The following is a 141228-nucleotide window of genomic DNA, read 5'->3' as shown; positions in this document are numbered from 1 at the left end:
TATTCCATTGTGTATATATACCACAGTTTCTTTATCCATTCTTCTACTGAAGGGCATCTAGGTTGGTTCCACAGTTTAGCTATTGTGAATTGTGCTGCAATAAACATTGATGTGGCTGCGTCACTGTACAATGCTGTTTTTAAGTCCTTTGGGTATAAACCAAGAAGTAGAACAGCTGGGTCACAAATGGTGATTCCATTCCCAGTTTTCCAAGGAATCTCCATACTGTTTTCCAGATTAGTTGCAACAATTTTCAGTTCCACCAGCAATGTATGAGTGTACCTTTTCCCCACATTCTTGCCAGCACTTATTGTTTGTGTTTTTTTAAAAGAGAGAGTGAGAGAGGAGAGAGAGAGAGAGAGAGAGAGAGAGAGAGAGAGAGAGAGAGAGAGAGAGAGAGAGAGAGAATTTTTAATATTTATTTTTTAGTTCTCGGCGGACACAACATCTTTGTTGGTATGTGGTGCTGAGGATCGAACCCAGGCCGCACGCATGCCAGGCAAGCGCGCTACCGCTTGAGCCACATCCCCAGCCCCTGTTTGTGTTCTTAATAGCTGCCATTCTGACTAGAGTGAGATGAAATCTTAGAGTAGTCTTGATTTGCATTTCTCTAATTGCTAGAGATGTTCATCATTCTTTTTTCATATATTTGTTGATCAATCATATATCATCTTCTGAGAAGTGTCTATTCAGATGTAACATTAGGTCATTTATTTGTTGACTTTTTCTTTTTTTAAGGAATGAACTCTATGCAATGAACTTTCCTCTTAGTACTGCATTCATGGGGTCCCAGAGATTTTTGATATGTTGTATCAGTGTTCTCATTTACCTCTACAATTTTTTAATCTCCCTTTAATGTCTTCTGTAATTCATTGTTCATTCAATAGCATATTATTTAGTCTCTAGGTGTTGGAGTAATTTCTATTTTTTATTTTATCATTGATTTCTAATTTCATTCCATTATGATCTGATAGAATTCAGGGTAGTATCTCTACTTTTTTTACATTTGCTAAGAGTTGTTTTGTGGCATACTATATGGTCTATTTTAGAGAAATATCCATATGCTGCTGAGAAGAAAGTGTATTCGCTTGTTGAAGGATGAAATATTCTATATATGTCTGTTAAGACTAAGTTATTGATTGTATTATTGAGTTCTATAGTTTCTTTTTTTCACTTTTGTTTGGAAGATCTAGCCAGTCGTGAAAGGAGTGTGTTGAAATCACCCAGAATTATTGTGTTATGATCTATTTGAGTCTTGAACTTGAGAAGAGTTTGTTTGATGAACGTAGATGCAGTTCAGCTTTGCGAGCTACCCACCGGCCATGTAGCTGAAAGCACTGTGTCGAGTTAGTGACTCTGGGGGAGAGGGAAGAGTTGGGAACTATAGGTACCTTGATATTGCTTCTAGGCCCCAGCCAGCATCCCAGGATTGGAATTGCCCCAACTAAAGATGGCAACAAAGGTGTCCCAAGATGGAGGTGGCTGCTTTCAGAAATGGGATGTCGGGTCAGGGTTTGACCAGGTGGTGGTGTTGGGTGGTGTGTTCAGAGATGCAGCTCTGTAGCATGCGGTGTTGTGGCCACGGCTGTCTCCAGACCCTGTCCTGTGTCCCCATGTGCAGCTACCATGTGTAGGAGACTATGGCAGTGGTTGCACTGTCCCAAGATAGAAGCGACTGGGGGAGCACCACATTGGTAGATGGGGGTCCACACAGGAGTGGCATCCAGAGGTCTTGCATATGGGCAGTGGCTGGGTGTCCTGTGTGGGAGCAGCAGCTGGGATTCCTGTGCAGGTGGTGGCCTGGGGTTCGGCACAGGTTCTGATGCTGATGGTCCTGCTTGGGCACCTGGAGGTCCTGCGTGGGCGAGTGGCTGGGAGTTCTGTGCTGACGCTGAGGTCTTGATACCTGCCCAGGCACAGCACCCAGGATTCCTGCATGGCAGCCACTGTCAGGGGTCCTCTAATAACTTGCAGAGAAACAGTATTCCCACTATTTGAATCCCATGTCACAGAGTGACACAGAATGCAGCCTTCCTCTAGCCTGCCATCTTGGATCCCCCCATCCCCATTCCTTTTTATTTTCTTATTTTGAGACAGGGTCTTGCAAAGTTGCTTAGGGCCTTGCTAAATTGCTGAGGCTGGTTTTGAACTTGCAATCCTCCTGCCTCAACCTCCTGAGCTGCTGGAATTAGAGGTGTGCGCCACCACACCCAGCTTCATGTGCACTTTTTGACTAAACTTTTTTTTTTTGAGAATTTCAACATTTATTTTTTAGTTTTCGTTGGACTCAACATCCTTGTTCATATGTGGTGCTGAGGATCGAACCCTGGGCCGCACGCATGCCAGACGAGCGCCCTACCGCTTGAGCCACATCCCCAGCCCTTGACTAAACTTTTTACTTTAGATAATTATAAATTCACATGCAGTTTGAAAAATAATACAGAGAGATTACATGTACTCTTTATCCAGTTTCCCCTAATAGTAACTTCTTGGAAAACTGTGGTGCAGTATGCAACCATAATTGATAAACTGATAGGAAAGATACAAGATACAGAACAAGGATCCCTATCTTGCCCCTTTATGGCCACCCCATTACCTTCCTAACCTTATCCCTTGGCAACAGCAAATCTATTCTCCATTTTCATAATATTATCCCATACATTGAATCATACAATACATAACTGTTGGGGATTGGCTTTTTTAACCTTGTCTAATTCTCTGGAGCTTCATTCAGGCTGTTGCATGTATCAGTAGTCTATTCCTTTTTAGTCCTGAGTAGAATTCCATAGTATGGATGTGACATAGTCTGTTTAACCATTCACCCATTGTGCTAATCAGCTTTTCACCACTGTTACCAAAATACCTGACACAGACAACTTAGAGGAGGAAAGATTTATATGGGCTCACAATTTCAGAGGTTTCAGAAAATGGTTAGCTGGTTCCATTGCTTTGGGTCTAAGGGAGTCAGAATATCATGGTGGAAGGGCATGGCAGAGGAATGCTGCCATGCTGCTTAGCTGCTCAGCTCATAGAACTTGGGAAGGGGAGGGACAAGATATGGCCCCAAGTTTATGCCCCCAGTAATCTACTTCCTTCAACCATGCCCCACCTACCTACAGTTTCCACCAACTCCCATATATTCAAATTATTAATCCACCAAATGGATTAACCCACTGAAGAGTTTAGAGCTCTTTGATCTAATCATTTCCTGAAAGCCGCACCTCTGATCATTGCTGCATTGGGGACCAAACCTTCAATATATGAGACTTTGGGGAACATTACAGTTCCAAATCAAAACACCTGTTAATGAACATGTGTTTCCAGTTTGGGGCTATTAAGAATAAAACTGCTAGGAACATTCATTGACACATTTTTGTGTGAATTTCCCTGGGACTAATGCTCAATAATGCAGTTGGCAAACCATGTGGTAGTTACATATCTAGTTTTCTAAATAAATAAATAAATAAATAAAAATAAACAACATCAACAAAAAAAAAAATAAACCCTGCAGGACTGTTTTCCAGAGCAGCTGTGCCATTTTACATTCCTACCAGTGATGTATGAATGATCCAGTTTCTCCATATCTTCACCAGAATTTGATGTTATCACTATTTTATTTCATTACTTCTGATAGGTTTGTGGTGATGTTTCATTGTGGTTTTAATTTTCATTTCCTTAATGACTAAGATGTTTAACATCTTTTCATGTGTTTATTTGCCATTCTTATGCTCTCTGCTGAAGTGCCCAGTCAAATCATTTTGGATCTTCTGTCAGTTTTCAGTTTTAGCTGATTTCATTTGATATTGGTTCAGCCTGGGAAGTGGGGGTGGAGTAGCACCCCATTATTGCCAGCTGGTGGTAGAAGTACAGATCCCCACTCAGACTCCATTGACAACCATGTAGGGAGCCTTCTTGTTACTGTTGGGGGTTGGGAGTTTCAGAACTAGGCCTCCATTGATGCCTCCTGGCTAGGAAGGGTAGGATCTACATGGCCTCAATGACATCACAGGGTAGTGGGTGGAGGTCTTGATACAGCTGCATAATAGTGAAAGTTTTGACTCTCTACTAGAACTTCTGACACTACCCCAACAAGAAAGAGAGGGGCCACATTTTACTGACTAATGGAGGTGGAAATCTGGGCTGCCAATGTGGTGCCCATAATTACTGTTGGAGAGAGGGTACCTCATTATCAGTCTGTGGAGATGAAAGTTTCAGCTCTCTCCTGTGCCTTGTCAGACACCTACCTTGGTAGGGACTATCCTCATGGGTTTGGAGTGCCTGGTTGCATCCTGGCAAGTGTTGAAGCCTCTGCTTTCCATTCAGGTTTTGCTGGTAGAGAGGAACCATCATTTATCCTGTGGTATTTATAAAGCTAATGGAGTGATCAACATCTAAAATTTTCTTTCTTCCTAGGCTGCCCCTTTCCTGATTCTTTGCCTAGAGAGAGAAGGCTTTTTGGTCTGCATCCATTGCCATTTCCATGCTGTCAGCTGCTTCAGCTCCAAATCTGGGATGTAAGAAGCAAAAAAAAAAAAAAAAAAAAACAGGGAAATTACCATCATATCTTATTCCTGAGTTCTGAAATCCCCAGCTTCTTCCTTTTAATTTTTTTTCTTTTGGTATCAGGGATTGAACCAGGGATGTTTAACCACTGTTATGGTGTCCCCCACATGAGACAATGCAAAAAGGTTTGGAGGAGAAATGATTGGGTCACTAAAGCCTTAACCTATTCAGTGAATTAATCCTTGAAGGGATTAACTGAATGGTAACTGAAGTGGTAGGGTGTGGCTGGAGGAGGTGGGAATTGGGGACATAGCTTTGGGGTATATATTTGAATCAGGAAAGTGGAGTCTCTCTGCTTTTTGATAAGCATGATGTGAGCTGCTTCCCTCTGCCACACTATTCTGCGGTGATGTCCTGTCTCACCTCAAGCCCCAAGGAATGGAGCCTGCTATATATGGATTGAGACCTCTGAAACTGTGAGCCCCCGAATATACCTTTCCTCCTCTACAATTATTCTGCTCAGATCTTTCAGTCACAGCCAAAAAAAAAAAAAAAAGAAAAAGAAAAAGAAAAAAAAGCTGACTAAAACAGAAATTGGTACCAAGAAGTGGGGTCATTGCTGTGACTAACCTGACCATATGGTTCAGAACATTTTGGAGCATTTTGGAATTGGTGGGAGGAATTAAGAGGCTTAGTAGTGCATGCTGGAAATGCTTTATGTTGTTGTAAGAGGAACTTAATGACTGATTGTGGTGGGGCTCAGAAGAGCAGAATGCCAATAGGACTCTGGACAGTGAAGACAGGACTCAAGAGGGTTTAGAGGAAAAGGAGGACTCTATTAGTAATTGGACTAGAGGTCATTCATGTTATGTTCTTGCTGAGAAGTTGTCTGCATTTTGCTGGTGTCCTGAGACTTTCTGTGAGGCTGATTTTAAAAGTGATGGATTTATTAACCTGGTAGAAGAAATGTCTAGGCAGCATAGCATTCAGGTGGTGGCATGGATATTGCTGGCAGCTTTTAGCCAATTTTTTTCTGATAATGAGAGCAGAAAGCAGAGCAGAAAGATTTTAAAAACTTGGACTTAAAATTTGCAAGTAAAACTGGGGCTAAGGAAATTGCAGTTGTTAGACATTACCACCACTAAAGAAATGCTAAAGATTTTGCCCAGAGACCCTAAGAAAGATGGCTTGAGGGCATCTCAGGAGCTATGCAAGTCTTTTGGAGAGAAACTCATGGCCCCAGATGCTAGAGGAGGAGCTATAGGACTTGTTTGCCCAGCTAGATTTTGGTCTTCCTTTGGTCCTATCCCTTATTTCTATGCCCCTAATTTTATGAATGGAAATGTTTACTGCGTACCATTACATATTGAATACTTGTAAATTGCTTTTAATTTTACAGAAGCTCATAGTTCGAGATTGCCTTGATTCTCAGAGAAGTCTTTGGACTTGAACTTTGAGCAATCTCGGAACTATTGAGACTATGCGGACTTTTGAAAATGGACTAAATGTATTTTGCACTGTCAGATGAGTGAGAGATTTGCAGGGACCAAGGATGGAATATTATAGTTTAGGTGTGTTGTCCCCAAAAGTTCACACGTGAGACAATGCAAGAAGATTTGGAGGAGAAATAATTGCATTATAGCCTTAACGCAGTCAGCAAATTAATCCCCAATGGATTGACCAAATGGTGACTGGAGGCAGGTGGGGTATGGCTGGAGGAAGTGGTTCATTGGGGGTGTGGCTATGGAGTATATATTTTGTATCTGGAGAGGGGAGTCTCTTTCTCACTGCTATTTGATCTTCATATGAGCTGCTTCTCTCCACTACACTCTTCCACCACAATGTCCTGCCTCACCTGCAGCCCTGAGGAATGGAGCCTATTGTCTATGGATTGAGACCTCTGAAATTTGAGCCCCCAAATAAATTTTTCTCTATAATTGTTCTGGTTGGGTATTTCAGTCACAGCAGTGGAAAAAACTAACTAAAACAACCACTGAGTCAAAACCCCAGCCATTTTTTATTTTATTTTGTTTTATATTTTGGGGGGGAGGGTACCAGGAAGTGAACTCAGGGGACACATCCCCAGTCCTATTTTGTATTTTATTTAGAGACAGAGTCTTACTGAATTGCTTAGCACTTTGCTTTTGCTGAGGCTGGTTTTGAACTCTCGATCCTCCTGCCTCAACCCCACTGGGATTACAGGTGTGAGCCACTGCGCCCGTCCCTATTTTTTAATTAATTAATTATTTTTTACATAAATGGAGCACAACTTTTCAATTGGCTGGTTGTATATGATTAGAATCACACCATTTGTGCAATCTTACCCATACATAGGGTAATGATGTCTGTCTCATTCCACCATCTCCCCCACAACACCCTTCCCTCCCCTCCCTTCCCTAATCCAAAGTTCTTCCATTCTTCCCTTGCCCCCATTATGGATCAGCATCCACTTATCAGAGAAAATATTCAGCCTTTGGTTTGGCTTACTTTGCTTAGCATGATATTCTCCAATGTCATCCATTTACCTGCAAATGCTATATATAATTTCATTCTTCTTTAAAACTGAGTAGTATTTCATTGTGTATATACACCACAGTTTCTTTATCCATTCATCTACTGAAGGGCATCTAGGTTGGCTGCACAGTCTGGCTATTTCGAATTGAGCCGCTCTAAACATTGAAGTGGCTGTGTCCTTATAGTATGCTGTTTTTAAGTCATTTGGGTATAAACCAAGGAGTGGAATAACTTGATAAAATGATGGCTCCATTCTCAGTTTTCCAAGGAATCCCCATACTGCTTTCCAGAGTGGTTGCACCATTTTGCAATCCCACCAGGAACTGGCCCTTTTTATTTTTTTTTTATTTTGAGACAGGGTCTTGTGAAATTGCTCAGGATTCCTTTCTTCCTTTGTAGATGAGGAAAGGATTATTTTGGGTTGACAGTTTCAGAGGTTCAGTCCATGGTTAGCTGACTCCATTGCTCTGGCAGAAGGATATGGTGAAAGAAAGCTGGTCAGCTCATGGAAGCCAGGAAGGAGGGGATATAGGAGGGAGAGAGGGAGGGGAGAGGAGAGAGAGAGAGAGAGAGAGAGAGAGAGAGAGAGAGGGGAAAGTGAGCCCTAGCTGCCTCTTTCCACCTTTGAGCTTTCTTATGGTTATTTTATGGATAATGTCCAAAGTTTTTAAGTGTATATAAGTACAGAATTACGTCTACTCCATCTTACCAAAACTCTTGTTGCCCTAACAAAATTATAAAGTACACAATTGTATAAATTTATATCTCAATGAGTTTTCCACACATTTGACATATCTACCATCCATATCAAAACCCAAACATTGCTGGGCATGGTGGCATACACCTGTAATCCCAGCATCTTGGGGGCTGAGAGAGGAGGATCACAAGTTCAAGGCCAGCCACAGCAACTTAGTGAGACTCTGTCTCAAAATAATAAAAATAAAAATAAAAAGGACTGGGGGTGTAGTTAAGTGGTAAAGCATCCCTGGGTTAGTTTCCCAGTACCCCAAAAAACAAAACAAACAAACAAAAAACCCAAAACATTGATAGCAATGGAAAGTCCTTTCTTGCCTCCTGTCAGCCACTGTGCCCCTCACAAAGAATAACCACTGCACCTGGTGGGCTTACCAGAAAATACCAACAGCTTCAAGAGCCACTCTGACCAGCTCAAAGTTCTCTCCAGACTGAGTGTGGGCAAGTGAATTCTTACATACATTCCTCCATCTGACTCCTTCACCTTGGCCCCTGAGATTTGAAAGTTCTTCACAGACCCCAGTTCAAATTCCTTATTTCCCAAAAGTTCAGGGTAGTGGTTCAGAGCCTGAGCTGTGGCATCAGCATCAAACCTAAATTCAAATTCCAGCTATTCAACTTCTTGGCTGTGTGATCTACAAAATAGTAACAGCAGTAATGACTTTGTGGTGGTGGTATTGTGAAGATTAAGTGAAACAACTTACATGAAGTACTTGGAACATTGCTAGTCACTTCTGTGTCAACTCTCAGTCAATATAGATTTATTATCAGGGCTGTTGTGACTATTAAATGATATAACTATATAGAGTGCCTGATGGCAGTAATAATAACTGTAAGTTTCCTTCCTTTCTGGAACAACACAGAATCAGTATCAATTGTAACTTTGTTTCCTTCAGTGGGGAGAGTAGCTGTACCTATGGTGTTAGTCTGTGTCCTTTTCAGTGCCTCCCAGGAGTCTGTAGTATGCCATCTGCTGCTGCTTTCCTCCCTGCCCCTACTCAAGACTCTCAGTGATTTCGTAGATGGAGCAGAAACCAATGCTAATTAGAAAGCCAGCCACTTTCCATAAATTGGGGTCTGTTTGGTCCATGGGCCGGAACACTATTCTACTTTCCTTATTGGTTTGGTTGAGTAAAGGCCATGGAAGCTTCCAGACTAACATAAATCTATGTCCTAGCTTGGCCTGTGTGAATTTTTCCCTCTCTTTGTCAGATATTACTGACTGTCATGCCCAGGCTTGCCTCAATGAGGCCCCAAGTGGCTCCCAGTACCTCAACTGGGGGAATATGGGAAGAGCTTATCACTAAAATGTCCAAAATGAGATAACTTTCCTTTTCGAACTATGTTGCTACATATCTATGTGAGGAGAGAAGGAAAGAATATCTTGAAACTAAACAGGGCTATGGCATTACAGATCCCCATAATATGAGGATCAGGTACTGTAATAATTGAAAGTAATTTATAATCGCCTGATCACCTTGTTCTACTGCAGAGAAATTTGGAATTGCCCTTCTCTCTGCAGACAGCAGAGGGCCTCATTAGCACAAATTCAATGTCACTGGCAAATACTTGGGAAGGGAAGTTAGCCAAGATTCTAGAGACATAGTAAAACTCTGATTACCAGAAATGGGAAAGAAAGTTGGCGGATCATCTTAATTCTATTAAAAAATTGATTTTTTTGAGATAATAAGGATTTAACAGAACCTTCTTATTGTTGCACTCTTTAAGGTTGAAAATTCCTCTAAAATTCCCATTAGTCATTATTGCCTCAGCTGGTAATAGGGATCCTGGGCCAGATTTAGAAAATAAAAATATGGGATGTCAGATAACAACCATAGACATCATATATTTTTCAAAAAACTTAGTAAGACTTTTTAGGATGGAGGGGGAAATGGGCCAACTAGGAACTTCAGAACCTGAGAAACAACATGGTATTGGATTCCCCAGGTTTCTTTTTGCCTCATATATTCTGGGCCTGGGTGCTAGAGAATCTGCCAACCCAAAAATGTCAATAGGCAGAGATTTTTTTTTAAGCTCTAGAAAAATCCAAACTCTCTCTAGGCAAAGGACCAGGAAAGAGGCAACCTAGCAAGACATAAAACTTTTAGACAATACTGCTCTAGTACAGCCAAACATCACAAAGAAAACTGGCTCCACCCCATCCACATCAGCAGGGATGGAGTGGGAAAGCTAGATTTCCTCTCCAGCCAGGCTGTAAGGAGGTGTCCCCATACGACCCCCACTAGTTTTCAGAAAAGGCCTAGTAGAAACCTGAGATTTTCATTGCCACCAGGCAGTAATGAAGCCATGCAACATTTGGGGCATAGTTATGCTAATTATTTTTTTCTGAGATTAATATTTAACTTGGCATCATTGTTTTTATTGGGCTACCTTAATTTTGAGTGAATCTTGATTTTCTGACTGAAGCCTGGCAAACCATCCGGGTTTGCATGCTGAAAACCTGTGGTCAAGCCCAGGCAAGGAGAAGGAAGAATATTCTAGAGGCTAAGTTAAATAAATAGTTCATGGGGAGGTTCCCTTTTTCTTAAATTCCTTATAGCTGCTTATTTTCCTCCCAGTTGCTCATTTCTCCCAAAAGTCAATCATAGAATAAAACAAAACAGTGTCTTCTCTAAGGAAAAGGAGTTGATTGTTTATAAGGTAGATTTCTCTTGCAGGATTGTTGTGTGGATTAAGTCAGATAATATGAACAAAAGCCCCTTAGCATCCAGGAGTTGCTTAATAAATGTTACTTTTCTTCTTTTCTTAAACATCAAGGATAAATTTTGGATATACCCAGCCTGGCTGTGGCTTGGAGGTCAAACCCCACTGATCCTCTGAAACTCTAATGCCATTATTATTTCTGTAACCAATGCTCTTATTTTAAGAAATAAGCCATGGTTAACAAACATCCATGCAGAATAAAAATGGTATATGATGAAAGGAAGTCTCTCTGTCTGCTCTCCCAGGCCACACTCCTCCACTTCCTCTCCCTAGGGGCAACCACTATTACCAATTTATTCTTCCAGAGAGGTTCTATGCATATGCATGCCTATATATAATCTTCTTTTTCCCACCCATGTGAACATACTAGACACAGTATTCTGCACCTTCACACGCTATTTTTAGCTTCTAATTGCTTGGCTGTGGTGGGATACAGGCAGTTGATCCTGAGGGTCCTTATGAAAAACAGCCCTTTGAAACTTGTTGCTACCGCTATTGTAAGGATGTTGTCAAGGATGTTGTTCATTGTATCCCACAGCATCCTCTCCGAGGACCCTGAGAGGAATTCCTGTCTGATCTTAGTACTGAAAACAGTTGCCCTTCTGAGCAATTAGTTTGTTTTTATCTCTTGGACATTGTAAAAGGTTTCCCCTTTCCTGTTGGCTGCTAGAAAGCTTAGAGACAACTTTTGGGCCCACCCTTTGTGGCAGCTGAGGTTTTTATGGTATGCATTGGTAGCCTTATGATTGGCTGAACTTTGCACCCACCTCTTTTGTTTTTCTATCTTTAATTTATGCCATTTTGACAGAGTTTGCATGCCCCCATAAAGTACCTGAAATCCTTTCGGACAGAGAGAAGGTAAAGTTGGAATAATGAAATAACCACCTGACTCTGTTCAACCACTCTCTCCAGTCTCCACCTAACCCTCTTTAACCCCATCATATCCTTCCAGAAATTTTCCCATTTTCTCCTCTCAAGCTTGGTAATACTCCCCCCCCCATTTTAACTAAGCACCCCCTCAGCTCTTGGGCCTTGAGGGTGCCTCTCTTGCTTTTCATTGTCCCCTATCTTGTCCTTACCTCCATATTCATTGTGTGTAGTCTTCACATGTTTGCTTTGATTATTCTAAGACTGAAGAAACAGATGCTTAGAGCAGGATGTAGTGAAGTATGCCTGTAATCCCAGGAGTTTGGGAGGCTGAGGCAGAAGGATCATAAGTTCAAAGCCAGCCTCAGCAAGTTAGGGAGGCCCTACGCAACTTAGTGAGACCCTGTCTCTAAATAAAAAATAAAAAGGACTAAGGATGTGGCTCAGTGGTTAAGTGCCCCTGGGTTCAACCCCCAGTACCAAAAACAAAACAAAACAGATGCTTGGATATATATTAGGACCATTTCCCATCTACCCAAGGTTTTAGTTCTCAGCTGGGCTACAATGGATAAAGTGAGCAGTGTTTGCTGTAAGAACAGAGCCATCAGGCTAGGTACCACGGCCCACGCCTTTAATCCCAGTGTCTTTGGAGCCTGAGGTAGGAGGATCACAAGTTCAAGGCCAGCCTCAGCACCTTAGCAAGACCCTGTTTCAAAATTAAAAAAATAAAAAGGGCTGAGGATGTGGCTCAGTGGTAGAGAACCCCTGAGTTTAATTCCCCCAGTACCACAAGAAAAGAAATGTTGGGGAGTATATAACCATTAAAAGTCAAAGCTGGTGAGCTGGGGCTGGGGCTCAATGGTAGAGCACTTGCCTAGCATGTGTGAGGCCCTGGGTTTGATCCTCAGCACCACATATAAGTAAAGGTATTGTGTGCAACTACAACTAAAAATTAAAAAAAAAAAACATTTTAAAAAGAGTCAAAGCTGGAGGGCCCTTTAGGAATCATCTAACTTTCTATCCTTATGGAAAATGGAGGGGAAGGAGGGAGGAAGGGAAAAGCAGGCAGGCTGGCAAGTGAGCAAACCAGATGACTGGTCTGACATCTCCTAGCCCCTCAGTAGCAGGTTTGGGAATAAACAGAACTCAGGTCTCCTAGTTTTCTGTAGGGTCTTTATGCTCTTTTCCAAAGGCTACTGTGTCTTCCTGGTCCTTCTGATTCTAAGCCCTCACCTGGGAAGCAAGGATGGCTGCCCTGGGATGCAGTTATTTTCAAAGAATCACTTCTCCTCTATGGAGTATGTCATTGTCTCACCAATGTCCTCTGAAGCTTTGCCGGACTTAGTCCAAAGAGGTAGCTTGACTTTCCAATGGCTTGTTTTGTTTAGGACTGCTGAAGCTGGCCTCAAACTTTTGACCCTCCTGGCTCAGTTTCCACAGCTGCTGGATTACTCGCATGTGCAACTGCCCCTGGGTGCTTTCTACTACTACTTTTACAGTTTCTGTGCATTGTGCCTGTGCCCTCTCCAAGGAAGAGGGCGTTTCCCAGAATCCTCAGTCAGTCTAGGACTCTAAGTAGTTTAGCTGGTTCTGCTACTGCTGGAGGGTGTACTGATGTTCTCACCACTGTTGCTTTTACTCCTTAGCCATAAAAGGGAGCTTCCTGAAATTACAATTCATCCAAACTGGCAAAGATGCTCCATATCAAGTTCAATTTTAACATTGTAAGAAGTCCAAGGGAAACCCATCAGGAAATTGCGATAAGCCCACTGCTTAGCTGGTTGTATTTTCCTTCCGAGGCATCTGCAACACCCTCCCTTTCCCACTCCTATGGGGGTATGACAGTTAGATGGAATGACTTGTAATGAATGACTTTTCACTACTGTCCCTATAACAGCAATCAGCCTGCTGGAACAAAAATTGCTTGGAAATGAATAGTGGCCTTTTTCCATGGAATGACTGATTTTGTTTTCAAACATATATCTAAACTTTCAGGAAGTCTTCAAACATAAAGAAAAGCACAGAAGCAAAAAAAAGTGGATTTCAATAGTTCAGATATATTGGGTGCAGTAATGTGTGAGTCCTGTCAGAAGCACTTTAGACAGATTAACTTATTCTTCACAATGACCCAGTGAGGTTGGTACCATCATAACTCAGATAGCTACTGTCTGTATTTAACAGCTGTTCACATTTTCTATCTTTACCTTAGATCATTTCTTTAAAAAAGAAAGAAAACACTGCAGAAACAATTAATGTTCTCCCTGTTCCATTTCCCTCCTTCCTTCCCTGGCAACTGTTGACAACTATTATCCTGAAGTTGGCAGTTAGCAAGGGTTCTTCTTATTTAAGTTCTTGGGTCTTTACCACTGAGTGTATGTTCATGAATATTATATACTCTTGAATTTTGGAGGTTTATAAAATTTTACACAAATGGTATCATAATATACATTTTCTTTAAAAAAGGGAGGGGTTAATTTTTGTCAATATTATACTGGACAGCTTCATTCACAGAGTTTTCAGATTACAAAATGTCAACAGGCAGGCTCCATCTAGACTCACTTTCAAATTCCAAATTCCCTTGCAGCCTTGGATCTCAGGAAGTCTTCTCGCTAGTCTTTTATGGGCAAATTTTATCCTTTGGAACAGAACCAATCTAACCATCTCCTTTCAGGTCATCAACCAGAAATTTCCTCAACTTTTGAATCACTACCCCACCACCACCACCACCAAATTATTGATATTTTTTAAAAGATGGACACAATATCTTTATTTATTTTTATGTGGTGCTGAGGATCGAACCCAGTGCCTCACATGTGTGAGGCAAGCACTCTACTGCTGAGCCACAACCCCAGCCCCCAAATTATTGGTATCTTTATTCAGTGCCTCCACTGTCTTCTTTCAACTCATCAATTCCTGGGCTTCAATGACTTATTGACTCTCATGAGTCAATAAGTCATTGAAGCCCAGGAATTGATGAGTTTATATATATATATATATATATATATATATATATATATATATATATATATATCCCAGATTTTTCTCTTGAGCTCCAGGTCTGCATATCTATCTACCTCAATGGACACCATCTGGGTGTCTCAGAAACCTCAGTTTCCACCTGCCTCAAACTCAACGTGCTTCCACCCTTCTGTGTAAAACAAGACATAACTTTTGTTTTCACATGTGGGAGCCAATCTCTGATGCAGGAAAAGCTTAAGATAGATCTTTCTGTCTTCAAACATTTACTAGCTCCAATATAATGCATATGACAGAGTAGGCCCATTTGAAAACAAATGCAGCAGAAAGAAACCACACAATCAAAACAACTCTTGGGCTGGGGATGTGGCTCAAGCAGTAGCGCGCTCGCCTGGCATGCATGCAGCCCGGGTTCGATCCTCAGCACCACATACAAACAAAGATGTTGTGTCCGCTGAAAACTAAAAAAAATAAATATTAAAAATTCTCTCTCTCTCTCTCTCTCTCTCTCTCTCTCTCTCTCTCTCTCTCTCCCCCCTCTCTCTTAAAAAAAATAACTCTTAAACGAGTTGTCTATACACATGGTTTCCATGTCTCATTTCCTATTCACTCTTTTATTTAAATCCACTTATTTTCCAGCCCATTCAATCGAGCTTCCATCCCCAACACTTCACCAAAACTGTTCTTGTCAAAGTTCCTCCAATTTACCAACCCCAATGGTTAATTGTCCTTAATTACTGGGCTTCTCAACACCATTTGTCCTGCTGATCTCTCACTCCTTGAGATTCTTTCCTCATTTTATTTCAGGGACTCCTCTTCACTTCCCTAGTTTTTCTATTCAGTCTTGTTTGTTGGACCTTCTAATCATTGGGGGAAACTTTGTTTTGTTCACAATGCTAGGTATAGAACGCAAGGCCTTGCACATGCTAGGCAAATGATCTACTAGTGAGCTTAACCCCAGGTCCTACTTCTAATCTTTCTTTTCTCCAAACGTTGGAGTGCCCCAGGGCTACTCCTTAGCCACCCTCCTCTCCTCGCCCTGTACTCAATTCTTTAGGATCTCAGTCAGTCTCATCCTTGGGAATCCCAAGTCAAAAATGTCACTCCTCACCTCCTCTCTCAACTCCAAACTCCTATAACCAAAGGTTTACATGGCATTTCCACTTGGACATCTCCCCAAATGTGGCCAAAACTGAACTCAAGTTTTTGTCCAAATCAGGAAATAATACTCAACAAATGTCTCTAAGCAGAAATCTAGAGGTCATCCTAGACATTGATTTCCCTACCTTGTACCACAATCCATCCCCAAGTCCTGTCAATTCTGCTTCCTAAACACAGCCCTATTCCTATCAGTTCTCACCAGTGCTACAGCTTTCCCCATCCCCAGTCTGTCTCCATAGTCTTGGACTGTTTTGTGTCTTTGTTTGGTACCAGAGATTGAACCCAAAGGTCCTTAACCACTGCACCATATCCCCAGCCCTATTTTGTATTTTATTTAGAGACAGGGTCTCACTGAGTTACTTAGCACCTTGCCATTCCTGAGGCTGGCTTTGAACTCATGATCCTCCTGTCTCCGCCTCCTGAGCAGCTGGGATTGCAGGTGTGCACCATCATACCCTTCTCCTTCCTGGACTCTTAATTGGATTCTCTGCCTCCATTCTTGCCCTCCTATAATCCATTCTCTATATAGTGATCATGTATGTAAATACATCAACTCCCCTATTCCAACCCCTTTAATATACATCCATTGTCCACACAATAGTTTTCAAACTTGTGTATGGGTAGCATTTTTTTTTAACAGTACGAATTTTTTCAAAAGTTAAAAATACTCTTTAAACAACAACAACAACAAAATTGGATACAGATAAAAGTGGTGCTGTGTCTAGTTGGAGAGGTGTATGAATCCTAAAGTCCCATCCACTCAATGTCCCTCTTGTTCCTTCCTGCACTTACCACCAGCAGCTACTCAGGTAGCTCCACAAGGCAGCTCTGTGGAACTTTAGTGCTCTTGGAAACCCACTTGGAAAATCTGCAAGATAAATTCCAAATTATTACAAAACACAGAAAACAATAATAACAACAAAAAGCCATTTCCACATGCTCTGCGCCTTGCTCCTTGGCCAGCTCACATCTCACCACTCATGCCTTACTTCTTATGCTTCAGATATGGCCAATCACTGGCCTCTCCCTCAGCACCCCCAGTAGTTTCAGCCATCAGTGTGCAAATTTCCTGTTCCTAGGGGGATACTCTGTCCTCCCTGCCAGGCCTTAGTCCCACAAACTGCTCTTCCAAGTGCAAACACAAAAGTCAGCACCGCCTCCTCTATGAGGGTGTGTGTGTGTATGTGTGTGTGTGTGTGTATTGTGGAGTAAGGAATTCCTCACACTCTCAGAGCATTCATAACATTGTGCTATCTTGAACTGGGTGCCTTGAGGGCAGCCATCTTACTTTGCTTATCTCTGTATGCCACAGTGCCTGGTTTGTAATAGGTGCCCAATCAATTTTGGAGAATAGCCCAGTAGACTGAAGTGATGGTCTTGACCCTATTAATAGGCCTTATTAATATGGCACTTTAACCAACAGGACAAACTAGATATGCCTATCTTTACTGATAAGCATAAAACACACTGAGTGTGGTTACTCCTTTCCCCTCCTGGAAGATATAAACAATGTATCCCCTCAGTGACAAGTTCCTGAGGGGAAAAAGGTTTCTCAAAGCCAGCTGCCAGTGGCAGCTTTTCTGAGCCATATTTGGCCAGACTTGGAGCCCAACAGCACAGCCAGGTTTTTGAGTGTACAATGGCTACAATGTGCTGGGCTGCAGGAGGGCAGACAACAAGCTCTATATTCTCTATATTGTTTACAATGACTTAACAAACGCATTTCACTCAAGTGGAGGGCCACTGGCCTGAGAAGACCATCAACACAGGGAAGGAGGGGTCAGTGGAGGGGGAAGTCCATCAATTGAACACCAATCCTCCCTGGATAACTACTGAGGCAGCTCCCACTATGACTCTCGTGGTTTTTGTCAAAGATGAGTGAGGGGAAGAATTCACTTACAAATAACAGCTTCTATTTCTTTTTTGTTTTTTTCCTCTTACACAGTACTGGGAATTGAACCTAGGGCCTGATGCATGCTCGACACACACTTTACTAATGAACTACCGTCCCAGCCCTTTTTCCTTTTCTTTTGAGACAGGATTTCACTAATTTGCCCAGGCTGACCTCGAACTCTCTGGAGTAGCTGATAGATAGATGTACATCACCACATCCTGCTCTCTCCAATTTCTTTAGGGTTTACTCTACACTAGGCATTGTATTGATGGCTTTATGTATATCATTTAATTCCTCTTAACCACTTAAAATAGATATCATCATCATCATCATCATCATCATCATCATCATCATCATCATCATCTCCATTTTACAAATGGAGAAACTAAGGATGATGAAGTCAAGTAGTTTGCCCAGGGTCACACAAGGAGCAAGCCAGGATTCAAATCCTGGGAGTTTGGCTCCAGAGCCCATGTTTTCAGCCACTGCACCACATGGTTTCCCACTTGTACAAAAGCCATTGCATTTGTGCTTCTGGACCTTGGAGAGTTGACAGAGGACAACCAGGGACTGATATGGTCTTCAAGGGGAAGAATGTGACCATCAGTTCATGGAGCTGAACATGGGTATGGATACAGAAGCCAAGAGAGGCTCACCAGTCAGTAAACATTTAGAGATCATTGGCAATGGGTAGAGTGGAATGGGGTGAAGTGAGGTGCTGAGGTGCTTTATCCAGAGGTGCTGCCATGTATGTGGAGACAAAGCAGAAGCAGCAGAAAGCTGTGAAGGCAGGTTTCTTCTGTGGAAGGCCAGGTCACTAGGCTGCTTCAGAGAATGGACCAATAGCTCCAATATCTACCCCAAGGTATGTATCCAAAAGAATTGAAAATAAGCACTCAGACATATACTTGTATATCATTGTTCAGCAACATTCTTTATAATAACCCAAATGTCCATCAACAGATGAAAGACTAAATAAAATGTGTTGTATCAACATAATGAAATGTTACTCAGCCTTATAAAGAAAAAAGGTATGTGGCATTACTACTGTAATCCCAGATACTTTGGAGGCTGAGGAAGGAGGATTGCAAGTTCAAGGCCAACCTGGGCAATGGAGCAAGGCTCTATAGAAAAAAAATAATTTAATTAAAAATAAAATGGCTGGGGGTGTAGCTCAGTGCAGTGGTTCGATCACATCATGAGGTTTAATCACAGTACTGCAAAAACAAAAAAGCAGACAAGAAAAAGAAATGGCATCCTGACACATGCTACAACATGGACAAACATTGAAGACTATGCTAAGTGAAAGAAGCCAGACATGAAGGACAAATATTGTATTATCTCACTTATATATGATATGTACAATAGTTCAATTAATAGAAACAGAAACAGGGAAAATAAGGAGCTGTTATTTAGTAGGCGCAGTGTTTTAGTTTTACAAGAGGAAAAGAATTCTGGTGATAGATGGTTGCAATGTTTGCCCAATGATGTGCATGTACCACTATCCCTCAGAATCTATTTGAGATTGGTTCCAGAACCCCCAGCATCCACAGATGTTCAAGTGTCTTATGTAAAATGGCATAGTAAACCAGGCATGGTGGCATATACCTGTAATCCCAGAAGCTTGAAAGGCTGACGCCGGTGGATCACAAGTTCAAAGCCAGCCTCAGCAACTTAGTAAGGCCCTATGCAACTCAGCAAGACCCTGTCTTGAAACAAAAATATAAAAAGGGCTGGGTATATGGCTCACTGGTTAAGCACCCCCTGAGTTCAATTCCTGGTACCAAAAAAACAAACAAATAAAATGGCATAGTATTTGTATATAAGGTACACATTGTCTTCCCAGACACTTTAAATCATGTCTAGATTACTTGTAATACCCAATACAATGTAAATGCTTTGTAAATATGGATTATACTGTATTGTTTAGGGAATAATACAAGAAAAATGTCTGTATGTGTCAGTGAACATGCAATTATTTTCCAATATTGATTTAATCCACAAATGCAGACAGCCAACCATGAATGCCATTGAATTATAAAATTATAATCATTAAAATAGTAAAAAAAACCCACAACAAACAAAATAGCTCGAGCAGCAGCCTGATCCACTGTTCTTGCAGCCCACAGGGAATGGTGGTGGGTTTTGAGGTCCACAGACCCAACCTTAGATAGCAGAAATTGGTCACTTGGGCAGGAGTGGCAATGAGTGTGAGTTGCCTGAAGAGGGTGCAAGAGAGCTCTGGGACAGTGAGGTGCCTCCTCCCCCCTCCTTCCCTGCCTACCCGCCTGTGGACATGCGCAAGCCCACATCCTTTCCCAACTTCAAGCAGACATTGACCGCCAGCCTGGCAGAAGCAGTTGGGTGTGGTCTGACTCTCAGGGAGTCCTGGGGAATCCCTGTCACTGAGCAAAGATTACTTCTACCTCTCCTAAGCTTCTCTAGGGAGCACATCCTCCTCTCTGAGGCCCAGTCTGTTTGCCAGTGAAGACTCATCCTGGGGGAAAAGCAGGCAGTTCAGTGCAGTGGAAAGACCATGGACTCAGTGCAGCAGCTGACTTGGATTCAAATCCTAATTCTGCCACTTGGTAGTCTATGATCTTGGGCATAGTATTTAACCTCTCTGTGCCTCAGTTTCCTTGTCTGTAAAGTGAGGTTAATAACAGTACAGGGGCCTATATAAAAATTGAGAGGATTAAATGAGATATGTGAAGTATTTATCCCAGGGCCTGCATGTTGTGAATACGAAATGAATATCACCCAGAATTACCTTACAAAGTGGCTTTGAGGACTGAAGTTTAAAAGCACCCAGTATCATATGGGTCTTTAATCAACGGTAGCTAATAATAATGATGCAGGGCTGGGGATGTGGCTCAAGCGATAGCGCGCTCGCCTGGCATGCGTGCGGCCCGGGTTCGATCCTCAGCACCACATACCAACAAAGATGTTGTGTCCGCCGAAAACTGAAAAATAAATATTAAAAAAAAATTCTCTCTCTCTTTAAAAAAAAATGATGCAAATAACAATCAAGTCACAGAGTGGCCCAGGAGTAATAGCCAGAGGAATGTGGAGACCCTGAGTGAGTGCGGGCAGATAAGTGAAAGCCATGTTTGGGGGTCTCTAGGAAATACATCTTGCTATTCTGAGTAGACCATTGCTCTGTGGCTTAGGCACCTGGAAGGCATGGGAAGGCAGGGAAAGAACCAGCAGTGGAAAGCCTCTGACACTGTTCCACATGTGGGACACCTTCAAAAGGGGGAGGGGAGGCTCCGCCTTGTAGACTGGGGGGTGCTGACCAGCTGTACAGTAACAGGTTCTGTTTCAATTCCTCCCCCTTGGTGTCTAAGCTTGTTTTTGTGGCTGGAGAGGAAAGGCATGGGCGGGGCTCTGCTGCACAGCACCAGGAACCACAAACCCGCCTGGAGCAAGCGAGCGAACAAGCTAGGGTACACAATGTACCCAGACTGCAAACCACACCCTTGTGGCTTGGGGAGGCCCCTGGGGCAGGCTGAGGAACTGTCGCACCACATTGTTTGAGAGCCCAGTGCTTAGCAACCCGCCTGGGATTCCGCAGGGCAGCTCATTGGCTCAAACAATGAGATGTCCCAAGGGGCCAGGACTGCGTTAAATGGTTAAATGACTGTGTGTGTGTGATATAGATAGATATAGATATAGATAATAGATATAGATAATAGATATAGATATAGATATAGATGGAGATATATATACTGGGAATGGAACCCAGGAGCACTCTACCACTAAGCTCCATCCCTTAGCCCTTGTTTATTTTGAGATAGCATCTCACAAAGTTGCCCAGTCTGGCCTCAAACTTGTAGTCCTTCTGCTTCAGCCTCCTGAGTTGCTTAAATAGGATGTCGTGGCAAAGGATCTTCCAAGACCAAAGATCTCTCTCACTGGTAAAGAAGTCCATGGGCCTTGACACCTTCTTGGGATCACATTAGCTCTGGAGCTGGCCCTAGGAGAGTTTACGACCTAAGGCCACCAGGAGGGGACATTCCCCAGGCATAGCCAGATATACTTCTTTAGGGGAACAAATTCTGCCTCCCTCCACCTGTTTCCATCATCTCCCAGAAGGCCTAACTAGGATTTCCAGAGCAGTGAAGGGAGCATACCAAATGGGACCTTTGTGGAGGATGGAAATGAGTTTCCCAAAATTTGAAGTGACTTGCAAACAAGGGAAGGTTGGGAAGGGGCCAAACCCACAGGAGATACAAGAGGGAATTCTAGATGAGCAGGTCAGAGGAAGAAGGTTCTTTGAAACCAGGATGAACTCAGTGGGGACAAGTGCAAGAGGTTTGTTAGTGACAAAACCTAACAACATAATTTGGCTCAGCACAAATAACAAGAAAAACACCAAGTAAAGGAGGGAGTTGACCACAACTGAATATGAATCAGCCTCAAAATAGAGCACAGCTCATTTATGTGGACCACATTTTCCAAACCATAGATCAGGACACATATTGGACAAGGATGAGTGTACTTATGGGGAAACAAGCCTAAGTGTTTCAAATTGAGACTCCACAGCAAACATAGATTCTAGGCTCTCCAAGACCACACTCTGAAAGTCTAGTCCTCACCAGACAGCTATGGCCAGAAACTGGGGAAAACAAAGAAGGTTTAGAATAGAAAGCAAGAGGCTGGGTACGGTGGCCCATGCCTGTAATCCCAACGACTCAGGAGATTGAAGCAGGAGGATCACAGGTTCAAAGTCAGCTTCAGCAATTTAGCATAGGCCCTAAGCAACTTAATGAGACCCTGTCTCAAAATAAAAACTAAAAGGGCTGGGGGTGTGGCTCAGAGTAAAGCATTCCTGTGTTCAATCCCCAATACCAAAAGAAAGAAAGAGAGAGAGAAAGATAAAATATGGAGCCTCTGGGCAAAGATTAGTAAAGGCAGTGTGGTAAGGTGAAAGGAGCTCAGGATTTGTCACTTAATGACTGTGCAACATCAGGAAAGTTACTCAACCTCTCTAAGTTTCAGTTTACTTGTCTTTAAAACTGGGGTGATAATATCTGCCATAAAGGCTATAGTGAAGATTTAAAAAACAAAGCACCAAGTACATAGTAGGTCCTCAATAAATGCACGGCTGCCTTTTTGGAGAAGGGAAGAATAAGATACAAGAAGGAGGCTACTAAGCAGTTATTTCCCCACATTTTAGGAAATTGAAATAAGGAAAGAGTATGGCTAGAGTAGGGAAGGATTTTGATGGGCATGGGTGAGAACCTGGTAAACATCAGAAGTTGCAAACTGGCAGTTAACAGGCAAAATCCAGCCCCAGGCAGGTTTTATTTGGCTCAAACAGAGTCTCTCAAAAATTTGAATTAGTTGCCAAGCTTTTGAAAAGTGCAAGATTTCACATAAAATCCAGATTTTTGGCTTTTGAAACAAAAGCCCAACATCTAGCAAGTCAGGACCCTCATGTCCACAGGACAATGATTGTGGGAGGGGACTGAGGTAGTCTTTCATGTTGGTGTTGCTAAAACATAGTGTGTAAATGCTCATATCCAGAACAGGCAAATCAATAGTGACAGAAAGTACAACAGTGGTTGCCCATGGTTGAGGGGAGGAGGGAAATAAGGATAGACTACTAAAGGGATTGGGGTTCCTTTATGGAGTGATGAAAATGGAAACAGATACGAGTGTTGGTTACACAAATTGTGAATGTTAAAATCTGCTGGATTGTGTATTTTAAAGGGTGAATTTTATGCTGTGAATTGTCTTAATAAAGTTGTTATTTAAGAAATGCAGGTACTGAGTCAGTAGGTTGGAGCTTGAGATCTGTATGTTGTTTGTTTGTTTCAGTTTTTGAGGTTTTGGGGATTGAATCCAGGGGTTGGTGCATGTGAGATACTGCATTTCTGACATGCTTCCAGGTATAATCCTGGATGCTGGTCGCCTGGTCCAGGAACCTGCTCTGTGCACGCTCTTAAAAGTCTGATTTTCAAACTCTGTGCACAGTGGAACCACCAGGGGAGTTTCAAAAACTACTTATGCTTAGGTCCCACCCCTAGATAGTCCTTTTTCTTTTGTGGGACTGGGGATCCTGATCATTGGTGCAAGGCGAGGCCTGGGAATCAGGATTGGAGAAGCTCCCTGGAACGGGATGATTCTAATTTGCAGCCAAATTTGGGAACCACCGACTTTCTGCGTGACCACTTTCTCCTTTCCCAGTAACTGCTTGGGCGGCCCCCGAGGCATTTGACCCTAGCGCTGCTCCCTGTCCCTCAGCTTGGTTTCCGAAGCCCTGCCTGCCTCTCCACCGCACCGTGCCTACTGCCACATCCCACTCTAGTTCTGGTATTCCGGGGCCAAACACTTCCTCCCCTACTTCTCCGACGTTAGTGAAGCTTGTTTTGTTTTCTTGGCGCAGCTCTGTGTGAGGCTGTGTGTCAGACGCTTTCGGAAAAATCTAAAGAACTCCCTGCCTCCCTGGTGCCTCTAGTCCCCAAGGCAGTCACCCGGAACTTGCCGCCAGGAGCCCCGCCCGCCCGCGTGTGGCAGCAGCAATGGAGGCCCACATGCCTCCGCTTCCCCAGCCGGCGACCGCGTGGGGAGACATGTGCTGCCAGTCACCGGGGAGGGGGAGCCAGAGGCGAGCGTTGCTGAAGCTCAAGAGCTCAGAAGCCGCCTAGCGAGCAACAGCAGGGGCGAGGAGCTCCGAGGGAGGAGGAGGCGGGGCGGGGCGGGGGAGGAGATTTTGCACCGAGGCCGCCTGGGTAATTTATTATTGCGTGAGAGAGTCTTAAGAGCAGCAGCCCTGATCGTGATCCAGACATGGGCAAGTAATTCCAGGGGAAAAGAGGTTATAACCACAAAAAGACAGAACATTTCGTTCTGAGTGAGAGAGAAACAGCTGGGCAAGGCCAGTGGAAAGGCCCCCCAGCCAGCCCTGCTTTGAAAGGACTGATACCATTTCCCAGATGTTTTAAGCATAACATCTCTTCCCCCCCTCCATTTACTACCTGTCCCCCCCCACACACACACACAAAGTAGGTTGAATTTAGCTATTTGTGCCCTCTTTTTCTCAAGAGCTTGCTTGTCTCTTTTCCTAGAGATTGGACAGGAGCTAATGAGATTCTACCTAGAAGGTGCAGTAAAAGTTGGGCAGTGAAGCTAGCATTAAATCAAGGGCTTGATTGCTGAGGCCATCCTAATTGATTTAGCACTAGGGACAGTTTCACACTTGCTCTCTGAGGTGCTGGGACAAGTGCTAGCAGAGCCCTTGGAGATCTGTGTAAAGTTTGAAGATTAAACAAATGTCTCTATCCCAGGACCCCTTCACTTTTCAAGCCTAGCTTTGTCTCTTGGATTTGGGGTGCATAGGGTGAATTGGGGCACATGGGTGCCTGCAACAGAGCAATGGAGTGTGGCATTGCAGGGCTGCATAGAGGGGAGCCAGAGGGAGGGCTATGTGGGAAGTGATCTTTTGAGTTTCTTGAGCTGCTTCTTCCTTCCACCCAAAGGCCAGTGAGCCTCCTTTGGAGGGGGCTTTGGCCCTGGGGCAGCCCAGATTTGGACAGGATTGGGGTTGGAAACTCTCAAAGAATTCAGGCCTTATGCAACTGTCCCCCCACAAGGGACTGGGGTCGTAGCTCAGTGGTAGAGTGCTTGCTTAGCATGTGTGATGCACTGGGTTCAATTCTCAGCATCACATAAAAATAAATAAAATAAAGGTCCATTGACAAATAAAAAAGTTTTAAAAAATGCTGAAAACAAAGATACTTAGCATCTTCGCTACCCTGCCCAGCCCAGCCACAACCAGCTTGTTCTGTGCCCCTTCCCTTTTCCCTTTGCGTCTGCTCCTTCTCCAACAATGATACCAGAGAGAAAAGATAAAAGGTGCCAGTATGGAGGCAAATGACTATGAGTTAGGATGAGAGGTCCCAGGAGAATAATCATCTCTGGAGCAAGAACTGAGAGCTTCAGAGAAGGACCCTTGTTGAGAGTTCTATGGCCAGACAATGGTGGTCTAAAGGGGTGGTCCTGGACTGTGTGACCTTGGGTAAAAGAATCTGATGAAGGATAACCAAAGGGGAATAATTATAATAGCTAACATGTATTAAATGCTTACTAAGTGCCAGATGCAAAGCCAAATACTTTACATGATCTCATTTAATCCTAAATACCCTTATTATCACCAATTTACACTTTGGTAATGGAAATTCAGGCTCAGGGAGGCTGAGTAACTTGTCCAAGTCTACAGTTAGTACAGGGAGAGCGACTATGATTCAGATCTATTTGAGTTCAGAGCCTCTGTCCTTAACCACTATACTAGGCAGCCTTCCCACTGACAGCATAAGGTGCTGGCAACTCTGAGAGGGACCACTGAGTTCCACAGATCCTAGCGAAAGATAGCAAGGATCTTAGGAAAATTCTTGCTTCCCCTCCTGCAGCCTGTGGGGAAGAGCCCTTTCTTGCTGTCAGCCTCCTGTCCCTGCCCAAACCATGTGCAGATCCATGTGTAGCCCTGAAGATCTTGGGATAGGGGAGGGACTCACGGTTAGCTTGGAAACCCGCTCTAGGGCAGAGCAAATCAATACCCAGAAGCAGGCTCTGCCTTCTTGGCTTTTGTATCCCCAAGGAGCATGAGGCTTGGGCTAGGAGAGTGTTCTAGATACTCCTAGCCAGCAGTGCTGAGATGGGGGGTTGCTTTCACTAGCTGTGCTGAAAGTCACCCCAGAAAAGGCCAGCACAGTTTTGACATCTGTTGTTTTCCCCTGTGTGAAGCTTTGTGTTTGAGTTTGCACAGGAGGCCTTTTGGAGTGTTCTTTGGGATTGTCTAGTCTCTGCCCTGGCCCTTCTGGCCAGGGACGGTGAATCATCCAATCCAGAATGCTTGCATCTGCTTTGGAGAACACTGTGTGCTCTGGATGGGTGCCGGAGCCCGGAGCCCGAGGGAAAAGGGAAGCGTACAGGACTAACTGGCCAGGAGAAAGTCTGGGAGGGTTTTGGCTATGGCAGCTGCTAGGTGTTTCTCCCTAATCCTCACCTTCTTCCCTAGGGCAGCAAGAGTTTGTGGGGAAAATCCCAGGATGCTGGCCCCATCCTCCTTGGAGGTGCTCCCCTGACAGGCAACCCCCATGCCTTTCTCCTCCAGCATAAGCTTGTCATTGAGGCGGCCCCATCTGATTTGAGCTGCATTGCTCCTACATCCCATCTTCCTCTCTATGCCCCTACCTCTGCCATGACTCGAGCCCTGATCCTCTGGCCCTGGACCTCATCCCCAGCCTCCAGAGTTGTTCTCTCAGTTGCCCATTTTCCTCACCACTACCTGAGCCATCTCTCTGAAAGGCTTATCAGATCCATCAGTACCCCCAGCTAAAAGCTGTCAGTAGCTCTTCTTTACCACCAAGACAAAGGTAAACATCATGGCATGAAATTCAAGACATTTAGTTTGGCCCAACCTTTTTCTCCACCAGGGTAGGGATGCCAGATAAAATGCAGAAATGCCTAGTTACATTTGGATTTCAGAAACATGACAATTTTTTGTTTGTTTCAGTGTGTGTCTTACATTGTGTCCTGTGGTGTTTGTTGATAAATCTAGAAGTTCTACTCCAGCTTCATATCCATTTCTACATACAGAGCTTTAGTTCAGGCCTTTCTCACTGTCTTGGATGAAGTCACTAGCTTCCAAACTGATTTCTTGGCCCCCAGGTTCTGTGTCTTCCAAACCATCCTTCCCTCCGCCCCAAGATGTTGCTCAGGCCACTCGTCTGCTATACATTTCCCACTTCTGTCCACATCCTTCCTGACCTTGCCCATCTTCCAGTTCCTCCTGCATGAGGCTTACTCTAAGCATCCCAACACCAGTCACTTGACTCTTTTCCTAGATTCTTGACACACCCAATGTTGCATCTAACATTTGATTATGTAATGTTTTACACTGCAGCCTGTTCATTTGTGGAGTTTGTCTTCTCAATTCGATCCAAGCTCCGAAAGGGCATGTGCTATACCTTGTCCATTTTATTCTTTCCCTCCTCCCACCACTGCATAAGGGGACCTGAGTGGATATAGTTTAGGTTGGCTAATGAGTGATTTTGTTTTCTCCCTGAGACTGTGAGCTTCTCTAGGAAAATTTCTAGATTGAGTCTTATACAATTCTCTTGGGCTAAATAACTACAGGGTCAGGGTCTGTTGTAGATGGCAGGTTACAGAGAAGAAAAAGTGTAGAATTGGTGCCCTCCAGGAACTCCCATCTAGGAAACCAATGCATATGGATACTTGCAATGCAAGGTGAGGTGTGTCATGAATAGTACATATACAAGGTGAAAAATACTTGCACTGATAGAAGTGGTAAACAGAATTTGGGGAAAAGGGATGTTGAAGATGTGGCAGAGGCAATGCCTGTCTAAGGAGAGGGGAAGGACATTCTGAGCCAAGGAACTGCAGGACACAAAGGCATGGAGGCAAGAAAGAATGTTTTAGAAGTTCCAAAGCAGAGTCAAGTGTGAAGGACCTTAAACACTAAGGTGAGATGTTTGGATGGTGAATAATAGGAACTGTTCAAGAGTTTTAACTGAGCAGACTTTGCATTAAGAGAGGCAAAGACCACACAAGACCACATCTTGTATGACTCCATTTATATGAGATGTTCAGAAAAAGAAGCTCCATGGAAACAGAAAGCTTTGTGGATGCCCGAGACTATAGGTGGGAATGGGGAGTGATTTCTAGTGGAATTTTGTTTTTGGTACCAGGAATTTAACTCAGGGGCACTTGACCACTGACCACATCTCCAGCCCTATTTTGTCTTTTCTTTAGAGACAGGGTCTCACTGAGTTGCTTAGTGCCACGCTTTTGCTGAGGCTGGCTTTGAACTTGTGATCCTCCTGCCTCAACCTTCTGAGCTGCTGGAATTACAAGCCTGTGCTACCGCGCCTGGCTCTAGAGGTCTTTTAAGAGTGATGAAAATTTTTTTTTGCTGTGCTGGGGGTGTCAAACTCAAGGCCTGTTATATGGTAAACAAGTGCTCTACTGCTGAGCTCTACCCCAAGCCAGAAAATGTTATTAAATTGAATTGCAGTGATGGTTACACAACTGTCAATATGCTAAATCACTGAATTGTATAGTTAAAATTAGGGAATTCTATGTAAACTATACCTCAATAAAGCTCTTTAAAAATAAAAGATTGGTCAGGGATGGTGGTGTACACCTGTAATCCCAGGGGTTTGGGAGGCTGAGACAAAAGGATCACCCATTCAAAGTCAGCCTCAGCAATTTAGGCTGTAAGCAACTTAGCAAGAACCTGTATCAAAATAAAATATGAAAATGGCTGTGAATGTGGCTTAGTGGTTAAGCACCCCAGGGTTCAGTCCCTGGTACAAAAAAATAAATAAATAAGATATCATCAAATCAGTCTGGCTACAGTTTCAGAAATGGATTAGAGTAAGGCTAGCCTGGATGTGAAGAGAGCAGTAAAGAAACTTCTGAAATGGTCCAGGCAAGAGTTGGTGAGTCCTGACACTAAGGCAATAACAGGGTGGATGAAGTGGAGGGTAGGAGTCAAAAGATATTTAGAAGGTTGAATCAATGAAAGCATATTAAACAGATTTCTGTTGGGGAGAGTGATTAAGAGAGATGGAACAGTCTAGGATGAATCTCTGGTTTCTGATTTTGACCAGTGGGCAGCTGGTGGTATCTCCTGGCCCTCAGCACCAATTTGTAGAAAGAATACATGACTGAATGAAAGAATGGAATGTTCTCACTTCCTGCTCTAATGCTCCCTCTCACCCATAGGCTAGGCCTGTGGACCCCAGTGTACTTGTTTCCAGCACTGCCTGTTCAGAGTTGTGGAGAAGCCTGGGGATTCTGCTGTTCCTGGCATCCAAGAGATATCCCTGACCTGAGAGGAGTACACTTTGAAATGGGTGGCCACCAAAGTCCTGAGGATTCTTGTCATGGGTTCAGCATTGCTTTATTCCACCATTAACTTCCACCCTTACCTGGACTCTGCTGTTCGCCACAAACCTGCCCCCTACCATCAATCCATGATGCAGCTAAAGTTCTCACTTGCATCAGCCACCTGTCAAACCATGGAATCTGTGTTCTTTTGAGTTTTCTCTTTGGACTACTTGCCTCAAAATCATGTGGAGGGGAGATTTATTAAACACAGAATTGACCAGGCCCCACACCTGACCCACTAAATCAGAATCCCCAGGGCTGGGCAGGAGGAAGTTGTGGATTCTGCATGTTTCAGAGGTTCCTTGGGTGGTGCCAATACCCAATCATTCAAGAGCTTCTCTGGTGGAGGGTGTTAACGTACATTAGTGTGCTTGAGGTTCTGTCACCTCAGCACTCAGGCCCTGGTGGCCACTCAGTGGACAGAGAGTCTGTCCTGAGATGTTCCTCCAAAGAGGGCATCCTTCCCTCATGTTCATCTTTTCATCAGGAAACGCATCCATGCTCCATCACTAATCTGATTACCCTCTTGTAACAATCTTTGGCCACTCCTCCTTCTCCTTTAAATTTCCACAGGACAATCAGTACTCAGTTGCTCTTTCCTCTGTTCTCCCAGGCACTTATCACAGTTTGGCTCATATGGGAATTGGTTGTTTACATGTGAATTCTTGAAGTGCCCTGACCAAGTCTGGGAAGACCAATGCCTTTAGACTAACAGCATTTTGGACAGGGCCAGGCATACAGATATATGCCCAATAGATATTTGAGGAACTGAACCACTCATGAGGAGCATAAGGCCTGAATAACATAAACTAGTCTTTTGTATTTGGCCTTAGGAGAGTGACTGCATTCTCAATGTCTTCTAAGGACAGATTTGCCCTTTCAGCTTGTCTGACAGTGGCATCAACTGGTTAACATTATTGCTTTATAGCCCTAGAGAGGTGGGAACACAGAGACTTGCCACAGTCATAATAGAGAATGTAGATCTGGCACTGTGGGCTGCCTGAGCTGCCAGGATGCATCATTCATCCATTTAACCATTTTTTTTTTACTGAGCTCCTCCTATGTGCTAGGTACCAGAGATAAACAGATAAACAAGACCAATAAAGTTCCTGCCCTCACAGAGCTTACAGTTTAGCAAGGGGAGATGGATGTTAAGTAATTGTATAAAACATTGCAGTTGTAAAATGTGCCGTGAAGGAAAAGAAGAACATCTAGTGAAAGTGGAAGGGAGTGGGGCTATTCAAGGAGGGTTTACCTGGAGAAGTGACCTTGAAGTGAGACTGGAAACATGAACAGGAGTTAAATAGGTTGAAGGAGACAACTACATAAGGACTCAAGGTGAGCATGTGGAATGTTCAAGAAAGCTGATGTGGCTGGAACAGAGAAAAGGAGGGAGTAAGAGGAAGGAGATGAGACTAGGCAGCCAGCTAGGGGCCAGATCCCATAGTGCCTTGTGGATCATCATAAGGAGATTTCATTTTTTCTAAGAATGGAATGGGACAATTTTAAGCTGGGGTGGGTACTGCAATCTAATCTGAGTTTTTTTAGGGGGGGAGTCCTATCATTTTTTAATTTTTTCTTTTTAGATATACATGACAGTGGAGTGTATTTTGTATGTATACATGTTATACATGGAGTATAACTTCTCATTCTTGCGGTTATACATGATGTGGAGTTACACTGGTTGTGTATTCATATATGAATATAGGAAAGTTATATTTGATTCATACTACTGTCTTGAATTTCAAAGACAGTCCCTTGGCTGCTGTGTTAGTAATGGATTGAAGGGGGACAAGAGTGGAATAAGAGAGATAAATTGGGAAGTTATGATGGTAACTTGGCCTAAGGTGGTGGCTATGGAGACCTCAATGAGAGTTCAGCCCACACTTTTTACAGATGAAGAAACTGAGGCACAGAGATGGGGAGTAACTTGTTGAAGATCACCCTGCTTCCCTAGTCCTATTCTCCCATTAAGTGGGAAGTTAATCAAGGTCCAAGCAAGGATTGGATTCTGAAAGATAAATTCCTTGGCATACTACAGCAAATTTGGAGTTTGGGAAGCTGATGCTCAGAGTAGGGAAGGAAAAGAGGCCATGTTAGTATCTGTTATTTAAATGGCTCTGTGCTCCCACTGTATGGGGGTGCAGTGAAGGCAGCATCAGCCCTCAGTTACACATCCCAACCCTGTTTAGTCTGGCCGTTGCTCAGACAGGAGCTAAGTAGTTACAGGGCGGGCCAGTTCCTTCCTGCCTGCATAGTATAGCAAAGTGCTGAGCTGGGCAGAACTCCCAGTGCTCCCTGGGTCCCAGAGCAAGCAAACAGAAACCTCATGAAGGGCCACGTGAGGTCAGGTGGGCGGGCCAGCGATGCCTGAGCTTGAATAGGATTGGCTGCTCTTTGACACACCACACCCATGGATGGCCAATCACAAGAGCTACAGCATCCTTGTTTCTTCCTTCTCCTCCTCCTGCCCCCCTTCACTTGTCCTTGCAAAAGCCACAGAACTTCCCGCCACATAGTTATCTGGGCGGAGAAGTTCCTTCCCTCCTGTAGCCACACCCGGTCCAAAAGATTTTGCGGAGACCGGCCGGAGGATGAAGGTTCAGTCTCCCTAAAGCTTGGGAGAAGCAATTGTTTTCTGGGGAGGACTAGGTTGAAGACCAGTTAGGGAAAAATGACAACAAATAGATTTTCTATTTTAATACTGTTTTTTTTTAATAGTTGATGAACGACACGATACCTTTATTTTATTCATTTGTTTATTTATTTTTACATGGTGCTGAGGATCGAACCCAGTGCCTCACATGTGCTAGGCTTTGCCACTGAGCCACAACCCAAGCCTCACTAAATGAGTTTTCAATCAACGTTTTGCTGAAATCGTCTGGGGTATAGATAATCATGGAAACAATCCTAGACAGGAAAATTCCTCATCTCATAAGCCCTCACCTTCAAGTTGGCATAGCTGCCAGCCAAATACTGTGCCAGCCAAACAGGCATTTGTCATCTCCACAGCCTGGACTTTAGCTGGTCAGGCACTCTGTTCACTGCCTACTCATTGCTTTGGACAGAGAAAAGCCATGGAGATTGAAAAGGGACAGGAAACCTTTTGTAATCCTGATTATTTTGTTAATGAATTATATACCCTCTCTCCCCATTTTTACCATCTGGAAAATGAGAGAGTCAGAGTAAATGTTCTCTAAGACCTCTTCTAGTTGTGACACGCTAAGAGTCTAACAGCTCCTTAGCACCAGATGCCAGGATATGCATTTTGTGTTTTTGTCTCATTTAACTCCCACCACACTTCCTGTGAAGTTGATATTATGCACCCCTCACAACACACTTTAACGACGAGGAAAACAAGTTTCAGAGAGGTTAAGTGATTTACCAAAGAACACAGAGTGGGGCACAGCCAAGGTCTGGACTTGGTTCTGCCTGACCCAGAGCCCACACCCTATGTTCATAATTGCTTTCTTACACAGCAAGTTGTACAGGCTGTATTGTTCCAAGATTGTTCCTGAAGCTCAGACAAACTAGGACTGCCTATCAGAGAAAATTACCCCTCCTCCCCACTTTACATTTTGAGTGCCAGCCTCACATGTTGGTGGAAGCAGGTAGACACTTTGATTATCTGTGAACTGAATGGTCAAGAGGAGCTCTCTTTTAAGGATCTCCTGGAAATTATCTACTTTCATGCAGTGGGTGGGGAGTCCTGGGCATCCAGGGAGAAGCAGAAGGGCACTGGCACTGGGAAAACTGGCAGGAGCACAGCCTCCTGATGTGTCCCTTAGGTTCTTGGATGTCTGACCAATCATGAATGGGTTCTTAGTTCTGAACTCTAATGATATTAATGAGGGCAGGGCCCGCCGAGTAAACATTTAATAGACGAGTATAAAAAATTTCACAGACTCTGTCTGCAGAAGTTCTTTTGAAGGTCTGTGCAAAGCCGCAAGGGCTGCTTGGAATTCTTTGTCCAAGGAAATTATTAACCTTCCTCATTTCTGGAGAACGATGCAATCTGTTTATTAAATGCCTAAATTAAAGGGAGAGGATACAGTGCAGTTGGGGGTTTTCCACCATAATTCATCTGAAGCTCTTGGTCAGGGAAATTTGAGCCTGGGGCCGACTTGGCTTCCTGACCACTTCCTGCTCCCAGGCTTCCTCCAGCCCTGTGCCTCTAATAAGTCCAGGTTGTCTAGAGTTCAACTCTAGTTAACTCTTTGAAGTCTGGGTGGATAAATCACAGTTAAAGTCTACGAACCACTTAATGTACATCAAAGATTGGCCAGCAAAGCAATTGTTCCAGCATGGATACTTCCATTGTAAGGATCAAATGAGATAATATATGTGTGTGAAAGTACTGTGTGATCCTTGAAGCGCAGTAAATTAAATCTATTATTATTTTTCTCAATAGGTTAGCTTATTTATTTACAAGATGGATGCCAGTTCTTATTAGAGGCCTTCAAATGAACCAAATTGGTACTTATTGAGCCTGGAAAAGTATTAAACTTTCCTTGTACTTCTTCCTCTGTCCTTCAAGCTAATTGATAGTGGTTTAAGTACCTTCCGATTGGCCTGTAGCCTTGGGCACTCCAAGCCAGTGGAATTTGCTTATTGTTTCTCCTCCACAAAGAATGTGAAAGACAGAAGATGCAGGTGCATTTCTAGAAATGTACAGCTTTTTTCCCACTGCTCTCTGAAGGATGTGGGTGCTCAAGAGGCAGGGTTGTGTGCTGAGTGTCTGCGGGGCTTTCTTGTGCACCAGTATGAATCAGTCAGAAAAGGGCAGCTAGGAAATGGAGCTAGTTAATGTTCTGACAAAACCAGCTTCCAAAATGTCTGAGGTGACTTTCATATGAAAAAAAAAACTAATATAATTCTTTGGAGGGGAATTTGACAATATCTCCCAAAAAGTATCAATGTAATTATTTGACTCACCAATCTCATTTCAAGGAATTGACTTCCAACCATATGGAAATGCATAGGCACAAGGTTATTCATTACAGTTTTGTTTATGATTGTAAAATAGTAGAAACTATCTAAATGTCTATACATAAGAGAGTGACTGAATAGATTACAGAATAGCCATAGGGAGAGTATTATGTTGCTATGAAAAAAAGAGTGATAGGGAGTGATTTGTAGAATATATTGTTAATTAAAAAATGAAAAAAGAAAGAAAGAAGGGGAAGTTAAAAGTATAGATGCATCTGCTCATTTGTATAGAAAGAAACAGAAGAATAAACTAGGAATGAATAGAATTGGTTAACGACAAGAAGGGGGTGAAAATAGCACTGTAATAGGTGCTTATGAGCCATTTCTTGGTGACGAATTCCAGGACGCCATGAATGGAGTGGTTGATTCAGCCTAGGACTACTGGGAAAGGTTTCTATTGCTGTCTTGAAAGATGAGTATGTGGTCACTAGGTTGGCTGACCGGAATGGGAGATTATTTCAGGCAGAGGGAACAGTTACCAGCAAAAGTCCAGTAGAGCGAACAGTATGCTCTGTAAGGTGATAGGAGTATTGAGTGGGAGAGGTCTATTGTGACAGAAGTCTGGAGAGGGCAGGCAGGAACCAGAATGTGGACTTTCTTTTATGCAATGGTATGGAGCCTTAATTTTAATCTGAATGAGATGAGAAGCCATGGGAAGATTTTGAGCAGAGGAGTGATACAGGCCAATTCATGCTGCGGCAATCCCTGTGGCTCTAGGGAGGAATGTGGACTGAAGGTGGTGAGAACACGGAGGCCCCTTAGGAAGCTATTGCAAGCACTCTGGTACAAGCAGATGGTAGTGTGGACTATGAAGATAAGAGGAGGTGTTCTGATTAATTGTATATTTCAAAATAGCTAGTAGAGAGGATTTTGAAAACCTTCAATGCAAAAAAATGATAAATGTGTGAGATAACGGATATGCCAGTTACCATGATCTGATCATTATACATTTTATACATGTATTGAAATGCTATACTGTACCCCATAAATATGTATGATTCCATGTGTTAATTAATTTTTTTAATTTAAAACTTGTTTTTCAGTAAAAATACTTTTAAAAAGTGATTTCTTGCCCAGTGGTGTACACCTGTAATCCCAGTAGTTTGGGAGGCTGATGCAGGAGAATTGCAAGTTCAAGGTCAGTCTCAGCAATTTAGAGAGGGCCTAAACAACACAGTGATACTCTGCCTCAAAATAAAATATAAAAAAGGGCTGGGGATGTGGCTCAGTGGTTAAGTGCCACTGATTCAACCCCCAGTACCAATAAATAAATAAATAAATGTGGCCTCTTGCAATCCTCCTGCCTCAGCCTCTTGAGTTGCTGGGATTACAGGCAAGAGCCCTGTTCCATGAAATCATTTTCAATGGGAAGGAAGCAGTGAATATTGAATCATTGAGAATCTGGGCTCTTTACTAACTTGGATAGTGCTGGATGTCATCCTGTCTTTGTTCAAACATGTTGAGAGCCAAAGCAGAGTAGGGATGGCGCCTGGCATTTTTGCCAGAAGGAGTGGTTGAGAGCCATTAAGATGATGATAATTAAGTTAGGCTGTGTATAATTGCTGTGACTGGATGATGCTGGTTTGAAACAGGCTGTATATTCAGTTGTATATAGACCCCTGCTGTCTGGCAATAGGGAGGCTCCTGCTGCCTTGGGAGCCTGCTTTTGAGTTCTCCCAGAGTTCCCGTTGGGTTCTAGCTGAGCCCCGTTGAGGGCTGGGAGAGTTCCCAGGGAGTGCCGGTGGAATTCGGGCAATAAAGGAGTTCCTGTTTGAACCTACAAGTGCCTTGTGGCGGCTAGGTTATTTTGTGCCCAGCCAGACTGTGGCACAAACAGAACCCTGGGCCTGGATCCTAGGTATCTGGAAAGGACAGAGCTGACACAGAATGGGAATTCTGGCTCTGCTCTGTGAAGTGTAAACAGTGCCTGTATCAAATGTGCTCACAATTCAAACACATTTTAATGTATGCATGGAGCCTATGGTGTTAATCAAAGTACAAAGTCTCCTTTAAAAAAAATTATGGGCCTTTACAAGGCATAAATAGGACCTAATGAATGGGTTCCCTGATTGTTCTATCCTGCTTTGGACTTTGACCAGGATCAAGAAGGCTGAAAACCAGGAGAAAGGCCTTAGGCTACTTCCCTGGTTCTTACCTTTGAGGCCACCTCTAGCCCTAAAGATTCAGCAGAACTTAAGGCAGCAGGGAGACTTGGATGTAGTAACAGTGGGATCTTTTGGGGGTTTTACAGGGAGGAAGGGGTTATTCAGGATTGAACTCAACCACTCAGCCACATCCTCAGCCCTATTTTGTATTTTATTTAGAGACAGGGTCTCATTGAGTCGCTTATCACCTCACCATTGCTGAGGCTGGCTTTGAAGTTATGATCCTCCTGCCTCAGCCTCCCAAGCTGCTAGTATTACAGGTGTGTGCCACCACACTCAGCAACAGTGGGATGTTTTATGAAGCAGAAAGTCCCACTTATTTCAGAATATTCTCAGGAAGATGGGTTTTCGGCTAAAATGTTCTGTACCTTTGTGGACAACAGAACCTGTATGTTCCTTCAGAAGACCTCATACAAAACACTAACTGAAAAATAATGGGCTGCCAGGTGCAGTGGTGCATGCCTGTAATCCCAACAGTTTGGAAGGCTGAGGCAGGAGGATAGAGAGTTCAATTCCAGCCTCAGCAACTTAGCCAGGGTGTAAGCAACTCAGCGAGACCCTGTCTCTAGATAAAAAAATAAAAAGGGCTGAGGATGTGGCTCAGTGGTAAAGCACCCATGGGTATAATCCCTGGTACTAAAACAAATAAACAAACAACAAACAATAGGCTGACCCTTGATACTTGGCAGCATGAGTGATAGTGGACAGAGAGGCAAGATCCCTGATTGTAACCCAGGCTCTGCTAGGAGCTTGCTGTGTGACTTTATGCAAGTATCTTCTACTTGCTGGGCCTTGACTGCTCCATCTGCCAAGTAAGTGGAGTGGACAGATGATCTCTCAGGGACCTGAGACCCCAAATTTCTACATTTAAAAAAAAAGAATGAACGTGTTTTTTTGTTTGTTTGTTTGTTTGTACCAGGGTTGAACTCAGGGGCATTCGACCACTGAGCCACATCCCCAGCCCTATTTCATATTTTATTTAGAGACAGGGTCCCACTGAGTTGCTTAGCACCTCACTGTTGTTGAGGCTAGCTTTGAACTCTTGATTCTCCTGCCTCAGCCTCCCAAGCCACTGGGATTACAGGCCTGAGCCACCATGCCCAGCTGAATAAACTATTTTTAGAGCAATATGAGGTTCATAGCAAAGTTGGCCAGAAAGTACAGAATGTGCTCAGGTACTCATGTCCCCACACATACACAGACTCCCTCCCTGATGGTCTATAACCACTACTAGAGTACAACAATGATCATTATAACCCAAAGTCCATAAATTACCTTAGGGTTCACTCTTGTTTTGTACACTCTATATTTTTCTAGCATTGGGAGTTGAACTCAGGGGAGTTCTATGACTAAACTACATCCTTAGCCCTTTATATTTTGAGACAGCATCTTGCTAAGTTGCTGAGGCTGGCCTCAAACTTGCAATCCTCTTGCTTCAGCCTCCCGAATCACTAGGATTATAAGTGAGTGCTACAGCACCTGACTCTAAATTTTCATGCATGATAATTGCATGTCTTTACTATTACAGTATTATACAAAAGAGTGTCACTACCCTAAAAATCCCCTGTGCTCCACCTATTCCTCTGGTCCTCCTTAACTCTTGGAAGCCCTGGCCTTTTTTCTGTCTCTACAATTTTGCTTTTTACAGAATGTCATATACTTAAATCATAGTCTATAGCCTTTTCAGTTTGGCTTCCTTCACTTAGTAATATACATTTAAAGTTCCTCTATTTCTTTTCATGATTGGATATCTAATTTCTTTTTAGCATTGAAAAAGTGTTTTACTCTCTGGATGTACCACAGTTTATTTATGCATTCATCTGTTTAAGGGAATCTTGGTTGTTCTCAGGTTTGGGCAATTATGAGTCAAGCTCTGTGTGCAAGTTTTTGTGCAGACATGTTTTCAAGTTATTTCGGTAAAAACCAAGGGGTCCTATTGCTGGCTCATGTGATATGAGAACGTTTAATTTTATAAGAAACAGCTCAACTGTCTTCCAAAATGGACTGTACCATTTTGCATTCCCAACAACAAAGAATAAAAGTTTGTATTGTTCCACATCTTCAGCAGCTTTTCATTTTGCCAATGTTTTCGATTTTGGACATTTTAATACATGTCTCATTGTTTGATTTGCAATTCCCTATAGACACATGATGCTGACCATCTTTTCACATGCTTATTTTTCATCTGTATCTATTTTTGGTGAGACTTCTATTCAGGTCTTGTGCCCATTTTTTAGTCAGGTTGTATATTTTCTTATTGTTCTTTTTAAAGAGTTCTTGGCATATTTTGGTTAGCGTTATCAGATGTGTGTGTTTTGTAAACATTTTCATTATCTCTTCATGGTGTCTTTTGTAGAGGTGTTTAGTTGTTTTTAGTTGCAGATGAACACAATACCTTTAATTAATTAATCTATTTAATATTTTTTTAGTTGTAGTTGGACACAATACCTTTATTTTATATATATATGTGGTTCTGAGGCTCGAACCTAGTGCCTCACGTGTGGAAGGCAAACACTCCACCACTGAGTTACAACCCTAGTCCAAGGTGTTTAATTTTAATGAAATCTAGTATATCAATTATTTCTCTCATGGATCATGCATTTAGTGTTGGATCTGAAAAGTCGTCACTATATCCAAGGCCATCCAGGGTTTTTTCTATGTCATACGGGGTTTTGTAGTTTGTGTTTTACATTTAGATTTATGATTCATTTGAATTAATTTTTTGTGAAGGGTGTAAGGTTTGTGTCTAGATTTCATTTTAAAAAAAATTGGACCTTTATCTTATTTATTTATTTTTATGTGGTGCTGAGTATTGAACCCAGTGCCTCACACATGCTAGGCAAGCGCTATACCATTAAGCCACACCCCAGCCCTCTAGATTGTATTTCTGTGTATGTGTGAAAGTTTCCATAATAAAAGCTCTCTTGAATAGTTTGAATTCATTAGTTGAATGAATAATTCTTCTCTTCTATGTTCTCTTAGCAAATTGCGTCTTCCAAGGAACTGGTCCATTTCATCTAGGTTATCAAATTTGTGGGCATAGAGATGTCTACTATATTTCTTTATTATCCTTTTAATATCCATAGGATCTCTAGCAATATCCCTTATTTCACTTAAGATATGAGTTGTTTGTGTCTTCTGCATTTTTTCTTAGTCTAACAAGAGCTTTATTGATTTTACTGATATTTTTCCCAAAGAACCAGCTTTTAGTTTTCTTGATTTTCTGTTTTCAATTTCATTGATTTATGCTCTAACTTTTCTTTGTTATTTTTATGCTTACTTTGGATATAAATTGCTCCCTACCTGTTCCCTAAAAAGGGAGCTTAGATGATTGATTTTTAGAAGTTTCTTCTTTTATAATACATGCACTCAATACTATAAACTTCCCTGTATGCACTGCTTTTGTTGTATTCCCCAAATTTTGCTAAGTTGTATTTTCATTTTTATTTAGTTTGAAATGTTTTGAGTGTTTTCAAGATTTTTTTTTGACTTGTGCATTGTCTAATATCCAAGTATTTGGGGCTTTCCCCACTATCTTTATGTTACTTATTTCTTTTTTTTTTAAATTTGTTCTTTTTAGATGTACATGACAGCAGAGTATATTTTAACATATAGTACTTCTGTTGTTAATTTCTTGCTTAATTCTCTTATGATCTGGGAGCAGACATTGTATTATTTCTAGTCTTTTAAATTTTATGGTGTGTTTTATGGCCCAGAGTGTGATCTGTCTTCATGAATGTTCCACATGAGCTTGAGAAGAATGTGCATTTTGCTGCCATTGAATGAAATAGTCTATAGATGTCAGTTGTATATCCAGTTATTGATGGTGCTATTGTGTTCAACTATATTCTGATTTTCTGCCTGATGAATCTTTTTGTTTTTGATATGGTGGTGTTGAAGTCTCCAAATATAATAGTGAATTCATCTATTTCTATTTGCAGTTGTATCACACTTTGCATCATGGATTTGAACTCTTTTGTTAGACATGTCAACATTGAAGTTCACAATGATTTCTTGGAGAATCGACCCCTTTATCATTAAGTAATGCCTCTCTTTATTTCTGATAACTTTCCTTGCTCTAATTTCTGCTCTGTTTGAAATTAATATAACTACTTCCACTTTCTCTTGATTAATGTTAACATGGTATATCTTTTTTCCATGCTTTTACTTTAAACCTATATGTATTTATTTGTGTGTGTGTGTGGTGGGGGTACTGGGGATTGAACCCGTTGGCACTTTACCACTAAGCTACATCCTCAGTCCTCCTCCTTCTTCTTCTTCTTTTTTGAGACAGACAACCCAGTTGCCCAGGCTGGGCTTGAACTTGCAATCCTCTCTCCTCAATAGAAAATTGAAGAATTTCTACTCAGGAAGAGTAGCCAGGATTATAGGCTTGAGTCACCATATATGTCTATATTTCAGGTGGGTTTCTTGTACACAATCTATTGTTGGGTTTTGATTTTTGATCTACTCTGACAATCTTTGTCTTATTCCATTTTTTGGGGGGGTGGGCGGGTAGCAGGGGCACTTGACCACTGAGCCACATCTCCAGCTCTATTTTATATTCTATTCAGAGAAAGGGTCTCACTGAGTTGCTTAGCACCCCACCTTTGCTGAGGCTGGCTTTGATCTCATGATCCTGCTCTCTCAGCCTCCCAAGCAACTGGGATGACAGGCATGCCATGTCTGGGATGACAGACACACCTGGCCATTGTTACTATTATTTTGAATACATTTCTATCTGTTAGGTCAATCAAGAATAAGAAAAATATAATTCTCATATTACTTTGACTTATTCATTCCCCAATGCATTTCCTTTATGCTGATCTGAATTTCTGATCTTCATCATTTTCCTTCTCTCAGAAGAACTTTTTTAAAATCATTTTTTATTTGTTCTAATTAGTTATACATGACAGTAGAATCCACTTTGACACATCATATATAAGTGGAGTCTAATTTCTCATTCTTCTGGTTGTACATGATATAGAATCCCACTGGAGGTGTAGTCATATATGTACATAGGGTAACAATGTCTGATTCATTCTAATATCTTTCCTAGCCCCCTACCCCTTTCCCTCCCTTCACTCCCCTACACCTAAACTAAAGTAACTTTATTCTTCAGTTAGCATCTGCATATCAGAGAAAACATTTGGCCTTTGGTTCTTTGGGATTGGCTTATTTCACTTTGCATGATATTCTCCAGCTCCATGTATTTACCAGCAAATACTATAATTTCATTCTTCTTTAAGGCTGAGTAAAATTCCATTGTGTATATGTACCACATTTTCCTTATCCATTCATCTATTGAAGGACACCTAATTTGGTTCCATAGTTTAGCTATTGTGAATTGAGCTGCTATAAACATTGATGTGGCTGCATCACTGTAATATTATAATTTTGTGTATAAACCGAGGAATGGGATAACTGGGTCAAATAGTAGTTCCATTCCAAGTTTTTTGAGGAACCTCCATACCACTTTGAAGAATGGTTGCACCAATTTGCATTTCTACCAGCAATGTATGAGTGTACCATTTCCCCACATCCTCCCCAACATTTATTGTTGTTTGTATTCTGAAGAACATTTAACATTTCTCTCAAGGTAGTTCTACTGGCAACAAATTTCCTCAATTTTTATTTGAGGAAGTCTTTTTTCCTCATTACCTCTGAAGAATTATTTTGCAGGCAATAGAATTTTAGTTATTTTTTCTCTCTCTCAAAACTTTACATATTTCACAGCACTCTCTTCTTGTTTAGTTTCTGAGGAAAAGTCAGATGTAATTCTTATCTTTTATCCTCTATAGGTAAATTATTTTTTTCTTCTCACTTCTTTAAGATTTTTTCTTTTTAAAAAAAATATTTTTAGTGTTGGACCTTTATTTTATTCATTTATTTATATATGGTGCTGAGAATTCAACCCAGTGACTCACGCATGTGAGGCAAGCACTCACTGAGCCACAACCCCAGCCCCGATTTTTTCTTTATCTTTGATTTTTTTTTCTGAAGTTTGAATATAATATTCCAAGGTGTATATTTTTAGGGGTATTTATTCTGCTTGGTGTTCTCTGAGCTTCCCGGATCTGTGATTTGGTGTCTGGTATTAGTTTGGGAAAATTCTCAGTCATTATTGCTTCCTATTTCTTTGGCCCCTTTCTCTCTTCTAGTAAACCCATTATATATATTTATACTTTTGTAGTTTTTCACTGTGTGTGTGTGTGTGTGTGTGTGTGTGTGTGTGTGTGTGTGTTTTGTTCTGGCAATTGAACCCAGGGGTGCTGAACTACTGAGTCCTCTTTGTTTTTTTTTTCTTTTGAGACAGAGGCTCACTCAATTGCCTAGGCTGGCCTCAAACTTAAGATCCTTCTACCTCAACCTTCCAAATAGCTGGGGTTACAAGTATGCACCACTGTGCCTGTGTTTTTGCAAAAACACTGTGCAAGTGTTTTTGATCTCTAGCACTCATGTTTTATTCTTTCTTAGAATTTCCATTTCCTTGATCACGTTATGTATCCATTCTTGCATGTTGTCTTCTTTATCCATTAAAACCTTTAGCATATTCATCATAGCTTTATAAAAATTCTGGTCTGATTATCTTACATGCTGCCACATGTGATTCTGGTTCTGATGCTTACTCAGTCTCCTCAAACTGTACCTTTTCCTTTAAATAGGCCTTGTAAGTTAAGTGGAAACATGTATGTGATATACTGAATAAAAGAAATTGATGTAAATAGACCTTTAATGATGTAGTGGTAAGATGTGAGGAGGGGAGACTTTGTTATTTTTTTGTTTTTGCAGTACTAGGGATTGAACCCCTAGGTGGGGCAGGGCAGGGGGCAGGGCTCCACTACCAGCCCCCTACCTCACCCCCTACTTTTTTATTTTTTTCAGACAGGATCTCTTATATTGCTGAGGCTGACCTTGAATTTGCGATCCTTCAGCCTCAGCCACTGGAGTTGCTGAGAGTGCAGGCATGTGTCACCATACCCAGGTTCTATGATCTTATGCTTAGGTCTCTCTTTTGGTGACCTTGTGCCTCTGCACTTTGATTTTCACGGGACTTTTTATTCCCTGTGCCCCTGAGGCAGGACAGAATAGCCACAGTAGGCTGGAGTTGTGTGTTTTCTTCCCCCCTGGGTGGAAGGCTAGAGAGAATTGAGTTGAACATGTCCTTGTCCCAGGATGATGAGGCAGGTTAAGCTTTAGTTTAATTTAATATAATTGTTTTTCCTGAGTCCTTTTAAAGAACAGAATGCTCTGGTATATTTCAAAATATATTCCCCCTCCTCCTGCTAGAAGCAGAAGTGAGTTTTTCTGATATTAGCAGTGAGGATCTGGTTGAGCTCCTGGAGGTAAAACTCACAAAAGTGCTTCCCCCACCCTTCACCCCCACCCCCCACCAGGTGGCTCCTGGAGTTTTTAACTCCCCAGCTTGTTTACACTGAGCCTGCGGCAATTTGTCAATTACAGTTCAGGTTTTTCTACTCTGGCCCTGGTGCCTGCAGCAGGTTTTGCTCTGCAAAGTTGTGAATCTCTACATCTGCCTTTCTCTCCAATTTTGGGGATAGCAGTTTGCCCTATGACCTAATTTCTCTTACAGATCTAAGAAGTGTTGTTGATTTTTCGATTCTTTCAGCTCTTTACTTGTTGGTAGGACAGTGTGCTGAACCAGAAATCAGAAGTCTCAATGTTTTTGTGTGTGTGTGTTTATTCACACTCTGTCTCCTGGACTATACTATGAGTTCTGCAAGAACACAAACCTTGTCTGTCTTATTTATTTTACATGCTCAATGCCTAGTGTTATTCCTGGCACATGGTAGGGCACTGAATATATTCAATGAGAAATGGAGACACTGCCAGTCAGAAGAGCTGCATATGTGACCTTGGGCATGTCCTCTCTCCCAGCCTCAGTTTCTTCTCTATCAGATTTTATTTGTTTCTCTGTTGTCTGTGTGTCTCCCTCCACTGGAAGGTAAATTCCATGAAATTAGGAACCTCATCTTTCAGCCTGGTACCAAAGAGTTTCTCCATAAATATTTATTGCCTGAACTAATGAATAACAAAATGATTGAATCTACAGGAGGAGGGGATTGACCTTGGTCATTTGATGGCAGATATTGCTAGTAACTTTCCTTTGCCCATACCATAATGGAATGCCTGTCTGGGCTAATTTTAGGCATTCCTGCTTCTTCCTTTTCCCCTTCCCTTCTTTTCTTTCACTTTTCCATTCCCTTTCCCTTTCCCTTTCCTTTCCTTTCCTTCTGCTGGAGAATGACCCCAGTACCTCACCCATGCTAGGCAAGCACTCTACCACTGAGCCACAGCCCTAGCTCTTAAGTACTTTTTTTCTTCTAAAAATACAGTTGTGATTATATCTGATTTAATATCATTTCATAATTCCCTGAATTCTAACACCCTTCTAGAAGAGGAAACCAAATAAATCCCTTGGGCTAAAATGATCAGGAGTATATGGAAAAACAACTTAACAAACCTTACCAAACTTTGGAAGTCAGCAGCTTTCCTTTGTGTTACCAAGGAGAAAAGGGGTTGTGCTCCAATATGTGTCGGACAACAATTGGAAGCTTGATGTTCAGCCCTTCAAAACCACATAGACTTATGTAATGTGACCCAGTTCTTTGGTTTTGCAAAGAAGGGGGTGTGTGACTGGGAGAAGAGAATGCAGTTATTTACCAGTTTCTTCCTAAGGGCAAAAAACAGAATGTTCAGCATTCATGGGAGGGGCAGGCATCGTGTTCTGCCTGAGTATTTAATTCTTGCTTACTGGATGGGCAGGGTCAGGTGACAAACTTCCATAGCTCTGCTTGGCACCAGAATGGACCCTGCCCAGAGGCAGGAAAACTGTTTTCTTTAAGTCCTAGTTCCCTCAGCCCTTTGTAACAATGCCCTGGTGTCCCATTTCCCAGACTCCATGGGAGAGATGGAAGATAATCAAGCTGTAGGGCCTTCAAAAGAAACTAGAAGTAGAAGAGTTCTATTTGGTGCGCCCAAGATCAAAGTTCTAAAGAGGCCCCCCCCCTTTGCAGTACTGGAGATTGAATCCATGGATTCTCTACTGCTCTACCACTGAGCAGTTCTTTTTTCTTCAGATGCAGGATCTCATTAAATTTCTGCGGCCAGTTTTGAATTTATGATCCTCTTGCCTCAGCCTCCTGAATTACTGGGATTATACGCATGTGCCACTGTGCCCATTGCTGTGTGTGTGTGTGTGTGTGTGTGTGTGTGTGTGTGTGTGTGTTTAAAGTTGAACCCAAGGGCAATTAACCACTGAGCCACATCCCCAGCCCTTTTTATTTTAAATTTAGAGACAGGGTATCACTAGGTTACTTACAGCCTCACTAAATTGCTGATGTTGCCTTTGAACCTGTGCTCTTCCTGCCTCAGCCTCTTGAGCCACTGGGATTACAGGTGTGCACCACTATGCCCAGCCCTGTGGCTTTTTCCAAAGGCAAAAGAATGTGTTGAGCCTCTACAGGGCAGAAGCTGTTGAAACCATGTTGATGCCTTTGGAGGAGGAAGTAGAAGGGAATTGCAGGGAGCTATCTGACTTGGTGAGAGTTGTCTGTCATTCTCTGATATGCTGGATTAGGGACTGCTATTCAGCAAGGTTGGAGTCTGTTGGAATGGCTCCTGTACTTCTAGGTTTGAGGAACTTGGTGATATTGGGTAATTTTTTTTTTAAAGAGAGAGTGAGAGAGAGAGAGAGAGAGAGAGAGAGAGAGAGAGAGAGAGAGAGAGAGAGAGAGAGAGAGAGAGAATTTTTAATATTTATATTTTTTAGTTCTCAGTGGACACAACATCTTTGTTGGTATGTGGTGCTGAGGATGGAACCCGGGTTGCACACATGCCAGGCGAGCGCGCTACGGCTTGAGCCACATCCCCAGCCCCGATATTGGGTAATTTTTACTCACTAAACATCCATGAGCTCTGCAAAAAGCTACATCTTAATTGAAAATAATCCCCTGAATTTAACATCTTCCCAACACAACCTGCCTGTCCTGAGCATGAGGTTACAGAGTGGAAGTAAGTGTGGCTGCTGGGTAGAGATTGGACTCCATGACTCTTTTTTTTTTTTTTTTTTAAAGAAAGGCTTTTTTAAAAAAAATATTTTGGGGGGGCGGGGATTGTGGCTCAGTGGTAGAGTGCTCACCTAGCATGGGCAGGACCCAGGTTTGATCCTCAGCACCACATAAAAATAAAGGCATTGTGTTGTGTCCATCTACACCTAAAAAATAAATTTAAAAAAATATTTTTTTTCTAGTTGTCGATGGACCTTTATTTTATTTATATGTGGTGCTGAGGATCGAACCCAGTGCTTCACACATGCTAGGCAAGTGCTTTACCACTGAGCTCCAACCTCAGCCCTGGGCTCTATGACTCTTCAGGCCCTCTTTAAGCTCCAAGATCTGAAGATTATGTACTTGTGCTCCATTTACATCCACAAAAAAATGAAGAGAATCTTTTCTTGAACTTTGACTTTGAATATCTGGCCCCAGATCTTGACCTGGGGCCTATTTTAGGGAGTGGTATCCCTTTCGCTTCAAGAAAAATATTTAAGAGAATAGTCTGGGATCCAAGCTTTCGGAATTTATCTGGTGAGAGGTCTCTTGGTTTATTTCCTGAGGGCCTCTTGCCTGGGTCATTCTGGGAAAACCTTCATACCCAGGACTCTGTCCTGCTTGCTCTGTTCCCAGGATATATAGCCTCAACTGCCAGCCAGCTCTAGTCCACGGGGGTAGACACATCCCCTTATATGGAAATCAGTGGTCTTGGACCTTTTTATGAAACTTATTTTTATTTTTTGGTGTTGCTGGGGATTGAACTGAGAGCCTTGTATATGCAATGCATGCACTCTATACCAACTGAGCTATATCCCCAGTCCTATAAAACTCTTTTTTTGTGTGCTTTTTTTCCCCCTATTTCTTCTTTCCTGTCCTTATCTCTCAAAATTTCTAAATACCTGGGCAGGGGTTATGGCTCAGTGGTAGAGCACTTGCCTAGCATGTGTGAGGCCCTGGGTTCAATCCCCAGCACCACAAAAAAATAAATAAAATAAAAGTATTTTGTCCATCTACAACTAAAAAAAAATGTCTAAATGCCCAAAAAAGAAACTACTGGTTGCTTACTCCGATGTCTACTCTTTTCTTCCTGATTAATAGAACCTGTGTTTGCTTGGAAGTGCAATATACTCACTAAAGAAAACATTTCTTTTAATTAGGAGTGGACAAATTAAGTTCCATCCAATGAGATGTTAAGTAGAAGCATTGTGTAGTACTTCTGGGAGGTTTCTCAAAAGGAAGGAGCCATTTTCCTTCTCCTTCCTCCTTTCTGCCACCTAGAATGTAGATACAAAGGCTGGAGCTTGAGCAGTCATCTTGGACAGTGAGGCAATATGCTAAATATGGGGGATAGCAACTTGGAAGTAGTTGGAGTCTCTGGTGAAATTCCATAACAAGCCTGCACTGCTTGCCTTCAGATTTCTCTTATGAGAGATAAATACACTATTCTTTCCCCTGGTACAAAGGATTGAATCCAGGTTGTTTTACCATTGGGCTACATCCCCAACCCTTTTTATTTTTAATTTAAATTCCTGAGCCTGGCCTGGAATGTGCAGTCCTCCTACCTCAGCCACCTGAGTTACTGGGATTACAGGTATGTGCCAAAATACCTGGCTACACTATGGGTTTTTTTTTTTTTGTACTGAAAATTTAACCTAGGGGTACTTTACCACTGAGTCACATCCCCATCCCTTTTTATGTTTTATTTTGAGACAGGGTGTCACTAGATTTCTTAGGGCCTTGCTAAATCGCTGAGGCTGGCCTCAAACCTGCCATCCTCCTGTCTCTGACCCTCAAGCCTCTGGGATTTTAGGTGTGTACCACTGCACCTGGTTACACTATGTCTTTAAAGCAAGTGTTATTTTTTCTGTTATAGACAGAGCTAATCCTAGGTAGTATTATACCTCCTCTCTAAAATGAGTCTGTGCCTTGATAAACAGCTCCAGATAATGGGCTGGAGTTTTATGGGTTAAAGTGTGGCTATGGGGAAAAGAAAACATTTAGAAGGTCTTAAGGGTACCAGTAGGAACTTTCCCTAGGCAAGAGTCACAGGAATAGCAGCAGGCTGCAGGTATATTTTCCCTTCACAGTAAGCCCTACGAGGACCCTGAATGCTGTCTCTCAGGTTTACTCCAATATCCAGTGCTAGCCTGGTGCCTGACACACAGAAAAGGTCAATTAAAAGTCACTGACAGAACAAACAGTTTATTGCATTTATAATTGACGTGATCAACAGGTCAGTTTACTTGTGCGATTTGGAAGATTTTGAAAAAGTTCCCTCCTCACTCTGTCCTCATCCAAAAATTTCTTCCCAACCCACCATCACCTGCAACAGTATCTGAAAATTCCAGAAATTTCTTTGTTGTTCAGCATGATCCAGTAATGTGTTTAGTTCTGAGGATATCACAGTACACGAAACAGGTATGGGTCCTGACCTCAGAGCTTCCAGAGTGGCAAGGCAGAAATGAACAACAACAAAAATGAATGAATCCTTGCAATATGGAGGGAAGTGCAAAAAGAGAAATGATAACAGGGAACATTTCTTTAGACAGAGTGCTGGGCAAAGATCTCTAAGAGGAAGGAAGAGCCAAGGGATAGTAACAAACCACAGAGCAGACAGCAAGAGTGAGGGTGCTGCTGGAAGCCACATGCACAATGGCATTATATGGGGTATTTTATTTTATTTTACTTTATTTTATTTTTTTTACTTTATAAACTTTTTTATTGTTATACATTACTGTAGAATTCATTTTGACATAATTATAAAAGCATGGAATATATATTATTCTAATTCAGTCCCTCCTCTCCCCCCATTGCCTATTTCCTTACCTCTAGTCTACTGAGCTTTCTGACATTTACTCATAGTTATTTTTTTAGTGAGTGTCTGTGAATGTGCACGATGATGGGATCCATGGTGGTGTATTCATACGTGTACATAGGCAATTTATGTCAGATTCATTCCACTGTCTTTCCTTATCCCACACCTCCTTCCTTCCCTTCATTCCCCTTTGTCTATTCCACAAAACTTTTATTCTTTTTTTTGTCCCCCACAATATTCAAATTTGACTTTTGGAGACTGGCCTATTTCACTTAGTAGAATAGTCTGCAGCTCCATCCATTTTCCAGCAAATGTTATAAAGTCATTGTTCTTTATGGATGAATAATACATACTCTATTGTGTGTGTGTGTGTGTGTGTGTGTGTGTGTGTGTGTGTATCCATTTATCTGTTGAAGGGCACCTTGATTGGCTCCGTAGCCTAGCTCTTGTGAATTGTGCTGCTATTAACATTGATGTGGCTGTGTCACTGTAGTAGGGTGATTTAAAAGTCTTTAGATATATACCTACTAGTAGGATAGCTGGATCTTCCAGTGGTTCAATTCCTTGGTTTTTTTGTTTGTTTGTTTGTTTGTTTTTTGTTTTTTTTTATGTATTTTTTATTGGTTGTTCAAAACATTACAAAGCTCATGATATATCATCTTTCATACATTTGACTCAATTGGGTTATGAACTCCCACTTTTACTCCAAATACAAATTGCAGAATCACATCGGTTACACACTCACATTTTTACATAATGGCATATTAGTGACTGTTGTATTCTGCTACCTTTCCTATCCCCTACTATCCCCCCTCCCCTCCCCTCCCATCTTCCCTCTCTACCTCATCTGCTGTTGTTCAATTCTCTCCCTTGTTCCCCCCCCCTTTCCCCTCACATCCTCTTCTATGTAATTTTGTGTAACATTGAGTGTCTCCTACCATTTCCATATGCTTTCCCTTCTCTCTCCCTTTCTCTCCCCCCACTCGTCTTTGTTTAATGTTAATCTTTTCCTCATGCTCTTCCTCCCTGTTCTGTTCTTAGTTGCTCTTTTTATATCAAAGAAGACATTTGACATTTGTTTTTTAAGGATTGGCTAGCTTCACTTAGCATAATCTGCTCTAATGCCATACATTTCCCTGAAAATTCTATGATTTTGTCATTTTTTATTGCTGCGTAGTCCATTGTGTATAGATGCCACATTTATTTTTTATCATTTTATTTTATTTTATTTTATTTTATATACTGGGGATTGAACCCAGGAGTGCTTGACTACTGAGCCACATCCCAAGCCCTTTTTATATTTTATTTTGAGACAGGGTCTTGCTGAGTTGCTTAGGGCCTCGCTGAGATACTGAGGCCATCTTTCAAATCATGATCCTCCCGCATTGGCCTCCTAAGCCAGGCTCTGTGGAGTATTTGAGGAATGAAAGAAGCTCAGCAGGGGAAGGAGTTTGAACTTTGTTCTAAGTACAATGATAAGCCATTGATAAGCTCAAAGCAAGGGAATGCTATGATCTGATTTTGCAATAAGAAGGTCACTCTGGGGCTAGGGCTGGGGCTCAGTGGCAGAGCACTTGCTTAGCACATGTGAGGCACTGGGTTTGATCCTTAACACCACATAGAAAAATAAGCAAATAAAATAAAGGCATGCTGTCCATGTACAACTACAAAAAAAAATTTAAAAAAAAAGGTCACTCTGACTGCTGTCGAGAATTGGTCAGAATCCCCTGTGTAAGGAGATTGTCCAATGTGTGAGGCTTTTGTTTTCCCATGAGAAAGGAAGGTGAGTTAGACCAGCTGGTGGCAATGGGGCTGTACAGAGGTGCTTGTTGGAACTTGAGTGAATGACATTGGATGGTGGATTGGGTGTGGGAGCTGTGGGTAGTGGTGGGGAATCAAAGCTTCTGGTTTGAGCAGCTATATGGATCCCATTGTGAGAGGCAGGAGTCAAGACTTTGATCTTGCTGGGCACCATAGTGCACACCTATAATCCCAGTGGCTTGGGAGGCTGAGACAGGAGGATCAGGAGTTCAAAGCCAGCCTCAGCAATTTAGTGAGACACTTAGCAACTCAAAGAGACCCTATCTCTAAATAAAATATTAAAAAGTACTGGGGATATGGCTCAGTGGTTAAGCATCCCTGGTTTCAATCCCCAGTACCCCCCCCCAAAAAAAAAGCCAAAAAACTTTGATTTTGGTCACATAGGTATTAATATACTTGTGAAATATACAAAGGAAGCCTGGAGCCCACGGTAATGGGAGCTGGTAATAGCACTGAAGTTAGAGTCACTGACATAGTGACATTACTTAAGACTTTGGGAATAGATGGAACCAAGCAGGGAGGAAGGGCAGAGAAGGCAAAACTGAGCCAGAGGTACTGCAAATAGAAGAGGAGAAGCCTGCGAAAGTAACTGAGAAGGGGCTGTAGGATTATCTGTGTACTGCACATCATGCCCAATAGAGTGTTATGGAGTTTGAGGAGGCTGATAAATAGCACCTCTTTTCTTCTGTCTGAAATGAGAATCAGTCAAGAGAGACACACATGAGTCATGCAGGAGATAAAAATGTCACCTTTATTAATCATAAAGCTATTTGGGAGAAGAGGAATTGAATTGCAGCCAAACAGCCTTGCTGATATGCAACCCCTAGTCAGCCACCCTGTCCCTGCCACAAGTGGACAAACACAAGTGGTCTCCAAGGGGCAGAGCCTGTGCTACTCCAGTTACTGCTGGGATGGAAGAGCAGGCCAGAGCTGGTGTACTCTGCAGGCTGAGAGAACACAGAAGGGGTGAGGCTGTGTACCCTGTTCCACCTTTCCAACTCTGCATCTCGCCTCATCTGTTACCTCCTTGGACATACATGATACGAGCCCCAGGAGCACAGAGGCCACAATTGACCTAAGCACTGGTGCATCCCTCGTGTCTTTCACACTGCCCAACATGCAGTAGATGCCACTGTTTGTTCAATGAATAAATGAATCTAGATGTCAAGATTGGAATAATTGTTGCACATGGTGGTGCACGCCTGTAATTCCGAAGGCTGAGGCAGGAAGATCACAAGTTCAAAGCCAGCCTCAACAACTTAGTGAGGCCCTAAGCAACTCAGTAAGACTCTGTATCAAAAATAAAACACCAGAAGGGCTGGGGATGTGGCTCAGTGGTCAAGCACCCCTGGGTTCAATCCCTGGTGCTGAAAAAAATAATTGGAATAATCCTCACAGATCACCCAGGAATCACTTATACCCAGGTCCCAACACCAGACCAGTTTTGGGAACATGTCTGGGGATGGGACATCCAGATTTCTTTAAACTCCCCTCAGGTGACTTTCATGTGCAGTTAAAGCTAAGAACTATGGCTCTGCCCTGGGTGCTATAATTCCAGATACTCAGGAAGCTGAGGCAGAAGGATTGTAAATTAAAGACTAGCCTGAGAAACTTAGTGAGACCCTGCCTCAAAACAGAAAATGAAAAAGAGGTGTAGCTCAGTGGAAGAGAGCTTGTCTATCATGTGCAAGGCCCTAGGTTCAATTTCCAGCAAACAAGTAACAAAAACTATTGCTCTTTTTCAACTGCTCTTGCCCAACCCCTCATTTTACAAATGGGAACACTGAGGCCTAGGGCCTGCTCATCTGTAGAGCATCATCACCACAGGGGATTCATCCTGTCCCTGCTAACTGACTGAGTGATTGGAACAGCTGTTTCTCCCTCTGGCCATCAGTGACGTCATCTGGAAATTGAGGAGGCTGGGACAGATGATCTCTAGAGCCCTGTCCAGCCTTTAAGGGTACTCTGTGTTCTGATCCCAGGTGTGACTTAACTCACTTGTGCCTAAAGATGGCTCCATACATGATCAGATTAACTTTATATTTGTAAACAACTGGGTCCTGGATTGCAATGAGCAGCAAGGTAGGCATGTTTGAGAGAAATCAGGACCTATAGATCCAGTCTTTGGTGGTGAATTCATCCCATTTTCTCTTAGGTAGAGGCAGCAAGTTACTCAGTGGAACAGCAGGAAAATAGTGGGGGAACCCAACTAAGGAGGCTCCAATGGGCTGGGGCCACCCTTTTTGCTCCTACTCTTCCTCTTCTAGTTCTCTCCTGCCTGGCCCCTCCACCTCATCTCTTTTTTTGTTCCTTTGCTCTCCTCTCCATGTAACTGTACCAATCACAGGTCTTTCTTTCTTTCTGTACAGAGACTGGCCCACGGCCTTGGACATGCTAAGCAAGTGTTCTGCCACTAAGCAATCATAAAACATTCAATTACAAGCCTGTTCCCTCTGCCTATGCAAGAGATTCTCCCTCCCATTCTAATTTGGTGACCCAGAGCTTGAAAGTGTGTTGTCACAATATAGTCAACTGAAAGTAGCTCATGAAATGAAGAAGGCTGAAAAATAAGGATGTACAGATGATTCCTTCCTCTACAAAATGACATGGAGTGTGTTACACACTGAACCATGTATTGGCTTATTAATCAAAGTCTCTGTACATTGATTAATTACAAAGTCGCTGGCCTCAAATTTGTAATCCTCCTGTCTCAGCCTCCATAGTTACTGGGATTACAGCAACTGGAATTAGGAGTCAAACCCAGGACCTCATGCATGCTAGCCAAGCAGTCTATCACTGAGCTCCATCCCCAGCCCATGTATTAGTTCTTAAGAGCATCAATTTCCTGCTCTTAACCGTGCAACTTGAAAATATCTAGATAGAAGAACAAATAGAATTTGAGGGCCAGATGGGAAACTGAGGCCTAGACCAATGAGGTGAAGTGAACAAGCTCAGAGGGATCCTTAGCACAGGCTTAGAAACAATCCTGTGGAACCACTTCGTTTGGCAACTTGGAAAATTGATATCTAGACGTGACATGACTTGCCTAAGGTTATAGAATTTACTAGTCAAAAGACTAGGACTACAATCCAGGACCTTTCCCCTCAAGTACTGGGGATTGAATCCAGAGGTGTTCTACCACTGAGCTACATCTCAAGCCCTTTTTTAAAATTTTGAGTTACGGCCTTGCTAAGTTCTGAGGCTGGTCTCCAACTTGGGATCCTCTTGCTTCCATCTCCACAGCTGCTGGGTTACAGGTGTATGCCATTTCACCCTGCTAAAACTCTAATTTTTTTTAAGTAGAATTGTAAAAACCCTGTAGTTTCACAAGATGATTTGACAACTTTGAATAATCACCAGTCCTTTTTAAAATATATGCTGAGTTCACTTTTTTAATTTTTTAGGGATCCAACCCAGGCACTTTACCACTGAACTAAGTCTCCAGTCCTTTTTATTTTATTTTTAAAAAGTTGAGATAGGATCTTACCAAGTGACTAAAGTTCTCACTAAATTGCTAAGGCTGGCCTCAATCTTGCAATCCTCCTGTCTCAGACTCCAGAGTCGCTGGGATTACAGGCATGTGCTCTTGACTACCTCTTTTTAGAATACCCAGCTGTCTCAGCCTTGTGCCAAAGTGACATTTAGAGACTAGTTTAATTTTATAAAATGGTAGGGATTATGGTAAGGACTCTGACGAGGAAGCGTGGAAAACAATACACCAAAAGATTAAAAACAGAGAGGAGATCAACAAACCTCAGTGTTCTGTTAGAGCTTTCCCTAGCTCTTTCCTCACAGCTTTTCTTGGTTCCTGGCCTTGTGCTCACCCTGCTCTAGAGCTACTTCTCTGGAGCATATCTCCTTGTGCATCACTTTGGTTCTCATGACATGAAGGCACACATACATCTCACGCTCTAACCCTTGACTTCACCTTTCTTTTTCTACAGCTGGTATATTTCTATATGTAAATATGTTTAGCTCAGCCAGATATCAAAATTGGAATTCATCTCCCTTATGAAAAATCACATCCTTTTTCTAAATCCCTGTTTCTTTTAGTGCTACCATGGCCTCCCAATCCTCCAGATTCAAAATCTTCCCTCCCTGTTTCCCTCTTTCCCTCCCTTTTTTTTTTTTTTTGTACTAGGGATTAAACCCAGGGGCACTTAACCACTGAGCCACATTCCTAGCTCTTTTCATTTTTATTTTTCAAAACAGGATCTCACTAAATTGCTTAGGGACTCGATAAGTAGCTGAGGCTGGCCTCTAACTTGTGATCCTCCTGCTTCTGTCTCTCTAGTCACTGGAATCTCATAGTGCACCACCATGGTTGGCTAGATTTAAAACTTTCATAGCACTAGAGGCTGGTAGAGGGAGAGAAGAGTTAGTGTTTTATGAGAACTTCAGATTGGGATGATGACAAAGTTCTGGAGATAGGTGGATAAACAGTAGGAATATATTTAACGCCACTGGACTGGAATATCCCTAATGCCTCAATTTCTGATTCCATGAAAAATTTTGAGTCTACAGGATTGGGAGACCATGGAAGCACTGATAGAAACAGGGATTTAGGAAAAAGCTGTCATTTTTTCAGAAGGGAGATGAATTCTTTGAAACTGCTAAATTCACCAGGCATTGTGGCGCATACCTATAATCCCAGTGACTTGGGAGACTGACACAAGAGGACATCAAGTTTGAGGCCAGCCTCAGCAACTTAAGCAAGACCCTGAGCAAAATGAAAAAAAAAAATGAAAAGGACTGGCAATATGGCTTAGTGGTAAAATACCCTGGGTTCAATCCCCAATACCAAAAACAAATTAATAAATAAGTAAATAAGGCAAATTTCATATATATATAAAACACAAACTTTCATGACATCCTTGACTTGTGGCTATTTTGCTCTCTCCTCCTCCTGACTCACTTTGCCATCAGGTCATGCTGATTTTTTACTTCGTGGAGAGTCCTCCAGCTTTCCCAAGTTACACATCACCAGGGATATATTAGAGTTATGGATTCCTGAGCCCTACCCACCTCTGTAGTATGGGGTTAGGAGCTGGCATCTACACTTTAAACTTCCCATCAACCCTATGCGGGTGGATTGCAGACCACACTTGGAGAAATACCACTGTTCACTGTCTTTGGGCCTTGTTCTTTCCTTTCCATGACCCTTTATTCCTGCCCCGGCTGGCCCTCATCACCTCACACCTGGATTACAGCAGCAGCTGGCTGCCTGCTAGCTTTTCTCTGTTCTAGCCTCTTCAGCTGCCAGGACCCATCTTCTACAAATATCTTTCACATCACATCACTTCCTTGCTCAGAAGCCTACCATGGCTCCCTGAGACCTATTAGATGCTATCTCAAGTCATTTGGCTGGGAGCCATTCAAAGTCAACTTCCTAACCTCCCCTTTCCAAATCTGTGTTCACCCCTACTTCTCCCAGACACATTGATCTTTTTTTGTTGTTGTTGTTATGCTAGTCCCTCTACTTGTCTGGAATGGTCTCCTTTCTTGCCCACCACCACTGGAACACTTCTGGTTACATAGGAGGAATTAAGGCAATGTTTCAGATTCTTTATCCTGTGTCTCCATGCATCCATCTCATCTTCCCCCACCTCCCACATAGAGGCTGTGCCATTCACTAGCTGTATGACTTTGGGCAAGCTACTTAACCTCTCTGTGCCATAAATGCTTTCATTTTCTCATTTTCATTTTCTGAAAAATGAGGATTTTAATAGAATATTTCTCATATGTTTGTGGAGAGGAGTTAAAGAGTCAAGAGATGTAAAAAGCTTAGAATTATGTCTGGCATCAATTAAGTGCCTTGTAAGCGATAGCTAGCATTATTGGAAACAATTTTTTGTGGTACTGGGGATGGAACCCAGGGCCTCATATATGTTAGGCAAGTGCTCCACTACTGAGTGATAGCCCTAGCCCAGATAGTTATCATAATTAATTATTATGATCATTGCTCCTTCCAGCCAGCTCCTCTCTGGAAACCATTCTGCTTGGAATAGCTAACTGATGGGGTTCTCTGTTAATCCTTTCCTGATCTAGTGGAGGTATTTAAGTATTGTTTGTATTCCAACAACCTTCTCTGTATGAGAAAACCTGAGGACCTGAGCTGTCTACAAAGCTCTAATTAGTTCATTAACTTCTAACCAACTAGGAGGAGAAATGAGATTTAAAAGCAATATTTTCCAGACTAAGTAGGATGATGTTAAGATAACTTCCAAGGGCTGGGGATGTGGCTCAAGCGGTAGCGCGCTCGCCTGGCATGCGTGCGGCCCGGGTTCGATCCTCAGCACCACATACCAACAAAGATGTTGTGTCCGCCGAGAACTAGAAAATAAATAAATAAATATTAAAAGATTCTCTCTCTCTCTCTCTCTCTCCCTCCTCTCTCACTCTTTCTTTAAAAAAAAAAAAAAAGATAACTTCCAAATACCAGAGGGTCATGCATTTTCCTTCCTATAGTCTTTCCAGAGGTCCTTCTCCTTTCACTCCTGGCCCCAATGGCCCTGTCTCCTCATCTGCTCTCTCCATGACTTCTCTCTCAGGAGCATCTTCCCCTGTGGTTTCTCCAGCCTAAAAGTCCTTTTTTTTAAAAAAAAATATTTTTTAGTTTTAGATGAACACGTAACTTTATTTAGTTTATTTTTATGTGGTGCTGAGCATGGGACCCAGTGCCTCACACATGCTAGGCAAGTGCCCTGCCACTGAGCCCTGGTCCTTTTTTTTTTTTTTACATAAGTATTCTATCCCCGGATTTCTGTTCTAGCTTTGTCTTTAAAAAAAAAAAAAAACTATTAAAATTGTATGTATTTATTTAAAACATCATGTAATTTAAAACATCATGTATACAACATGATGTTTTGAAATTGTGTGTACACACACATATAGCTAATGAACATATGCATTACTGTTTTAGTTTTCAAACCCATGTCTATATTTTTGTGACAAATGCAATCAATTCTTTTAAAAGTCCGACTGAATTCAGCACTTTTTGTCACGATGTTCTCTCTCTCTCTCTCAAAAAACACTAAAAGTTCTACTATCATGGAGTTGGGGGAAGTCTGAGGATATTTTTGACATTCAAAAGAGGAACCATTGCCCCATGGGATCTGTGGGAACGATGGGATCTGGCTCTCAGTTTTCTTGTCTGTCAAATGGAGGTAAATCATAACTGCCTCATTCGAAGGGCAGGAAACAGAATGTTCCACATTGTGGGTGGGCTGCAAAGAGGTGCTCTTTCCATCCTTGTCGCTATGCTTGGAGGGGCTGCCTTTGAGATCCTATGAGGCAGTAGATTAGAGGGCACAAGGTGAGATGGTATGCCCAATGAGGGGATGATTACTGCTACAGGTCTCATTGTTCTTTTTCTTGTTCTGCGTCCAGCAGAACCAGCTGAGCCCAGAACCCCAAAGGCCACAAAAGTCCAAGAACAATATGTTTTTTTGGCCTTTCTCCATGCCTAGTCATTTTGTGTGGAAAAACAACAAGGACTTGCTTCTATATGTGAACAACAAACATCTGAAGTTCCTCTTATCTAGTCATGTAACCGCTGTGGCCTCAGAAGTCACAGTGTTTGTCTCTGTTTGGTCGGGGTTGCCTAGGAAACAAAATTGTTCTCTCTTTACCACTATGTGACTATGGGACATGTTTTTTTCCCCTTTCTTGTACAGAAAGGACTTGATGTCCAGAGAGGTTTGGAGTATTGCTGAGTTATTTTCTGGGTTTCCTTTTTTCATCTGTTCATTGTTGTTCAGCTGGAAACCAGGTGTAAACAGTGCACAGATCCCTGATCTTAGTTGGGGTGGGGGTGGGTACTGGGAGAACCTGGGCAGGTTGGGCGTGGCTGCCTGGGGGATTCCAGTGCACTAGGCCAAAGTTGGTGAACTTTCAGTAGCTGTGCAATCTTCATGTCGTGATCAAATTTGCAGGTGTAGATGACGAACTTGGCATCATGAGTAGCAGCATTGGAAATGGGTAGGGAAACTGGGATTTGATAGGCCAGCAACCAAGGGTTTGCAAAATTCTAAAGAAGGGTCTTGGTGATTGGAAAAGAAAAGGCCATGTGGATGAACCTGACAGGAAAAAACAAACAAACAAAAAACGTATGATTTTGATTACATTTAGGCAATGACTGGTGAAAGGGAAGGGGCCAAGAAATCTTGGTTACCTTGAGGTTTATGCTTGAGGAAAATCAAGGAGTGCTGATCAGTCACAAGTGGCCAAGGGTTAGGTAGCAGGCTCATGCTACAGGAAGCTCAGATTGAAGGGAGTCACTAATAGGGGTGATGGTCTCCCCTGGGAACACAGTGGACTTACAAAGCTCAGGGACCAGGGTGGGTCCATTTTGGGGCATGATAGAGGAAACACTAAATGCTCATCCATAGCCAGTCATAGAAACAGCAAGAAATGGTAGAGAAGTAGGGCCAGGAAATGGTAGTGGGTGATCATGAACCCCAAAAAGAGGTGAAAGAGGGAAGCTGGGGTCAGAAGCTACTCTTCCAACACTGCCTGTGCATTTGGTGAATGAACTTTCACAGTGGAGAATCAGGGATTGAAGGCTTCTTTCTTTGGGCAGGGTGGGAGGAGCAGGGAACAGCGATGTGGCTTTGTCACCTCCAAATTCCCTGTCTTTTTCTAAGACCCTCTAGCCAAGACCAAATGTCATGTGTGGATTGATATTAAGGAAAATGCACTGTGGTATGGTGATTTTAGAAGAAAATCCAGTCATTATTTATTTGGTTCCTCTCTCCTTGCTCTTTCACACATATATCCTGCTCTTTTCTTTGGGTCCTTCTTGGGGGATATCCTTCCTCCCAAATCACCCACTGAAGCTGAGTTTGGGCATCAGTAGACACCTGAACACTCACTCTGAAGCTCTAATATGAAAGCTAGACCAGGACAGAGGGACAGCTGGGAGTTTGAGATAAATTTGCATAGCAGCTGTGTTAGTTAACTTTGGGCAAGTCACTTCAACTCACCAAGTCTTAGCTTGCTTACCAACAGTGAGAACATGTCCTTTATATGGAGGCTAGGTGGATGACACATGACCATGAACGTAGCACAGGCCTGGCCCTTAGGGGTGCTCAAGAAATATTTGCTTGATCAGAAAAACAGCCTCCCCCACCCCCACTGGATGAGGGCCTCCATTGCCTCGTCTCTTTATACTCAGACACAAAGTTTATTTTTAGAAAAAAAAGAGCAAAGTTTATTGAAACTTCAAGCTACATTTGAAAAATCAAAATCCAAATCCTGGAGACATACATCAGGATAAGGTGTCAGAAAGTGGAAAGTTCACTGTCACAGAACCCCCTTGGAAACAAATTTCCTGGGCACATCCCTCAGGCCCCAATGGGATCAAAGTCATTCCCTCATCCACCCCTCATCCACATCAGGATGCCATCTATCTGTTCAATTGAAAGTGTTCCACCAAAATAAAAAAAAAAGTTCTCAAATGACAATGTGAAGTCCAAGCTGATCTTCTCTCAACCCCATTCTATGTAGTCAGCACCAGTGAATGGTGGGTTTGGCATTCGAAAAAGGATTTCACATGTCTTCAGTGGAGAGTTGGGGAAAGAAAGGGTACAGCAGCAAGGCATCTGTGGCCGCATTCTGAGGGCTGGCCCTCCTCTCCCTGCCTTTACTCTTGAGTTTTACTTAATCTAAAGGACAAACTGGATCGACGTGGTAAATGAGCACAGTCAAAGAATTAGCTTTAAGAGATAAGGGACCAGTCAATACTCCCAAAGCTGGTCAGGCCCTTCAACATGTAGGTGTATGTATATATGGATACATCGCTACACTAAGATATAGATCTAGCCCTATAGGTATATATACGCATTTATGGCTATATAGAAAAACTATGCCAATACTAACCAAACAGAACTTTGTAAGCGCTCATCCCAAAGCTGTAATCCCACACAGGGCTGTGCACAAAGCCATGCATTAGACCATATTAACCGACAGAAGGCTGACTTGGCTCAATCTCTCCCATCTGTGCCCCCTGCCTTGGCGAGGCAGGGGAGAAGGGAGAGGTTGCCTCTGCTTAAAACACAAGTGGCTTCTTCATAGAACAGTCATCAGGTGAAGCTGTTGAAGATGTCCATGGAAATGAAAAACAGACCCCTTTATACATTCTGGAGCAAACTGGCATCACATGTCAAACTACCTTTCTCCTTTTGCCAGTTGCAGCTAAGTTGCCCAGGCCCTGGGAGCCCCCAGGGCGCAGTGGCATTAGAGGCTCACTGGCTTGGGGTTTTGAAGCCCCATGCAACTCAGCCTCCAGAGACCTGCTCTTTGTCAGGGGTCTGTCACTGGAGTGGACCCAGGTGGCCATGTCCTTGGGACATCTCTTGGCACCAGCTATGCTAGGTGTAAAGTTCTCCACGTGAGATGATGCTTGGGGAGCCAAAAACAAACCGGAAAGAACTAGGTAGAACAGGTTTCGTGGCTCTGCCCACCCTAAGGACAGAGCCACTTACACCGCAGAACCACCGGGGGCTTCAGGTGCTTGTGGGGATTGGGCAGCTGGCTCTTCAGGACTCAGCCGAGACTGGAACTTCTCCAGCTGTTCGGGGCTCGCCAGGGTCTTCAGGAGGGTGTTCTCACGCTCCAGCTGGGAGTTCTTCTCCACCAGCTCTCGGATCTGCTCCTTCAGTATCTCTACCTCCTCTCTCACAGCATACATCAGGTGATTCTTCACCAGATCCTGCCAAGGAGGAACCCACACAAAGAGATTCTTAAGCTATTGAGGCCCCTCTGCAGCACCTTCACCCTGCCATGGGGCTGCCTGCCTGCCCTAGCTTTCATGTTACTGCCTTGAAGCCTTCCCTCAGCATGCTGCTCCTGAAGCCCAATTCCTCCTAGCTCTTCTCTGAAGCACTTAAAACCTTCACACAGGAGTACTGTAGAATTTGGGCCTTGCCAGAGTTGGGAGCCAGGTTTTGAACAAGAAAGGTCCACTTTCCTGCAAGTTCCTAAAGATTTTCAAGTCTGGCTGTTGTAGGAACTTTTGGAGTGAGAATTCTACTGGTTGCTGGTTTGCCCAGCTGCTGGTCTAAATCAGGGGTCCATGGGGACCTGCAGCACACCCCATCTTGTTGGTCTCCTTTACAAATCTTCACCAAAGAAATAAAAATGGCTATTTGGGAGTCTCTTCCCCTTCACAGGACCCAGCACACTAGAGTCGCAGCTGGCCTGCAGCCTGGTTGGACAGGCATTTGCTGGTGGGGGGTGTAGAGATTGCTCCATCCTCTCTGAATTTGATGACTGATTACACTAGGGGTGGGGAAGTGTGCCGTTTAGGCTTCAGAGCACAATTAAAGGGCTTCTAATTGTGAGAAGCCCCGAGCCCCTATAGCCATTTTGCTTGCTCAGTGAAGTTTGACCTCTACCTGGTAGGCAGAGGGAGATGATGTGGGGTGCTTGGCTTTCTATTTCCTCCCAACTTCTGACCCCAGCCCAGTCTCTGCAGAGGCACTGCAGTGCAATTGCATCCAATGAGCTCTGGCCCATGCCAACTGCAGGATACAAATACAAGAGTCTCAGCTCCCTGCCCTGCAGCAGCCCAAGAGGGAGCCAGAGGCTGCAGCAAAGCCCTGGGATGGGGGGGGGAGGGTAGACTGCTGTCACTCTAACCAGACTTTACCAAATGTCTCCAGGGAGGACAGGAATCTGGCTTTGGCTTTCTCAGGCCTTTGGCTAACAGCTTTTGTGCCCACCCCCTCAGTTCTGCCCAGAGTTACATAAGCAGCAAAGTCTGGGGATGGGAATGACGCAGTGATGCCACTCACCATTGCCTGCTCAATCTTGTTGTCTATGGCCACCACGCTGGCTCCGGAGGCACTGTCAAGACAAAAGCAAAGCGACCCGTTACTCTCTCGGTTCCACTCTGAGTACCTGGCAGTTGTGACCAAAGTCTTCCATCTGCCCTGGGTCTTCCTCTCCCCTGCCTCCTTGGCCTGGAGTTCCAGGCAGTTTGGCAGCGGGTCCTTCTCTGGCCCCTGCAGGAAGCTGCACCTCCCCACCCAGGCTAGCTCAGCGCTGCCGCCCTGAGCAGCCCGGGTCCTGGGGCGCATGGGCCAGCGTGGCCCAGGGATACACAAACAATGAGGGCGCCAGGTCTAGGAAGGCTTCCGCCGCAGGCCCAAAAGGTCCCAGGCAAACCTACCAGGCTGAGAACCCAGCTAAGAATTTCTTCTCTGCTCAGAAGCTTCCGTCCTTCTCCCCGGTGGTGCACCCCTGCCCGCTGGGGATCCCTCTGCCTCTGGTTGCCTCTGCGGCTGCAGCAGCTGGTTCTCAGGGCGCAGCAGCCGCAGGGACGCTCAGACGGCGGATCCCAGCGCGGTGGTGACCCCCCTTCCTGCGTCCCCTACCCCCGCCCCTTCCCAGGATGCTGCACCACAGGGAACTGGGGCCGGCAGCGCAGGGCTCGCTCAGAGATCCAGCTCCCAGCCCAGCCCCCGCCAGCGCCAGGCTGGAGCTGGGGCCAGTCGTTACCTGTTATCCAGCTTAACGGAAACCACATCCCCTCCAAGCAGGGAAGAGAAGAAGGAGATGGAGAAATTGTGCAGCTGATAGACCGCCACCTCCATGGGGGTCTGATACATTTCGGTGTTCATGGCTCGGATTGCCGGGGAGCTCGGGCAGTGCTTCGGGCCTGCCTGGGCGGGCTGGGCAGCCGCTGGCTGCTGGCAAGCTGTACCGGGCTGGGCTCCGCGCTGGAGTCTGGCCCTGGAGCTAGGAGGGGGGTGAAGGCAGCGGAGCGGACCCAAAGCCAGACAGGCGCTCCAGCTGGAGTTGAAGGGAAGTGCCTCGAGGGGTGTCACCTAGTGTGTCACAAACTCCACTGCCTCCAGTCCAACCCAGACTCAGAGATATTTCGGCTCCTGCTTCTTTATATAGGAGGAGCTGGCTGCGTCACATGGCGTCAGGGGCCATGCAAATGAGTCCTGTACCGGGCTTTGTGGCCCAGTAAAACCACATCCCCTTCCTGAACCTTAGACTGGGACTGTAAACAGTTCAGCACTTTCTTGTGCCAACTGGCATCTCCAAAGAGGACTCTGGAGATTGGTAAAAACCAAACTGGAGCTGTTTTGCAAAGAAATGAGAAACAACAGCCTAACAGGAGGCAGAAAGCACTCAGTAGAGGGCGGTGCTGCTTTTAAAAGCACTTCTCCAAGGTGTCAGCCAGAGTACCCTGAAGGTTTTGCAATGCTCTCATTGTCACACTCCACGCATGCCCACCCTCACCATCAGAAGCCTTACTTTCTCCTTCTGACTGCTCTTTCAGTCTCCCCCCAGCACATATGCCGTGTCACCTGCACACTCACTCTTACTAATGCAGCTGTCCCCTGACTTGGCTACCAGCCTGCTCCAAACTCCAAAACCCATCCGTCCATTTCTTCCTTAGAATTTACAGGTGTGGGAGTATCTACCTGTGTACTGACAGGTTCACAGATTGGTGACATGCAAGGAATGCGCACAGAGGTCTGCATTAATCTGTTTATGCATGTGTATGGAGGAGAGGGTGTACAAGAGTGGATGAATATGTATGGGGAGGCAGCTAGGTTGGCAATAGAGGAGGTGGAGAAGAGATAGGGTATGAGAGTGGGCACAGGAATGACCACAGATACTACCCCTTTTCTCTTTGGTCTCCCCACCTTACTCTGTAAATAAAATACGTTCAACATAACCCGGGATCTCATGTCCCTATTTTTAAAAAGTAAATCTCACCATTATGTTTATCTACAAGGCACTAATTTTAAAAATTAAGTAAAGGGAACAGGGTGAGTGCATAAGGAAGGGAACAGAGGGAGGGTATAAGGGAGGGAAAAGGGAAGTACTAGGGACTGAATTGGAGCAAATTATATTCCATGCTTGTATAATTATGTCAAAATGAATCCTAATGTTATGTATAACTAAAAGGAAACAATTTTTTGTTACTTTCTTCCACCATATATCAGAAGGAACCTCAATATTATGTATAACTATAATGCACAATAAAAACATAAGAAAATTTGTTACTTTCCTATGAAGAGCAAAGGATAAGAAAACTACTATATAAATCACCCAGGAAAACACCTGCCATGTGATGGTCCAGCCATGCATATAGCAGTAGAAGGTATTTCATGGAAAGAGGACTCTGGGCCACAAGGAAAATGATATGATTGTTGCCTAATAAGAGTTATATATGTTTCCATCAAAACATATTTTCATTCTTTTCAGCTTCAAACTTAAAAAAAAAAAAAAAAAGGCATGGGAGACTTGAGGTGTTTCTAGCTCCTTTCGCTCCTACCTAAGTGAGGCCACCTGGTGGACAGAAGCAGAATTACATCTACAAGGGCAACCTAGGCAGGAAAAGGGATAGGTGATGCAACAGCACATGTTATTTATATAAACAGGGGACCACAAGGAGAACACTGGGTTCCACCAAATATACAATAGTTTGGATAAAGTTAAGGCCAGTACCCATAAATCAGTGTTCCACAGGCTGTGGTCCAAAGAAGTATCCTAATGCAATCACGCTACTGGAAAAGTACTGGGCCCTCTTATCAGCAAAGAAGGTAATTATTATTTGCTTCAGGATATTTCTCTTAACCAGGTACCTGGCACCAACACCCTAGCCAAAGCTCCAGCCAAACCCAGTCTGAAGGCCTTGATTGCATCTAGGTTTCCAGTACAGTTATGCCACCAAATAGCCAACATCTTTGGCTATGGCATGGGGCTCCACTGGTGGATTTCAGTGGTGGTAACATGTATACAATGCCCATTATTATTTTCAAAGGGCTAGCCAATAAAACTATCCAAGCAAACCCACTCCCTTATCCCACTTCTTCCTACTTTAGGTGGGAGATGATCCTCATCAAAGTATATTGTTAACTTTATGACACAGGCTGGTGTTTGCACTAAGCTGTGTGCAGTAGACTGAACAAAGGGACTATATTTATAGGTCATCAGAAAAGTTATCTGAGAAAAAAATACTTGAATCAATAGCTTAATTGATATTGGAATTCCCTGACATATTAATCTGCTCTTTGTGCCACCCAGAGCTTTCTTGGTCCAGGAAGAGTCTGGGTTGATCTTTCATTGCCTTGTTAATTTTTCCTAAACTATTGTTACCCATCCCAAGATTCCAAGGGAGGATGAGGTAAAAAGGGGAGAGAAATAAGCTGGATTGGCCAGGATTGGGAGGACACTGCCGGGAAAACAGGTACAGGGCAGAAGTAAAACAGCTCTTTGGATGGGTGAGTCCCTTAGGTGAAAACAGAGGCAGGGAAATCCAGGTAATTTGAAGAGGGATGGGAAAAAGGGTTAAGATTACTATCAGAGCTGTGATTGAATTGTTCACTCATTATACTTCAATTAAAAAACAAGCTGAAGCTGGGCTTGATGGTACATGCCTGTAATCCCAGCAGCTTCAGAGGCTGAGGCAGGAGGATCTCGAGTTCAAAACCAGCCTCAGCAGCGTAGTGAGGCACTCAACTGAGCAAGATCCTGTCGCTAAATAAAATATTAAAAAGAGGCTACGGATGTGTCCCAGTGGCTAAGTACCTCTGGATTCAATCCCTGGTACCAAAAAAAAACAGAAAAAGCTGAAGCTGGGTGAAGTGGTGCAGGCCTGCAATCCCAGGGACTTGGGGAGGCTGAGGTAGGAGGATTGTAAGTTTGGGGCCAGCCTCAGCAACTTACTGAGATCCTAAGAAACTTAGCAAGACCTTGTCTCAAAATTAAAAAAAATGACTGGGGGTATAGCTTAGTAGTAAAGTACCCTTTGATTCAATCCCCAATACCAAATAAATAAGAAAAAGAAAAAAACAAAAGCTTAATTTGAGACACACTGACCATAATTGCTACAATTAATGGAGCATCAGTTGTAGGCAGACACTGTGCTGGCTGTGCCATCATTTCACTTATGAAGAAACAGGGTCTGAGAGGCTACCTTGCCCAAGGTGGCAGAGCTAATAAATTGCAGACAGGTGTAGTGGTACATGCCTGTAATCTCAGTGACTCAGGAAGCTGAGACAGAAGGATCACAAGTTTGAGAATAGCCTGGGAAGCTTACCAAGACCCTATCTGAAAAAAAAATTTAAAAAGCTGGGATATAGCTCTCTGGTAGAGTATCTCTAGGTTCAATCCCCAGTATCTATTTCTCTCTGTCTCTCACTGTCTCTGTCTCTCTGTCTCTCACTATCTGTCTCTGTCTGTCTGTCTCTCTCTGTCTCTCTCTCACACACACACACACACACACACACACACACACACACACCCCTAATAAATTGCAGATGTGGGACTTCAGTTCAAGTCTTCCCGATCATAGTACACTGTTGTTCATAGTACACCCACTTGTGTAGTATTTTAAACCCACTTGTGTAGTATTTTAAACATGGAACCATGCTAAGCATCAAGAATTTCCCATACGGAACATCTTAAGTCAAAACATAAATTATCAGCACAGTGGAGCGGGGAATTGAATGAGGGGAGACTTGAATGAATGAGTAGAGGCAGTTGGGGGATGGGTTGAGGTGTCAAAGAGTGGCATGGAGGAAGAAAGGGTGAGAGGCAGGGGAAGTGTCCCTATGATGCTGGCTGCACTAGTATTTGAGAGGTCAGAGGTTGACTTTGAATTCTGTAAGCACAGATAGTTTTCTGACCAGTTGGGGACTGAAGAATATCTAAACTGTCCCAATGGGCTTTAGAAAAGGCACAAGTTCACTCACATTCATTCAAAAGGCAGTCAAATAGTCCTCAAAGAAAGCTATCTCTCTAGGAAATATTCACCCAAATTCCAGAATGGATATATAGTCTTGGGGAATACCCAGTATTCCAAATAAGGTGTGCAGTCTTGGAATAACAACCACAGTGCAGTCAAACCTCAAGTTCCTTGGGCCCTACTCACTGGAACCCTTAACTAATTCGTTCCTGCCTTTTTTAATTTTCTTTTTCTTTCTTTTCTTTTCTTTTCTTTTTTTTTTTTTTGTAGCAGGGATTGAACCCAGGAGCATTTTACACTGAGCCACATCCCCAACCATTTTGATTTTTGATTTCCAGACAGAGTCTCACTAAGTTGCTTAGGGCTTCTCTAAGTCGCTGAGGCTGGCTTTGAACTTGCAATTTTCCTGCCTCAAACTCCAAATCTTCTGGGATTACAGGCATGTGTTACTGCTCCCAGATCCCACCCTCTCTTCTTGCTATGCTCAGCTTTTGGGAGAAGATCAACAAGAAAATAAGTTCATATCTAGGATTTAGTTAAAAAAACCAAACTTCAAAAAGATGCCTGGTCCCAGTCTAATTAGGGCCAATCTCTAATCCACATATCTACCTTTAATTCTGTTATGTGAGAAATGATCACCCTGAGGCCTTATGATCCTCTATTACTAAAATGACTAGATCCCAGAATCCAATAGAAGATGACAATGGACTTAGATGTCTCTGTACAAAGATTTTCTAACAACAAGGACAAGGGAGATAGAGATAGTTAGTAGGGGTAGGAGGAAGAAGAGGAACCCAAAGTTTTTTTTTTTTTAACCCTTGGCACATCAGAAAATTCCTCTACCCTTGGCTGTGGTGCACACCTGTAATCCTAGTGGCTGGGGAGGCTGAGGCGGGAGGATCATGGGTTCAAACCTAGCCTCAGCAAAGGCGAGGCACTAAGCAACTCAGTGAGACCCTGACTCTAATGAAATACAAAAATAGGACTGGGGATGTGGCTCAATGGTTGAGCATCCCCGAGTTCAATCCCCAGTACCAAAAAAAAAAAAAAAATCCCTCTACCCAGAAGGATGATTCGAAGTTCAAAGCCAGCCTCAGTAGCTTAGTGAGGCCCTAAGCAACTTTTCGAGACCGTGTTTCAAAATAAAAATAAAATAAAAAAGGGCTGGGGATGTGGCTCAGTGGTTAAGTGCCCTTCAGTTCAATATCTGGAACTAAAAAAAAAAGAAAGAAAGAAAGAAAATTCCTCTGCCCAGAACAGCTGCACTAAACCTTAGAGAGTATAGAAGTTTGTGCTATACATGATATCCATTATCCAATCTAATATTTCTGAGTAATGTGCTGATCCTTGAAACTTTAAGTGTCCCTGTGTCCTATGAAGGTGGGCCACATACAGGAAGCAGTGGCCTAGCTTCAATAGCCCTGCAACAGCCAGGCATGGTGGTGCATGCCTGTAATCCCAACAGCTCTGGCGGCTGAGGCAGGAGGATTGCAAGTTCAAAGCCAGCCTCAGCAATTTAGTGAAGCTCTAAGCAACTCGGCGAGACCCTGTTTCTAAATAAAATATAAAATAGGGCTGGAGAGGTGGCTCAGTAGTCAAGTGCCCCTGAATTCAATCCCTGGTACCCTCCTGAAAAAAAGGCTTGGGATATGGCTCAGTGGTTAAATACCCCTGGGTTTAATCACTGGTACACTCCCCCCCCGCAAAAAAAAAATCCAAAAATAAACAAAAAATAGCTCTGCAACAGTAACATTCATAAATATTTTCAAACTCTCCTTCTTACATCCCAGAATTTACAACACAGGCTAGATCCAGAGTCAGTGCAGCAAAAAGCGCCTAACTGATGATCGAGGCCCTTCACTGTCTCTCAGTTCTAGCTTTAATGCCATGGGACTTTGTGACAAAACAGACATTGCTGACTCTCTCTCAGGGGCAACCTTCTAGCGGAGGAGAACATAATGAGGATGGAGCCAACTCCCCCCATTTCAGGAGATTCTAGAAGCCAACTTATTCTCTTTGAGCTGGAAGAAGAGCCTAAGCATCCCCGCTGGTCTCTTCTACTTCAAAAGCCACCCTCTTCAGGACAAGATCCCTTCTAACTCCAGGTTCCCACGAGACAGGGAAAGGGTGATTGGGCAAAGTCTGAGCAGCAGAAGCCTCAGGAAGACTCTCAACATGCTGACAAGGGGTGACGAGCAGGCTCAGGGAGGGTGCGGTTGGATGGGGGAGGCAGTGAGGAGGAACATCTCACTTCCCCTTTTGTCACATTTGAAGCATTGTGTACCACATAGCCAAAAGTAAATTATTTATAGGCAAGTCTTCCTTATTTTCTAGAGGGAATGTTCCACCCAAGGATTCAGCAACATTCCCAGCAAAACACAAGGTCCTATGAAGGGAGAAGTGGAAAAAGACACCATGCAAGAGGTGTGGGACAAGCCACAAAGCAAACACTGGGTTAGGAGCTGGAAAAGGAAATACAAAAAGGATATTGAGCCCTAGAGCGCACAGTGCTGATGAGACAGGTTGAAAAACACCCCCCACACATCTTGCGGCCCCCTTCCAACTGAGGCTCTGCCTAGTTCTCATTACTTACTTGTCCCTTTTTCTGAAGAGGCTTGGGGAATAAGGAGGCTGAAATGCCATGGTTTAATTTTTCCTTCCTTCTCTCTTATCTTCTCTCTTCCCCTCTGGTTCTACTCCAATGTGGGAGACTACAGACAGGAAGGCCACTGCCACTTACATAGTTATTTTGTCTTCATGGAAAATCCCCAAAGTCCAGAAGGAGGGAAGCAAGAAGGAAAGACGATGACAGAGAAAGTGCCTTGTTCTCTGTGGATCATGTGAAGTGCCCTGCATGGACACGGCTGGGAGTCCCGACTTTGTAGGGGGCAAGAAAATGGGGAGGAGGGTATAGAAAGTGATGGGGGATGGGAGGGAGCCCAAGGAGAATCCTCATAGAGAGATGGATACTCTCTTGGAGAAGCAGCTCTAGCAAATGATTTTGGGCACACCCTGGTACTAGATGATGGCAAGAGTAATGAATTGTGCCTTTCAGCTTCCTCCTGGACAGGGTCCCATGTGAGCTTCACAAACAATCTCTGAGTGACACTAGGATGGCAGGCAGCAGAGCCATACCCTGTTTTAGCAAGGGATTCTATCCCACCCGCCTGTATTCAGAGAAGCCCAAAACTACTCTTCAAATCATCTTTATCACCCCAACTTTGATGACTTACCATGGTGGGGGGCTGTCCAGGTATCTCATCTGGACTAGAAGTATTAGTGATTTATCCAGGAATTTAGTCAAAAGCTTAGTGGATCTTAAATTTCATGAACCTGTGTCAATTTTTATGCCTGTCTCCTTTCCTCTTATGCATTTCAGCTGGGAAAATTTACCTCCATAATTTTTTTAAACCTTCTCATTTTCTACCCTCCCTATTATCCAGCTACAAGTACAAAACAGATATTACTAAAAAAGAGGTTTGTAAAATTAACCCTGGTAAATGGAATCACATTCCTTTCTCTTCCCCACATTCATTCTCATTAATATTCAATTCAATTAAGTTGACTGAATACGTATTCAAAGCCCAAGGCACATTTTAGAAAAGCATTAAAAAGCAAACCAGGAATACAAGCCCCGAATTGTGCATCCTTCCAAAATATCCCGAGTTTGTGGCGAGTTCAGAAAGATTTCCCTACTTGTTAGTGAAAGGCTTGCTTCAGGAAAAAAATCTGGGGCTCCGAGGTGCACAGTACAGTAGCTTGGAGTTCAGGAGGATTACACCACTCCCATCCCTGAACACTACTTCACTCCAAAAGATGGGGTGTGTTTTTCTTCTTCCCACTGTGCCCTTTGGCCAATGCCTTCCTGACTGGGAGTAAAGCAGCAGTCCTGAAGCTTAGGGTTTCTATAGGACCTACAGCCCCTCCGACACTGTGGCCTGTAGTGCCAGGAAGCGTCCCTTACCCGATTCCCTTCCTTAACACCAAGAGTTTTAATTTTTTTTTTTTTTTGGTGCCGGGGATTGAACCCAGGGGTGCTTAACCACGGAGCCACATACTCAGTCCTTTTTATTTTTATTTAGAGATAGGGTATCACTGACTTGCTTAGAGCCTTGCTAAATTGCTGAGGCTGGCTTTGAACTTTTGACCCCCTACCTCAGCCTCGGAGTTACTGTGATTACAGGCATGTGCCACTGCACCTGACTCAATACCAATGGTTTGTAAAGCAAGGGAATAAGGTATAGGTGTTTGTTTTCTGAGTTGCCAGCCTGTCCTTCTGAGAAGGGGCTCTTGGCTTTCCTCCTTTGGTCAGCTATCTTACCCTTGTGCCATCTCCTTAGAAGCAGATGATAAAGTTCCTTGTCCTTCCTTACAGACCAGTAAACATTGTCAGGTATGCAAAAAGCCCCCTTCTATGGGCTGGGGATATAGCTCAGTTGGTAGAGTGCTTGCCTCACATGCACAAGGCCCTGGGTTCAATCCCTAGTGCCACCACAAAAAAAAAAAAGAAAGAAAAAAAGCCCCCTTCTCACAGACCACCCTCTGGAAATCCTGGTACACTGCCTTTCTGGGGCTGGGAAAGAAAGCAGCAAAAACATGGCCACTATCCACATTAACTGTTCTGCAGAAGCCCTCAGCCAGCCTATCCCCACCAACAGGACACTGGCAGGGCCTCTTCCCATCCCCTCTGCTCTGTAGAGCCATCCCACTGGCCAAAATTCTAAGTAATTTTCTCCGGCAGTTGCCAAGGTTACTTTGAGGAAAGACTTAGGGCTATGGGCAGTGCTTGAAAAAAGCCAGGAGAGTCTTGTCAGGGAGGCAGAGCCAGCAGACAAGGGGCCTGTGGAGAGAGCAGGGGCCCTGAGGTGGAGCACCTGGCTCTCCACTATGGGCCCCACTGTAGAATGTGTGACCTTTGAAGTGGTACAGGTTCACTAAGGAACAAAAGGATGGTTAATAATGCTGGGCCTCTTCAGGGGCTCCAGCTCCTCAGCCACTACGGGTAAGCATTATGAGAATCCCAGGGCCCTCATATTGTGCTCTTGAGGCCTTGCTTACCTCACAGTAACGCTCTTCATTGTGGGCTCACTTGAGGTGGCTCCTTGATCCTGTGTTGCAGTACTCTATGACTTGTGAAGAGCAGCTCTGCTGATTGCAAAGGGCCTCTGGCTCTGCAGATACCTCTCCCCCCTCCCCCCCTCCCCTGGGCTTCCTTGATGAGAGAAGACCGCCCACCTCAGGTGGGGGGCAGGGGGAACACTACTCCCAAAACAGAAAAAAAAAAAAGGAGAGAAACAGGGTGAGCTTCTCTCTGGGCAGGGCCCTCCAACCATGGGAACAGCGCCAGGGAACTCAAAAGAGTAGTGGGCGGGGTTAAGGAAAGCCTCCCGCCTGGTTTAAGAATTGCTGACAAGGAATTATATACACCTTATCAGGAAGAAAGGGAAGCACAAAGCACTCACGCATTTAGACAAACACCTTCTCCAGCCTTTCGCACAGTCTGATTCTCAGAGATAGTAAGACAGATAGGCCATCATATCTCTTTCTCTCTCTTTTTGCTGTTGCCAGCTTCCCCGTGACCCCAAAGGGGCAGTAATGTAATGCTTACCCGTAGTGGCTGAGGAGCTGGAGCCCCTGAAGAGGCCCAGCATTATTAACCATCCTTTTGTTCCTTGTAATGCCACAAGGTGTAGCAAGATGGCAAGGCAGGATACTTTAATTTAAGCTAGAGTTTCGAAAGTCATGGCCTCTGCTTTCTCTAACATCCAGAGTTGGCTGCATGTTGTACAGGGGTCATAGGTGGCAAGGTCTTAAAGGGAAACGTGGAGGTGGCAATCAGGTGGGCACAAGGAGAACCAGCTTGAACAGTCACACTGCACCCTGTGAACAGGAAGTCCTGGAACTGCAGTTTTCAAAGACGTCAATCATACATTATAATGGACTCTTTTAAATGAGGGAGAATAAAAGACAAGCACCATTTGTACACAATCAATCACATGGATGCCTAAGGCAACCCAGAGACTCCTCCTGAGGACAGTTCTAACTAGAGCCAGTCCTGGAAAAGATGCCCTCTGTGTCTGGCTACCTCAGAAGTATGATCTCAAGGGCAATGAGAAAAAAAAATCCCTCTCAATCAGAGCTGTTTCCCAGACTTGCTACTGAGGTACCTAGAAAGGTCACCACCAGAGTCATGACTTTGAGTTCCAGTGATCTGTCCTGCAATTCTATACACTAAGAGGAAGAAAAGTTTCTTTTTCAATGCAAAAGCCTTGAGAAGGTGCCACATTCAGTCACTAACAGTTCAAGCACTTCAGTATGAACTAAATTATCATATTACTTTCAACAGGGTAGTGAGTGATGAATCAGAGTCAGAAGATAACTGGAAGCACAGCAAGTAAACCTTGAGAGTGGATTGGGGAGAGAAAGAAATGGATGTGGATGAGATTCTTAAAACTAGAATCACCTGAGAAGGCTTGTACAGGGCTCTAGCTCTAGCAAGTCATGCGGGATGGGTCTAGAGCTGGGGGAGGGTATTTTTCAGGTGATTTCAATATAGCTATTTTTGCACCAGTCTACAGAACTCCTTTTAAGAATTGCTGACAAGAGGGGGTGGGATATAGCTCAGTAGTAAAGCACTTGCTTAGCGTGCACAAGAGCTCGGGTTCAATATCCAACAAACCCATCCCCATCCCCTGCAAAGAAGGCCGGGCATGGCAGTGCACACCTGTAATCTCAGCAATTTGGCAGGCTGAGGTAGGATAATTGCAAGTTCGAGGCCAGCCTCAGCAACTTAGTGTAGCCCCCAACTCAAAATAAGAAAAAGGACTGGAGATGTAGATCAGTGGTAAAGTGCCCCTGGGTTCAATTCCCAGCAGCCCCCCGCCCCACACACAAAGGAACTGCTGACAACAAATACACACTCCTCTTCAGGAAGAAAGAGAAGCACAGGGCACAGTCTTTTCATTGAACTTACTCTGATTTATATCCAAATCTTTGGCAAAAATTTGTCTCTCTCTTATGAGAAACAAATTTCTTCTAAGACACTTCACAGTTGTCAGTGGGAACTCTCCACCTGGGAGGTTGGGGTTTGGGGGCACATCACAGTGGGGAAGAGAAAAGAACCCAGGCCAGAGAACAGAAAGGGGCTAATATTTTTCTTGTGTTTAGTCAATGAACCAGCCCTACCTCCCTTCTACAGAAGCCAGCTTTCCTGTAGCTCGGTGACTGTCACCACCCAGTCAAATATGGGTTGATTCCCAGGTTAACTGGAGGGGTGTGACTCATTCCCCACCAGGAACCTGCTGAGGCTGACTACAAACATACCTATCACCACCCTGATCCAAGCTTGGAGCTCACCTGCCCCTTCCATGATCACCCCATTCCATGGCTTGTGAGCTTCTCCCTGGCAATGAGGCTGCCTCTACTGCTCACAACTCCCTTCTGCCAAGGGGGATTGAGAAGGGAATTCACTGTTCTTTGTGGTACCATCCAGCCTGTGCTTGGGTATTTTATTTTTATGTTTAAATTACACTGCCTGCTAGGTTTGGGGCTTATAAATAAACAAAGGCTATGCTTCCCTCCAAGGCCTGGACTGCCTAGCTCCCTACCAGCAGCACAGTGACACTTTTAACCTCTTCTCTCACTCCTTGAGTCAGTTCATGTTGTGGGTAGGGTTGGAAAAAAAAGATATTTTGAGTTGGGTCAAAAGTCTGGAAATTCTTACTACCGGCCTAAACTATCATCGCCGAACCGTTCCTGATGACATGAATACTAAGCACTGAAGTCACCTTACCAAGTACAAACTTCTTTGAAAAGCCATACATGACTATGAAGATAAAGCACAAAAATGGAAAATTCCAAGTATCAGAGTTGATTATTTTTGAAAAATCTACTTACAGATGTCTTTATGCCACCAAGTAAAGACCGAAGTGCCCAGGTCTTTGTGGGTGGAAACTTTGTGGGCATGAGAGGCATTAAAGACCTATGGACAGCAGAGCATGGTGGGCCTGACCAGGAAAAGCTTCTTGCCAATGCTCATACACCTTAAAAAATAAGAGGAACACTAGCCCCTATGTTCTGGGATAGGACTCTAACAGCAAACTACCGAATCCTGGTCAACAGTTCTGACATCCTGTTATTTGCTAAAACTAATAATACTGTGGAGTTTGTTGACAGAGTTGCAAAAGAGCTAAAGTAAATATGGAAACTGAGGAACAGCCAACTGTAGACAGTTACTAGCTCAGCAGTTGGGAAGAAAGGAGTCTTAGAAATCTTCCTTGGACATCTTGGGGAACCAAGGCCTGAGCACAGTTGGGAGATAACCTAGAGGCATCTGTCATGTCACCAGGTGAGTTCTCTCCAACAATAGGCTGCTGCAATGATGAGTTTGATTCATGTGGCTGATACTGATCCTTCAGACAAATAGTTGTGATAAGGAGAACTGAGAGGGACTCTCCTGATGCATATGTGAAGGGAGGGACTCCCTGAGGACTGCCCTAGCACCCATTCTAGATGAACTTGATCAAGTGAGAATTAAGTCAGGAGGCCAGAATTCTTTTTCCACATTGGCCATTAACTAGTTGGAGGACTGCACAGAAGCTTCAAAACATCCTACAGGGTTTGATCCTCATCCCTGAAATGAAAATCGTGCTCTTTCTCTCCTATAACATATACATACATGCATGGTATACATGTTTATAGATGCTCTAAGGTTTGGAAACATAGGTAATTGCATTTTACGTTTTTAACAGATTAAAGAATATTTTTATGGACCTAGTACCTTTACTTTATTTATTTATTTATTTATTTTTATGTGACGCTGAGGATGGAACCCAGTGCCTCAAACATGCTACACAAGTGCTTTACCACTGGGCCACAATCCCAGCACAGATAAAAGATGTTCTTGATGGCATTATATATATTTGGTTTGTTTCCAAACTTATGGATATCCTGTAGGCGGCATTCTTGAATTCTTCGGAGAGTGAAAAAGGGCCATATTAATATGATAAACTCTGTGATGAGTAAGGGTCCTGATCCCCTAATCACCCCTGGTAAAATGGCTCTCCAAATGTGTAGCACTTTCAAAGCTGTTTGAAAGTCTAACACTTCTAAACTTTTGTCCAGTTGTGATTTTTGTTCCCATAGTTTCACAAATTATCCATACTACCTATGGAGAAGGGTGGTTTGTGGAATTATTGTTAACATGAATCAGTATTTAAATTATTCTTTTGGAGTTCATAGCAATCTTTCCAGTAAAAAGGACTTCTAACTTGCACATTTTTTTTTCTGTACTGGGGATTGAACCCAGGAGTACTCTACCCCTAAGCTATTTCCCCAGCACTTTTTATATTTTGAGACAAGGCCTCACTAAGTTGCTGAGGCTAGCCTCAAACTTTGAGATCCTCTTGCCTCAGCCTCCTGAGCTGCTGGGATTACAGCAACTCAGGTGTGTGCCACCATTGCCTGTCCTGACTTATACAACTTTTTTACCTTGAGAGCCTTTTTGATGGCAAAGTCAGTCATCAGCAGGACCTCTATTGCTTCAGGCACAGCCAGAGAGGCCCATGATTAAAAGTGGGCAACAGGCAACAAAAAGACTCAAGTAAGCATCCATTGGCTTCCTAGATTAGAATATATATTCTGTGAGGGCAGGGGCTTGTCTTATCTATCATTGTACCCCCATGGCATGGACACAGGGCAAATGTGGTTAATAAATAAATAAAAGAACTGGCTAAGTGTTAGAATTTTGCTAAGGGCCCCAGTGGAGAAGAACTAGGCAAATTCATGTATTAGCGTTTTGTTAACACTTGAATTTGGGAACAATCATTGTTTGAGAGAAATTCTGCAGTTAAAATACGAAAGACCTGTGAAAATCAAACATACTTGGAAAACCCAAACACAGTTTAATTGAATAAATGGTCACTAATGACCTGAAAGCAAGGTCCTACCTCTTAAATAAAAGGGATGATTTACCCAGCTATGTGCTCCTGATTCTCCAGTAATGCTGTGACTTTGGTCACTTTCCATCTTTAGTTAAAGGGGCTGGGTCACTTGCGAACAGGTCACACACAGGGAGCAGTAGAGGGTGATAAAGCCCAGGAGCAGGGCAGCCAAGTCTCAGCTGGCACCAATATCAAAGAGGGATTTAGGGCTAGCAGGCCTGATTCTCTGAGTGACAGCCATGTAACTAGAATGATGGGACAGGGGTGGGGAATGACAAAATAATCCCAGATAAAAATATCCTGATGCTTACCAAGAGAAAGGAAATCCTAATCATTAATGTCATCCTTGGGTTTGAAATCTTGAGGTGCCCTATTAAAATGAAAGGTCTTTCTCAGAGGGGGAACTATTTAGTTTTTCTCAGGGAAGGAACATGATGACCTCTTCAGCTTGGTCTGAACAGTAGGGGGCTTCTGGGAGAAGTGACTCAGACTTGCTAAATATAAATTGGTGGTGTGCTGGGGGCTTATCACAATGGGTACTTGTTACCTGGCGGCCTTGGACTTTCTGGTGACATGCAAATGCTCCCAAACAGCTGTCAAGAAAACCAAATTGCTTATGAATGGGCAGCTTTAAGAGTAATAGAGTTTATGGGGCTGTGGTTGTAGCTCAGTGGTAGAGCTCTTGCTTAGCATGTGTGAAGCACTGGGTTCGATTCTCAGCACCACATAAAAATAAATAAATAAATAAAATAAAGGTATTAAAAAAAGAGTAATAGAGTTTATGGCTCCTGAGCACAGTTGGGAGATAACCTAGAGACATCTGTCATGTCACCAGGTGAGTTCTCTCCAACAATAGGCTGCTGCAATGATGGGTTTCACCCATGTGGCTGATACTGATCCTTCAGACAAATAGTTGTGATAAGGAAAATTGAGAGGGACTCTCCTGATGCATATGTGAAGGGAGGGACTCCCTGAGGACTGCCCTAGCACCATTCTAGATGAACTTGATCAAGTGAGAATTAAATTAAGTAAGGAGGCCAGAATTCTTTTTCCACATTGGCCATTAGCTAGCTGGAAGACTGCATAGAAGGCTTCCAGATCCTCATGACTGAAGTGGCAATCATACTATTCCTCTCCTATAACATATACACCATGCAAGGTGACTGCTTTTTCCTTCTCTTCTTGGTAAATAAAAACAAACTGTTATGCTGGGCACAGAGATGGGCAACTATAATCCTGGTAACTTGGGAGGCTGAGGCAGAAGGATCATTTAAGTTTGAGGCTAGCCTCAGCAACTTAATGAGACACTATCTCAAATATTCAAAAGGACTCAGGGTCTGAGGTTGTGATCAGTGGTAAAGTGTTTGTCTACCATGTGTGAGGCACTGGGTTTGAGACTCAGCACCACATAAAAAATAAATACATAAAATAAAATTTTAAAAAAGGGCTCAGGATGTGTAGCTCAGTGGTAAAGCACCCCTGAGTTCAAACTCAAGTACTAAAAAAAATTAAAATAAAAAGAGCAAGTTGTTATGAAGATGCTGTGCAAAGCAGCAATGCTGCCTTGGCCATGTTGGGGACATTTATCGGCCTGGGAGACCCCATTTGCTTGCTCACCAAAACATCCTTCCTGGATGAGTCCTCCTCAAACTCTACTACCTCATTTATAACGTGGCATAGCTGAGAAATTGACCCTGGGAAAGTCTGTGGCTGAGAGGTTAGATGGATTCTCCTTCCCTGGGGCAATTTCCTTCTACCAAGAGCCTCAGGATAACCTAAAGGAATGAGTCCAATGAGAGAAATTCCAAGCAGAAGGGCAGGGGAGCTTTGTTTGGCCATTTTCTGCCATTCTCTGTTAGCTGTGGTCTTCTATACCTGTGCACCAGGTGGCCCTGGAAGGAGACATACTCACAATAGAACTGGTGAGGGCAGCCCTTGTCCCTCATTATCTCTTCTTCTTGCCCTTGTAAAACTCTGGAAAATCCTCAGCCCTGGGGCTCCCTCTAGCTTGATCAGGTGACAGCCAACTGCCTGACACCAGGCAGAGCCTGCCTCAAGAGGGTGAGGGGAGTAGGACTGGGCATCCCCCCACCCCTGTGGCCCTGTTGTGAGGTGCTGACAGCTGGGAGAGGACCTGAAACCAGTTAGCCTGGGGCTTCCAGCCAGCAGTGTATTTTCATCTTGTTTTGACTGGGACTGACCTCCCCTGTGTAAACACATCCACATCAGGAGGGAGAAAATGTAGAACAGCTTAAAATAGGTGCGTGGAATGAATCCCACCCATGAATCACCAGAGCAGGGAATGCCCGGCAGGTGGGCCTCGCTTTAAGCAAAACTGACATATGAAAATCTCCATTTAACAAGAGGGCAAGGATGGATAACTGTGAGGTCTTGACCTTCAACTGGGAGATCTCAAAGCCTCATCTGGTACAAATAACAGCAGCAGCTCCTGAGTACTGAATGTTTAGAGGGCACTTGGCTAAGAATAATATATACATTAGCTTTTAAAATTTTGTCCACAGTCTTAGGAATTAGATATTGGGTTTGAAAGGAAAGTGACCACAACACTCGGAGCAACCAAAAGATCTTTATTGCAGCAGTGCAACAAAGAGAAAGGAAAGAGGGAGAGGGAGAGGGAGAGGGAGATGGAGAGGGAGAGGGAGAGGGAGAGGGAAGAGGGGAGATGAAGAGAGAGAGAGCAAGAGCAAGAGAGAGACAGAGCGCACGCAAGAAAGATAAAGAGCAAGAGAGAGAGAGCAAGAGAGAGAGCAAGAGAGAGGGGGGCCTGGCAGGAGGGAGTTTTTATAGCCCAAATCTAATGGGGCCTCTGGGTCTGCAAGCTGCCTTGTTGGCCCAAGGTGTGTGTGGGGGGGTTAAGTGTTTAGCCTTGAGCAGGGTTGAATGTTCAGACTTGAGGCAAACAGATGATAAAGGACCAGATAGAGGGGGGTTTGAGTGCGTGGGCTATCTTGCAGCCAACATCTGTTCAGCCTGCCCTGCAGACAACACAGTTCAGCCTGCTCTGCACCCAACAGGGTTATCATCAGGCCATAGTATGGATGAGGAAACTGAGGCACAGAGATGTTCAATGACTTACCTGGGGCTGCACTACTAGTAAGGAGCAGAGGCCAGATGAGAATCCCTGGTCTATGACTCCAAAGTGCTGGGCTGTCTCTAGTTGGGTATTACACTTTGTTTTGAGTTCCAGGCACAACTGCATTCTAGGCAATGACTGGAACTTGCATCATTGTGACTTCTCACTGAATGCCCCTTCACAGCAGCTGCAGCTGAATCTGATGAGTCCTTAAAGGAGCAGGGTCATGGTAGGGAAGACCTTGGTTGGAAGCTGGCCCTTTCCATTGACTAAAGCAACAACAAGTCAGATAATTTCCCTGAAGAGTGAGCACCCTCTAGAATTCTAAGATGGGATGAATCTGCATTTCAATTTAGGGATTGGCAGATTGTTGAAGGGCAGCTTTTTGCCCATTCTTAGGGATGGGCCTTTCTTAGGAAAGGCAAATAGGTACAAACTACCCAGACATCAGGCTGGAGAAGGGACAAAAGACTCAGTATAATCCAGTATAAGGAAAGACCAAATGTAAACATGTATTTTGAAACAAAATGTCACCCATCACTGTGTCTGTGCAGGCCAGGCCAGGCCCCCAGGCTAAACTGTGAAGTAGGAGCCTGTCTTCAGAACCTTCCTGCTTCCTTTTGGTGCCTTCCTCCTACCTGTCGCCTTAGGCAACCAGTGCCCTCCTGTTGTCTGGAGTTTCAGGGGGCCCACCGATGCAGAGGTGGGGGGGTTACTTGCCTGTCCAGCAATTCCCTCTTTAAGTGACACTCCCAGTTTCCCTCCCACAAATTAAATGTATCTGGGCCAGCCCTGAAGCACAGATCGAAGAAATTTGTGTAAATGGCAGGTAATGGCTTAACAGGTTTTCCTTAGTCAGATTACAGGGGCTTTAATCTAAAGGATTCAGTCAATGATATAATTTTAGTCATAGGTGGGGGGGTGGCAATTAGGGGGGGGGATTGCTTATCAATGCTCTTCAAAGCTTGCCAAGAAGATCACCCTCTACTCTACTGGTATGTCTGATTCTATGTATGGGGTAAATACTACCCTCTTTCACCCATGCTGTATTCTTTTAAGAACACAGAGGAGCTTGGAGTGGTGGTGCACACCTGTAATCCTAGTGGCTCAGGAAGCTGAGGCAGGAGGATCGTGAATTTAAAGCCAGCTTCAGCAACTTAATGAATCCCTAAGCAACTCAGTGAGACCCTGTCTCCAAGTAAAATGTTAAAAAGGGCTGGGGATGTGGCTTAGTGGTTAAGTGCTCCTGGGTTCAATTCCCTGTACCAAAACCAAAACCAAACATACAGTCAAGCCAGGTACAGTGGCACATGCCTGTAATCTCAGCTACTTAGAAAGCTGAGGCAGAAAGATTACAAGATCAAGGCCAGTCTGGGCAACTTAGTAAGACCCTGCCTCAAAATAAAAAATAAAAAGGGCTGGGGTGTCACTTAGTAGTAGAGTGCTTGCCTAGCATGTGTGAAGCCCTGGGGTTCAATCCCCAGGACTAAAATAAAGGAAAAAAAGAACATAGTGGAAAGAACACTGGAATAGTAATTAGGAAGCCTGGGTTCTGGCCTGCTTTTGTCACTGGCTACCAGAACAATCTTGAAAAGCCCATAAGCATTCTGTCCCCAGTTCCCCCTAATTGTAAGATGAGAAGATTGGGGATGGAAATATATATTTATTTGGGTGCTTCTTTGAAGAAAGATACAGTTATTCAAACTAAGAGCTTCATGAAGCCAGGAACATGTCTCAAGTGTCTGGCACAGGTATGTTGAATAGCTGAATTGAATGAATGGACAGCAAAAGTGACTTCTAAAGTCGATGCCAGTTTTAATAGGCTCTGCCATGATCTTCTGAGACCCAGCTATTTGCAGCTCTATCTCAGAGTCAAGAGGCCTAGGCCAAGGGATAAGTGAGAACTTCAGGCCCTTGTCCTCAGGTCCAGGATGCGTCTGCACCACCAGGTGCGGGGGCAACCTGCAATGGGGAGGGGCAGATTTGAGACCAAAGGCAGAAAGCAAGCTTCCATGAGACCCAGGAGGTTTGCAGGATGCTGGATTGGGGTGGGGGCAAGAGGTTTGTAGGAAGGGCAGGATTGGTCAGGAGGAGGAGCCAGTAACGTTTACACAGTTTTCTGTAAAACGGGAAGCCCAGATAACAGAGACCTGATGGGTGTCTGGGCTGAGGTAGGAAAAGTGCCGAGTTGCATGGTGACTCAAGGTCAGGAGCTGGAATGGGGCCCAGAGCTCTCAAGCCTCCCCTCACCCCCTTGGGACTGGCCCCTGGCTCCAGGCCAGCTCCATGAATAGCTTCCCCCACCCCCACTCCACCCCTCCACAAGTCCAGCTTCCTTCTCCAGCCACCACCATGGCCCTCCCCCTCCCTGTTCTCCCAAGGCTACATGGAATTCCTTCCTTAACCTCCCTCCAAGGACTTAGCTGGTGTAGTCACCCATTAGAGTTGTCCAACTTCACTTCTGGGTAGAGCTGCCCCCCTTACCAGGGTTGCCCACATTCACCCTGACATCACTCCTTTCCTCCTTATGCAAAAGGGTGGAGGTTTGCCAGCTTTGGGTCCCTCCTCCTCTTACATACCCCCTGCCCTGCTCCATTGCCCAGGCCTTCTCCTAGGAACACTCCCAGATTGTATTCTGAGTTACTGAGACATTCTCTCCTGCCTTCTCTACTCTTGCCTTAAGTAGCACCTTTTGTTTGTTTGGTACCAGGGATTGAACCCAGGGTACTTAACCACTGAGCCACATCCCCAGTCCTTGTTTTATATATATATATATATATATATATAAATTTTGAGACAGGGTCTCTATAAGTTGCTTAGAGCCTTGCTAAGTTGCTGAGGCTGGTTTTGAATTTGAGATCCTCCTGCCTCAACTTCCTTGGGTTTCTGGGCAGCAGCACCCTTTCACATTATAAGAGGGGCAACAGTTTCAGTCCCCCGCCCCCGCCAAAAAATCTCTTAAGAGTAAAGTTGTAGACATTACTGAGTAGGGAGAGAGATTTTTGAGGGCAATGGGCTTTCTTAGCATTCCTGAAATAATGCCATGGAGGGGGTTACCTACTCTGGACATTCATTAGGCCAATTCAGGCCTTCATCTGACCAAAATTCTGGTCCCATCTCAGCCATTAAAACAGTTTGTAAAACTCTGGGTAAATTACTTAATCTCTCTGTGTCTAAGTTTCTTCATCAGTCAAATGGAGGTAATTATACCTCCCCTACCATGCCAGGGCTGTTAGGAAAATTAGAGACTCTGTGTGTGTGTGTGTGTGTGTGTGTGTGTGTGTGAGAGAGAGAGAGAGAGAGAGAGAGAGAGAGAGAGAGAGAGAGAGAGAGAGAGAGAGAGAGAGAGAGATATGTGGGTGCTTTCCAAATGGCAGAGAGGAGGCTTTCCAAATGGCAATCAGGAATTATGATGCCTCTCCCTGCCCTGCTGTACTTGAAGGACTCATTCAGGTTCTATGGCAGTATATTTACCAAAAATGTCCACATACCCTTGGCCTGCCCCTTTCCTCTCTCCTAACTTGTCTCTTCTCCAGGGCTTGGCCATTAGCCACATTCGATCTCCTGTGCATCTCCACCCTTCTTTAAGAACATCTCCTGCCCCACCCTTGTCCCCCCACCCCCGCCCATCCTGCCACCCTCAGGCCTTCCTTCACCATGCAAGGGCCTCCTGCCATGCTCTCTCCCTCTCCAGCTTGTCCATGACCCTCTCCCAGCCCTGACTTCATTCAGGCTCTCCCCATCAAAGCAGTAAAGAGGAAGGGACTCCGGAGGTAATACTGGACTTGACAATTTTCTCCAAAGGCTAAAAGACGTTGCAGAATACTCAACATGTGTTCAAGAGATACACCATTGTTTGGTTACATGTTCTGGAGGAGATGTTTGGGGTGGAGTCTGCTTTGGGGGCCCTGAAATCTTGCCAGGTAGACAATTGCCTGCTCCACCTCTAGGTTCTGCAGGCCCTGCCTGTCTACTCTTCCCTCCCATCTTCTCCTTCACCTCTCAACCTAGAAAATGGGCTAGGCCATTTGATCTCTAGGACCTGCATGCTACAGTGTGATTTCAATTCTCCCTGGCCTAGCGCCATTGAGTTTCTCTGATGCCCCCACTTTTCCCTCAGGGAAAAGAGGCTGGGAAGCAGTTTGGGAAACCTTCTAAATATCCCAGCACTGACAATCAGCTCCCTCTGCAGGGCCACACCTGAGTATTCACATCTGAAGAAACCTGGTATTCTACCCCAGAATTAAGAGCACTGGGGCTTTGGCCTAGGGGTGGGAGAATGAGGCCCACCATAGCATAGCATGGATCTTTTAGTTCCGCCCTCTGTGCAAGGTGACACCATTCCTCTTGTCTGGAACATCTCTTGGTCTAGAAACTATTAGAGAGGGAGTTCCTCCCAAATTGTGAAGACAAAGCTCTTGCTTTTATCTAAATGCTCCCTCTAGGGCTAGGGATGTAACTCAGTGGTAAAGCATTTGCCTAGCATGCACAAGGCCCTGGGTTTAATCCCCATTACCACAAAAAATAAAAATGTTCCCTCGTGTTGTGTCTCAACCCTCCTCTCTCCAAAGGAGGAAATTAGAAGCAAAAGGTGACCTTGGGTAGGTCTTGCCAGGGAACTGGTGACAAAGTGGTAATGCTTGGCTTCGTTTTGTTGGCCCCTGCCACCTGTCTCCCTCTTTCTGCCTGCTGCTGGGGCCCTTTATTGGCAGACAGATTGGGGAAATCTGGGACTTCATGGAGAGGCCATCTTAGAAAGCTGTTCTTATAATGGAGCTAAGGAAGGTGATCTTGGAGGTTCAAGGCTCCACAGATGTACTTTTGGCATGGCAGGATTCTGAAGTCAAAGAGGGAACAGGGAAATGGGAAGCTGGCAAGAAAAGTGGCAAACTGTCATATTTATTACCAGTAGTGGTAATAGTAATAATAATCACAATAATAATGATAGCTGCCATTTACTGAGAGTTTATTATGTACCAGGAACTGTGCCAAGTATTCTTCATGCATTATTTCACTTATTCTTCATAACAATGTTATGTTTTTAAAAAATGACATGCCAGATGCCAGACAAGGAAGGAGAAACCCAGGGAAGTTGTGATCAGTTCAAGGTCACACAGTAGGAACTGGGATTTGAGGATTCAGATGACTCTCAGATCATACTCTTCCCCCCTCACCCAGCCCACACTGCCTGTGCCTTAAGCATGAGCCCTACCATCAAAGGTCCCATAAGATACCAGAAAGTAGGGTTTGGCCTCCTAAGCCCTTAGAGCTCAGTTATATGGGATTGTTTTTCCCCTCTAAGGGGCCAATATTACAACTAGGGATTTGTTTAAGATCATCCAGAGGCAGAGGTCACGTAGCAGACAGACCAACCTTTGCTCTTGGCCCTGACAAGAAATTGTCATGTCACTTCTGGGAAGATGACTCTACACCTGCATGGACTCTATCTCTGGTCATGGGCAAGGATCAATAATGTGTCAAATCCAAGAGTATCAAACACTTAGTGGTGGGCCCTTGACCACACTTCCCAATGGAAGAATATCTGATAGTTTGAAGGTGTTCTAGTGGGGGTCATTGTTTGGCCAGTCTGTTGGAGCTCTCACCACCTTCCCCAAAATCTTATTTTGAGACCTGTTTAAGATCTCCATGCTGCAGGGTGCAGTAATGCACACCTGTATTCCAGTGACTTGGGGAGGTTAAGGCAGGAGGATCACAAGTTCAAGACCAAACTTGGCAAGACTCTGTCTCAAAATAAAAAAAATAAAAAAGGACTGGGAGCCAGGCATGGTGGCACATGGCTGTAATCCCAGCGGCTCAGGAGGCTGAGGCAGGAGGACGGCAAGTTCAAAGCCAGCCTCAGCAATGGTGAGTGATCCTGTCTCAAAAAAAAAAAAAAACCCACAAAATAGGGCTGGGGATATAGCTCATTAGTTGAGTGCCCCTGAGTTCAATCCCTGGTATCCCCCCCTAAAATAAAAGGACCCGGGATGTGGCTCAGTGGCAAAATACAAAAATTTCCATTCCATGGTGGCTCCTCACCAGCATGCCCTCCAGCCAAGCCTTCTCTCACCAAATATTCATGAATGCCCTTTCTAATCACTCCTTTGAAATGACCTTGCCTTGCCTTTTCCTTATCCTCCTTCCTCTCTGTCCCCATAATTGCTCTGAGCATGCCATCCTTCTTTGCTTCTGTCATAAATGCCCGATCCACACTGACTGGCTTCTTCCCTGAACACACAGTTCTCCCCTTTCGTTGATTTGGCATCTTCTAACTTCTTTTTCATTGTGCTTTGTTTTCTCACATATTCAAAGAGATGAAAAGAACCTTAACCTGCCAACCACCATTACCTTCCCCATCTCCAGATGTATCTATTATCCATGTCACACCACTACTTGTTTGCCATGTTTATATCTAGTTTCTCCAAATACAAAGTAGTCCAGGTGGCAGGGGGCTAAATCCTTCCTCCCACTTGAATGATGTACACAGGGAGAAGTTACCTGCCTTTTGTCATATAGCTTATTAGTGATAGAATTGGGAATAAGATCTAGGCCACAAAGTCTTCAATCAAGGCCTCACTTGACCAAGACGCAACACACTTCTTTCCCAGTATTCCTCTTCTGTACTGCCTGTAATTTTTCATTTTTGTCCCTTCTTCTCTTTTTCATATTCTTCTCCTTCCTAATGTCTGCATTTTCATAAGTCTGATGGATTTTATTTATTTATTTATTTAGGTACCAGGGATTGAACCCAGGTGAACTTAACCACTTAGTCACATCCCTAGTCCTTCTTTTAAATATTTTAGAGATAGGGTCTCACTGAGTTGCTTAGGGTCTTGCTAAATTGCTGAGGCTTGGTTTGAACTTATGATCCTCCTGCCTCAACCTCCTGAGCCACGGGGAATATAGGTGTGCCCCACCTTTCCTGGTCATAGGTCTGCTGGATTTTCAAACCTCTCTACCTATCACTTAACAGATGAGAAAACTGAGGCCCAGAGAGGAGAAATTGATGGCCTGAATTCAGATGGCTAGTTGATGTCAGAGCTGGGATGCAAGCCCAAAGTCACCAACTCCTAGTTCAGTGCTCTTTCCACCACTTTCTTCCTACCTGTGTTTTATTTCTCTGGTCATTCTTGATTGAAAAGCCTCCTTCCTCTAACAACTAGGTCCTGGAAAACCTGAAAGTGTATGAGCTCAGGGTCATATAATGTCCCTGGGGAAAGGTAGAAGTTGCTGAGAGGCCTGGAACCACCCACATCTTCCCGCATCCCACATCGGGAGGCCCAGCTTGGCCTTCCAGAGAGTGGTGACTATCAAGTATGAGTTGAGATAAAGCCATAGCCTCTCAGATTCTCAGTTCATGGCCTAGACAGTGGCGTCAGAGTCCAAGCCTGCTGCAAAACGAGGTCAGTTCACTGTCCTCTTGGTGGAAATATTTTGTAAAATCAATAGCACTTATAACGTCAACAGACCCTGGGACCTTTCCTCTGTTTGTTTTTCCCTCCTGGGCCACTCTTTCTTACCTACCCTGCTGTGAAGGCACAGACAACACAGTAATCCAGCAAGGGAAGCTGCAAAGTCCAGACTTTTAGAGTTCCTGAACCAACCGGAGACAGGAGGCATACTGAAGTGAGTGATTTGTGAAGACCCTGGCCAAGGGCCTCCCAGTTCCCTCTGGCAATGCTCTTCAGATTCAAGGTGCTCCCTGGCAACTGGCACCTAGCTGGTAATAACCAGGAGCTTCCCAAAGTTCACTAGACATTCTAGAAGCTCAGTCCTGACCCTGCTTTGCCACACAGGTTCTTTTCATTCAGAGAGCAACCCAAAAGCCAATTAGACACCACCATGGGGCCTTCCTGTGCTAGGAAGTGTCTGAGGCTCTCAGACTGGAGTGGATATTGGCCCTTTGCCCAGACATTCTCCCCCTTTACACACCATGGGTGTATCCCACCTTCCCTCCATGCACACAGAGGGTGACTACCCCCATGCTGTTTCTTGGATGGTCTCAAACAGGCTTCTTCTTCCTGCCCCTGAACTGGTCCTACCACAGACCTTGGAATCTGCTGTTAAATGTAGTCCTTTATATAAGAATATTATGAGTTCAGTCAAGCCTGGATTCATTTGACAAATATATATTGAGCATCAACTCAGAGTTAGACACTGGTGGCTTCTATTAACGTTGTTTTGTGTGATTGAATGCTACTATGCCCCATGAGTTCCCATTGAGCACACAGGGCCAGATAAATAGGAGATTTGTTGCTACCAGGCAGAGGAAGTCCAGGGATGATAAGTGAGATGGGTCCTGAGAGTAAGCATGTGTCATGGTGTGGATCCCTGAACATCAGAGTATTGAGGCATGGGTACCTCATGTTGTAAGCCTAGAGAGGTTTCTTCTATAAAAACTTCTAGGACTAGGGACAAACTTCACATTCCCAGAGAAGTTGTGCTGGGTGGCTGCAAGGAGCATAAGTGAGAACAATCCCATAGACTTTTATAGCTAATGGTCAACTTTGCTCTCTGCTCTCAGTCTTGGCAGTAGGGATTCCCTGCCTGTTGGTCTCCCAAGCAAATCAAAGGAAAGGCATTTTGGAAGAAGCCACCTTCTTTCTTCTCATATGTCCTCTGGGCACCTAAGCTTGGTTCCATTACTGGTCAAAATGCATCCAAGGCATTAAAGGCAGTGAGGTAGGTGTTTGGTGAAAAGTTTCCTGGTTAAACACCCCACTCCCAACTCCCAAGTGTATGAGCAAGATTTTGCAGCTCATCTTCTAGGCAAGGTCTTGGCCCTGTGCCTGCTCCCCCAACCCTGCCCTCTGGGTGATCTTGCTCAAGGACGCCAAGGGAGTTGGTGGCAGAGGCTGGGAGCAGAGCCCAGGTTTCCTGGATCCTGGCCTGGCACTCTTGCCACCAGACCCTGCTGCCACTCCCTCTGTTTCCTTGCCCTTTGTGCTCAGTCTGCACCCCCTGGAGGCACACGTCCCATACCCCACTAACATTCGCTAGGCTAGATGTTTCTGTCCAACAGAGGTCTAGCCATATGGGACATAGGGAGTCTGGCTGGCTGCTGCCCATGGGGCCACGACTAGGGCAGGAGAGGAGGATAGCCAGCAGCTTTGCTGGGCTGAGACCAGCAAATCTGGATCCCTGAGGCTGTCATTTTACCCAGGGGTCCTAAGGGCGGCCCTTGAGCTTGGCTTACCGGAGCTAGGACTGGGTCATTGTGGGGGCCCCACCCCCAGTCTTGTTGCTATGACACATGGCTCTACAAGTGCTGAGCGGCATTGTCAGGGCCGGATGCAAACGGCACGCAGCAGGGTCTAGCTGTGAGCCAGTTGGCCAGCTGACATTTCAGGACCCAAAGAGCTTGTGTGTACTGGACAAGCTGTTTATTGTGGTGTTGGCACTGCCCAGCCCTTCAAACAGCAACAAATGCTCCTAAACTGGGAAAGGAGAGGAAATAAGGAATCAGTCATAGCCAAAGAAGACTTGGAATCTCTTCCCTCTCACCATTTGCTCCCTGCAGCTGACGTGCTGCTGGTGCCAACCATCGGAAGTGCCCCTGTGAGGGAACTGAAGGGGGCAAACCCTACAAACCTCCATTCGTGAAGACCTAAATCACAAATCGTGTCGATACCCACGTCAGCCTCCTTCTGACTGCCAGTGTTCAGAGGCCACTGCTGATGGCAGGTTGAACAATCTGTATTTGGACTAGGAATGAGAAATCTTGATGCCACAAAGTTTAACATACAGAGGAACTGGCACCCTAAGGCTGCAGGTTCTACATTAACACTCACACACACATATACACACACATACATCCTCAGGGAGAAGAAGGTCATAAACAGGCCATGATAGAATCAGTCCTTTCAAGTTCTAGCCTGGTCTCTTAAGATACACTGAGGGTTGACCACACACTAAGAAAAATGTGGCAAGAACATGTGTGTTAGACATGGGGTAGGGAAGAGAGGTGGGACAAAGAAGACCCCAAATAAGGGAAGTCAGAAAATCAGAGTCCAGAGAAGTTGGGGAAGGTGGAACTTTCCAGAAGACATTTGGCCCATGCCCAGGAACCAGTCTGGTGTGTACTATGGTCGGAGAGGAAGCTCTGCTTGGGAAGGATAGATGTAGGAATAAAGGGTTGAGTTGTGCCTGTCTCTTGACTTCTACACCTTGTTCTACTCAGCATTGTGGCTGTTAGGGCTAGACAACCAGAATTACTAAGAGGTTTTCTGAGAGTCCCGGTCAGGATCTCTAGTCTTTCTATGGTTTATCACATAGTCACTCTTATCAGCTCAGTTGTATGTGACAGATACCCTTAATTATCACACAGACACAGGGCTACAGTAATGGACACTAGCATCTAACAGTCATTGTGTGCCTACTTTGTGCCAAACAGTGCTCAAAGCACTTCACATACAATAGGTATGTTATCTCAACTAACCTTCCTCAAATCATGGGATTCATATTATCCGTATCATTATCAAGTTTACAGAGGGGAAATCTGAGGCTCAGAGAAGTGGAACAATTTAAGTATACCATCAGTGATAGGAAGAGGCTGACTAGGGATTCAAATTGAGGTCTCTCTGGCTCCAAAGCCTGTACTCATTATACTTCAGTGCCACCCACGCGTGACAAAGTGCATGAGTGCACCCATTTGTACAAGAAGCCTCAGGGAAGGAAGGAAGAGAGTGCTAAGAGGGAAGATCCAAGAGCTCAGCCAGGAGAGAAGAACCACCTGGTAAGAGAGTGGGAGTGAAAGAGAATGAGGGTGGGTAGCAGGGTGCCCACCAGATGCCAGAAGCTAAGATGATCTAAGTTTTTGGTCTCACCCCTCTCGGAAATCCCCATAGCAACCAGCACGGTGCCTGCCATCTCATCAGTAGAACTCTGTTAAAGAAGAAATAAGTACTGGGCATGGTGGCACACACCTATAACCCCAGTGACTCGGGAGGCACCACTGTGACAGGAGGACCACAAGTTTGAGGCCAGCCTTGGCAACTTAGTGAGACCCTATCACAAAATAAAAAAAAAATTAATAAGTGGTAAAGCACCCTTGGTTCAATCTCTAGTACACAAAACAAACAAACAAAAGCAAAATAAGCGCAACATGGCAACCTTGGGGAATACACATGGCCAAATTTTGCCTCCCATTCATTGAGACCCAAACTTTAAAGTTTCTCCAAGTCCAGATGAGCAGATAATACTTAAGCCCCTGGAACAAGGCAATCCTTGGGGATATAGAGATGAACATAGTAAGGATCCTGCCCTTGACATATGGCCAGGCTCTTAAGGGAAATGTTAGCTTTGCCTAGGCCATCCCCAGGGGCTGGCTGAGGCAAGGGGTGAAGGTTATTTGTTCAGGGGATAGAAAGAAGCCTTTGGATCTCTTCAGGGATGGGACTGTTGCCTTCAGCTCCTTGAGTCCAGTCCACTGACCTGGGCAGCCTCTGCTGGCCCCATTCTCCATTCCATTGGGTTGCTTCTACAAACACAGCTCAGGGCAGCCTTACAGGGCTGTGCTGGCCACTTTAGCTGGAAAACCAGGAGTCTTAAGTGGATGCAGGCTGGAAGAAGGAATGAAGCCACAGGAGGTCCCCCTTGCCCTTTCTCTCCTCAGTGTCTGGTGGTAGACCTGCCATCCCCAGGAAAGAGAGAACACTTTTCTTCAGAGCTCTCCACTGTCCCCACATTGTCTCCTCCCCCATTGGGAAGCCCAAGGCTTAGGGAAATGAATCCAAGTAATTAACTAATTAATGAATATGGATGGCAAAGTTGCTGAGGTTGCTGGAAAACACCCTGCTGCTGCCAATACACTGCCCAGCCAGGTACCTGCCTCCCATGGTGGGTGACAGGAAGGCTAAGGAGAGACTCTTGGACTGTATCTCCCCAGTGATCCAGTTGCAGCAGAAGTGCCTGAGACCCAGCATCCCTCACTCAATGCCTACAGCCCAGATTTTGGGCAACATATCCCCTCACAAGGCAGCCTCCCCCAACCAGCTGGGACAGCAACTGACTCAACTTATTTAGCATCAAGGGTATTCTCTGTGGTCCAAGGAAGTCTGTCTGTGGGCTCAAGAGATGGATGGATAGAGATAGGAGAAGGGGAGAGAAAAGAAGAAGGAGAGACTGAGAGGCACACACAGCTGGCAAGAGCCCATCTCCAGCTGTTGGGCGGGCTGTTTCCTTTGATAAAGCACTTGGCAGTACTCCCAGTTCTGTAGTTTCTGGCCTGTGAAAGCACACCCGGAGCACGAGCCTGCCTGTGGGAGGACTTCAGCCTTGCTTTGTTTTCTTTCTTTCTTTCTCTCTCTCTCTCTCTCTCTCTCTCTCTCTCTCTCTCTCTTTCTTTCTTTCTCTTTCCTTCCTTCTTTCCTTCCTTCTTTCCTTCCTTCCTTCCTTCCTTCCTTCCTTCCTTCCTTCCTTCCTTCCTTCCTTCCTTCCTTCCTTCTAGCTTTCAAAAATGCTCCTCCCCTTCCAAGGAACCTTGTCCCTCCCCCACACCTGAACAAAGTGAAGCTGTACCTGCAGGTGGTATGGGCTGGGCCACTGGTATCGCCACAGAAAGTCAGTGTCACAGAGCTATGTTTGAGGGCCTAGGATGAGTGTGCAGTGAGGCCTCTGTGTTTGTGAGGCCTCTGTGTTTGTGAGCACATGTATGTGTGTTTGTGAGCACATGTATGTTTGTGTGTGTGTGTGTGTGCACATGCACACATGCATGCACATACACACGGATGGGAGAGAGAAAGACAGAATGCGTTCTCAATACTGTGTTTATTTGTCTGAGGTTGTGCTTGTTTGTTATAGCCGACACTGCCTTCTGTGTGGCACATCATCACTGTTCTGCCTGCTTAGGCTATTTCCAACTCACTAATGCTTCCCTGGAAAAGGCTGGAAATAGGGGGAGTCCTAGGAACACATAATCAGATAGAACAACAAGCTCTCCCTTCTTCTAACCCCTTGTCCCATGTATTTATGAAGGCTTTTCTCCCCTCCTTTACTCCCTACCCCCAGAAAAAGAAGAGCCAGGCCTGTGGAAGAACCTGAGTGTATAACGTCTGGGGTCCCCTGCCCAGTCCTATTTACAGTTTAATGAAAAGACCCTCCAATCCCACAGTTTGACCAGCTCCCACGGGGCCTCCATGTGAGTTTCCCAGATTCCTGAGGAGAACCTGATCCTACCCTGGGATCAACACTGGCTCTTCGCATCATCCCCGAGAAATCCCCACTCATCAGGAGCCCCAAGAACAGTGTCTGTTCCCACATGGAATCAGCCCCACAACACTGTCTGCCTGCCTGCGAGGGGCTCCACATGACCTCTTGGGGTCAGTGGCAATGTTATTGAAGTAGGGGGCTCCAGCAGCTGAGCTGAGCTAAAGCAATAGTATTCCCCTGCTAGCCCAGGCTTCCAGGGCCTTGAACCACTGACCCAGTGGACATTCTGCCCTGCCACACCCACCCACAGCCCAAACCAGAGTGGCCCTTAGCCCTAAGCAATGCAAGAAGCCAGTTGGGAAGAAGCAGACACGACGGAAAAACAAACACAGCCTGGGAACTTTGCCCCAGCTTCCAAACTGGAAGTCCTCATATGTCCCTTACTCCCCCCAAAATGTTTACCTCATAAAAAAGGGAGGGCACTTAGACCCAGAACAGACATTGGAGCCAGAAGAACACCTTAGGGATTATCTAGTCCAACCCTTTTATCTTACAGATGACAAAACTGAGGCTCATGGTGAAGAAGAGATTTCTAGTTAGCAGAAGAACTGACACTAGAAGTCAGAGCCCTGCCTCAAACACTTCTAGGTCCTGATCATGGTTGGAAGAAGAAATGCTGACCCAAGGCCCAAGCCAGAATTTCAGGAACCAGAAGCAGTAGACCCAGCTCCAGAGTTGAGATGCATGGCATATCCTGGCAAGCTGAGACTGACCAAGATGTCAGGGTGGGGCTGGGGATACTCTAGACCACTTCATTTGTAAACCAACATGTCTGTTGACACTACTAGGCCAGGTGAGCAGCATACTCTGGGCTTGACATCAAGCCTGAGTGGAAATGTGGACCCTTGCCCTTTCTTGCCTTGACCCTTTCTAGACAATTCCTACTCAGGGGTCAAGCTCTGGAATAAGGGAGAAGCTCAGCCCTAGTTTTCCACTGGATGGCAGTGGGAGCAATGTGGGGGCAAACCCAGGAATGCAGCCCTTAGCACTCCTTTGGGATTCAGAGCCCACCTTTCTCCTTCCCATGTATTGCTCCAGTTGAGAACTATATATGTAGCTGAAAATTACACAGAAAAGGAAGTGGGTGGGTGGGAGTGTCTACCAGCTTTGAAAAGGTGATAAGCCATAGAGAACTTCTTCAACTTTGAGCAAACTCTGGAGTCAGATTATAGGCAGATGGCAAAGTCCACAAGGTTGACCCCAGTATTCCCAGGCCAAAATTAAATCAATTAGGTTTGTGCTCAAGTCAGGGACTGGGCTGCATCAGAGGTCAATGGTACCATTGCCCTGCTCTCTCTGATATGGCCAACCTTCCATTATTGTAAGCTGCCAACCCTTCACTTTCGCCGGTGGGGAAATTTTGCATACTGTTTTCTGAGATATGGTGACCTGGATATCTGGGAGACATTCCATTGAAATAAAGAGCTCAGCATGAAAGAAAACCATGCCAACTTCATGGCTATTTCAGTTTAAACACATGCTATGGAACCCACCCTAGCCACTTCCATTCTCCTTGTTCTTGCTTGGAACTGTGGTGCACATGTAAGAGTTAGAACAAGGTCTTTCTTAACCTTCCACCAATGAAGTTCTGTACTGGGATCCTAGACAGCTGTAACTGGCACCTAATTTCACCTAACACAAAAGCCCATCATTTTGGCTCGTACTATTTTGCATCTGCAGACATATAACTTTGTAATTGTCCTTAAGTGACTCTTCTGCATGTATCCCATCTCCCCAACATGACCCACAGCTTCAGAAAGGTGGGGAGCAGGCCTTTGCATTTTTTTCTCCCCCCTCCTCCTGTAGCAACCAGTACAGTGGTGTGGGCAAGAGGATGGTTTCAATAGTGCTTGTTCAACTCACTAACAACAATTGGGGAGTCCAGTATAATTTCTGAATTCATCTGCAAGTGTGGCCAGTGATGACGGAAATCTGCAGCTGGATGTATCCGTTGCAGTAAAGAAAGAGCTATTCTTGCAGGGAGGGCCACCCAAAGCTAGCATGTCAGTTGACTTAACCAACCCCTCCCTGTCCCATCTTGATGAAATAACAAATAAGCAGTTGAGACAAGGATGGGTGCCTCACACCAAGCAATGATTAAACCCAGGAGCTGGACATTCCATTTTCCAGCACTCTGCTTTATTCATCTCTTTGGCAATAGAGCTTTAGGTTGCTCTTTAGGTTTCTTTCCAGAAGTGGCAGTCTATCTGAATTTAGTCATGTGACTACATTGGATCCACAGTGTATTTTTGATAAGAAATAATTTGAAATTAGATGCCTAATCATTAAAGTGCATTAACATATACCTTGTTTGTGAGTTTACCTATGAGAGGTTATAAAGGGACTGTTTTGTTTTGTTTTAGTATGGGGGATTGAACCTAGAGATACTTTAGCATTGAGCCACATCCCTAGCCCTTTATTTTTATTCTACTTTTTAAAATTTTGAGACAGGGTCTCACTAAGTTGCTATGGCTGTCCTCAAATTTGTGATCCTCCTGTCTCATCCTCCTGAGTCATTGGGATTACAGGTGTGCACCACTGTGCCTAGCAAGGGACTGGTTTTGATAATGGCATACATTTATGGATAGGGACCCTGAGTATTTAGGAATCCTTTTCCTAAAATATTCTTCAAATCAGAACTGTCTCTAGGTTTTACTTCTTGCCTGCTTCTCCAGCTAATCACAGACTGAATAGCTAAAATTTTAAAATTTCTTAACAGAATCCAAAGGTAGCCTGGAGACACAAATAATAGCTAAAGGCTGAGAATTTAGCTAATATCTCTAAAGACTGAACAACTTATTATTAACCAAGACATTAATTAAGGGTCATGTTTGCACTTCAATTGTCAGTTCCAAACATCTGTTTGTTTAAACGGAGGTCACTCTAGTTTATTACAGTTATAGCCACTGGTGAGATAATCTGCTTAGATTTCACAAGTACATGTGAATTGCCTACCTCAGCTCTTATTTTCACAGAATAAGAGTTCCTTGAAGGCACAGGGTCAGACTAAAGATAACAAATGATTTTCCTTCTGAACAGAACTAAAAACAAGGCTTTAATTAATTCACCAAAATTCAAGGATTGAATATCTATATTACATTTCTTGATGATGTTAATCTGTCCAAGGGTGACCCGCAGGATTCCCACTGATCCAAGAACAATCTTTAAGCAGACATTTCATTGGCTTGGAGATTGTTTCCCCATTGTTGAGTGCCGCCTTTCCCCCTGGTGTAGTTACCCCCACTTTGTTGGAAGACTGCAAAGAGGCCTGGAAGAAAGGGTGCTAAGGGGGATGATAGAGATCATGAAACACAGAAATGAGGAAACGTGGTAGAAAATATCTCCCTAAGAAGGAGAAAGAAGAGGCAAAGAACTAAGAGGTCTGGGAGTGCAGAAAAGCCAAGATAGTTCTCTCAGGTAGGCCTACAATCTGAAGATGGTCTAGACACATACAGCCTCATAGATGGACAGGCAGGCTGGCAGGCAAGCAGACAGACAGACACATGCTCACACATAGACTCAGGCAGGCAAGCACATATACCTCCTTCACATATACCCTCGCCATCCTGGCTGTCAAGTCTCATACAGGAGTAGACTCAGATGGAGTTACATGCATATGTCACTCACACGAGAACACCAACCCTCCCAGATGCTGTCCTTCTAGCTGTCCCTTCATGAATACAGGTAACCTCCAACATAAACATGTTTACCATACATTTTTCTAACCTTTTGCATATAATGTAAAGAGATGTTGCTTTTTACATCCATCCTTATTCCTCAAGTCCTGACACAGTATATAGTTACAAATATATTCTTTCCCAAAAAAGGCAAAAATAGTCCATGCTTAATAAAATTCTTAGTGCTTTCTTCTTTGATAGACTAGATTTGAAGAAACAACGGGATAGCTAGGTGAATTGGATAAGTACTTTTACTAATGTTACTTAGCATGGCGGAAAAGTCCATCAAGGACATTTGAAATCCCTTGCAGAGTTCACTCCCTTGGCCTATAGACAAGACACCAGTGGTAACCTTTAGTGGCTGCCAAAAGCTTCTACAATTCTCTTAGTCTTGCTATGTTAGCTGACCTTTGCAAGGAATCCTGGGTATTTTGAACTAGGAACATTTAGTATAAGAAACAAAGCAAAACAAAAACAAAAATCTTTCCCTGACATTTAAGAACAATATGAAAGTGCCTATCCAAATGAACCTGGCAGGCGTATGCTATGGCAAGATGGTGAAGAAGAAAAAATTGACTTTAAAGCCCACTTTCCCCCAAAAAATCCACTAGAACTGGAAAAAAGGCTTTTAGATTCAACTATGGAAGTCATGGGCAAGCTCAGAGGGAGCAGTGAGTCTCCTCCACCCAAGCAGAAAGTAATGCAACATCTAAGCAGTGGGTGCTGTGATCTGCACAGTGTAGTCTGCATAGGAAATCTAGACTCTGGTGAGTTTTTCCCTATGTCCCGCCAGCCTGCCCATTAAAAAGTTCAAATGTGGCTCAGCTGAAAAGCAATCAGATCTGTTATTGACACTGTTTCATTCTGAATAGCACAGAGGACTAAAGGCTTTCTTTACTTAGTTCATTAGTTAGCTAACAAGCATTTTTCAAGCACCTACTGTGCATGAAGCACTGTCCCAGACACTCGGCTCTTGCCGTTGCTGCTCCTGCTATTGAATTTCTGAATACAGACTGTTGCCAGACATCCAATTTTCTGAGTGCTTGCTCTGACAGGGAACAATGACTAATGAACCAAACATCAGGGAGGGCCCTCTGATCTCCAGCACAGAACATGCCCATAAAGGCAGAGTCTAATTTGTTCAGCAAGCAGCTGCCAATTCTTCTGGGATCTTAATTACCTGGAGCAGTTTATATGGGTGAATCCCCTTGGGAGAGAAACCCTGAACCCTGTCTTTCTCATACCCTATCATACCCCGGGCCCTAAAAATGGCTTTAACTCCTAGTCACTGCATATGTATGCAAGGTCCAGGCCACATCAGCTTACCAGACAGGCATCCTGGGCACTGCCCATGGGTCTTCTTCACACTCCTGTACATATAGTGCCCCTCCCCCCACACATGCACACATACAAACACAGAGAAGTGTGTTATAGAGGAAAACTCTCTAGAATGCCAAGTTAGGAGATGCCTCTGCTTTTCTGTGTGACATTGGGCAAGCTTTTTTTGATGTCTCTGGCTTTCTATTTCCTCTCCTAAAAAGTGAAGGGCTAGACTAGATGGTCTCTGTTGGCCTTTCCAGTTCTAGAACTTGAAATTCTGCCCCACAAGCTGCTAGAGAGCTATGTGACAAGATCAGGTTTGTGGAGTGGGGATGAGACAAGGTGGGTTAGTGGCCTGTTCCAGAGCCCCATCAACCACTGTCATGAAGAAGAAATCTTTGCCTCCTCCAGTTGGTTCCTTACTGCTTCTGAAATGATTTGCAAACAGGATTGATGGATCCAGGGCACTGTAGGCTCTTCCTCCCTTCTGCCTCATCTCCCCCCTTGTCATTCCTTTCATAACCCTGTTCCAACTCTTGTTCCTTTTAACCAGCCCTTTAGCTCCCCCAACTAGTCCCCTTTAGCGAGCTCTTCAGAGAAGCCAATGATTAAATGGTCTCAAGAGTCTCTGTGTCTGTAAAATGTAAATAACAGTCCCTGCCCTGGCGGCCTTCACAGGCTTTCCAGAGGATCAAATATGATAAAGTCTGTGAAAGTGCTTTGGAAATTGTCAAGTGCTATGCAAATGTGAGGAATTATTATTAATGATGGGTGGGGAGGCAGCCACATGATGTGAGAAGCAGAGTGCCAATCTGCCTGCTCTCCTCACCATCTTAACTGGATAAAAGTATTGGCATTGTCAGCCAACCTCAGCCAGAGAGCCCATTGGCGGAGATTGTTATTTGATTAGCATTACCCCCACTGTCCGCTAGCAGAGTTCAAAGCCAGAGGGGAAACAAGAGGTAGGTTAATTTTGAAAAGGAGAGAGAAAGGCCAAGAGTAGTGGCTTTAGAAAATTAAGAGACACCTTCTTTTGAACAGAATCTCACATGGAAGATTAAAATTATAAGAGACCAAAGCAGGGCTACTTAGGTTGACATTGGGGGAAAGGGCCTAGGTCCCTCTGGCTAGGCTCTCTACTTGCCCTTGAGATCAATCCAGTGGCTCCCTAAGGCTCCAAAGGAGCATACCTGTCAATTGGGAGTACAGAGCAGAGCCCTTGCTTAGTACCTGATGCTTTTGGGCATCCAGGGGCAGCCTTAGCCTAGGCACTGGAGGAAGTGGAAGACAGGGCATGGAGAAGAGGGGTGAGAGAATGTTGCAGAAGACAAAAGAGTTGGGTACGACACTTTTTGTCTACTCAGACGCTTTGTAGCTTTGTATGGAGTACAGTCCTGCATTCTCAGTCACTGTAGAATGGGGCTGCAGCTTTGGCAATTCAAGTCAGAGGCTTATTAGAAATGTAGACCCAGGTCTGGTGCTGTGGCGCACACCTGTAATCCCAGTGGCTCAGGAGGCTGAGGCAAGAGGATAATAAGTTCAAAGTCAGCCTCAGCAAATTAATGCGGCCCTAAGCAACTTAGCAAGACTTCTTGTTAAATAAAATATTTTTTAAAAGGCTGGGGATGTGGCTCAGTGGTTAAGCACCTCTGGGTTCAATCCCTGGTATAAATAAATAACAAATAAATAAACAATTACATAAATAAAAAGAAAGAAAAAAAGAAATATAGGCCCACAAATGGGTTTTAAAAAGCTGTGGACCAAGTGAATGTGAGCAGTATCACTGATTTTACACGTATATTTCAGAAGGAAGCAGTTATTCCCTAAGGTCTCCTAAAGCAATGCCTTCCAACCATGGTCCCACCATGAATGAACATCCTGTCATGGTGAGGAGAAAAAAGCCAAGAGGAACTGGCCAAACATCTTTAGGTGGGCTCAGTGGCCAGGCAGGCAGAAACCTGCTACCAGCCCAGAGGCTAAGCCAAGGAAAGTGGTGAAAGTGGCGGAGGAGATGGCAGACTTGAGTATGGCAAGGAAAACTGCAAACCCAGCATTACAGGCAAGGGGGATTGGGCCTGACCAGGATGGAAGCCCAGAAACAGGGGACACATAACAAAAAGAAAGAGCTGGAGAATCAGGGGTGGGGAAACAGAATCTCTCTCCTGGAGTACCTGCCCCATTTTCCCATCCTCCCCAACCAAACAGGCTCAGCAACAGGGCACATCTGACTGACTAGGCATAAACTGATCAGATACTGTAGGGACAAGCTGGAGGCTCCAAGACAGATAGGGGTATGTGTGCCCAAAGACTTTCACGAAGCCAAGAGATGGGTGGTAGCTGACTCTTTGAGGCAGATGGAATAGTGTCAGGGATTTTGTTAAAATCCCTAAAACTGGGAGAATATAATAATCATTTAAAAATCACCTTAGAGTAAATTATGTTGGCATCCTAGAAACATCCGGTGCTGGTATTTCTATATTATTAGAGCTACTGACAAAAGCCCAGCATCTTTCTCTAGGAGATTCTTATTCCACATGTGTCTTCCCCTGATTCCTTTTCCACATGTGGTAGCCTAGAACTGCTTCTCAAATTACCCCGAGGTAGCCGCTACAGAGACATGTTTGCTGTGCCAGGGCTGAGCAGGAAATGGGTAACCCAGAGCAGAGGATCAGCAGCAAAAGTCATTTGTGCTAGAAGGAAACAAGAGCATTTGGAATTCCAGTGTGCTTGGGCGGAGGGGAAGAGGTCGTTATGTTGGCCCAGACAGTCTTTGTCCCTGCTCTTCTGGAAGGAGCAGTGGGACCATCTCGGAAAATGTGTTGGATGAGAGAATCACTTGGCTAGGGGTTACTTCCCCTGCGTAAGCTGTGTGAGCACAGACACCGGGAAGGAGATGGAGAGAGAGGCTCCTGAGGGGCCTAGAAGGGAACAGAACTCAAGGAGGAAAGAAGAGCAAATGAGCCAAAAATAGATTCAGAGCAGACCCTTCAGAAGGAGTGTAACCCTTGCTCTCTGTACGTGGTCAGAGCTCCTCCCTGCAAGCAAGAATGTTTTTGCTATTATAAGTAATTGACTTACTCTTGTGTTTTCAGATATTTAAAAAGTCAACGGAGTCAGGTATGCATGAGGGAGAATTTTTGGTCTCTTTCCTGCGTCTTCTAAAAGTGTCTACCTGGCTGGCCAGAGGAGCGACCAGAGGCCTAAGCAAGATCCAGCTACCCCCTTCACTGGTTAAACTGGGAACTTCACCTAGTTAGGTTTTCCCAGTTCCTTCTATTAAGGTCAACTGCAATATCTCTGTTTAAGCCCATCAGGGATGGCCTTATGCACAGATGGTAAAGGTGGCTGCCCCCATGGTCTGATTTGAGGAGACAAAGGTTGGAGGGACTATGACCCAAAAGCTCAATTCACTTGCCCTCCACTGAACATATGACTCACTCTGCTTACTCTTTCTGAAGGTCCACACTTAAGCAGAATTGTGATCTGGGAGGGAAAGCATATTCGGCTACTGTCAGCTGTTCACACCTTACCTGGTGTCATTGTGTCAAGTAGCATTAGCAGAAAGCAAGCCGGGAAGGCCCTGGTTAACAGGACAGGGGATGAGGGAATTTTGGTACCATCAGCTATATTTCATTCCAGAGTTGACAGCCCTGAGTAGCAAAGGGTTATTTGAGTGAAGGTAGAACAGAACAGAAGGGAGAATGGGGGTAGAAGGGAGAAAAAGACAGTATCAAAAACAAATACTATGCAGTTCTATGTTTTCTGAGGGATGGGCCTGCTTCTTCTACCTGGGCTGGAAATGATTGTGATTTAGCAACCAAGTTTACAGTAAGGGAGATAAAATCTCTTCTCGACACTGAGACATTTCTCCAGTATTTACACTCAAATCTTCCCATGTCATATAGGGGCCATGTGCTGGTAAGGAGAAACTAAATCTGGAGCCTGGGTAGCATTGACTTTCTCTACTGAGCTTCAAGGCCTGGAATGGCCCACCCCTTGCTTCTGTGAAGAGGAGAGGTAAAAATAGTCATTAGAATAAATAATAGGCAAGGATTGCACAAAAGCTGTGCCTGAAATCCTGGGCTTTTTCTTGTCTATCTCTATCAGTACAGGTCACATACCTAAACAGAATGGGTGCTCCCCAAGACAGCTGGATGCAACTTTTCAGGTGGGGGTACCTTTGCATTAAAGAGATTAGAAGCCACCAAAGAATGATAAAGTCCTGAAGATGAGTGCTGCTGCCCAGCTTAGATTCCCAGAGACACCACTGGAGTCTAATGAGGTTGCCAAAAGGGCAGGTCCGGCAACCTCACAACAGGGGGAAAGGAACTGGAGCAAAGATTCAGTTCCTGGCACAGCAGAGGGCCCATAGCCATGATATGCATGGCAGGCAGAAATGCAAAAATCAATTCACAAAGAGGGCAAGAATTAAGACTAGATAGAGCCCAACTAAGTGAGCTGAATGGTCGCTGTGGATTCTAGGAATGTAGGAACCCCATCCACTCAAGATGCCATTAGTGCCAGCCCTGGTGACATGGCATCAGCCACAAGCCTGCTGTGGCTGGCTCAAGGGTCTGGGGTCTGTTCCCTTGGACTCTAACTGCCAGGCAAAAAGCAGCAAAAGCCCTTGCTGTCCTTTCTTCACCTACTGCTTGGCTGCTGGCAGAATACACCTGGCCAATTCTGCTGGTTTTTTTTTTTTTTTAAGTGAGTGCTGAGCCAGAGAGGAGAGATGGAGGGAGGAAGGGAAAGAGAAGGGAGCAAGGACTCGAGGAAGGGAGGAAGGGCCAGAATGCTGGTCTCCTGAGGTACCATGGATTCCCAATGAATACACCACTAATTGTGAAAGGTAGCAGTGCTGCCTCTTCCAATTCTAGCACTTCTGGGAGTCATTTCTCAGCTCACACTTCCCTCCTGTGACAGATACATAAATCCTTGGCTGAAGAGGCTTCCTTGCCCCTTCCTGTCTCAGACATGATTTTCCACAGACAAATTGCACCACCTCCTGCAGACTCACACAAGCCAGTTGATCAGACCAGGCACAGTGATACAGCCATTGGGCTGTGGTGAGGAGGGCAAAGGGAACTACTGATTTCCTGGGAACTCCTTGGCTCTGCCTCCTCAAGTCAAACTAGGTCCCAGTGGGCAGGCCCCTTAGACTTTTGTGTACAAATCCATGGTGTAAACAACCATATGACACATTCCAAAGATACACAGAAACGGCTTCTTGGTGTTGGAAAATCAACTCCCAAGTGTTTCTGGGTGGCTTTTCTACTTTGCGAAATACCCTTGGCAATGCTTGGTGTCAGTTTAGCTTCTCCACACATCCAGTTTCTCCTCCTAGTTTCTCTATACTCCAGGGATAAAAGCTCATTTTTCTATCAGCCAAAAAAGGAGGAAGGCAAAACTGCTGAAAGAAATAGGTAGCTATACATGATATCCCCCATATTAATATTATATTTTGGATTATCTATGACATATATCCTACATTACTGCAGCCACATGAAACTCAAACATACTTGGGTTTGGAATCCATATGTGAGTGGGTAATTGAATTTCACCAGATCTTTCTTTATTTGTGTTTTGCTTAGACTGGTGTTAAAGTGATCTTCTACCCCTGAGTTCCAAGAAACTAGCTAGAAAGTATGGGGGGATTTTGTGATTGCCATGGATGATCCACAAAGTAGATAATGAATATAGGGATAATCCAAATGTGATTCTACTCAGATATAAGAAGGGAATCTGAAATCTGACATAACTTTCCTATATTTACATATGAATACACAACCAGTGAAACTCCACAGCATGTACAACTACAAGAATGGGATCCTGATTAGAATAAGTTATACTCCATCTATGTATAATATGTCAAAATATGTTCTACTGTCATGTCTATTTAAAGGAACAACAACAAAAAGAATGAGACCCTGTGGATGGGCAGCTAAAAGGCAGAAGCTGCAATGAATTGCTAGCACACAATTTAATATCATTAAGGAATAATCATTATCTTGGATGCTCTAAATAGAAAAAAAGCATGTAGAAACCATGAGGTCATCTTCCTTCTCTATTCCATGATCATCAGCCACTAATGAAACCCTACACAGCTCCAGTTTCCTATAGTATAGCTTGCTGAGGGTGTTAGGACAGGTGACCAGGTCCTCCACTATCCAGTTACTCTTGCTCCTTTCTTAACCTGCTGTCTTGCAAATGTGTGTCACTGATCAGAGGTGGGATTGGGATGACTGGCTAAAGGCAAAGCTGTTCATGCTATGCTCTCAGCTTTTATAGAAGAGGGAATGAAATCTCTGATGGGGAATTTGGAGAATATTTAAAGGATGAGGAAACAAAACCTGGTTCAAAGTTTTCTTTAAAAAAATAGATTTAGCTAATTTTTAAAAAAAGGTCAATGAGGTAATTAATGACTAAGCATATATGGGAGAGCTGGAAGACTCTAGAACTAGGAGGAACAATCTCAGGGAACAGCAGTTGTCAACCATTGGAATGTATGGCCAAAGGACACTGTGCTATTTCTTTTCTTAGAGATGTTTGAAGATTAAACTGTGTGCTAAAGCCAGTTCAAGGGAGTGGACCATATAGGAAAAACACACAATATGTCCTGAAAAATACAACCAAGCCAGAAGGCAGGAGACCAGTCCCATGATGTTCATCACCTGCTGCTTCCCCTCAGAGTTCTCCCTCCTAATTCACTAGGTGAGTCCCAAGAGGAGGCAGGACTAAGAATTATGTTTTCTACTGTAAGCAACAGAAGGAGGAAGTGGACCAAACTGATTGACACTGGCTCATCAAAAACTCTAAGCAGAATTGGGAAGCCTCTTTTACAGTTTGATGTTATGCACATTTCCCATGAAATCTTGTCCCAGTCTGTCTGGAAATGGGTGCACGTCCATGCAAAATTGGTGCAGTGACGTATTTCCTATCCTTCTCCTCTAGTTTTGTTCATTCAGAGAAAGATTGGAACTTCTTGCCTTGCTTCCTAGAAACATCTCCTTAAATTTGAGTTGAATATGCCCATGAACAATGCTGAGAAGAAATCAGTGGAGGCTGGTGGGGACGGCCCCACTGATTCCCGATGTCTGACCAAGTGTGGTAGAGACAGTGCCCTCGACCAAGAGAAGGGCCTGCTGCTAATCTGGAGTGTTGAGTGTCAAGGGGCAGAGCAGGACACCAGGGATATAAAAATAGCAGGTTGTTCTTACACTTGGAATAAGGCTGTCAGAGGAGGACTTCAAGCTAGGTACACATGAAAAAGACAATCTCAAACCATACTGTATGACTCCTGTCACTTATCCTCTGGCACTTCTTGCCCCACCCCTGCTTACACACAATGAAATGGCATGTCCCTAACTCCAGTTATTTGTCTACCATGGTCAAGATATTTTCTCTAAATTAACTTTAAGTAGAGTCACCTTTTAAAAATGCCTCATCCTTAGAAATAATATTTTTAAAATCATAGGGTGTATGTGCTAGCCACATTTTCCCCTAATACATGTTAAATAAATAAGTAGCTATAAAAATAGAAAAACAAAGTTAGTCCACATGCCACCTAAAATCATCTTGCACACCACCAGTGTATGTTTACCGCACTCAGGGAAACAGTGCTCTCTGTATAACATGTGCAGATGGTTCCTGCCACCAACAAGCCCAGCTTTATTTTCTTCTCTAATGTAAAGCTGTCAGAGCTTTAGACTGCCCCAAATGGCCAGGATACCATCCTGAGCCTAGCTCCCTCCCTCTTTCCTTCCAGGGACAGGGTCCTGGCTGTTATTATTTTTTTCCTTTCAGGTGACAGCCCCAGCCAAAGCTGGATTCGGCAACAGAACACTGGGCCCTTATTCCTGGTCAAGTGTTCCTTCCCTCGAGCTATTTCCCCTGCCCAGAATTCCACACTAGACTTCACTTAACTCAGCCAGTGCCCTTGGTGGAGTGGACTTCCTCCGCCTTGGCCCCAGGGGCTGCATCGGCTGGAGTGCTGCAAGCCCACATCAGTAGCCTGCCTGTCTGGCCCTGCGCACACAGAGGCCACATAGAGCACGTGGTACCCTTAGCAGGGAACACAGTATTCCCCCAGGCAGCCAGGGCCACCCCTCCCCTAAGTCTGCTCCCCGGGTGGTCAAAAGACAAAGGAGGCCCCGCAGCAGGAACATGAGAGGAGGGGCCAAAGCATTTTGCAAGCAAGAAGATGTGTGCTGATTTGGTCTGGACTAAACAGATGGACTGTGGATCAACCAGGGAACCAGTTCATACTAGATGCCTTTAAGCCCAGGCAGCATGTCTACTTCCTGGGGATGTTTCAGACAAAATTCCTGTTCAGCTGGGGGGCTGGGGAGTTAAGGTCCTTCAGTGGTTTACAACATTTGTTGTTGTTGTTAAACAATAATCTTCTCCATCCTTACTTCCCTGCCCTGTCCCCACCAATCTAACCTAAAAGCTCTTGTGGTCTTTGGACACAAAGTTTAAGGAGGAGCAGGACTGCTCTAAGGGAGGCTGAATTGAGGCTGTAAACTCTGCCGCCCTAGCTCCCTTGGGGGTCCATTCACCTCCTAATATGTACCATCTATGTGGAGACACCTTCTAGTTTAGTGGAACTCAGCTTCAAAACCTTTAGGTGAAGAAATGCAAGTAGATTGAGGACTAAAACCCTAAAAACTTTAAAACAACACATGTAGATTCTTATTTGTGACCTTTTTTGGGGGGGGCGTACTGGGGATTAAACTCAGGCACTTAACCACTGAGCAATATTCCAGCCCTTTTTATATTTTATTTAGAGACAGGGTCTCACTAAATTGCTCAGGGTCTCCCTATGTTGCTGAGGCTGACTTTGAACTTTTGATCCTCCTACCTCAGCCTGCCTGCCACTGGGATCACAGGCATACACCACTGTATCCAGCTATGACCTTATTTTGAAGTGTAATCTCTATTTGGTGAGAGTGGTGGTATAATCTACCTCTCCTCTTTCTTTTTGTCCTCCTCCAGTCTCTTCCTCTTCGTTGCTCCCTCAAAGTCACCTCTGCCCTCTCTTCTCCTCCTCTCTCCACAGTCTCTAAGGTGCAAGATAGACTCTATATCTTGCAGTAATCTTTGAAAACGATTATCCTGTGGAAATATTAAGATCCCTTCCAATCTCAGGAATCTATGATTGATTACGATTACCTATGTGGCCAGAAATCTGTCAGGAAATTATTATTGAACAAATAAATGGAGCCAAGAAGGGGGGTGGGCAGTAGCAAGGGCACAGTCTGTGTGATAATAAGGGCACTAGGACTGTGGGCAGGTGTCTGAACAGGTGGAGAGAGGCTCCTCTTCTACTCACTGTCTCCACTGTAGTTTCTCTTGCAATGGAGACACTGGTGGAGATTGGCAGAGGACATCTTAGACGATCTGCCATATAGGGAGCCCCAAGTATCATGGCTGGCCTGGCAAGAGCTCTTTGGTTAGTGAAACTCCACCTGCTATGGCTTACAGGCATTCATCCTATAACTCAGGGAGGGATAAACACAAAGTTAAAGGAATGTGAATGCAATGTTATGTATCAAACACTAACACCCACCAAGCATATTGAAAGCATATCTGCACACTATTGGTGGGGGTAGCCATATATATTGGCCTTCAGATTTCCAAAAGGATCTGAAATGAGTCATGCAGCAGTGTGTCTCATTTCAAGAAAGTAGGTTTTTAAGACAGGTGGTCAGTTTCATCTCTCTTCTTAGGCTGTCTTTTCGATCTGGGCTGTGAACATCTGAAAATCACCCACATCCCAGCATTCAATTGAGAATTTATGCAAAGACACACATGAAGAACTCAAGAAATGCAATTTGGTTCAGCAACTGCATTTGGGGACTGATGGGGTCACTGGGAGACATTTGGTTGAGGGGTTCATTAGCAACTGCATATTAATGAAATCCCCAAACACTCTAGTTCTCATCACTAACCTGCTTAAAGTGTATCATCCTTGAATTCTAGAAATCAAAACTAATACTCTGTTTATTAATACTCTTCCTGGATCCCCGTTTGAAGCTCATGAGTCTTACACATTTATTGCCTTCTTCATTTTGTTTTTTGTTTGTTTGATCTTGTTTACGTGAACCCTTTGCCCCCATAAAACTATTCTGACATCAAGTGTTCAACAGCTAATTCCAAATTTCTGTGCATACCATTCCCACACATCAAGATTTTTAAAAAATATATTTTTAGTTGTAGATGGACACAATACCTTTATTTTGTTTATTTAGTTTTTATTTTATGTGGTGCTGGGGATCGAACCCAGTGCCCCATGCATGCTAGGCAAGCACTCTATCATTGAGCCACAACCCCAGCCCACACATCAAGATTTTAGAGGCATAGTGTTCCCAAATGAATATCTGAGTTGGAAGAAACCCTACAGACCATCTTGCCTCTCCCTCCCCCATTTTTAAGGAGGAAAATCAGCCCACAGAAGGGCAGGGAGTTACTTACTCAAGCTCAAGCATCAGATTGGTGGCAAAGTCTGGACTCGAACCCAGATCTTCTGGATCCAAATCTGACCCACTCTCTACCACCTCGAGCTGTAACTCCTCCAGGAACTGTGCCTCCTCCCCGGGCTCTGGGTCTTCCCCGAGCTGGGGCTCCTCAAGGAGCTGGGGCTCCTCCAGCCTTTCCACCTTCATCTCACCGCTGCAGAGGGACACCTTGATTGCCTGGCTGGCTGGGGTTGGTTCTTTCCTCTCTCTCTCTCTCTCTCTCTCTCTTCTCCCTCCTTCCCTCCCTCCCTTCCTCTTTCCCTTCTTCCCTCCCTCTTTCCCTTTTTCCCTCCCTCTTTCCCTTCTTTCCTCCCTCCCTCCCTCTTTCCCTCCCTCCCTTCTTGTAGCTGCCAGGCTAGGGCGGGAGCAATTGAAAACTCTTTCCCAGGCTCTAAAGAAAAAGTGCTCAGGGAACCTCAGGGCCAGCCTGGGCTGGCTCGCCAGTGGAGGCGGGAGGAAGTTCCCGGCCCTGAGTGCCTTCGGGGGCTCCCAGGCTCTGAGCGAAAGCTGGAGCTCCTGGGGCGAGTGCTGCCCTGGGGATCTTCTGCGGAGGCCGGGGCCAGCTTCCTAAACTAACTCCCAGACTGAAGGGGAGGGCCGGATCCTCTGGGGGAGCCCAGACAGCAGCTCTGCCAGCCAGCCCCTGTGGTTGGAACTTTCAAAAAGACCAATGTTTCAGCAACTGATTTCTTTTCCAACCCGAACAGCAGGCCTTTCTATCCCCCTAGCATGACTGTGGCTGTGGCATGCAGCCCCAGCCTGAGCAGAAGCAGGATTCCAGGGCTGGGGCTCCACAACACCAAAACCACTGGTCAATTCCATTAAATAAAATCAAATAAAACACTGTTTTTGGCATCAGGTGGGCCTGAAGCTGGTCTCCTGGCATGGAGATGTTGTGTACCTACTGGGATGGGATGTGCACAGCCATGGGAAGTTGGAACACCATTGGATCAGAGAATCAGGAGACATGGTTTCTCTTTCTAGCTGCTCACTAATTGGCTGTTTGGTTTGGGCAGATACAAACCCCACTTTGAGCCTCAGTTTCCTCATCTGTAGTAGGAAGGGTACAGACCAGATGACTAAGAAAGTTTCTACCAGTTCTGAGCCTCCATGTCTCTGTCAAGGTGCATGCCCAGGCAGCCAACTTTGGGAGGAGAGAAGCTCAGGTCTTGAAGAAGCCTTCCCCACCCTCATTGCCCTCAGAAATCCCTTCCCATTTACTAGCAATACCAGTAGGACACCCTTATGTGTACATAGGTTTTGATCTTTGGTAAGAACGTAAAAGCTCTTTCCAGTTCACCTCCTTCCCCAGCAGGAGGGAAACACAAAGTGTTCTCAGTCATTTATAACCGAGTATGAACACAGAAGGTTCAGAGTGCAAGCACTGATAGGGGAAAGTCTTGCCAAATGGGTTTTCAGGCCTGGGCTGGCTTGAGGCTGGAGAGGGTATGCGATTGACGCAAAAGGGAAGGTGTCAGAGGAGTAAGGATTTAGGGAGAGAGGCAGAGGCAAGGCAAGCCAGATAAGGTGTTCTGGCACTAAATGTGACTTGCCTAATGATAAATCTAAGGATGCTGTATACTTTCTAGAAGTATCCTCTCACTTAACTTTCCCAGCCACATTGCCATCAATTTCTGGATGAGGAGACTGAGATGCAGAAATGCTATCACTTGCCAAGGCCACTGAGTCTATCAATGGTTGTCCAACAGATGTGAAGCCCCTGTGCTTCATGCTAATGCCCTATGAGCCACTTTGTGGCCCCTCCAGGTCCTTTCAAGGGCAGAGAAGCCCATCCCAGCTCCTCACAAGTACCAGAACCCTTCATCCCTCTGAGAGAGGGAAAGGGAAAAACAGCTGGGCCCTACCTCTCTAAGATCCTGACTTTGCCAGGACCAGGCTCAACAGCACCAGATACAACTTGTAGTTAAAATTAGAAGATACCAGCAAAACCTTCCATATTTAAAGAGGAGACTTGGGGACACAGCATTTTGGAGACATGGTCATTTCTAAGGGCCAATTTCAAATGTAATTTTCTGCACATTAGTTCTTTATTCTCTTCATTGACCTCCATCCTGTTCATCTGGCAGGTGATAAGCTCTTCAAAGTCTTCCTGATCTGGACTTTCAGATGATAGGCCATTATGGCCCTTAGAGAATCACTCTGCCTAAATTGAGGCTGCCTGATTTTGGCAGTAAGAAAATTTCCTTGGGGGTTTGCTCCTATCTGACAGGGCTTCAGACAGCTGGAAGAGTTTCAAAATCTACATATGAGGGCATTAGTAGTTACTGGGCTCAGGTTGCCTTTTCTTGCTACTGATTTTGGGCAAGACTCACTCACAGTGGGTCACATGTAGTGCCCAAGGTATCAATAAAGTGAGTTTTCTTTCACAGATTCGTTAATCCCAGGTGAAGCCCCTTAGCCTATGTTCTCCCAGCTTCTTGCACTTTTCCTTCACTACAATCAATTATCATGATATTGTTATTTGTGAAATTATTATTTGACATCTGTTTATGCCATTGAATTGTAAGTTTCCGGTGGCAGGGATTGCCCATGGTTTGTGTTTCCCACTGTATCCTGTGTCTAATCTTTGTTGTGTGCATTAAAGAGAAATGTTTTTCCCCACAAGCAGCTGGGGTGAGCAGTCTTACTCTACTGTTTCCAGCATTGGGGTGCCCCCCAAAAATGTTAGAGTAGGGCATGAGGTGCCCTGTTGAGACAAAGTCTATGGATTCTGGGGAAGACCTAATGACTTTACTCCATTCCCCCACACCATTCAGAGAAGAGTGCATGCTAGCTTTAATGACTTGCCTCCCAAGGAAATTTCATTGACATTTTTATTATGAAAGTATCTTCATCATCTTTCACACATGCACTTGCCTTTTCCTTATAAGTACTTGTTCCTGACCCTTTTGTTTTCCCAACTGCCTGACCCTTTCTGTCCATGGTCCTTATAAAACCAGTCCCCTCACTCTTTTATCCAATTATTAATGGCTACTGTCACCATCTTTCCCATATTTTAAAATTATATATAACATTCCTTGATAATTTTGTCTAGTTTCTCTGAACGCTTGAGTCAGGAAGTTCTTTCTGCTATCTAATCTCAGTTCTTCATGCTACTGTGTAGGCCCATTTCCTCTTGTTCTGTTCCTAGTGTGGCTGGGAAATAGCTAGTCACCCTCTCTGAGTCGTGACTTTTTTATATTTGAAAATCAACCTCTCTTCTCTCTCTACTCCATCCCCATTCCCCACCACGCCCCAGGAACCCTAAATTTCTCTATAATCTTAGTTTCTTTAGCTTTGCCCAACATGTCCCTCAAGCCCAGGCTTACCTCCTGTTGGCTAAACAAGTCTCATTTCCTTTATCTGCACCCATCACAATTAGATTCACTTGGATCATGCTGAGATCTCAGCTCTCACCTGCTTTGCCTGTGTGGGGGTTCCTCAATCAATTTCTCTGCTCTTCTCAGAGTGTAGTCTCCCTTCCCTTCCATATTCAGGCTATTTTTCAGCCTGGCCAAATATCTGACATGTGCAGCCCAGAGAAGTTGCACATTGGGCCCCAGAAAGCAGTGCAGCCTGAAGTTCTGTGCCCCAATGCTTCTGTCCAATGAGAAACAGTCATTGCTCAGAAGGGAGCCCCGAAGGGGAAAGAAAACCCAGCCCACCTCCCCCTTTCTTTTATTCTGAACAGAAAATAATTTACAAAAACAAACTTTCCTCCCCACAGGCTATACCCACTTTATCACTGATCCCCAGGGCCAGCCTTTACACATTTCCATACTGTCATAGACTATTTTTAGCATAGAATGACATTGAATACAAGTTGCCCCATGGGCTTCAAACTTGTCAGAATGTTTTTAGTCCTTTCCCTTTGGACCTGCTGGTTACTTCGGTCCTAGAGATATTTCCAGAGGAGAGAGAGCTACCTACTTGGCATGACTTGATGGATCCCTTAGAAAGTCCTCTGTCTGAAAATGTCTTCTGTAGTCTGGGTTTGATGATCAAAATTTCAGCATTAGAGATTCATTTCTTTAGTTCAGATATCACTTCCTTAGGAAATCTCTTTGCTATATTCTTTGACAAAGATTATTCCTTTTCCCTCTTGGCACTTAGTTTGTGACTATACATTCATTAATGGGACCATTTGGTTAGTGACTGTTTCCTCCATTCCACTACCATTCTGAGATGGCTTAAACCACGCCTTTTGTACACTTCCTATTGTATCCCCAGTGCCTAACACTGAGCCTGGCACATGGAAAATGTGTAATGAATATTTGTTGTTGATTGAAACTGATATTGAACCTGAATATGAATTCTGTAGACCACTTGGATTATGGGCACCTGAATCCAAGACACTAACCGAGGAAGAGGATACCAGACAGCAAAGATGGAACACTTTAACCTTAGACAGCACACTCTTTCCCTAATTTACCTGAAGTAGTCCCTTTTGCTACCCTAGCTCCCTCCCACTCCCTGCCAGCTTGAGTTTTCCCACTTTTCTTAGCCCTACCTCAGGAACTTCACTTAGAGGGCATCAGGGAATAAGGGTTTGACCAAGTTGTAATCAAGACTAAAAGGACATCCTATGGGGCCACCAGCACCCCTGCCCCCCAAGGATCCTGACACTGCCATACTTCTGTTACCCACCTCAGAAGGGGCCTTGCAGAAACTGAGGACAGAGATGCACAGACATGAAGCCACAGTATCTTCTAGAGTGTCCACCTTTAACTATACCCCCAAGCTCATCTCTCCTGGTTCCAAGGAACTTTCTTCCTGTTCCCAGGCCCTGAAGACCTCCATTTATGCAGGAATAGCCCAGGTTCCTGAGGAGAGGATATAGAGTAAATCTGCCCCAAGGCAGAGAAGACATCGAGGAAGAGGACTGGTTCTCTTGTTCCTGAAGCTTGGTGACACTGGGTTCATCCCAGAAAGAATCAAAAGTGTTCCTACCAGGAATCCTGCTGGACTGGAAAGGTTCTTCTCCCCTCTCCCAACCAGAAAGTCTCTCAGCCAGCTAGTCATCCAGCCAGCTGCTTCCCACCTGCCAAAGCCAACCCATTCTTTAAGGCTCTGCTGGAAGCCGCCGCCATAAAGAGACTCTCCCTTCCTAGTTTGTTTTGGCACCGCCCAAGTTCCACTAAGCTTAAAGTCTTTCCCTCAAGGAGAAGGAGCCCCAACTTGGCTCTCAGAGACCTGTGGCTGCTCCAGTGCTCCGTTCCCAATGGGCCTTGGGTGCAGCTGCTCCACTCCCCTCAGCTACAACCTCAGCTCCTCACACCCTCATCTAGCCTCTGATGTCCCCAGGGTCCTCTAGAGTGCTTAGCATGGTAGGTAGGTATTCAATAGATCCACGGTCAGTGCTCAATAAATAGCAGACCCTTGGTCAATAAATGATGGATTGATTAATTGAAGTGTTTGGTGGCTCAGTACAAGGCCGAATGAGGTGCTGCCATCATTCATTTCTCTGTGCATCTGGCCAGGCAGATTAAGTTGCCTAAAAACTGAGCAGTTCTTTTTCTTATTCTTTCTTTTCTCTTGTTTTTTTTCCCTCCTCCTCCTCCTTCTCCTTTTTTCCCTGCAAATTGACTATGATGAACCAAAAGGGCAAAAGGGACAGGGAGAAGTAAGGTGCTAGAGTCTAGGAGGACTCCCCAAAAGGAAAATTCTGTACCTCTATCTCAGAGACTTGGGGTGCCCAGCTCTCTTAAGCCCTGGGATGGTGATCTTGAGCTTGTTCTACAAACTATATCTACTGATAATTCCCAAATCACTTTTTTTTTGCTTTTTACTATCTTCTCCTTTTTCTCTCTCTTTCTCAGACTACAGAGCAGTGTCCCCACCTACCCTCATGGTGTTAGCCACTTATGGAAACAGCAGAACAGGCTAGGGCAAAGACAAGAGCTTAGTCACAAGCTTTGAGCCCAGTGGGATATTTGATGGGAATATTGTGTGTTGTAGATAGTCAGATTAGTTTATTAGAGAAATATGTCAGAGACTCCAGTAATCCTGGCTTCATGGGGGCCTCAGTTGCATCAAGCTGATGACGTAACTGTGAATAGGAAAAGCTAAGAATCATTGTGAATTCCAATCGGCCTTGGGACTTTGAGATTCATGACGAATGGATTTGGAATTGGCTGCTGGTGCAGAATTGAACCCAAGGCCTCACACATACTAGGCAAGTACTCTACCACTGACCTTTATCCCCAGCCCCTTGAAGTGCCTTCCTTTAAACAGGCTGTTCTAACTTCCAGTAAACCCTTCCACCTGCTGTCAGTCAGCCTGGGGTCCCTAAAACAGTACCTGAATCAACAAACAAAAGGAATAGGGACTCCACAGACCTGTTCTGGGGCCCCTCCATGCACTAGGCTGGCTCTTTAGTGGTGCACTATTGGGTTAAAGAAGAGCACCCACCAACCCCACAACAAAAATGCCTCAAGCCAAACTAAGTCCACTCTAGTTCACCAATATGCTTATATTTGTTGCTCAATTGGGGCTGAGGAGGCTCACCTTCGCTGTCTGGCACTTATTCTGAGCAGATTGTTTGCCTGACAATGGGGATAGTAGGCTTTACCTTGGAAAGTATGAGCTCCACATAGACCCTCAGCAGGCTTCTGACTGCCTGGCCTCAGGGAAGCCAGCCACTGAGCAAGCAGAAGCTTGATGCCTCAGTAACCTGGCTGTTACATAAGGCACTGCGTGTGAGATATGAGTCAGGGCCCTCAGGCTGATATAGGCTAGGAGCAAGGCTAAATGGCAGCCTTGAAGGAGGGGTTTCTGGGGGAGGGTGAGCCAGGAAGGAGCTACTCGAGCCACTTCCCTTCCTCTCATTTCTCACTCCCTCCTTCTTCAGGGCTAGCTGGAGCCAATCACACGCCTAGATAGCACTGAACAGTGGCAATACAGGCAGACCCCTAAACTGTGAGCAGCTGCTCTCCATCTCTCCTGAAGAGAAGACGTGAGGAAGTGGATTAAATACTAAGGCTGTTTTGTGAGAAAATTCTTCCTTCAAGGAAGGATGGGGAACGTCCCTGTCATGCTTTGTCTATAGGCTGGGGCCTGATTTCAGCTGGACCTATTTGAGGAAAGCAGCTCCCAGGAGAGGAAGGCTGATAGCATGCCTGGGTCATCACTGACCAAGCCTGCTTCTAGCTTTTTTTTTTCCCCTTGGGCTGGCATCTGCACAATGGGAAGCTTCCCATTCATTCTCCTATATTGGGTGGGATCTTATGCCTCCTAGATGGATTCCGGAAGTTCGACAGCTACTTGGGGGCAGGGATTTCTAACTGGAAAGTCCAAGCAAACTTGCCTTGTCTACTGATAAGATTTACTCCTTCCTGAAAAGTTTGCTTTCTGCTCTCAAAGACCACACTTTATTCCCACTCCAACTCCTTAGCTAAGCCGGATTTCGGCATGGGAGACAGTGGCATCCAGAAGCCATTTTCTCCATGCTGAGTCATCATCAACCTAGGTTGCTCTAAAGCTAGGCTCTCTCCTTCTGGCTTTCCCAGGGCTCCTGTTAGCCCATGAGGTTCTTTGGAGGGTTTGTCTGAGAAAGTTGTGGCATTACAGTGAAGCCCTAACCCTGTCCCATAACTGTAGGCAATGGGACAGCACAATACGTCCTGGGCCATTATTGCTCTCTTCATCTAAAAGGGACATCTTTCATCTTTCTGACCCCTATGGTCATGAAATGCTCTCCTCCCTCGAGTACACTGAGCACACAAAGTGCCCCACCAAATGAGCCCAAGCTTTAGTCTCATTCGGCACATTGGTTTCTTCAGGGCTCAAGAGGCTATTGCACGACACAAACCAATTTGTTATGTAAACCCAGCCAACCATGGCAGATTATGGCTTTGCAGTTATCTTGAGAGATGCCTTACATAAGAGGAGAAAGTTCAGGTAGAAGCAGAATCATGATGAGCAAATAATGCAACTGCCACTACCAGGTGCAAACACAGTGGCCTTGGTTCTCTCAACCAACCCAGCAGGTGGGGTCAAGAATTCTGCTGGGCTCCATCACTCAGGGGGCCTGGAGACCCTGGAAGCCTTGGCCAGACACATTAATCTCCATTTACTCAGACTCTTCAGGGCCAGGTCTGGAAAGAAGCCAACACTCCACCTGGAATTGAGAGCTTGTCAGTTTATCTGGAAGTGTAAATATAAGCAGGAGTGTTAACCTTCTCTTCAGTCAGGGAAGAAAAATAAGGTCACCGGGGAAAGAGTCATTTTCTAAGTTTTGGGCTCACAGGGTCCACTCTGGGCTAAACTGAGGAGTAGATGAAGTTCATGTTCTGTTCTTACCAGCTTTCTTTAAGAGCATGAACCTTCTAGCCAGGCCTCTTGAGCTCTTGTACTGCCCAGGGCCCCATGCTGCAGCCTACCCAAGCTAGGCCTTTCATGGTCTCCAGCTGTCGCCCTACCTCTCTTCTCTAAATTTTACTTTCCCGTGTTCCATTCCCAAAGAACCCTACTCCCAGTGAGCTGGTACCCTATCTGAAGTTCTGGAAAAAAAAATCACACAAAGTAGTTAATGGCCAGTCATGGTGTTCCATGTTACCCTTTTAAAATGTATATCAGATCCTGGCCATTCATGAGAGATGCACACTAAAACTTTTTTACCAGTCCCTGACTCATGAATATTCTGAAAGATTATCATTTCCCCAGCTGGCACCATCACTTCATGAAACTTGTAGGTTCCTTTTCATTGTCATCACTAGTACCAGCAGATGACTCAGGGTGGGGGGTATTCTTCCCAACGAAACAGACATTTCTTCATTTCACTGAGAGTTATTACATATGTGTAGGCCGACTATGAGCAGAGGACCAAAAGTTGTATCAAAAGTGACATTGCTGGGCAACGTCACTCTATACCTAAAAGAATTGAAAACGGTGACTGGAACACATACTTGTACACCAGTGTTCATATCAGCATTCTTTTTTTTGGAGGGGACATGGTAGATTTAACCCAGGGGTGCTTTGCCAATATGCTACATCCCCAGATCTTTTTATTTTGCGTTTTTGACAGGGTCTCACTAAGTTGCTGAGGTTGGCCTTAAACTTGCTATCTTCCTGCCTTAGCTTCCTGAGTTGCTAGGATTATAGACCTGTGCCACCGTGGCTGGCCATAGTAGCAATCTTTACAATAGCCAAAAGGTAAAAACAACCAAAAAGTGTTCACTGATGGATAAATGGATAAACAAAATGTGTTATATACACACAATGGAATATTAATTGGTCTTAAAAAGCATGTTACATGCTACAACATGGAAGAACCTTGAAAACATTATGGTGAGTCAAAGAAGTAAGACACAAAGGCCATATATTGTATTACTCCACTTTGTGAAATATCTAGAATAGGAAAATTCATACAGACTGAAGGTAAAATAGAGGTTTCCAGGGACTGGGAGGAAAGGGGAATAGGTTTTCATTTTAATGGGTACAGAGGTATGTTGGATGATAAGAAGATTCTGGAAATGGTGATGGTTGTACAACACTGTGGATGTACCTGATGCCACTGAACTGTAAAATTAAACATTATTAAAATGGCAAATTTTATATTATATATGTACATATACATATATATAAATTATTGTCTATAATATGTATATAGTAGTAATGTATAATGGTTATATATACTTAATATATATATAAGTATAATATATATATTAAAGACAATACGTACATATATAACACACACCCAGATATAACAGTAGGTGCTATAGGGTATCAGACTCATCAACAACAAAAGGACTGCTCCCCCCATCCTAGCCTCCTAGCATATGCACTTCCACATTGCCTTAGGAAAAGGAGAATTTCTTAGACACTGGGGTTCACATGAGGAATCCAAATCATGAATGTTAAGTTTGCAAAAGCTTTTGTGTTTTCAAAAGAAACTGTCCCTTAATCCAAGAGTGCCTATTCTTTGTCAGACCACTAGACGCTCAGGAAACAGTTTTTTTAAATTACCTTGGGTTAAGAGGACTTTTGAAGCTTGATACCAAAACTAAAAATCACAAAGGCAAAGAATGACAGGCTTAACCACATAGAAACTCAAAACCTCTCTATGGCAAAGAATTCCATCCTCGAAATCAAATGGTAAATTAGTTGACAAAGGGTTGCAATCTCTAATTCAGGGTTTCTCACGGTGTGGTCCACATACAACTGACGCTATGGGAGAGAAGTTTTAGATAGTGTGGGTACAGAGAACTGAATCTTAAATAGTATGAATGTATGCACTATAGCAAGTATCCCCTCATATCACACCACATAAGTGGCTACTTTCTCAGAATCCAGGTCTGGGAATACGTGTTATGAAATTATTAGTATCTGTGGAGATAGTGGGGATGGAACCCAGGGACACTCTAGCACTAAGCTACACCTCCAGCCTTTTAAAAATATTTTGAGCTGGGCACAGTGTTACATGCCTGTAATCCCAGAAACTGGGAAGCTGAGGCAGAAGGATTGCAAATTCAAGGCCAGCCTTAATGAGACCCTGTCTCAAAATAAAAAATAAAAAGGGCTTGGGATGTAGCTCAGTGATACAGCACCCCTCAGTTCAATCCCTAGAAACATACACACACACACACAAATATTTTGAGACAGGGTCTCACTAAGTTGCTTAGACTGGCCTCAAACTTAGTGAGACCCTAAGTTTGTACAAACCTCCTGCATCAGCCTCTTAAATTGCCAGGATTACAGGCACGCAACAATGTGTCCAGCTTCAAATCATTAATTTTAAGACTCAATTAAAGCACAAATATTCTTATGTAAAATTTTCTTGAAAGCCTAATCTCTAAATTTATTTCTTTCCCCATGCTACTATATATTAGCATTATAGGGAATATTAAATAAATTAGCACACATAAAGCAACCAGAAAGACATGCTACCTTTTAAAAAATATTTTTAGCAGTAGATGGACACAATAACTTTATTTTTGTGTGGTGCTGAGGATCAAACCCAGTGTCCCCCATGTGTTAGGCAAGCACTCTACCACTGAGCCACAACCCCGGCTCAAGATATGCTATTATTATTATTATTACTATTATTATTATTATTTTATTATCATCTATGTGTGAGAACCAGTTGGTGCCAGGTCAGAAGCTTAAAGATAGAATACTAAGACTTCAGGAACTGAAGGGAAATTCATGTACAGAATATTTTAGATTACACTGAGGAAGGATTCTCTGGGATTGAAGGCAGAATGGAGTTGATTTTAAAGTTTTGGGTAAAATCCTAGAAATAAATTTGAGGTTACAATAACAACAATCACACCAGCAGACTATTGCCAAACCTCTCATTCTAGCTTGGTATATCACATCGGTGGAAGAATTAAAGTTCTTGAAATTTCAAATTAGCAAGGTTTTTCATGTGTTTATGCTACGTTTAAACTGGAATTTACAGCTAGGCCTCTGGGGCACATATCTGTAATCCTGGTGGCTCTGGAGGCTGAGGCAGGAGGATCACAGATTTAAGGCCAGCCTTAGTAATTTATGGAGACCTTGTCTCAAAATAAAATAAAATAAAATAAGCCAGGCACGATGTCACACACCTGTAATCCCAGCAACTCTGGAGGCTGAGGCAGGAGGATTACAAATTCAAAGCCAGATTCAGTAATTTAGTGAGACCCTCAGAAACACAGTCAGCCCCTTTCTCAAAATAAAAAATAGAAAGGTCTGGAGTATGGGTTAGTGGTTAAGCATTTCTGGTACCAAAAAAAAAAAAAAGAATAAATAAGGAATGCATTAGTTGAAAACTTCAGTTGTTCCCAGCTTATTTTGTCTCCCTCCTAAGTTTTCCAGCAGTGGAAGCATACTCAAATCACAAGGTAAAATCCTCTAATAATAGGGTAACCAACTGTCCTAGTTTTCCTAGATTTGTCCCAGTGGGATCAATGAAAGTCCTGTGTTCCAGGACCAAGACTATTGGTCCCCTTACCTAACAAGGACATATTGCCCATTTGGAAAAGTTGTGTGCTCACATTTACCTTTTCTTCATAGACCCATCTTTAGTGTTTTGACAAAGTCTCTAGTGTTAGTTTATTCTTTAAGTTTTTTTTTTAATTGTACACAATACCTTTATTTCACTTATTTATTTTTATGTGGTACTGAGGATCAAACCCAGGATCTTGCACATGTGAGGCAAGCGCTCTACCACTGAGCCACAACCCCAGCCTGAGTTTATTCTTCTTTAGTGTTTTTTGTACTGGAGATTGAACTCAGGGCCACTTGACCACTGAGACACATCCCCAGCCCTATTATGTATTTTATTTAGAGATAGGGTTTCACTGATTTACTTGGCACCTCGATTTTGCTGAGGCTGGCTTTGAACTCATGATTCTCCTGCCTCAGCCTCCAAAGCTGCTGGGATTATAAGCATGTGCACCCAGATTCTTTAGTGTTCTTAACAATTCTTTCTTCATAGGCAGCACATAGACCCTAGAATTCATGCTCTCAGTCACAGTCTAGGTTCTACTCTTCATTGTGAAGCACTAGGCACATTACTTAATTTTTCTGAGTCTCAATTTTGTTCTTTTAAAAAATATTTTGTTTTAGTTGTAGTTGGACACAATACTTTATTTTTATGTGGTGCTGAGAATCAAACCCAGCACCCTGCACATGCTAGGCAAGCGTTCTACCGCTGAGCCACAACTCCAGCCTTCATTTTGTTCTTTATAGAATGAAATAATAGTGACCATTTCATTGGGTTGGTATAAATATTAACTGAAATTATGCAGATATGATATTTAGTATACATTATAAGATATGAAATAAACATTAGCTATTAAACCTTTATAGTTGTTAGTTACATAACAAAAGACTGAGGGGATGGTGTTTAAAACACACATCTTCTACCCAATAGTATAGAGGCACCATTTACAGACCAAAAGGCTACATACCCCATTACCACAGATTTATATGTGTATACACAGAAGCGTCTATCAGGACTTCTACCAGGGTACTAGAAGCATTGCATGTGGTGTTAAAAAATGGGGAAAAAAAAGAACAACCTTTAAACTTTAATAAGGATTTTCCAGGACAAATTTAAAGTTGTAAAATGTTTACATGGGACTACACCAACAATTAAGTAGTCACCCCCCCCCCACACAAAAAAAACTTTATTAAGTACTAGCTGTATAAGTAGAAGCTGAGGGAAACCAAGTGAGTCAAATACAGCCCTACCTGCAAATTTCTTACACTCTTTTGTTCCAAGGAAACCAAGGGCTAAGCTGGGAAGCAGGGACAGGTCAAAGCAGGCAAACAAGATATAAATCAGGAGTGTGCCCTGCCCTCTTCCTAAGAATGCGGGAGCCCTCATAGCAAGGGAATAGGCTACGGGATGAGGGATATGGAGCATACTTTCTCCAACAGGACAGGCAGTCTTGAAAGTTGGCTAAGGAAAAAGACACTGAAACAGGAACCTGAAATGTCTAATCATGAAAAGGAAAAGGAGTGAAAACGGCAGCTGAAGTATGGTGATAGAAACCCAGGGAATGAAATGAAGTAATAAAGGAAATGTTCACTTAGGAGAAGACTGTCCAATCTAGACATTGGAAAAGCCTCATGACTAGAAATAATGGTCTCCTGGTTTGCTAATAAGCATGTCATTCTGGGCAAAGCCTAAACTGAATTCAGTCCTCACTCCACTCCCATTTCTTTCCAGTGCTGGGGATGGAACTCAGGGTCTCTTGAATGCTAGGCATGTGCTCTACCACTAAGCTATACCCCCAGCCCAGTATCTGTGCTCTTTAAGGTCCTAGTTGTCAATAAAAATGAGAGAGAGACTATAAGATTGTTACCACAAGACCCTGCTTCACTCCTCAAACTCAGGGAAGCCTGACAACTTGCTGGTTTGCTCCTCATCAGTTTAGGCCACTGAGTTGCTCTGTTTCCAGGAGACAGGGTGCTCAGGTGCACCTTCCTAATAGTTCACTCTCCTTTCTCAACGAGCGCCATCAACACCTCCCCTCTTCCCCAACTTGTAGCATTTCCAGGTTTTACCAAGAATCAAACATCAATAATGTGGATAACAAAGGAGGTCTTTCCATTCAAGAAACCCAAATCAGGACACACGGAGGTGTGGCACAGGTGAAAATTTTGATCCTCAGGCTCCCAACTTCACATCTTGCTCACTTAAGTTCAATCCTCCTAGGCCCAGAACCAGAGGAAGTCCCCCCTTTCACCCTTTACCAAAGCCCTGGAGGGGCAGTTTCTCTCCCAGCTGAAAGAACACAAATGCTACAGACACAATTCCAGGTTTCTGCACCACCCCTCCCCCTCTGCCACTCTCCAATAGAGATGAGTGGATCCTTAGGAGCCAGTTAGGGATTTTGCTCTGCAGGGTTTCAACGTCTGTGGAATGAATACACTTGTAGTAATCTTTCACCAGAAATGAAGATTCTCTCAAAACCTGTTCCATCCATGGCCTGGTTTATTTTAGAAAATGAGATAATTTGACACCTAAAGTGAAATAATAGATGACAAAGGGCTTGAATGGCATCACAAATGCCTGAGAAATACAACTTGTTACAGTGATACTAACGAAGTTGGCAGCCTTGCTTGTCTCCCTCTGGAACCACTGGGAATAGAGTGAGGAAGAGTCGATGGTGGATTTGTCTTGGGACAAGGGAGGCAAAACTGTTCTTAGCATTAAGTGAGGGTCGCTCCTGCCTTTCTCTATTGTTTTTTAAAATTTCTCCTTTCAGCCTCACAGGCACCCAAGCATTTTGTGAGTGCTCAGTATTTCTTATCACTTTGTCTGTTCACACCACCTACCCATGACCTAGAACCTCAGAGCTAGAAGGAGCCTTAGAGACCAGAGAGGTAAGGCAACTTGCTCAGGCTCATACAGAAAGGTAAAACCTTAACTTGTACTACCGTCCAGTCTCGCACAACAGGGATGGCTTTCACTTACATAACCTGTGTCATTGAGCAAGAATAAAATCCATCCCTGTACATACACACGCAGCCTCCCACTAAGAATGCCAAACCCATGGCAAGGTTTCCTAAAGTTGCCTTCCTTGTCTTTAAATTAGCTCAGTTGTATTGGGAGTGGGGACAGGAACAGGAAAGACAGTGGAATGAACCTCACATAACTTTCCTAAGTATATATATGAATACAGCATAGTGAATCTCAACATTGTGTACGTCCACAAGACTGGAATCATAATTAGAATACCATATACTCCATGTTCGTATAAATATGTCAAAATAGACCCTCCTGTCATGTATAACTAAAAAGAACAAATACAAATTTTAAAAAATGACCTCAGTTGTTAAGTCATTGTTACCAGATCATCTCACATTGGGGGACAACAGCTGCCTTGGGTATGCCCACTGTGTTTCTCTCCTCTCTCTTCCTTTCCTCCCCAACAGGATTTCTAGAAAGTCTAACCTACCCTCTCAAACACTGCTTGCATGGATATGGATTCATCCACCTTACTGCCACATGCAGTTCTTGAGGCACTCAAGGAGATGTCCTAGGGTGCTCTCTGGGGTTCCTTTTGCCTACATTTGAAATCAAAGGCTGTGATCCATGGAGGGGGTGGAGTCCCCCCATCCAGAGTCTCAAGAAAACCTAACCTGTCTCTGTTTTTTCTTATTCCCAACCGTCCACCTTCTGCCACCAGCTGCAGCCTAATTTGTCTTGACATTTTGCTTGTCCTCACTGTCAGGGCCACTCAGTAATTTAAAAGCTCTTGCAGTTTCAATCCGAGCTTGTACATTTAGAAATGGGCTTTTGGATAGAGTAGAACTCAGATTCCAAGAGGACCTCGCGGCAGAATGTCCTAAGGGGTTTGTGGAAATGTATGCATTTGTGAAAATGGGTACTGAGAGCTCTCTCCATACCTATGGGGTCTGCAGACCTTCTGGGCCCCAGAGTTGTCCTGGTGAGCCTTTCTAGGCCCCTTCAAAATATTCGCACCTGCCAATCCTCCCCTGAGTTCTGTGGGATTCCAAATAACCTCAAAGTCCAGTTACCAAAGCCAGAGAGCCTGATCTCCCCCGTGCCCCTAATGAACTTCCTGATTGCCCCTTTTGTCAGAGGTGAAGGTCCAGCAGAGGCTGGTGTGAACCTGGACTCGCACCCACCCGTGTGCCCAGCCACCCACCTGTGGAAGAAGAGCAGGATGGAGAGCATGGTTTGGTCGATGTTGCGGTTGCAGATGCCCTCGTTAATCAGGTAGCAGGGGTCCCGCAGCACTGGCTCTAGCGAATCCTGCCGCATTATGCTGTTGAGCTTGTCAGTGTTGAGGTTCTCAAAGATTAGCTTCTCCTGCAACTGCCGAAAGTTGCTCACTGTAGGGCTGCCCGGGTTGTTGTTCTCCCCGCTACTGTCGCGCTGGAGCCCGCTCCGGTGGGCCAGGTCCAGGCAGCAGTTGCAGCAATCGAGGCCGACAGGTGAGCGGCAGTCGGTCTTGGACTGGGCCATCTTCTCAGGCTCGGGGGCCGCCTGGCCTTCGAGGTCAGGGGCGGCTGGCAGGTGCGCGCCCTCCGGGCTGGCCTTAGGGGACTCCAGGGTGCCTGGAAAAGACAAGCTGTGAGGAGAAGAGTTGGAAATTAGCGCCCAAAGCCAGCTACCCTAGGCTCAGCCCCCTTCTGGTTGTAACTGCTCGGGGTGCGAATAGAAACAGCTGGACAAACAGCTCTGAGCGGATCCTTCGGGCTCACTTCCTCCTCCTCCTCCCCCTCCTCTAGTGGCCGGGGCCGCCCCCTCTGAGGTGCCACACACGGCCCCAGTGCAGTCCCAAGTTTCCCAAGTGTGAGCAGGGCTCGGGGCGGACCTGTGGCGGCAGGAAGGGTGGGCAACAGGGCAAGAGGGAGAACCGGGGCGCGCCCTCGCTCCCTCCCTCCTATGCTCCCTCCCACCCTGGCTCACAGGCTCTCAGGCTCTCTTGGGCTGTGCCGGCTGAGCGGTGGCAGGAGCGGAGAGAGAGCGAGCGAACGAGCCTGCCGCACGCCTCGGAGTCAGCACCCGGCTATGACAGCATGTAAATGACCCCAGCTGGGCCGGCGGAGCACGCTCCGCCGTCGCTTCCCTGGCAGGCGCGGGCCCCAGGTCGGGCTCAGTCTGGCCCCCTCGCCCCGCCCCGCCCTCACCCTAGCGCCCACGCAGCCGCTCGCACTCCTATGGAACCCGTTCCGGCTCTCCCTTTCTCCGAGCGCCTAGCGCCACGATTCGGGCTCCCTCAACGCTCATGGCGCATCCTCTGCCAGAAATCTGCCAGCACTCCGTCTGGCGCGCCGCGCCTCCCCTGTCACCCCGCCTAGCGGGTCTGGAGCTTGGCGGGAGGGCAAATGTTTCTAGTCCCACCGCGGAGGAGTCCCCCTACAGGAGAAACGCCGCGTTTGGGAGCCCCCGCGTGTCGTGGCTTTCAACCGTCGCTCTCCACAAACCCTATTTGGGGGGTGCGGAGAACAGGTCGTCTCTGCAGAGTCAAGAGAGCCAGAGCCAGATACACGTCAGGGATACTCAATAAATGTCTTAAGCCAAACTCAAAGAAGCACGGTCAAACTCGTCCTCAGTTTCTGTCCCTTTCTTCTCACTTCACTTGTCTTCTCCCCCACCCCCCTTACTCTCTCCCCTCTCTCCTGAATCCTATTTGAGTAACCTGTCCTGTTTTTCTGGAACGCCAGCTGGCTAGCGGACTTACCTCTGCTCTAACCCTTCTCCCTCTCCACAGTCACCTACTTTCTTTGAACCTTCCACGCTTTCCAGTTTTTCGCTAATTTTTCTCTTTTAGTTTTTCTTTATCTGTCTGTTTCCTCTATCTCCCTTCCAACCGCAGTTCCTCTCTTTCCCCTCTCTCTCTCTCTCATTTCTTTTTCTCCACTTTTCTCCATTTCTACATTTCCCCTTTCCTTTTTTTTCTCTTTCTGAATTCTTTCAGCTCCCTTAACTTCCCTCATTTAATTTCCCCCTCACTTTCTTCACTTCAGCACCCCCTCTTTCCTCTCATTTATCTCCCTCTGTTTTGTAAACTTGCTCTCCTCAACCTTTTTCTCACTCCTACCTGCCACCTTGGGAAATCTCCGGCCTTCTTACCCTTTTCAGAGATGTGGTGATTAAATGTTCACGGGCCTGAGGGGCACTGGGGAAGCAATGCGTTCGGAAACTGCCGGCGGAGGGATCTGAGAGGATGAATCCGGTGCTGAGGTACAGTGAAAGGGCAGATATGTGGAGAGGGGGCAGTCTGGTGCCCTGGGTCATACCCCAGCTTTGTGAGATGTAGGGATGTGCTGGGTGGGCAAGTGGTAGGCTTCTAAGATGTCTCAGGACTTGGAGACTTGGAATATATTGAACGTGTAAGATTCACAAATTACTGGTTCCTGGAAAAATTAAAAATATTCGCAATGTTCAGTTTCCATATGAAACTCAAATAGATTTCAATTTCAGTCCCACTCCCCACCCCCTTTTCACTCGATTCATTCACAAGCCCATGACTTTTGAAATAAAGCAGTATATACTGCCATCTTGTGCTCTAGACATGAAACAGTCTATGTCTGCGTCACCAAGTTAGATGTTTGGCAGACGCCAGGGGTGCCTCCTGGTGGAATCCACAGTGCTTTGGTTCTCAGTAACAGACACTGGAGGAGGAGGAAGAGGTGGAGGAGGAAGCAGAGCTCCTGCACCAAGAGAGTGCCCAGCCCAGCCCGCCATTGCAAAGCTGTAGACAGGGACCCCAGTCAGGGTCAGAACCACATCTTTTTGGAGTAGCTGCAGATTGGATTTCATGGATTTGAATTTTCTTCCAGGTGCCATAACCTACACCTGTGATTAAGAGCAAACGGTAGTCAATAAATTAATTCCTGTTCCTAAAGCCCTGTGGGTCTTATTTGGAGTCCCCAAATTTAGGGGAATAAGAATGGGGAAGGTGTACTCTCTGTTGTAGTGGCCAGAAAACCAAAAACAATCTATACCTCTGCTCCTGATACGATTCTAAGGTCAGGGATGATTGATGGTCACTGACAAGACCAGCAGAACTGAGTATGATCCCTGTGTTCTTCTCACAGACTGCTAAGAAGTCTCCGTTTCTTCCCTCAAAAGCCAATCCTTTAGATGAATTATTTTTCCTTTTTCTTCTTCCTTGTCTTTTTTTTTTAAATGTTCTTGGATAAAAGCCAGAGGAGGTAGTAGAATATGAAATTTCACCTGCATTGTGTAGACTTTTAGCCTACTGAATTTAAAAAAAAAGTATTTATTTTCTAGTTATAGGTGGACACAATATCTTTATGTGGTGCTGAGGATCAAACATGCTTCACACATGCTAAGCGAGTGCTCTACCTCTGAGCCACACCCCAGCCCCTTGAATTTTTTTATTATTGTTTTTTAGTTGTAGTTGGACATAATACCTTTATTTTATTTATTTATTTTTATGTGGTGCTGAGGATTGAACCCAGGGCCTTGCAAGTGCTAGGTGAGTGCTCTACCACTGAGCCACAACCCCAGCCCCCTGAATTGTTTTTTAATTACAGTGTTTATTATTTTTCCTCTTGTTTATAATTATTTTATGTTAAATGTTATAACAAAATATATTAGATCCATAAATGTTTACTTAAATTCTGTTTTGAGAACTGCTAGACCTTTTGCTTCTAATATTTGCCTGAGTCCTCTTATCTTTGTGCATAACCTTGGGAAGAGGCCCCAGTGGAAGTATTTCCTTCTTGGCATTTGGCACCATTAAATTCAAGATTTTGTCCCCTTGACATTTTCCTCCTTGTGGTCCTTGTTCTCAAGCAGTATTATTAATAATTCAGTACAGCTTTGCATACCATATCTAGGCTGATCAAGAAAAAATATAATAGAGATATAGAAAAATCTAGATAGTTCAGAGATAAAGTTCAGAGAACTGTCACGTGCTTGCATACAAGTCCAGCTCATATTGACATACTGCATACCTCTGCAAGTTGAAGGCTGACTGGGCAGGGCCACCTGGCTCCCCTCTGTGGAACCTTGCTTTGCTGACATATATTGTGTTAAATGGAAAAACTCCAAGCAGAAAAATGTTATTGCATAAACTCAGAAAGCAGAGAGAGAACTCACTTCTAGAAAGAGCTAGTGGCTTTCTGAGTGGAACAGAGAGGGAATAGTAGGAGTACCTCCTTTTCACGCTTGCCCTGTGACAGGTACTATATTAGTGGGAATTCAGAGGTAAATAAGACACAGCCTTAGACCCCAAAGAATTTGTGGTATAACTGAAAGAACAGATTCATAGAAAAAATTCATAGGCAAAAAGAATAAGAACTGGGAGCCAGGCATGGTGGCACATACCTGTAATCCCAGAGAGTTGGGAGGCTGAAGCAGGAGGATCTTGAGTTCAAAGTCAGCCTCAACAACAGTGAGGCACTAAACAACTCAGTGAGACCCTGTGTCTAAATAAAATACAAAATAGGGCTGGGGATGTGGCTCAGTGGTCAATTGTCCCTGAGTTCAATCCCCAGTAAACCCCCTAAAAAAGAATAAGGACTGGAGATGTAGCTCTGTAGAGTACTTGCCTAGCATGCATAAGGACTTAGGTTCTATCCCCAGCACCCCAAAAAAGAGAAAATAAATAAATAAAATATATAATATATATTTATATAATTTATTGAATCCCTATTGTGTGCCAGGCACTTACATATATTGTCTCATTTACTCTTCACAACAATCCTATGAATTAGGTATTATGATTCCAGGGATGACATGGGCTTGGGAAACATAAAGAAGCTCTCAGGTAACATAAAGAGTAAGTGGTAGAGTCTGGATTTCAACCCACAATTTTCTGTCTTTGGAGCTTGTGCCTTTACCCTTTAGGTGACATTTTAAATGATGAATTTATCAAACATTTACAAAATGTAGCATCTATTTTAACAAGATCGCATATTCAAAAAAATCCATGTAATCAAGGATTTACTAATATGTTTAAATATTTTCATTTGTACTGTAGAGAACCAAGAAGGAAATTGACAGCACAGCATAATAGCTGAATTTTTGTTGACCTACAATGTGCCAGGCACTGTGCTAAGTGGTTTGCACGACATCGTGCCATTAAATTATCTCAACAGCCCTGTGAGTTAGATACTATCATCATCCCCATTAATAGTCAAGGAAACTGAGATTCAAGAGGGCATATAACATGTCTAGAGGATATGTAGCTGCCCTTTAAGCATTTACCAATAGTTAGGTTTAAAACAAGGCACACAAGTGATTTTTAGGCAAGTTTGTTTCTATATCACTGATCTTCAATTTTGTTAGCCTTTTTTTTTGAATAGGGGATTGAAAACAGGGGCACTTAAACACTGAGCCACATCCCCATCCCCCGCCTTTAAATTTTCTTTAATTAATTTTTTTTTGGTGTAGATGGACACAACACAATGCCTTTATTTTTATGTGGTGCTGAGGATCGAACTTGGGTCCCGCCCGTGCTAGGCGAGCATTCTACCGCTGAGCCATAATCCCAGCCCCAGCCCCCACCTTTAATTTTTTTGGTAGTTGTAGATGGACAGCATGCCTTTATTTTATTTGTTTATTTTTATGTGGTGCTGAGGATCAAACCCAGTGCCTCACGCATGCTAGGCAAGTGCTCTGCCACTGAGCTACAGCCCCAGCCCTCCCCAGCCTCTTTTTTGTATTTTTTTTTTTTTTTTTTTTTAGAGACAGAGCCTCTCTAAGTTTCTTGAGACTTGCTAAATTGCTCAGGCTGGCTTTAAATTTGCAATCCTCCTGCTGTAGCCTCTCAAGCCACTGAGATTACAGGTATGAACCACCATACCCAGCTATTAGGCATTCTTAACTGGGTGAATGAGATTAACTTTCTCAAACACTTTCAAAAGTGCTCATCACAAATTTGTAGACTGTTAAAGCTGGCAAAGTTATACAATCTACATGAGTGGTTCATAATCCTTCTTTTGTGCCGTGGGCCTTTTTGACATATAGGGAAGTTTATGGATCCTTTCTCAGAATAATAGTTTTAGATAACACAAAATAAAATATTTAGGGTTACAGAAGAAAGCAATTATATTGAAGTGTAGTTATCAAAATATAGAAACAAGAAAATTAATAATAAGCACTTATGGCATAGTTACATAAGTGCTTATTATTAATGCAGTAAATAGCAAGATTTAGAGGCAGCTTTGATAACCATGGTAACTTCAAAGTAACAAGTGTAAATATATTTTAAAATACTGGTATTAACGATATTATGACATAAAACTGTTAGTGATTTCTATTGATGGCAAAGTCACAGATACTGTTAATATTACTGTGATCTGTTATCTGCATTTTTAATTGAAGGAAAATAAATTTCACTTACAGTATGGTGAAAATAATGATGTAATATTTTTCCATCTAAGTTCATTTGTTCCCTGAATTTTTAAGAGTCCCCATTTTAGACCAATCCCTTAAAATATTACTAATAATAGCTCACATGAGTACACCTTTGCTATATGCTAAGTATTGTGCTAAAGCCTTTACAATGATTTTCCATTTATTCCTAAGGAAGCTGTCTGTGAGGCAGCCTTGTTTTATAACTTTCAGAGATATGAAATTGTCTTCCAAGGTTACAGCTGGCAAATTGAAGAGATGAGACTTGACCCTAAGTCAGTGTGATTTTAAGCCTCACCCTTGCTCTTAACCAAACTTCAGACATTTGGATTGGTACTGAGATGGTTATATTAGAACCACCTGGGAAGGTTATTTGGAAAACCCAGGTATTTTGGACCCTGGTTAGTTTATTAGGACTGCCATAACAAACTACTACAGACTGGATTATGTAAAAAATTTATGTTTTCATAGTTCCAGAAGCTAAAAGTCCAAGATCAAGATGTCAGTAGAGCAAGTTTCTATTGAGGCCTCTCTCTTTGGCTTGTAGATGTCTGTCTTTTGTGTTTTCACATGGTCTCCTGTCTGTATGTCTATGTCCATTCTTCTTTTTGTAAGGATACTCACATGGTCTCCTGTCTGTATGTCTATGTCCATTCTTCTTTTTGTAAGGACACTAATCATATTCACTAGGGCCCTACCCTAATGAGCTCATTTTAACTGAATTGACTCTTTAAAGACCATCTCTAAATATAGTTACATTCTGAGGTACTTGGGGGGTTAGGATTTCAAAATATTAATTTTGGTGGTGAGGACACCATTTATAAGTTATCCCATATTAGACCCCAACCACAAGAATTCTGAGTCAGTACGTTTGGGGTAGGGATCAAGGAACTATATTTTTAAACACTCCCCCAGGTGATTTTGACAGATAGCCAGGTTTGGGAGCTATAACATCCCCAACCACAAGTTTCTTTCTTTTTTTAAAAAAATATACATATTTAAAGCATACAGTGTGAAGTTTTGATGTACAAATACATAGAATAGAATTATGCTAACACATCCATCTCTTCACATAGTTACCTTCCTTTGTGTGCATGGTGAGAAGTATACAATACAGTTTTATTAACTATAGTCACCATTCTACAAAACTTAAGTTTTTTATACTTTGACCAACATCTCCCCTTTCCCCTACTCCACTTTCCACTGGTAACCACCATGCTACTCTTTGCTTCTACGAATTCACCCTTTTTTAGATTCAACATATAAGCAAGATCGTGTGGTATTTTTATTGTTGTATCTGGATTATTTTACTTAGCATAGTATTATTGAAGTTCATCCATGTTGTCTTAAGTGGCAGGATTTCCTCATTTTAAAAGGCTGGATGATATTCCATTTTGTGTATACACAAAGCACATTTTTTCTATCCATTAATGGACATTCAGATAATTTTTGCAAGCTTTCTTAGCCCAGTGCTTGAGCAAGATAAATGTTCAATAATTTTTTTGTAATAGTGGGTATTGAACCCAGGGTGCTCCAACACTGAGTTATATCCCTAGACCCTCCCTCCCTCCCTCCCTTCCTTCCTTCCTTCCTTCCTTCCTTCCTTCCTTCCTTCCTTCCTTCCTTCCTTCCTTCCTTTCTCTTTTAAAAATATTGAGACAAGGTCTTGCTAAATTGCTGAGGCTGGCATTGAACTTGTGATCTTCCTGTCTCAGCTCCCAAGTAGTTCGGATTATAGGCAAGTGCCATCACACCCAGCAGTAAATGTTTGTTGAGTGGTTGACCAAAGAAAAATAAAATGTGGAGATGGGCAAGTGGAGGAAAAATTTTAAGTTTTCCATGGGGGCCATCAAATAAAAAATAAGTCAAAGATATCAAATAGAATAAACACCTCTGCAGATGGAAGGCTGAACCAAATGGTCTCAATGTCCATCCTTCTTCTTTTCATGTTTTCTTAATACAGTTCTTTTTAAAATTTTTTAATTTGTTCTAATTAGTTGTACTTAACAGTAGAATGCACTTTGATACACTTTTATACATAAATGGAGTATAACTTCTCATTCTTCTGGTTGTACATGATATATATAGAGTTACGCCAGTCATGTAGTCATATATGCATATAGGGTAATAATGTCTGATTCATTTTACTCTCCTTCCTACCCCTATGCTCCCTCCCCTCCCTTCACCCTCTATACCTAATCTAAAGTAATTCTATTTTTCCCTATGAACCACCACCCCTTATTGTGGATTAACATCTGCATATCAGAGAAAACATTTGGCCTTTGGCTTTTCTTTAGATACAAAAATGACAGGGGGCCAGGGTTGTGGCTCAGAGGTAGAGCGCTTGCCTAGTATGTGTGAGGCACTGGGTTTGATCCCCCAGCACCACATAAAAATAAATAAATAAAAGAAAGGTATTGTGTCCATCTACAACTAAAAACATACATTAAAAAATGACAGGGTACAAACTTACTTACTAGGAACTGATTTAAATGGGATAGAGTTAATGAGAAAACAAGGGTAAAATTTTTGTACATAAAGGATATATACATTTTTGTCATTGTGAATTTATTTCTATGTGGAGCTTTGGCTGAGAGTGAATATTGTATATGTGGGGGATGGTTTGAGGGGGAAATGTATGGAGGACATGTAAATGAGCAGTTGTAGTAGGTTTCTTCATCTCTGTGGAGGCCCACTTTCTCTTCATTTCCCTAATGGGGATCAATAAATGGTTACCATTATGATATTTTTAAAATGACAAATGTAACAGTGGTAGTAGCAGCAGTATTAATCATATTCTTTAAGAATCTCTACATTTTCTAGATCTTCCTTTTTTCTTCTCATTTTCTCCCTCTTCCTCCTGCTCTCAAGGAAAAGTAGACTCTGGAGAAGTCACAAAGTCTCAGAGAGGTCAGTCCTCATATAGCCCACAAGCCTAGATCTTCTATAAACACGATTTTATTTTAACTAAAGTTGGGGGTTTCATTCTTCTATCACATCTGAGATTTTAGCCAGGCATGATGGAGCACACCTGTAATCCCATTTCTGGAGGCTGAGGCAGGAGGATTACAAATTCAAAGCCAGCCTCAGCATTGTGGTGAGGTCCTAAGCAACTCACAAAGACCCTGTGTCTAAATAAAATACATAAAGGGCTGGGGGGCTGGGGATGTGGCTTAAGCGGTAGCACGCTCACCTGGCATGCTTGTGGCCCGGGTTCAATCCTCAGCACCACATACAAACAAAGATGTTGTGTCTGTCAAAAACTAAAAAATAAATATTAAAATTCTCTCTCTCTCTCTAAAAAAAAAAAAAAAGGGCTGGGGATGTGGCTCAGTGGTTAAGCATCCCTGGATTCAATCCCTGGTACACAAAACAAAAACCAAACAACAACAACAGTAGCAAAAAACCCTGAGATTTTACTCTATTCAGAATTCACACATTTTTCTGTTGCTTAAATTAAAATAGATCTTCCTGGGCTGGGGTTGTGGTTCAGTGGTAGAACGCTTGCCTGGCATGTGTGAGGCCCTGAATTCAATCCTCAGCACCACATGTAAATGAATAAAACAAAAGATCCATTAACAAATAGAAAAAAAAAATAAATACATAAAAAATAAAATAGATCCCCCTGTAGAGGGATTCCACTTAAAGTGTTGATAGTGCTTACCTCCAGGGAAGGGAGATATGAGGTGTTGAAGGAAAAGAGTGAAGGAGGGGGACTTTCTAGTTTTCACATTTGCTAAAAAATTAACATGTTTTACTATAAAAAAATTTAAAAAATATTTTTTAGTGAAGATGGACACAATACCTTTATTTGTTTATTTTTATGTGGTGCTTGGGATCAAACCCAGTGCCTCATGCATGCTAGGCATGCACTGAGCCCCCAACCCCAACACAAATATATATATTTTTATTATACAAGTAACAAAGATTGAGACTGGGGCTGTAGCTCAGTGGCAGAGCACTTGCCTAGCATGGGTGGAGGCACTGGGTTTGATCCTTAGCATCACATAGAAATAAACAAATAAAATAAAGGCATTCTGTCCATCTACAACTACCAATTTTTTTTTTCAAAAAGTAACAAAGATCATTTTAAAAAATTGATGATGCGGGAAGATGTGATGAAGTTTTATGACTTACCCACAATTCTGCCACCCAAGAGCAGGTTTCATCTCAGTTTTCCCCTTTTTATATGTGCCTATTCATGGTACAGACATAAGAGCACAGAGAACATTACTTACCCCTCTGCTTCAGGTAATCATTGTTGACATCCTGGTGCCTATAGTTCCAGCTCTCTTTTCTCTTCTCCGTAGATTATGTAGAAGACACTCCTTTGGTGACAAAGTGCTGAGACTCCACCAGTAGGATAGCATAACTTAAGTCACCTCAGAGCTTCAACTCCAATGCCTGGGGCTGGTGCAAGAGACCATACAATATCTGCCTTTTGTTAAGTACAGGATGAGTGCCTGGGACTGCGCACTCCCTTTGATAGATACTGCAAGGGGAGGAGACAGGCTGTTAGAATAAGCTGCTTGAAGAAGACATTTGAAGACTTGGGATAGCTGGGTCCCTAAAGGCTCAGAGCTCATATCCCCACAGAGACTTCCAAGGACAGGGTTCAGCAAAAGTTTTCTTTTGTGTTTTTCTTATTTTAGTTCTCATTTTATTTATTTATTTCCTCTAGCTTTATTTTGGTATAATTGACGAATAAAAATTGTTATGTAAGGTGTACAAAGTGATGTTTTGATATACATGTTCCTTGTGAAATGATTACCATAATTAAGTGAATTAATACATCTACCAGGTTCTCTCTTTATAGAACTAACTATGGAGGTCATATGTTGTTGCATGGTAATAATTAAAGAGTTCTCTTCTGGAGTAAACAGTCCAGTTGTATGTGTGTGTGGTGTGTGTGTGTAGTATGTGTGTGTGTAGTGTGTGTGTGTGTGTTAGGGGTGGGAGTACCATCAAATAAACAATCACATTCTATCTATCTATCTATCTATCTATCTATCTATCTATCTATCTATCTATCTATCTATATGTTGTGAAAGACAGAAGCACAGGAAGCTGGTAGAAAGAACACATACCCAACCTAGGCACACCTAACTTATACTGGAAGGGTCAGGAAGGCTTCCTGGAAGAGATGATGACTTGAATTGAGCCTTAAAGGATGAATTGAGAAGGCCATAGTGTTTACCTGAGCCAATTTTCTAGTGCCTAGTTGGCATTCACCTAATAAGATGATGGATGTGTAATACTTAATGTTAGAATATAGTAAGTGTTCAATAAATGGTAGATGTCATTATTATCACTTGACCTTTTCAAACAACTTCAATAACAATTTCTGTTTGCTATGAGGAATAAATGAGACAATGCGTGATATGTAAAGTACTTAATATAGTTCTTGGCATATGATCATTGCGCAACAAATGGTGGCAGTTGATAGTGTTGTCACTGCTATTATTATTTTTAGGTTCTATGGGACTGAGATGAAATCTTGTCTTTGACCTTCTGGGTTGTCTGACTCTGCAGTTGATTGTATTACATTATTTCAAGTATGATATCTCCAAGCATGCATATGTTTGGAGCTTTTCCTGATGATGATCTCTGTCCCTGACCACCAGTTCCACCAATACTAGACACATGGTATGCTCAAGTTCTAGTGTCCAAAATCATATGGAAAATAAAGCAGGTGATAATAGAAGAAGTGGAGCAGAACTCTGGTTGCCTCCAAAAATATCTTTGGTACAGCAAAGGCATGACTGCTTTGCTCATCAGTGCAGTCTCTAAATTGCAAAGCTGAAGAAAGTTGGTAGAAGTGAATCAGGAGCTATCTCCATTTTTCTTGGGCAGTTTAAATATTCTGATCAAAGGGTAGAGTTCTATGTAGACCATAAGTATGCTCCTAAATCTAACCCCATCTCCCATGATGGTTGGCCCAAATTCCTTCTCCACTAGCAAATGGTGGTTATTCCCCCCTCCAAGTTCCCTAAGCTAGTGCAAATTTTAATGTTTTTTCAGGTCTCTGTGGATATTTTAATGAGAATTTATAATGTTGCCATGATAACCTAGAGTTCCCTTGGACACAGTTGATCCTCTTGCTAATGACTTCCATAAGAAGGCACAAAAATCCTTTTCTTTTTCCTCCTCCTCCTCCTCCTCCTCCTCCTCCTCCTCCCCCCTCTCCCCCTCCTCCTCCTCCTTCTTCTTTCTCTTTTTTTTTCTTTTTGTACCAGAATTGAACCCAGAGGTGCTTAACTAATGAGCCATATCCCCAGGCCCCTTTTTAATTTTTATTTTGAGACAGGGTCTCACTAAATTGTTTACAGACCTGCTAAGTTGCTGAGGATGGCCTTAAACTTATGATCCTCCTGAATCACTGGGTTACAGGCATGCACTACTGTCCTGGCCATCCTTTGCTTTTTCGTGGTCTTTTGTTTCTAACTTTCCATATCTCTCCATCCTGGGGACCTTGTCTTCACTGGTCATCTTATTTTATCTTCCCTTTTGTGTATAAAAACTATGTTGTACTTTTTGACACCATGATTCCTTTAGGAAAAGGGAGGAGGTTATTATGTTTGGGATGTGGAATGATTTACAAAGTCTCATGTTTTGAAGACTTGGTCCTTAATGCAGCAATGTTCAGAGGTTGGGATATTAGGAAATGATTGAATCATGAGGGTTCTAATCTCATCAGTGGATTAATCCTTTTGATAGGTTAATAATTTGAATGGAGTGCTGGGAGGTGGTAGAAATTATAGGTAGCTGGGGCATGGTTGGAGGAAGTCTGTCACTGGGAGTGTGTCCTGGAATGTTATTTCTTGTCTATGGTCCCTTTCTTCCCCTCTCTCTGCTTCCCATCTGCCACGAACTGAGTAATTTTCCTTTGCCATGCCCTTCCACCACAATATTCTGCCTCACCTTAGGCCCAAAGGAATAGAGTCAGCTTACCAGGATCTGAAATCATGAGCAAATATAAGCCTTTCCTTCTTTAAGTTGCACTTATTTTAGTCAATGCAATGGAAAGCTAACAGAGAGGTTAAAGGCACAGGGAAGTTGGCTGAACTTGGGGATGGGTTGTCAGTGTGTGTGGATAAATAGGATGGGAAATACTGCTTACTATCTTCCTTTCTGAGCTGAGAATCAAGGCAAACTGCAGAGAGTGGGGCAGGAGGAGGGTGACCATCTTGGAGAGTTAGCTTGTAAAGGCCATGATATTGCTCGTAGATCCCAAGATACTGATTAGTAGCTCCTGACATAATATAGTAGAAAAATTGTTTGTGTTGTCATTGTTGCTGTTTTTTAATATCCTTCCCAAGGTATATCTCCTTTCCTGTATTAGCTTTCTAAATCTTGATACTGTGCACTCAGATTGATCTTTTTGCCCTGCTTTCCACTTCTTGTACTATTTCTCATTTGCCTTTCAGCCACCTCTGGAATTCTGGACTTGGTTTATCTAGTCTTTTGTGACCACTCCATATGTTGTCATACAGGCAGTCTCCAACCTTAGAGACAGGCTGAGTTTTCAAAGTTCATTCTGAAGTCAGTTGTTTGGAAGGTGACATGCATTTTTCCATAGGAGAAAAAAATGTTATTAAGTGGAATTACATTTCCAGGCCAACCCACAGACGATTATTTTTTAGTTTTAATGTACTAGAAGCATGGGTCATTTGCAATGAAAAAGTAGGAAATCTTGTAATTGAGCAGAAACCAGAAGCAGATCCAATGGAATAAGAAATATTTTAGCTTGAATCCTGGCACTGTCATCAAGGAGGTAGAATCAGATGAAGTAGAAAGGGATTTCTGGAAGCTCTTCAGAAAAAAATAAAACTTATAGGAATTTTGGAAGACTATAGAGGATCGTAACATAGTTCTTCAGTATTTCTAATTTCACATCAAATCTATTTTTTTTTTGGTTTTGTTTTGTTTGTTACCAGGGATTGAACCCAGGGGCATTCAACCACTGAATCCCATCCCCAGGCCATTTTGTTTTTATATTTTATTAGAGACAGGGTCTCAATGAGTTTTTGAAGGCCTCACTAAGTTGCTGAGGCTGGCTTTGAACTCTTAATCCTCCTGCCTAAGCCTCCTGAGCTTCTGGGATTACAGGTGTGCATCACCATGCCCAGAAAAACTAATGTTTTTTTTTTAATAATAATCACTATCAGGGCTGGGGTTGTGGCTCAGTGGTAGAGTGCTTGCCTGGCATGTGTGAGGCACTGGGTTTGATTCTCAGCACACATATAAATAAATAAAGCTCCATCAACAACTAATAAAATAATAAAAAAAAATCAGTACCATATACTGAGTACCTACATTGTGACAGGCACCGTGCTAGGCAGTTTGCATAACTTTTCCTCATTTTATCTTAACAATAGTATTATGAAGAAAATCTTATAATGGCCTTCATTTTTCAGATGAGGAGACTAAGGTTCAGAAAAGTCAAAAAGATTGAAAAAAGCATCAGAGATGGCATAAAAATAATACATCAGATCAAGTCAATGATTTCCCATTACTCAAACCCATGCTTTAGAATATGTATGTGGCCACCCTTTTTTTTTACCTGAGTATTTTAGGAGCCCTACTGTTAGGGTTATTATCTGTGATTAGAGTTGTTTGCTAGCTCAGTAGGGAAAAAAATCAGAAAATAAGAGAGGTGGAGCAAAGGGAAAGAAAGAGGAGGAAGTTAGAGTTTTGCTAGACAAAAGCTCAAGTAAGAAACCACATATGACAGTGCTTCTCGAACTGAACTGTGCATACAAATCACCCAATGCTTGTTAAAAGGCAAATTATCAGTGAGCAGGTCTGGGGAAGGGCCTGAGATCCTATATTTCTAATAAGCTCTCTGGTGATGTTACTCCTATTAGTACAAAGACAACACTTTGAATGGCAGGGCCATATAATGCAAATAATAAATATCCATGAATACCTGCTTCTTAATTCAATTGAAATCATCTTCTACACAAAACAGTCACTTATTCTCTTTTCCTCTGCAGGCTACTCCAGGTCACCGTCTCTGCTTTGGATCTGCTAGTCTGTTTCAGTTTATGTTCAACTGCTCACTTAAATACAGCTGTTAAATATGTATGAGCATCTTCTCCCACTCTGAGCTCCAAGAAGTCTCAAATAGGCATTAATTTCTCTTGGCACAAGCTAGATCTCTAGCCAAGGGGTTGCAGGCTGCAACAGCTGCTTTTAGCTCTCTCTCTACTACTAGGATCCCTCTGACAAAAGTATAATGCATGTAACACTACTATCCCAGCTCTTTCTAATTTCCTTCCT

At 43.8% G+C, this 141228-nt stretch overlaps 1 protein-coding gene and 2 non-coding genes across 11 annotated transcripts; 1 reads left to right on the top strand and 2 right to left on the bottom strand.

Moving 5' to 3' along the window:
- Positions 1-14540: 14540 nt before the first annotated feature.
- LOC120891172 (small nucleolar RNA SNORA12) lies at positions 14541-14680 on the bottom strand. Its single transcript, XR_005735571.1, has one exon. It is a non-coding gene; the product is annotated as a small nucleolar RNA SNORA12 (small nucleolar RNA).
- A 45677-nt stretch (positions 14681-60357) lies between these two features.
- Tsc22d3 (TSC22 domain family member 3) lies at positions 60358-127788 on the bottom strand. 9 transcript variants are annotated; one of them, XM_078034417.1, is made up of 4 exons: positions 127690-127788; positions 125756-126167; positions 62970-63021; positions 60358-61885 (listed from the first exon to the last, which is right to left on the bottom strand). In XM_078034417.1, exons 2-4 carry the CDS (start codon positions 126073-126075, stop codon positions 61655-61657), a joined length of 603 nt encoding a protein of 200 aa, XP_077890543.1. In that variant the 5' UTR covers positions 126076-126167; positions 127690-127788; the 3' UTR covers positions 60358-61654. The 9 variants fall into 9 exon arrangements, with proteins under 9 accessions (XP_077890543.1, XP_077890541.1, XP_040139959.1 ...); XM_078034415.1 differs by lacking the exon at positions 127690-127788 and adding an exon at positions 126744-126967 and having other exon boundaries at positions 125756-126181; XM_040284025.2 differs by lacking the exon at positions 127690-127788 and adding an exon at positions 126744-126967.
- Positions 72310-72382, top strand: Trnav-cac (transfer RNA valine (anticodon CAC)). The gene has a single exon. It is a non-coding gene; the product is annotated as a tRNA-Val (tRNA).
- Positions 127789-141228: the final 13440 nt, after the last annotated feature.

This window comes from Ictidomys tridecemlineatus, chromosome X, assembly GCF_052094955.1.
Source record: "Ictidomys tridecemlineatus isolate mIctTri1 chromosome X, mIctTri1.hap1, whole genome shotgun sequence".
In the NCBI taxonomy this organism is placed as follows: Eukaryota; Metazoa; Chordata; class Mammalia; order Rodentia; family Sciuridae; genus Ictidomys; species Ictidomys tridecemlineatus.
This window is presented reverse-complemented; position numbering and strand designations above follow the sequence as displayed.

Excerpts from the sequence above, each read along its gene's own strand:
- Tsc22d3 (XM_078034417.1), bottom strand. The coding sequence starts at position 126,075 with ATGGCCCAGTCCAAGACCGACTGCCGCTCACCTGTCGGCCTCGATTGC. Across the intron at positions 63,022-125,755 it reads ATCCTGCTCTTCTTCCACAG|TGCCTCCGGAGCCAGCGTGG; the intron begins GTGGGTGGCTGG and ends TTGTCTTGACAG. Across the intron at positions 61,886-62,969 it reads ACAAGATTGAGCAGGCAATG|GATCTGGTGAAGAATCACCT; the intron begins GTGAGTGGCATC and ends CCTCCTTGGCAG.